This window comes from Desmodus rotundus, chromosome 4, assembly GCF_022682495.2.
Source record: "Desmodus rotundus isolate HL8 chromosome 4, HLdesRot8A.1, whole genome shotgun sequence".
NCBI classification, from domain to species: Eukaryota; Metazoa; Chordata; class Mammalia; order Chiroptera; family Phyllostomidae; genus Desmodus; species Desmodus rotundus.
This window is the reverse complement of record NC_071390.1, coordinates 128,597,771-128,741,949: the sequence shown is the minus strand read 5'-3', so window position 1 is coordinate 128,741,949 and position 144,179 is coordinate 128,597,771. Positions and strand designations below refer to the sequence as shown.

At 39.2% G+C, this 144,179-nt stretch overlaps 3 protein-coding genes across 14 annotated transcripts in view; 1 reads left to right on the top strand and 2 right to left on the bottom strand.

Moving 5' to 3' along the window:
- The first annotated feature begins 37,227 nt into the window (after positions 1 to 37,227).
- RASSF6 (Ras association domain family member 6) lies at positions 37,228 to 95,944 on the top strand. 7 transcript variants are annotated; one of them, XM_045185287.2, is made up of 12 exons: positions 37,228 to 37,366; positions 43,929 to 44,080; positions 48,061 to 48,158; positions 65,579 to 65,657; positions 69,911 to 70,047; positions 81,050 to 81,147; positions 82,319 to 82,503; positions 86,411 to 86,512; positions 86,835 to 86,886; positions 91,227 to 91,345; positions 91,447 to 91,544; positions 91,646 to 95,944. In XM_045185287.2, the coding sequence occupies exons 3-12, from the start codon at positions 48,094 to 48,096 to the stop codon at positions 91,719 to 91,721; spliced, it is 1,011 nt and encodes a 336-aa protein (XP_045041222.2). In that variant the 5' UTR covers positions 37,228 to 37,366; positions 43,929 to 44,080; positions 48,061 to 48,093; the 3' UTR covers positions 91,722 to 95,944. The 7 variants fall into 7 exon arrangements, with proteins under 7 accessions (XP_045041222.2, XP_024435333.2, XP_045041234.2 ...); XM_045185291.2 differs by lacking the exon at positions 37,228 to 37,366 and adding an exon at positions 37,438 to 37,497; XM_024579565.3 differs by lacking the exon at positions 43,929 to 44,080.
- A 781-nt stretch (positions 95,945 to 96,725) lies between these two features.
- On the bottom strand, positions 96,726 to 135,556 carry LOC112320514 (alpha-fetoprotein-like). 6 transcript variants are annotated; one of them, XR_008426754.1, is made up of 16 exons: positions 135,423 to 135,556; positions 134,284 to 134,335; positions 133,998 to 134,139; positions 132,463 to 132,674; positions 130,532 to 130,664; positions 129,114 to 129,151; positions 128,356 to 128,418; positions 126,070 to 126,199; positions 121,710 to 121,924; positions 120,101 to 120,233; positions 118,404 to 118,501; positions 115,250 to 115,388; positions 114,041 to 114,267; positions 107,401 to 107,533; positions 103,914 to 104,021; positions 96,726 to 100,115 (listed from the first exon to the last, which is right to left on the bottom strand). XR_008426754.1 is itself a non-coding variant. In XM_045185308.2 (15 exons), the coding sequence occupies exons 1-15, from the start codon at positions 135,505 to 135,507 to the stop codon at positions 100,071 to 100,073; spliced, it is 1,845 nt and encodes a 614-aa protein (XP_045041243.2). In that variant the 5' UTR covers positions 135,508 to 135,556; the 3' UTR covers positions 96,729 to 100,070. The 6 variants fall into 6 exon arrangements, 5 of the variants coding, with proteins under 5 accessions (XP_045041243.2, XP_045041253.2, XP_045041248.2 ...); XM_045185308.2 differs by lacking the exon at positions 103,914 to 104,021 and having other exon boundaries at positions 96,729 to 100,115; XM_045185318.2 differs by lacking the exons at positions 103,914 to 104,021; positions 135,423 to 135,556 and adding an exon at positions 134,993 to 135,392 and having other exon boundaries at positions 96,729 to 100,115.
- Positions 135,557 to 139,100: 3,544 nt separating this feature from the next.
- The window catches only part of AFM (afamin), a 20,892-nt gene continuing 15,813 nt past the window's right edge, over positions 139,101 to 144,179 (bottom strand). The window contains exons 10-15 of the mRNA XM_024578937.3: positions 144,150 to 144,179; positions 142,444 to 142,576; positions 141,472 to 141,695; positions 140,527 to 140,659; positions 139,797 to 139,858; positions 139,101 to 139,258 (exon numbers count right to left, since the gene is read on the bottom strand). The exon at positions 144,150 to 144,179 is cut by the window's right edge and continues 68 nt beyond it. Of these exons, the coding sequence (XP_024434705.2) occupies positions 139,823 to 139,858; positions 140,527 to 140,659; positions 141,472 to 141,695; positions 142,444 to 142,576; positions 144,150 to 144,179 (556 nt within the window). The 3' untranslated portion in view covers positions 139,101 to 139,258; positions 139,797 to 139,822. The remainder of the gene's footprint in view (positions 139,259 to 139,796; positions 139,859 to 140,526; positions 140,660 to 141,471; positions 141,696 to 142,443; positions 142,577 to 144,149) is intronic.

The following is a 144,179-nucleotide window of genomic DNA, read 5'->3' as shown; positions in this document are numbered from 1 at the left end:
AGGGTGTTATAGTAACTATAGTTTCAAATCAAGTGTAATTCAATTTTGATACCTAAAAAATAGCATTATTTTGTGGACATCTTAAAAAATACAGTTGTATCTTTATGTACATTTATTTGGGGAGTCTCAAAACATTTGTGCATGAGTAAAACAGTACAGCAACTGCCAGATGTGTGTGTGACCGGACGGTAGTCTGGGGCGTGTGGCGAGGCTGGTGGTATCCCGTAGTTAGCAACAGGGGATCATCTCTCTAGAAGGTCAAATTCAATGAATGCTGCACATGTGTTTCAGTTTTGAAAGTATCTCTCAGCTCATAAAGTATTACTAACTACTTCATAAGTATTCACAATTGCAATGTGAATTTCTTTTCTTGGAACTATAACACATACATTCAGAGATTTATCCAAATGCCTAAATGAGTCATTTTATAACTAGAACGGACCATAAAAGGTCCCTTGCTTCTCTGGCTGCCTTCAAAGAACATTTCTAAATGATTTCAGCATTCCAAATGACTCTTTGGCTTTCCATCTAGCTTACTTCTAAAATGAGGGCTTCAGGCATCTCAATGCGTCCAGGCCATTCTTTGTATGTATTTATGTTTGTGTACATCTTGAAGTCTATTTCATTGTTTAATGTGAGTTCTTTCTGTGTTATTATCACTGTTTTATTTCTTTTCTCTCTTTCTCTCTCTTTCTGGTTAGTAAGGGTAAAGCGCGATCTGGAAACATGGGCCATACAGGCCACAAAAAGCACGAGAGCATATCAGGGTTCCAGTGCAGGAAGGTTTGATCTGTGCTTTGCTTTGCTGTGTTTTCCTGAGTGTAAACGGAGTGCAAGTCATTGTTCCTCACACTCAATTTGATAAAGTGGAAAAAGCAAAAACAAAAACAAAAATCTTATTTACAAAATCTTCCCTGAAGAAACTGGCGTTTACTGTTGTTTGCCAAGGATGATTTCAACACAAAGAGCAGTAAATGTTACAAGTTTCCTAAATTATTTGTTTCCAGTTCAACACCACTGGTATTTACCAAGATTCTAATTTTTAGAAAGTAGTAACCTGACCTTGGACACCAGTGTTCCTCAGCATTGTGGATGTGTACCTGCTGGCTTTTGTCCCTGGGTAAGAATAGGTTTCCCTCCTTTTTTAGAAACACACATTAAGTTTTTTCGGGGAGGAAGAGGACACTGTTAACCAAACTTTCCAAATAGTAATCTTCACATCAAGACCTTTATATTGATCAAATCCTTACTACTCTTAAATGCTTAGTTGTGAAAAAAGCTTTCGAGCACCAGAGCTAGTTCTTGTAGAGAGAGAGAAACCCTTTGCACCACAGTTTAATCAAATGAAAGAAAAATAAGGTGGAGAATAAGCATCTATGAGGAGGCTGCAGCCGGTGACAATGAGGAGGCTTCAAAATGGTCAGAGCCCAGAGAACGTGTTCACACAAGTCTGAAATCCGGGGCAGCACAGAGAGCTCCTGGCAATTCAGTGAGTGAAAGAAACAGTGTGATGCTTGCAAATGAGCGTACTTGGATTTACACTCACAAATTAAAAAACTCTTCCTTTTCTTTTTTAATTCCTCCCATGTTTGCACCTACTACCTGGGTGAAGAGTTTCAGTGTGTTTTCTACCCACTGTTGGCCAACCCCACAGTACTGCCCCCCGGTACTTAAGTAGAAATGAGAGCCCAACTCTGTATTACCAGGTCATTAATCAACAGAATAACTGAAGGGCCTTTGAACTTGCTGTTCTCTGCTTGAAATGTTCTTCGCCCATCATATGCCTGGCTCACTCCCTCACTTCCTTCAAGTCTCAGTTGAAATGTGGTGTTACCCAAGAGGCCCCCCTGCCCCCCATTTAAAATGCCATTTGCCCTATTGATCTCTCTCCACTCATGTGCTATGTTTTTCTTCAGAGTCCTGATAACCCCCTGACATATATATTTATCAAAACACATTCATTTGTTTCTATGTTTTGCTTATGTTGATGCTGGAATGTAAGCTCCACAAGGGCAGGGACTTCCATTTGCCCTGACCCCAGCACTGGTAGCAGTGTCTGTCTGCCACCTAGTAGGTGCCGAACAGACATTTGTTGAATTAGTTAATTAAATGCAACCAACACATTTGATCATGCTTTAGAGCAAAACCCTGGACAGGCTGAGAAAGAAACTGCCAAGGTCATTTCCTACCCTCTGTTTTTTTCGGCTACCTCTTCCAAAGGCTTTATACATGGCTTCCTCTCAGGAGATAATTACCGATCATGGACAATATGGAAGCTTATTTGTTTCTTATTATCTGAGTGTGACCATAAAGCTGTAATTTTTCCTACAGGGAAATTTATGAGGTATGTTTCACACACGTAGAGTAATGATAACAGAGCAGCAGCCAAAGTTTAGGGACAGGACTTTGACGGAGTTTTAGCAGATATAAATATAAGGTTATTTATATTCCCCCTGCCTTTTTTCCTCCCAGACTTCATTTGATTGGTCTGGCTTAACTATTCAGGTTCAGGAAACTTGTTTCAACTTTTAAAATACTAATAAAATTCAACACTTATTTAGACATGTTTTTCTCCCCCAGTCTTTGCTGGAGGCCACACACACACACACACACACACACACACAAAAGGGGGTAAGTAATGTAATTTCCTAACTTGACATATTCTAAAGAGAGTAAAAGACAGGGTGGGGGGGGAGAAAACATTCACTTGTTCCTTCCCTCTTGTATTTGGGTGGCAGGTCACTAAAGCTTTGGTTTCCTCAGCGATTCTGGAAAGAGGACATCCTTGAAGGAGGTTTGTCTGATATTTTATTGGGTTTCTGCTTTTCATGAGAAAGCATGTTCTACTCAGGTAACTCGAAGCTGTTATTTCCATTTCTAGTCCCAGTCCCTTGACGACCTACAAGACTCATCTGCCTGAATGTCTAGTGAACACCTTGAGAACTGCCTGACCCCGAATTAAACAGTGCTGCACCTGCTCACTGTGTCCCCATGGAAAATAGAGCTGGTGTCCAGCAAAACAACTTAGCTTCTTGATCCTGGAAATACTTTTTCACGGAAGTTGAGATTGTGAGCCAATTGGTCTACTTATCAAGAGTTATCAGCTTCTTGGAGCCCAGAGGATGAGGGAGTTAATTCCAACCCTGGAGAGGTAAGTCTATAGAAAGCAGTTGAAATGTGAGTTGAGTCTGTAGTGACCAAAAGAGACCTTTCTTCTTCTACCTACTCTTCTTTCCTTTGATGTTCCTAATTACTGCTGTATTAGAAAATAAAGCTGTCACTTACTTTTAAAAAAAAAGACCCTGTGTAAATAAAGAGAAAGAAAATTTCAAAAGAAGTTAATGTTTCCCTTTCAGAAATACATGTACCCTACCTCAGGGGAGCAACAATTATCAGATGCAAATCCCTTGTATCCGGCACTGTGTGGTGTTCAGAGCAAACCCTGGCTCTTAAGAATGATGAGGATTTGAACAAATTACACACCTCTCTTGACTCTCATTTTCTGATATGAAAATGAGATGATGAAAGTCCCATTCCAAGAAGCTGTTATAAATATTCAGTGAGATAATGCATGTCAAGTATTTAACTCAGTGCCAACAGATAGTAGATGCTCATTAAAATTGGCTGTTATTAAGACAGGCCCAGTAGTTCTAGAGAAACTTGGCCTCAAGCAAATTACGTCCTCCTTTCAGGAACCTGCTCTTATATATTGACAGTTTTCTCAAGAGCTCCTTGGCCTATCAGAGAAAGCAGTGGGGGAAGGTTTCCTTATTCGATGAAAATCGCACAGGAAAGTGGCAGCTAGTCTCAACCTGTCTCTGCGGTTCTGGCAAAAACAGGGTGGGTATCCAATTCCAGGACCTTCTGGTCTCACAAGTATTAAATCTTTTAACGCAATGCAAGTTAGAATTCCCCTGAATAAAGCAGAACTTACTACTAACTAGGAAGGGCCTTCTGTCCATCGTTTCATTATTATGTTACTTACTAATGCGGAGTCAGGGCAGGAAATACCTTCAAGTGATAGTAAGAAGTAGTTGCGGCAGAGTGTGGTGAGCTCTCAGGGTACAGTCTCTGGGCTGAACACTGTGTACACATTCTCAAATCTGATGCTCCACTAACCTGATGATGGAGGTACTATTTTTATGCTAATTTTCAGACAAGAAAATAGATCCTCAGCCTGAAGTTGCACAGCAGGTAAGTGTGTTGGCGCTGTGATCTGGTGGTGCAACAGTCGTAACCTGGTTGTACCACTTACCTGGGCCTAACCTACTGCCTTGTGGAAATAATTTATTCTGAGTTGCCTGCAAGAAACTGTATACAAGGTGTAGATGCAACTTTTAAATGATCAGAGAAACAATCAAAATGTTATTTTTGAGACCAGGACGCACTGCCATGTTTCATCAACATTCTGCCCACATTGCATGGTTTCCACTCATCAGGTACTCTGTGTCACTTGAGTAATGCCAGCTGAATATTTCACTGATTAGAAAAGACCCTAATTGTATATGATGTGAATCTTCCTAACCTCTCAATAAAGATTATTTCTCAATACCACAGTGTTTGTCTTCACTGAAGTCAGTGGTAATCTTAGCATGCAATCCTCTTTAAGATGAAAGGCAGTGATGAGTTCCAGGTATCCTGAAGTCACATGGATGTTAGGTGGAGAGATTACATGATAAAGTAGTCAGATTATTACACTGAGAACAATGAAATTAACCCTAGAATTTAATTCTTCTGAAACCGGGAACCTCGTGATTGTATTGGTTGGTTATCTGTTTTGGCAATGTGAAGAGCTTGCCTCTCAATAGAATTTTTTTTTAATTTTAAAAATAGTCTATTTTTTATTTGACATATAAGTAGCACTTTTGCATTGGGTCTACAAAAAAAAAATAATAATAGAAATTCCAAGCCCTTGGAAATCTTAAATTTTGACTTGAAAATGAAGAAATTATAAAAAGAGTACTTAAGAAAACTTAAAACAGAAATACTGAAGCAAAATGGTGGTCACAATACAGTAGCTACAGACATTATTTTGTATGTATCTTGTGCAGCCTAGCAGTTCTCTAGGGTGGTGCCACTGGTGTGCAGGCCCCATGTGGAATCGCTAATGTGTCTGAATTGGAATGGACACAAATAATGATAACCTTCCCCACATAGTGCTTTCTCTGTGGCAGACAGAGCTCTCATTTAATCTTTATTATAACCCTATGACGGAAGTAGAAAAAGTGAGGCAATGAGACCAGGAAAAGTGCAGCAATTCCCTCGAGGTCACATACAAGTAGCAGAGCTAGGATTTGAACCCGGAAAATGTGGCTGTAGAATCTGAGGCCTTTACTGTCATATTCTGACTCAGTGTTCTTCCGAAAAAGTCAGCTTCAAGCCCAAGGCAATTCCTCATCATAAGGGTGAGGAAGTTCATGCTCTAGTCTTCCATTCAGGGAAGACTGCAAGAGCTACCCAGGCTGAGAGAGACTGGAAATGTGCAAACTAACTGGCCTAGCCAGGGCGGGCTGGAATTGCCAGCCGTCATTGAAACTCCTGTCAAGACTGAGCCAGGTCGGGATGACCACTAGAGGTGCCAATGAATGCAAATGCCCTCTGGCCTCCAGTGTCCATGTTTCAGGAGAGAAGAGGGGTTTCTGGCACAAGCTCCTGCACTGTCCGTACAGAATGTAAAGGGCTGCATTAGGTAGCTGGTAGGACAGGATGATAGAGAAGTCTTAAGTCTCGACTTGCAGAAAATCACATTCTAAACCTCCTTATTGGCATCTATTCTCGATTCTCACCTTCCTCAGACTTTCCTCTGATATCTTAAGTATTTCATTTGCAGGAAATTTCTACTTATTAACTCCTCTGAAACCAGGAGGCTTGTGACTGTATTGGTTGGTTATCTGGTTCAGCATTATAAAGAGCTTGCCTCTCAATAGATATACTTTTTTAACTTTAAAAACAGTCTACTTTGTATTTGTTCCATCATTATCAAACTGAGAAATGAGTTGACTGCCAGAGTTAGCCAGCCAACGCATGAAAACCAGACGAACAAGTTACAGTAAACCCTGCACCCTCCTGTCTTGATCTGAGTCAGGCATAGGCATTAGTGAGGCTTAGAGTGCAGTGAATTTGGCTCCCACACTACAGATATCTCTCAGCTACGGACTCTGGGACTGATATGCCCTGACAAGTGTGGGAAGGATAGAGGGATTTGTGCTATGAAAACAACCTAATCCCGCATCCATGCCGAGTAATGTCAATTCATGGGATGACACGGTCATCACCAGTTGGTGAATTCACTACAGCTGAAGGGTCATTGTCAAAGTGCCTAAAGTATGGTAATAAAAGAAATTAGAATATTTATTAATGCCAAGACAAGAACCTTGTTTTATAACTTTGCCACTTGTAAATTTGCATGAAATCGCGTCTTGACATATTTCACACAATGTGGATCGAACATCTATTACGAGCCAGGAAATGTATCAGCTTCTTTGAACACAAAGATAAATAAGACACAGCCACTTCCAGTGATGAACTTGTAATGTAGTATCAGTGGAAACAACAAATATTTATGATATACTGAGAACAAAGGGAGCACCATTTGTCCTCTTTCCTCTTTGAGAGAGACAATTTAATTTTATCTTAGAGTATTTGTTTATAAGTAAATAGTTTCACCTCTTTAGGCTTACATTTTGAACAGAGCAACGGAGGTGATACTGTTCCCAAAGAAAACTCTTTAGAAGTTTTTGATGGAGACAAAATAAGAATCACTCTTGTTACTAAAATAAAACTTTCATGATGCAAACTAAGAACATTCTTATGTAAAAAAATCATCAGTTTGGGGCTAACAAGCCTGTTGACGCTCCCTGTGGGCCAATGTGTAATTGTCTAATTCAGTGGGAGTTTGAATAGAGAAAAACATTTATCAGAGGTGTGATAGAGACAAATAAATGTCAGTCCAATAGCCTATCCCATTTTTCTTTGCTAATCGGATCCTGATTTGACTAGTGCTGTCCAAAATGTGACAATGTGGATTGTCCCTCTCCACCCTGCCCAAGGAATGAATTTAAATCCATCATGATAATCCCATTCTCCTCTGCCAGTGATTGTGTAACCAAAAGGGGGGGGGGGTTCCTCAGAATACAGAAGAAACTCTACACAGCCCATGGTTGGGGGGAGGGGGAGCAGATAGCAGTTAAGATACTTTTCATAACAATGACAAGTTGATAGCCATGTCCCTCCTGATGGGAAGTGGACTGCGCTCCAGGGTGAAAGGACTATGTGACTGTCAGAACGTATAGTGACTCGTGACATAACCCTGAGGGTAGGGAGGGGTTGCTTACACTGCACCTGCATGAGAGGCAGGGAGGCAGATGCCCATGCACCACTGAGAACTCTTGTTCTCAGACCACATGTGACAAGCCCCAGTTTGCTCGGTTACATTGGCTTAGGGTGACCTGTAATCTATTTGTAGCCAGTTGGATAACAGGGCAATCTCCTAGAGAGGCTCCTGGAACAGACTTTCTTCACTAGTAAAATAGAAACATATGATAGAGATGCTGATGTCTTTCTACTTAAGGACATCATCCTGTGAGGGTGTGACACTGGGAGATACCACCACCGCCTGGATGAAAGGCGTTGTCAGTGTGACAGATTCAGAGGAGCCTTGATAACACGATGATGTAGTCAAACTGCTGAGCTAGTCTTCAAAACAAACCATTTCATGACTTTCTGTTATGTGAGATCATAATAAAAAATTATTTATGCAAATAAGTATAATACATTGTCCCAAGCCCAAAGATAGAAGATAAGAAAGGCTGAGATTTCAAAGACAGATATTATCATTCAGATGCCATTGGCTTGGTCTTCTGTGCCAGGCTAAAGAAGTAAAAAACTAAGAAAATAAGGAAAGAATGTTAAATATCCTGGCTCTTTCTTGCAAAGGGCATCCTGACACACCAGTAAAGTGAGCATCCCTGCGGCATATACGGGGCAAGGGCCGATTTGTTCAGGAGTATCTGCTTCCTGCGCCCTCCGTCAAGGTCAGTTACAGGTGGCTTTCTGACCAGTAGAATTTAGCTAAATGATCCTGAACAAGACAGTTTGTTCTAAAGCTGCTTCGGGGTTTCAAGTCCAAATGTCAGAAGTTTCAACAATTCTTGATAGTTTTCAGTCTAAACAAACATTGCCAGAATAAGCATTCTTCTTGATTTTAACTTGTGCAAAAATTATCTTCTTTAAAAACTTTCCAGAAAAATCAAATACATTTCTGAAGATGTTCACATATATCAAGTAATTTAGGAACTTCTTCCTGAAAAAATTATAGGTCGTCTTCTCACAAGTTAAAATTACTTTAAAAGGGATAGAAAAATTTGAAACACTCTTGGAGAAAAAAACAGCATTTTCCTCTCATGGATAAAGATGACCTCAGGAGAAAAAACAATTCCTGGGAGAAATGCAAAACAAAACCCCGAAGAGGTATCAGCTCATGCCTGTAGAATGGCCGTCATCCAGAAGATGAGAGAGAGCAAGTGCTGGGGAGGATGCAGAGAAAAGGGAACCCGGGTACCCTCTTGGTGAGGGTGGAAATTTGTGCAGTCACTATGGAAAACACTCTGAAGGTTTCCCAAAAACTTAAAAATGAAACTACCATTTGATTCAGCAAATCCACTTCTGGGTATTTACCCAACGGAGATGAAAACACTATTTGAAAAGACATGTGCACCCCCCACATTCACAGCAGCATTATTTCCAGCAGTCGAAACATGGAAATAACCTGAGTGTCCACCCACAGATGGGCGGAGAAACTGGCGCGTGCGCGCGCACACACACACACACACACAGTGGAATATTGCTCAGCCATACAAAGGAAAAAACCCAAAATGTAGTGCAACATGGATGGACTTCAAGGGCATTATGCTAAGTAAAACAAGTCAGGCAAAGGAAGACAAATACAGTAGGATATCACGTATATGTATAATCTTAAAAAATAAAAAGCCCAAAGTCATAGAAAAAGAGAACAGATTTTTGGCTACCAGAGGCAAGGGGTGGAAGGTAGGGAGTGAGGAAATTAGCTGAAGGTAGTCAAAAATTATAAACTTCCGGTTATAAGATAAATAAGTACTGGGGATATAAGGTACAGCAAGATGACTAGTATAGCTAACTGCTGTGTGGTGTATTTGAAAGTTGCTGAGAGTAAATCCTAGAAGATCTCCTCACACACAAAAAAATGTTATACCTATATGAAGTGATGGATATTAAGTAGCTTCACCGCGGTAACCATTTCACAGTATATGATTGTCAAGCCATTATGCTCTACAACTTAAACTTGTGCATTGCTGTATCTTAATAGAGCCGAAGGGGAGGTGGTGAGGCAATTTCTGGGAAAGAGAAAATATTTTTTACGGAAAGGTGTTTTCTCAGAAACTGGGCAGTGGTGGGGAGAGAGGAGGAAACAAGTGTCTCAGCCTGGCTACGCAGAGCGGTCTGGGAGCCAGTAGCCTTGGTATTTCTGAGAGCATGTGGGAAACGTGAAGTCAGACCCCTTCCCAGACCTACAGGACCAGCCCCTGCAGTTTAACAAGAGCCTAAGGTGATTCATATGCAAATCATAATTTGAGAAGCAAGGGCTAAGAGCAACGGTTCTTCACCTTGGATGCACTTTGGATTTTCTGCAGAGCTTTAAAAGACTGATGGCTGCTTCCAACATCAAGAACTTGTGATTTAATTGTACTGAAGTGCGGTTGAGGCACAGAGATGTCACGAGCATATAGGCTCATGGTATAGTCCTTCCTATAAGTAAGCCAGGCAACTGCTCGGCTAGCTGCCTGCTGAGAGGCCCAGCCAAGGAATAGACAAGAGTCACACACAGAAACTATGCTGTTCACTCAGCTTTTATTGAATGCAGGTTCACTCCAAGTAGCATGTCAACATACATTAATATCCTCCTCACACTCTAATAGTCTAAGAGAATTATAACACACACACACACACAGCAATCAATGGGGGATAACGAACCCAAGTCACAGAGTCCCAGTCTGCAGCTCCAGGAGAGAGCACAGTGGGCAAGGGAGTTGTCAGCATCTTGCAAGGAAGGATGGAGCCAGGTGGGCAGCAGGGCAGATGAAGTCCTCAGTCCAGCAGGGCAGAGCTTCCGGTAGCCTAAGCCAAGGGAGATCAGCGGGGCACGGAGCAGCACTCTGGTGTGTGGAGCTCGGCTGTCTCAGCAGTGGTCTGGTGCCTGCCTCAGTTATACTTTGAGAGTGGTGTACTCCACCCTTCTGGGTTTCTCAGTAAGTGTCTTGGCACCCCTGATGGCAAGTGGGAAATTTGCCCAGAAGCCTGTCTATGGGTGGTCCCACTCTGCAGACATGGCTGTTCTGACCACATGTGCAGATATCTTAGGCGTGTCTCCTTGACAGATGTGTCTGCTCTGACTTAGCTAGTTTCCCTCTTGAACCAAAGTGTCATGGCTGACTGGCAGCCATCTTGGTTGACATGTGTGACTCCACTTTGTTTTCTATATATTGTGCTATCGTGATCGGACCAGTGCCATTTTATATATATATTGGTCCTGCTCTCCACAAGAGGTCTTCTGAAGTTCTCATGTGATTACAATGTGCAGCCAAGCTTAAGAACTATGATTTTGTGGGCTGATGGTGGCAGTTCAAGCTTACTGGTTCTCCTCAATGACCCTAGGAATTATGTGAATTTCTCCGTTTTAGACCTAAAGCCTTGAGATTCCATAACAGAATGCTTTGTGATCTGACACCAAGACATTCAACAAGAAGTCATGGAATCCTGACTACAGGTGTGCTTTGCTTCTATATGCAAGGTCCAGGACAAATAACGCCCCTTTTTATTACAAAATCTTTTATTACAAATTCACAAGCATGTAATTCTGTAACATAACAATACCACACTCAAGCACACCACATGACATTTTAGGCGAAATGTTCAAATTGCTGTCCACCTCCTGCGAGACATTCACGTACCCTCCCCTCCACGCTCAAGCAGCCTTACTTCTGCCGGACCCTGTGTATATCTTTCCTTACACTGGACATGTTCAATGAATCTTTATGAATAAGAATAGTTTTGCACTTTTTGTATCTATCATACACTGGGCTAGACACTATATTTATTCTTTCTTGTCATCCCATAAACTCTACAAGGAAGCTAATGATGCCCCTCTTTCACAGATTTGGAAACTAGGGCTCAGATACGTTAAAGCATTTCCCAAGGTCACGCATCTGATGAAGAGCGGTGCGAGGATTTGAGGCCAGGTCTTTGTGTCTCCAAAGCTGGTGTTCTTTCCCTCAATCTGACTGTCTCCATATAAACACAAACCATCTCAAATTACCCAAGTTCATCACTTCCATAAATGCATAAGGTTGATCATTTTGCAAAGCAAAGCTACTTGGTGCAATCAACCCTAGTTCACCTACTTTATACATTACAAAGTTTATATAGATTTTCTTAAAAAGCATGTGGTCCAACTCCAATTTTAACCATCATTTGGGTGAGTTTAAAACAGATAACTAGGGTTATTTCACCTCCTTTCTCCCTACTCACCACTGTTCCCACCTCACCCCTAGCTTCAATTAAAATGAAACAAGAGTTGCCGGCCAAAAGAAAATCACTTTATTATTGCCATATGAGGGTATTCAGCTTTCCAATTACTTGAGCTAAAGGATGTAAGAAGGAATATCAAAACTTGATTTCTCTGTATACGTTGAGCAGGCCTATGTGGTAATTTTCCCAGCGGGTAACTATTGAGGCCTAGTAAGATGCTTCCAGAACCCTGTTTTCTAGCCATTCAAGCCTGATATTTACACTGCAAAGGAACCTCCCCACCGGGAACACCTGCGGGGGCTTCTTTTTGAACATGGACACCACAGTGTACTACAACACATTACTTCTTCAGTATCAGACGTCTTTCCAGCCTCTGGGTCAAAGAACCAAGTCTGCCTCAGATGAACTTGTCAACTGACAAAAATGACCCAGGGGTGGGAAGAAAAGCCTCCCAAACATTCTGGGCAGCAGGCAGGTGCCCAAGCAGATAAAAGTGATGCCGCAGAGAGTCCATTAAATGGCCACTTCACGTGCGATTATATAGTTCCAAGTACAGGGCCTCAGAAACTGACGATCACTGTGCTAAGTGCCGTATATGTGCCATTCCTCCGAATCCTCACAGGAGCTCTACGTGAAGATTCTGCTAATTTCATTTTACGAAAGAAAACGACGAGGCATAGAGAGGAAGAGTGACTTGCCTAAAACCACACTGCCTGTACTTGGTGGACTAAGAATTGAAGGGCCGAGTTGTCCAGAGCCTGTGTTTTTAGCCCAATACTGCCCCTTGCAGGTAAGATGAGGTATCACGTCCTCCAGGGATAACATTTAAAATGGAAACTCCTAGACAGTATTATTCCTTCTGTTCCCATCACCCAAAAGATTTCTGATTTTCCTGTAAGGAATCCATGTAGTAATCATGCAGTAAGCACAGTGTTTAAGTCGACTCACCCGCTGGCAGCTCCAGGTGACGACCGGTCAGCACACTCTCTCAGCCTTGCAGCAGAGGTCAGTGCACCTGGGTTCGATCTGCAAAAAGAACTGCAGATTTCGCCCCGGCTGGTGTGGCTCAGTGGATTGAGTGCTGACCTGCGAACCAAGGGGTTGTTGGCTCCATTCCCAGTGAGGGCACATGCCTGGATTGCCGGCCAGGTTCCCAGTAGGGGGCACACAGGAGGCAACCACACATTGATGTTTCTCTCCCTCTCTCCCTCCCTTCCCCTCTCTCTAAAAATAAATAAAATCTTTTTAAAAAACCGCAGATTTCATTTGATTCTGTGAAAAGTGCCACTTCCTACCCTGAAAATGGACAAGGAAGCAGGTGGCCCCAGGTGCTGCTGGCAGCCACCTCCCTGACCACGTGGTCACACCCTGGCTGAGGAGAAAACCAGGATGAAGAGAGAGGGCCAGGGTCTTGACCATAACCTGTCTGACACTAGATCTTCCTTCGTTTTTCTGTTACACGAGCCAATAAAATTTGCGTTATTGTCTAAGTCTCGTTGGCTCGGATTTTCACCAACTGAAACTCTTAACTGATACATAGGTTCCAGTACTGTAAACCCTGGTGCATGAAATGACTTTCAATGAGGAGTTTACTTTCTACATAAAGTAATAAAGGCTTCATTGTGAGCATCCTCCTAAAGGTGAAAGAGAACCGTCCCCAGACCAAAGCTATGCAGCTCCCCTAGATTTTGTAATCTAGAGCGCATCACAACAGGCTCGTAAGCAGAAAGGCATCCACACTGAGTCAGCCACACTCCTATTCACCACCTTGTGTAACTTGTGTGAAATATGGTTTATGTCAAACTCGAGGAAAACAAGCTTAATTTTCTGAGAACTTGGAGGAAATGGGATCACTCATAGGTGTCTTTTAGTCTCAGAACAGGAAATGATGTTGAGAAAGAAAACATGACTAGGCCGATTGTTTCTTGTCTAATTCAAACCATTTCCCCCATGAAGTTGTCCTCAGGAATTCAGAGAACTACCAGACACGAGGCTGGGCTCAGGCTCCCCCTGCCCTCACGTGTCGCCAGTTACAAAACTCTGGCTGCCCACATTGGGCTACCCTCCCACCGCCCTTGCCGTCCTCAGAGGCTCCTCTGCAGCCCATGCCTCACACACCCCGCGACAGGCATCCCGCTGCTATCTCAGTGTCTCCTGCTTACCCACAGGTAGTCAGACCAGCAATGATCGAGTTCGGAAGAAACCTCAAAGTTTCAAAATGCCACACAAGCAAATGGCAAAGTGTACCAGCCAAACACACACTGGATTATCATCTCTCTGTAGGCTGTTCTGTGATAAAATCGTTTAAAAAGAAAAGTATATAACAATATATACATACATGTGCATGCACATGAATAAATAAATGTATATTGCCAAGCATTTAATACAATTTTTTGCTGACGTATGTCTTGTCTGAAAAAAAAGTGTAGTGAAAATTGAGGAAATTGGGAGAGGAAATATTGTGTAATTCGTTAACATGCAAGGCTGGATTAGGATAAGTCAGACTTGGCTGCAATGTTCTAGCCAAGTTAAATCGGCATTACCAATAGGGTGAAGAAGTTGTCATGGCCTCGCCCAGGGCAACACGGTAGTTGAACAAGGACATGGAGCTGCTCGCCGTGTGAGGGAGAAAGCCCGCCGTGGGGAGGGCCGTCTCACTAAGACGGCATGGGGAAGAAGTTATTTTAGCATCTGGGCTTGTGTGAGGTGACTTGGAGGAGGGACTGGGAAGCAGGGCTTTGCTCTGGGTTGTGTGTCGTCAGGAACTGGGACAATTCTACAGTTGGGTATCAATCCAGTTCATCTACACCAAGGGAAGTCTAGGGACACTAAAACCGTGACCGGTAGAGGAGCAGCAGGCATTCTGATTAGGATAGAGAGATTTTGATCATTTTTGTGGCTTAAACCACATTCATGACTTGATGTTCTGACGTGGTTATGAAGTGGTCTTGTCTGTGGCTTGTCTGAAGTCTCTGTTCTGTGACATTGTTTATTCCAAAAGGAGGACACTAAGGATCTTGCTGGGAGCGCCAGACCAACTCTTGAGTGGGAGGGGAAGCTTTTCTCTTTCTCAAAAACATACAAGTTTTTGAGAAAGTTTTTGCTAATCATATAAAGCAAATCCTCCCAATAAAAAAAAAGGTCCAAAGGGGCTAAAAAGTTGTAAAGTTATAATGTGAGAAGGGAATTGTTTTATCAAGTGAACAGCATCTTTCATTAGAGAAAATTGATAAAATTTCTTGCCTTTTTCATTCATATGTAGATAAAATTTTTAGACTTATATCCAATTTTTTTACAGAAAGTTTCAAAATTAGCTTAGCAAATTATCTTTATACCAAGAAAAATTAGGCAGGATTTTAAGATTTTACAGGATACCTGAGCTGGAGGTGTTTATAAGGCATGGACCATATGGAAATATATATTCTGAGGTAAGCCACAGCCAACCTGCACAACCCTTTTGATAAGCAATTAGTCCATAGAGGACAGGACGTACGAAATTATACATGCGCCTTGAGTTAGTAAAACTGACCATGAGACTTCGTTCTACGTTCATATTCTTTAACAAGAGAAAAATTAGCCCTGACCAGTGTGGCTCAGTTGGTTGGGCGTCATCCCACAAGGCAAAAGGTTGCGGTTTTGATTCCCTGCCAGGGCACATGTCTGGGTTGCAGGTCTGGTCCCCAGGCGGGGCCTGTGTGAGAGGCAACCAGTCAGTGTTTCTCTCTCACATTGATATTTCTCTCTCATATCAATGTTTCTCTCCCTCTCCTTCCTCCTCCCTTCCTCTCTGCTCCCATTTGCTCCCTTCCTCCCCCCTCTCTCTAAAAATAAATAAAATCTTTAAATAAAAAAAGAAAAATTACATGCTTAAGATGCTATCACCAAATTATTTATAGTAATTAAAATTTAATAGCATCCTAATGTCAAGCAACAGCAGAAACTTGAAATAAACTTGCACCGGGGGCGAGGTGACTGTGCAGCTGAGACAGTCGCTCCAGCGTGGCGGAACGGAAGGCCATCTGCTCGCCACGCTTCTGGGACTGGGCAGCGAAGGAGAATCTGGGCTACGGCTCGTGTGCACTGTGCGCCGCAGTCCACCCCAGCCCCGCCGGCGCCCACCTCCTCGTGCGCGTGTGGGGATCAGCAGCTCCTCCAGGATTCTAGGGGTCTCCCTCCCTGGGATAAACTCGGGAGAGGAAGTCAAGTGGGAAAAACTACAGCCCCCTCAGCGCAAGTGGTCTTGGAATTGCAGATGATACTGGCTCCCCCTCTTTATCCATCAAGGCTTCTTTCTCTTCAGCTGGCACCTCTGCTTGTCTTAGAGGGTTCCTGGTGACATGACCCAGAAACTTGCCCTCAAAGGGCCTGTGACCTTCCCAGACCAGGATTGCTACCCTTGTCTATTTACCATCAAAACTGGGCAAGAGAACACCGACAGGCACCTAAGTGGATTGATCACCTGAGTTTGATCTGCTGGTACGGGATCCCACATAGCATTATGCCCAACCTGAGAACACACGGTCCACAAAGAAGATGAAGGAGTCAGCCCATGACTGTGAACTCCGCTGGTGCTCGATACAGTGCCTGGAACCAAAAGCTCTCATCGTCCTCGGTAAATGTGTGAGGAAGGAAAAGGATCCTGCGATGCAGATGAAAGGCTATGTGTGTGTATACGCATGTTTCATTTGAACGAATGAAAGCAGAGTAGATGCTCAATATATATGGTTTGAATGAATTATAATTGTGAATGCAGTTTTGCAAAATAAGGATTTTTATTATTAACATTTTCTTTTTTTAATTATACTTTATTGATTATGCTATTACAGTCATCCTGATTTTCCCCCTTTGTCTTCCTCCAACCAGTGCCCCCCACTCCTTCAGGCAATCCCCCCACCAGTGTTCATGTCCATGGGTCATGCTTACAAGTTCCTTGGCTACTCCATTTCCTATACTATACTTTGCATTCCCTTGGCTATTCTGTAACTACCTATTTGTACTTCTTAATCCTCTCACCTCTTCACCCATTCTTCCCCTCCCCTCCCCTCCCCGTCTGGCAACCTTCCAGTAACTAACTTCTTTTCCCTTGCTTTTTAGAGTCTCTCTTTATCTTTAACCTTTGGCATTTTAAAAATGTTGTGTCTTGGAGTAGGCCTCTTTGCATCCACCATAATTGGGACTCCGCACTTCCTAGACTTGAAGTGAAGGAGAAGTTTTATTCACCAAATTAGGGAGGTTTTCTTTCACTATTTTTTCAGATAGATTTCCAATTTCTTGCTCTTTCTCTTCTTCTGGCACTCCTATGAGGTGAATGCTGTACCCCTTGAAATTGTCCTAGAGGCTGCTTATACTATCCTCATTTTCTTGGATTCTTTTTCCTTTTTGTTCTTCTGATTGGTTGTCTTTTGCTTTCTGATGTTTCAAATCATTGATTTGATTCTCAGCTTAATCCAATCTACTGTTGTTTCTCTGTAAATTGTTTTGTTTTGTTTTGTTTTCAATTAGTGTATCCTTCATTTCTGACTGGATCTTTTTTATGCTGCTGAGGTCCTCACTAAGTTTCTTGAGCATCCTGATGTCCAATGTTTCTAACTCTGCATCTGAGAGATTGCTTATCTCCATTTTGTTTAGCTCTTTTTCTGGAGTTTTGACCTGTCCTTTCATTCAGGCCTTGTTTCTTTGTCTCCTCATTTTAGCAGCCTCCCAGTGTTCATTTCTATGTATTAGGTAGAGCTGCTTTGACTCCATGTCTTGGTAATGGGGCCTAATATAGTATGTGTCTTGTAGGGTCCGGTGGCATAGCCTCCCCTATCACCAAAGCTGGGTACTCGAGATGTGCCCCTTTGTGTGGTGGGCTGAGTACACCCTCCTCTTGTAGTTGATCCTTGGTTGTTGTTGGCAGATCAATGGGAGGGATTTACCCAGGCCAGTCAGCTGCAAGGAATGGCTGTGACCACTGACCACCAACTTCTGTTCTCCATGGAGGACCAACTGTTCCAGGGCAGGGTGGTGGTGCTCCGACATGGTCTGTAGCTGTCCACTGGGTGCGCTGACCCTGGGGTTTCCCCGGGTGATACAAGCCAAGGTCAGCCCCTACCTGTGTTTTGCCTGAGGCACCCTACCTGAGCTGTAGAGCAACCTGAGACGGCTGCTACTTGTGCTGAGCTTGGAGATTCCCAGGTGAAGCCAAGCTGTGACTCTAATCTGTGCCACTGGCACTCACTAAAGCCAGCTGTTGCTTATTTGATAGGATTTAGGAGCCAAGACCAGCCATTCTTATGGAAAAGCACCTTGGGTGGGCTCATAATTTGGGTGGGGTAGAGCCTCTGTGGATCTCTAAGGTGGGTCACACAGTGTTAGCCAGGTAGATGGAGTCCCAGATGTGGCATCAGCCTACCGGCTCTGTGGGGGAAAGGCTCAGCCAAGGGACAATGGCCTGTGTTAGTCCTGTTGTCAGATACTTCAGTTCTCCCTGTATACCACTGGAGCCTTTCAAGCTGCAACTCTGGTGCTGGAGCTCAGAGGGAGCAAGTCTGAGTAGGCGAGTCCATGTGTGGGCTGGCCAAGAGGAACTGCTTGGGGCTCCAGCAGCCTCCTCCACCAACTCAACCCCCACTGTTTTTCACAGCCAGATGGGGACTTATCTTCCTGGCACTGGAATCCTGGGCTAGGGGCCCTGGTGCTCCTCACTTCCAAGATATCTATCCTGAATTTTTATCCATGTGGTTGTGGGAATAGCCAGTCTGCTCTTGTGCCTCTCCTACCAATTTGGATGGATGTGGTATTAGACTTCCATTCAACACGATTCCTGTTTTTTTTTTTAATAAATTATTTATTTTTAGAGAGAGGGGAAGAGAGGAGAGAAATATCGATGTGTGGTTGCCTCTCACGTGGCCCAAATGGGGACCTGGCCGGCAACCCAGGCATGGGCCCTGCCTGGGAATCGAACTGCCCACCCTTTGGTTCACAGCGCACGCTCAATCCACCGAGCCAGACCAGCCAGGGCTGATTTCTGATGTTCTTGAGTGATGGTTCTGTATTTTCTAACTCTGATATGGTTGTGCGAAGAGGTGATCCACGCCTGCCTACATCGCCACCCTGACTGGAAGCCTCTCCTTAACATCTTCCTTGCTGCCTCCAACAGTGTAGAAGCAGCTGCTCTGCAACCACAGAGGGACGACTCTGTATCAGAAGACACACATTTTTCTATTTCTATTATATTCAATCATATATTCTATTTTACGTTAATTTTTCATAGGGTTTTTAACACCCCTGTATTCGGCACCTCAGTCTCCTATTTGCTTGCTGGAGAATAAGGCTGGTTACTGTTCTTCAATGAATTACACATGGATTTATTCCACATGTGCTATTATCGGAGTCAACTTGGGCAACTTCCTTATTCATCACAAATCAAAACAATATGGTGAAAATAATCAGTAGTGTGGGCAGCATGATTAGTTATTTCATGACCAGCTCAGGTGGAAGCTCAGGTCTCTAAATCCATTACCTCTGCCGTATAATAAAACTGAACCTCATCTCTTTTCCTTTGTAGTAAGCTGCTAATGTTGACAGTTCTCGTTCCATTGAAAAGTGCAGCTGTGACCGCCACAAAAAAGCTTTTAAGTTATGCCAGCAGAGGGCGCCAAAGCCCAAGGCCTGAAATGAGGTTGGCGGCCACTCCACCGTGCTGCGGCTGCAAAGAAATACTGCGTGGTCGTGCATTGCATTGTTTTCTGGCTGTATTGTACCATATGATGTGTTGTATTGAATTGCATTACATAAAATTGTGTTGGATGATATGGAATTATATGGTACTTAATTATATGGTATTAAGTGGAATTATATGGTACAACATAATGGAGAAAATGCTCTCCATTTGCTATTATATTTTTTAATTGATGCTATAATCGATGCTCATAATTGTCATTTTTGGAAAATAACAGCGGCTGAAACTGAAACATAAAAAATCATAATTCATCTCAAGAACTTTTCATCAGACTCTTAGTTGAAAAGGCATGACTGATTCAATCTATCTTTCGAAGCATGGCCTCTTCAGACCCTAGAACATAGCTTGCACACAGTAGGCACTCAAGAACATATTTCGCGGAATTATAAATGATTCTATTCCATGTAAGCTATTATCTGGGTGAACTTGGGCAACTGATTAAATCAAATATTTCTTAAAGTGGGTTCTCTGATTATCCATAGTCAAATTATGTGGGTTTTAATTTAAAATGTTGTTTCCTAAACTTCCTTAAGAAAGCAACACTCCTGTGAGGACATGGTGGTGGTGGAAGGGAATCTGCATTTTAATAAACATCCCATGTGGACACTGAAGTTTCAGAACCACAAGCTTAATCTATCCCTGCCTCAGTTTTCTCCTTCTCCTCATTTGAGCAGTTAATGAGTTAACCAAATCAACCCTTTGGTACAAGTCTTCACACTTGTAAGGGTTATAATGTCCATCCTCACAGTCGCAGAAGCAAAGCTCAGTCAGCGAACAGTGAGACTTGAGTTCACTCCCATCCATCACTGCTGGGCCCTCTCACTCAGCTACCATCAGGGACCCTGGATGTGGCAGCAAGGGAGCCCCAGCCTGGGCAGAGGGTCCAGCAGCGGGGAAGGAGGAGGGGTTTGCACCCAGCCAAAGAGATGCAGAACTCTCTGCTCTTCCCAAAGTTGCATCCCTGAGCCAGCAGCATAGCATAGCCTGGGAATGTGTTAGAAATGCCAAGTTCTCAGATTTCACCAGGGACTTACTGACTCAGGAGCCCTGGAACTGGAGCTCAGTAGCTGGTCTTCTAAAACTTACATGCACGAGCCATGGCCATGAACTAAAGGGGGCAATTGCCAGAGGGAAAGGCTGGAGGGGGGCAAAGAGGGAAATTGGGACAACTGTAATAGCATAAGCAATCAAATATTAGAAGAAAAAGGTCCGGGAGTGATTCTGAGGCACAATAAAGTTTAAGAACCAGTGCTTTCTCTGTGTGTGGAGCCCCGGGCCCAGCTGCACCTGGAGAACTCAGTGCTGCCCTGAGCCCCAAGGCTTCCAGTGCCCAGTGGCCGCAAGGTCTGGCCTCTCCCTCACGTGGAACATAGGATCTTTAGCAAGAAAACCTTCTTGGATAGCCTCACATGCCCTTAAATAATTACTAAAAACACCTCTCTAAACACAAGTGTTTATTTATTCTCACAATACCACTTTGAAGCAGAAAAAGAAACGATATTATCACCATTTTATGAATGATTCCATGCAACCAAACCATGTGAAAAGGGCTCAGTTTTGTTAAGATTCAGGGGAAATAGTCCTTTTAAAAATCTCTATCAGACCATGCTGTCTGTTCAGCTAAAAGTCCCTCCCCCCACCCAAATATGGTATCAGCCTAAGAAGTTCACAGGAATAGATGGGAACGGCACTGAATTTTATGTCTTGAGGCCTCAAGAAGGGCTTCGCTGAGTGTTTGGCCAAATAGTTCATCACCAGCAAAACCACCCCCTTCTCTAACAGAGGGCCTGGTACTATAAGCACTAAGATAACATGTAGCACCACGCCTTGCACCTAATACTGTAGTCCACAGTAAATATAATTATTGGCAGATTCATTCATTTGTTAATCAACCAAGAAATTGTTTTGGTGTCCGCTGCTTTCCAGGCACAGCCACGACCACTGAGATTACAGCAGTGAGCAAAGAGATGAAAACCCCGTCCTTGTGGGGTTTACATCCAAGTAAAAGGAGGTGAACAATTCACAAATAAAAAAGTGAAAAGTGATATATGCTGTGGAGAAAATAAAGCAGGGAAGGGGTTAGGTGGTCCTGGGGAGGGGGTAGGGTTGCAATTTTAAGTGCGATTTTCAGGGGTGATGATTCAGGATTGAAACATGGTTCAGCCAAGAGGAGGGCCCCAAATAGGGGTTTGTAATGGGATCCAGAACTCAAGGTGTCCAGGAGATATTAGAAAAATATATATAGGATGTCCTCACCCCCATAAGCCTGAGCTGGGGGAAGGGGCACGTGGAGCAGGGCCATTCAGAGCTGTTTTGTACAGCGACAGCTTTGCAGTTAACCCCTGGTGTGGTCATTTAACATATCTATAACCTTTAACTGGTTTCATGGATGTTGTAAATAGCCATGGCCATGCTTTGAGCCAGAGGGGATGGGAGTGACTTTCGCCCAAGATTTAACTGGGAAGCAACTCCCCCTGGTTACAGGGCCTGCGTGAGAGCTTGGAGATGATTGGCTCCATGCCATGGGGCCACACCTTCCCAGACTTACTATGGCAGCCCAGTAAAGCTGGAAGAATAGGGAATGCTGGCAGATGTAGCTGATTGTAGGAGGAGTCGGAAATAGGGCTGCAGAGGAAGATGGGCGCTGGGATTTAAACCTAGGCGCGGCAGCCATAGAGAGAGAAGACCATGAGGTTTTGGAGGAGAGGAAGGAGGACCATGTGGTTTGGGGGTGCTCCTTTTTGCCACGTGGCTTAGGCAGCAGGAGAGACTTTGCCAGGAAGAAAAGGGGAGGAAGGACTCTTGCTGCTGGGCCATGAGAAGGTGCCACATGGCTTTGGATTAACTGGAGATCACGGCAGTCACACAGCTGATGGTGCCGGGAGCCTGAATCACGGACTTCTACTTCTTTTCCTGAGATATGGTACCCCGGACTGGGCACAGGGAGAGGGAAGGACTGTGTGCATCTGTGGGCATTCTAGAGGACTTTAGTATCTTATTGAAGACATTAAGTCATAACTCTTAAGTCTTTGTAACTTTTAAATAAATAATTTCTTTCCTTTTCACCAGTCTCTGGCATTGAGAGATGTCTTTCCTCTGGCGGTGGGCATTTCGAACCTAGTAGGTGTGTGTGGGGGTGGGGGGAACCTCCAGAGAGAGAAAGAGGGGATCCTTTCTGTAATAATATATCATGAACCACCCCCACCTGTTCTGTAATAGGATGAACTTGAGATAAACCATAGGTGTGTCTCACCTGGGGAACTGTATGTCAGGCAGAGGGAAGAACAACTGCAAACACACTCCATGTGATCTCCAGGAGGCCAGTGTGACTAAAACAAAACAAAAAAACAAGCAGCGTGGAGAGGATTGAAAAATGTGGCCGGGGTAGAATAAGGAGCCAGGCTGAGCAAAGCCTTGGGGACCATTATGAGGACTTCGGCTTTGACTCTGAACAAAATAAGGAGCCACTGTAGCTTTTTAAAGCATCAGGAATGACACGATCTAGAAGGTGATCTTAAAAAGTGCTCTAGAAGGACCACTTTGAAAACAGGCTGTGCAGGTGGAGCAGAAAGGAAGCAAGGGACCAATTATTATTTTCCAAAACCCATGGGAGAGCCAGTGGTGCCTCCGACCAGATGGTAATGTAGGGGGGTTAATCACTGGAGCACCCCAGGTATGTTCTGAAACAAATACGATTTGTTCCACGAGGTGAGAAGGAAAGAGGAGCTGAGGCTGTCACTATGTTTCATGGCCAGAACAATTGGGACGATCGAGTTACCATTTACTGACACGGAACAGTTGCAGTTTGGGTGGTGCTGATCAGGAGTTGCTGTCGGACGTAAGGTTTCAGATGGCCATTGGAAGCCTCAGGATGAAACACCCAGGCTCGAACAGCTGCCTCTCCATAAAAGAAACCAGCAGCAGTGGAAGTGGCATGGCTTCAGATGCTTGCAAATTGGAGTCAAGAAGAAGAGCGTGAGTGGGCTGGGCTGAAATCCCTAAGGAAATCTAGAAGCCCTTAAAAAAGATTTTGCTGGGGCAGAGTTCTGGTGCTGCAGTTAGAGAGCAAACGCCAGTTAACTATGGGGTTACCATCTATGATGCGTGAAGCCATATGTCCCCTCCACAAGAGTGGGAGAGCTCATGTCTTTTACAGTGGCTTCTAGGATAAGACAAATGATCAGAGCAAAGAAAGGTAGGAAGAGAATGCAGCAACTCTCAGTGGTAGCAAAGAAAAATGTGTTGAAGGCTGCAGTGTAAGAAGCCATGAATAGGTCAGGCAATGATGGGCATAGAAACTGGAGACCCATGTTCCAGAACTGCAGCTTCAACCTTACTGAGCCTGACTTCCTGCGGCCTCAAGTTCCCCAATCTTAGGAGAACAGCAAAGAAACCAGACTCCATGTGACAAGGGAACCTTCGGGCTGTAAAGCTGTAATGGAAATGCAAGTCACTGAGGTTCAGGTTCTAGGGACCTGTGCCAATAGGAGGCTGAGGGTAAAAAAGCTAACCCCCTGCTTCTGATGAAAGAGGATGTGGGTTTGGAGGAGAGGTGCTGTTGTACTAGTTAAGCCCTTCTTGTACCCTCAAAGCCTGGAGACACACCTTGAGTTTCAGCCTGGAAAGGTTCAGTCTGCTTCAAGGAAAGGTGGTCACAAGACGGTCTGGATGCAGGAGTCTAAACTGCCAAATGATGCAACGAGTTCTCAGCTCCGATCCCTGCTGTCTCCTTACCTTTTCCCCAGGCCTTAGCTTTCCTGGGGTGAGTGCCAGGGGACAGGGCAGCTGGTAAGGCCATGTGGACTGATGGTCATAAAACTGGGGAGAGGAAGAAAAGCTGCCCCCAAAATACCCTACCACACTCTTTCCTCCCTCATGCACTGACTAGCCTCTAGAAAAATGCTGTGGAAATCGAAGCATTCTTCCTGTTGTCTAGTGCCCTTAATAGCTACGGTATTTGAAAACTCATTAAATTCAAAGCCCTTTTAATTGTATGCAACACCCTAAGAAGATTATACACATCTCGATATCGGTATCATAAAAACTTTGAGTGTCTATGTGTATGTGTGTGTGTGTACACACACATACATGAATGTGTTTATGTTGGAAAGGGGGGAGAGGCAAAACCAGAAACTGCTTCAGGCATTAAACTAATAGCTAACGCATACGCTTGCTGTGTGGCGGCGACTGTTCTAAAGGTTTTGCACATTCACTGTGTTCACTCACTCAGCCCTCACGACAACCTTGTGAAGTAGATATCACTATTTTCATCACTGTCCCTGTTCTATAGATGGGGAAACTAAGAGAAATCAGAAGTGGAGACAGGATTTAGGGGGAGGCCGTTAGCTCTACAGCCCCTGGGCTGCGGGCCTCTCTCTCTCTCTCTCTGGAGTTCACTGAAAAGGCACCAGATGGGCTGGAGACTCAAATCTGCATTTCAGTTCAATTTCGCTGATACTGCTAAAGGAGATCTCTCAACAGTCGCTTCCTTGTTTAGATCTTTGCTTGCAGGAACACGTTGAAAGGTTGGAACCTTTGCCTGTAGGGTAGAAAATGACAGATTAAGGGAATGGAATGTTGCATTTCAGGACATGCCTGCAGAAAAAAACACTTGAAACACTGACTTTTTCTACTCCGCTCCTTCCTTTCAGCCTTTCTGACATTTTTTTTTCTCAATGAGAAGCCTCTACATAGCCCAAGACCCAAAGAACACCCCAACTTTCTCCCTGAACTGCAGGGCTGCCAGGCATTGGAAGGGCTGCATTTGTCGGCCAGAGGTCAGGAGCAAAGGCTGGCACAGCTAAAATGTTAAAGAAGGTTGATCTGACATTACGTGATTCAAGAAATGTCACCATCAATGCAAATTAAAACCACGATGAAAACGTCTACTATCAATAAATCAAGAAGCAACAAGTGTTGGCAAGGATTGAAGAAAAGAACCCTCATGCACTGTTGGTAGGAATGCAGACTGGTGCAGCCACTATAGAGAATACAATCTATAATAGTGTAAAACGATAGATAGTTCTAGGCGGGTACGACAGTTATTGGGGGATCACTTGGTAAACTATATGATTGTGTAACCACTATGATGTTCAGCTGAACTAATATAAAATAACGCTGAATGTCAACTGTAATTGAAAAATATAAAAAAACGAGACTTTCGGCCAAGATGGAGGCATAGGTAGAAACACTTTGCCTCCTAGCACAACCAAAAGAAGGACAACAATAAATTTAAAAACAAAAATCAACCAGAACTGCCAGAAAATCAAACTGTATGGAAGTCCAACAACCAAGGAGTTAAAGAAGAATCATTCACTCAGACGGGTAGGAGGGGTGGAGAGAACATGGCAACGCAGTGGCTAGAGGACCAGGTGGTTGAAGCGGTGTCTGGCAGTCCCACATTTGCGAGTGGATAAACCAGGATAAACTGGGGGAAGCGCATCAGACCTCCCAACCCAGGGTTCCAGCCCAGGAAAAGAAATCCTCAAAACTCCTGGCTGTAAAAACCTACATGGGTTGTGGCAGCGGGAGAAACTCCCAACCTCACTGGAGAGTTCGTTGGAGGGACCCATGGCGTAGACTCATAGATAGAGATAATACAGATATAGGTATAGATGATATAGATATAGGTATAGATGATATAGATATAGGTATAGATGTCTATAACTCTTGGAAAATATTAAAATGGGTACTTGAGTCACAATGGAAAATAAAAACTTCAAAATTATTTTCTAAAATATATTTTTGTGCACAGTCCACCTTCATTTTTGTTTAATTCCATTTCTCAGTTATAATTCAAAACTTCAGTCTTGGAAGCATCATCCTGTCACGTTTGAAATCTTTGCCCTCTTCTGCTCACAGTGAATAATAATAATTGCTATTTATTCAGCAACTGTTAGATAGCACTTCACTTACAGCTCCTAATATACTATGACTCCCACCTGAGGTCTCTGTTAAGATCCTCATTTTACAGATAAGGAAACTGAAGCTGCAAGAAGTTAACTGTTCTAGGTCAAAAATCCAGTATGGAGCAGGACCAGAATCCCAATCATATCTGATCCCAATATCCCTGTGTTCTTCCACATTGGAAAATGGTTAGGACATTTAAACTCAATTTGAAAGAACTTATAAAACCAATCATCCTGCCCTGGCTGGTGTGGCTTAGTGGACTGAGTGCCAGCCTGTGACCCAAAAGGTCACTGGTTTGATTCCCAGCCAGAGCACATGCCTGGGTTGCAGGCCAGGTCCCCAGTTGGGGTGTGCAAGAGGCAACCACACATTGATGTTTTGCTCCCTCTTTCTCCCTCTTTTCCCCTGTCTCTAAAAATAACTATCTAAATAAATAAATAAATAAATAAATAAATAAAAATAACTTTAAAGAATCATCTCCAATGGCAGGGGCAGCTTAAACTTTATGAGCACAGGAAGGGCAGAGGCCAAGCTACACTTACCTTTCCCTCCATTGCCTCAGTCAGACTTGCTCTGCCCCCTCTCCTTTCTCCGGCATAAGAAAACAAAGTGCACCTAGCCAAACAGTTACCTGGAAAATGTCTGAGAAACTAATTCTATATTATCTCTCAGAAGAAAGATAAAAAGTAAATACCATTTACTGAGTGCCTTCCTTTCGCCAAGAGCTTCACAAATGGTCGTCCATTTACAACCTAGAATGTTATTCTCATTTTTAGATGAGGGAGACTGGAACAGGTTAAGAAACTAAATCTTAGGTTTAGTTTCTAAATCTGTGTTTTTTATTTTTTGATTATAAACTTTTTCTGGGCAATTGAATTCACATGAACTTTAAATCACCAGCTAAATGCTGATTACTCCCAATCTAATACTTCAGGTCCCACACATCTCTCTGTTTCCAAACAGTGATTCTCAGTTTTTTCAGTTTCTAGACCCTGCTACACTTTTCAAAATTATTCAGTATCTCAAAGAACTTTTGTTTATGTAGATTATATTTACCAATATTTACTGGGTTAGAAATTAAAACTAAGAAAAAAATTTCAATGTACCTGTTAATTCACTTAAAAAACCAACTCATTACATGTTAATCATATAATATATTTTATGAAAAGTAAATATATTTTTCAAAACAAAAAGTACTAGGGGAGAGAGTGCCATTGTTTTTGCAGTTTACAAATTTATTTGATATCTAGCTTAATAAAAAAATTTCTGTATTCTCAAATCTGTTTCTGCATTCAATGTATTTTTAAAATATTTTATTGTTTATGCTATTACAGTTGTTCCAATTTTTGCTACTTTGCCCCCCTCCATCTAATGCACCCCCCACTCCCATAGTCAATCCCCACCCCATTGTCGACATCCATGGGTCCTTCATATATGTTCCTTGACTAAAAGAACATATATGGGGGGGTCAATAAATCCCCACTTACCTCCTCCCCTCTTACAGCTGTCTGTCTGTTCCAAGATTCTATGTCTCTGGCTCCATTTTGCTCATTAGTTTACTTTGTTCATTAGATTCCTCTTATAGGTGAGATCATATGGTATTTGTCTTTCACCAACTGGCTTATTACTCTTATTATAATGCTCTCCACATCCATCCATGCTGTCACAAAGGGTAGGAATTTCTTCCTTCTTTCTGCTGCATAGTATTCCATTGAGTAAATGTATCACAGTTTGTTTTTTTATGTACTCATCTACTGATGGGCCCTTATGTTGTTTTCAAATCTTGGCTCTTGTAAATAGTGCTGCTATGCACATTGGGGTGCATAAATTCTTCTGAATTGCTGTTTTAGTATTCTTCAGGTATATTTCCAGAAATGGAATTGTTGGATCAAAAGGCAGTTCTATTTTTAGTTTTTTGAGGAAACTCCATACTGTTTTCCACAGTTTCCACTGGTTTGCACCAGTCTGCATTCCCGCCAATAATGCACTAGGGTTCCCTATTCTCCACACTCTCGCCAGTACTTGTTGTTTGTTCATTTATTGATGATGGCCACTTGGCAGGGGTGACGTGATGTCTCATTGTGGTTTAATTTGCATCTCTCTGATGATTAGTGATGCTGAGCAATCTTGAGAAAGAAGAACAAGTTGGAGGGATCACAATACCTGCATTCAATCTATTTTAATATTGACAAAAAACAGGGCCATACACATAAATAGTTGGAAAGAGGAGTATTTTAAGTTTCTCCTTTTAAAAAATTTTTTTGGTAGTTGTGGATATTCTTTATTGATACTACACCAAAGCTTAACAAGTGGTAGTTTCTTAAAGGCTAGTTGCAATGTGGAATCTGAAACCATGTTAATGAACGTTTTATGGTGTGCTATAATAAAGGCCCCTGGTCCATTTTGAACTTTGGGTGGATCTTTTACCCATGCAAGATTCTGTGGCATTGTGTATTGGTTCTTTCAAAAATATTCATTTACTGAGTTACACAGATCTTTGAAATGTTAACACATTTCATTGTGTGTGTGTGTGTGCACGTGTGTATTATCAAAAAATCACATTTGTCTACATCACCACTGGTATCACCAGGAAAGTCTTGAAGTATTAGAAAATTTCTTCCAAATACTCACAAAAATATACTCAAAATACACATAAAACATACTCAGCATCATTAGCCATTAAGGTAATTCAGATGAAAACCACAATGAGATACCACTGCACACCTGACAGAATGGTTTAAAATTGAAAAGACTAACCGCACCAAGTGATTATGCACATGCGGAACCACTGGAATTCTCGTGTGCACAGAATGCGGGAACAGAATCACGAGGGGACTTCTGAGGGTCATGGACACATTCATTGTCTTGAGTGTGATAATGATTTCATGGGGTATACATATGTCAAACGTGTTAAATTGTATGTTTTTAATATGTGTATTTTATTATATATCAATTATACTCAATAAAAGTGAATACTGTATACAAAATGAAATTCTCCAACCTGGAAATTCTCCAACCTGAGAATCTGAAGAAAGGTACTCAGATTATTTCTTTCCCTTAACTTCTATATCACATATTGATAAGAAATATAAATTTCACCTATGAAATATAGTTATAAAATTACTTCCATTTTTATTGTTATCACCTGCAAAGACAAGAGGATTGGTGGAAAATGGCTGGTATATGATAGAAATTTATAACCATTTGTTAAATAAGAGAATAAATCTCCACCCTGGCTGGTGTGGCTCAGTGAACTGAGCACCAGCCTGCCAACCAAAGAATCACTGGTTCAATTCCCAGTCAGGCCACATCCCTGGGTTGTAGGCTGGGTCCCCAGTAGGGGGTGTGTGAGAGGCAACCACACACTGATGTTTCTCTCCCTCTCTCTCTCCCTCCCTTCCCCTTTGTCTAAAAATAAATAAATAAAATCTTTTTAAAAAATAGAGAGAATAAATCTCCATCAAAACCCCCAACCATTTCAAATAGATATTTGAGCTAAGTAGGATCACAGTGGTTGCTATACAGCTGCAGTTTCAAGACAAACAAAATGGTCTGTGGTGATAAGGAACAGATCAGTAGCCGCCAGTGGGTAGGGGTGGGGACCAGAAAGGGGCCTGAGGAGCGATGTGGGGGTGAGGGGACTATTTTTCATCTTGATTGCAGTGGTAGTTACAAGTGTACACATTCATCAAAACCCAAAAGTGTACATTTCAAATGGGTATGTTGTATTGGATATAAATTATGCCTCAATTAAATTTATTTAAACAGAAAAACTAAGCCATAGGGCGGAAGAAATTTGGGAACAACTCTAGATTCTTGGGATTGTTGGACCAACCAAAATAAAAGCAGCAAAACTACAGAATATTAGATGTCAAAAGCAAAGCCTATTTGTAGAAAATTTTAAAAAGAATACATAACTTGCCCTGGCTGATGTGGCTTAGTGGACTGACCGCCAGCCTGTGAACCAAAGGGTCACCAGTTCAATTCCCATCCCAGGAGATGCACATGCCTAGGTTGCAGGCCAGGTCCTCAGCTGGGGACACACAGGGAGAACCACACATTGATGTTTCTCTCTCCTTCTTTCTCACTCCCTCCCCTTCTCTCTAAAAATAAATAAATAAAATCTTTAAAAAAATACATAACTTAATGACAGAGGTTCAGATAGTCTAATATTTATTCTGGATCATTGTTTTATTATAACTACTGAGTATACAACCCAGAAGACATATAATTGCATCACTCAAGTGTTAAACCCGGATCTGCCAATATGCTGTGATCCATGCGACATCACAAAAGCCCCCCAGGAAGCGTCCCTTAGTGCAAACAGGGTTTGCTCCAGGAGCTGCATGCTGTGGCTGTGCCCAACAGCAGCTCAGCTATAGACTGTTTTCTGGAATTGTACAAGAGCTTATGCTTAGAATATATGACCCGCATGTAGTTACGGTTATTAAGAGTGAGACAGAAAGCAAGTGTGGATCCTTCTGAGAAAAACAATAGTTGATATTTGTAACACTTTTAAAAGTCTGCCATTATGCATAAGACCGCTTAAATGAAAAAAAAAAAAAAGCCACCTTGTTACCCCCAAGCATGACTACTGAGTCTCACGTGTGCTGTAAGCAACAGCATGGTTGGGGTAAGTGTGAGGGGGCGGAGCTGTCGATAACTGGTCCTTCCGCACCAGGGCAGACATGCAGGAGCAAGCACAGCCCTCACCACACACAGTCTGCACCGGTGAGAATCGTGTTCCTTGTCTGACACCCCTATGTCCATGGTTTCCTAGCAAATTCTGATTTCATGTATTTTGTTCAGGAATCAGGCCAAATATTCCAATTTTAAAAAAAATACGGTTACCATAACAATACATCCCTAAACTATGTCCAGGAAACAATTGGATAATTCCATAGCATTCAACTGCTGATATTAAGTACATTGACTTTAATTGTTTACAAGCTGTTGTCACTTAGAATTAAATTTTTCATACAGTACATTATTATTATTATTATACTTTTATCTTATTCATTCTTCCTTAAAACTTGAAGAGATATCTTATATGATATGAAGAAGTAGGTGGCCCTGACCAAATAGCTCATTTGGTTAGAGCATCATCCTGATACCCTAAGGTTGTAAGTTCAATCCCCCATCAGGGCACATACAAGAATCAACCAATGACTTCATAAATAAGTGGAACAACAAATAGATGTATCTCTTTCTCGCTCTCATCAATTTTTTTAAGATTTATTAAAAAAAGAAATGTGTGTGTTGGGAAGAAGGAATGGAGAAACAGAATGGAATAAAAAATCAAATTGGTTAAATGTCCTATTTAGAAAAATGTCAATCATGGTCATATTCCATTGAATTTTTTTATGTTTTGTACACAGTTACCATTTTTAAGAAGCAGTAACATTTAGGGTGGGAGAAAATTACTGCTTATTTCATTTATTTGCAAGTGATTCTGCATCAATTTAAAGGGTACATTTATTTAAAAACCCTTACATCCCCTGCTTCTTAAAATCTATCAAAATGCCATTATATTCTGTGTTTCTTTGTCATGGAATTTTGAAAGTATATGCACTTTTAGATTTTCTCCCTCCTGTGGCAGAGAAAATGAATGGAGTCCATCTTAATGTTGAGAACTGTTAGCTCCTGGAGGGCAGAGGTTGCCTTTTCCATCTTTGTACGACATCTCTGCACCTGCCTGGCACAGGCAGGCTGCTACTTGCAGCGCCTCATTTCAGTGTGTCTGGAGTCTTGGAAGCTGACTGCCTTATCTCCTACAAACGGACCTGGAGAGCTCGTGCGGCGATTTCAGCCGGATTGCACAGCAGCTGCTCCCACACCCTTGACCGAAGAAAAATTCTCCTTTATCTTGGAATGTGGCCTTCTTTCAAGTAGGGGAGGGGGCAGCTTTGGGAGGGATGGACACGGAGTAGGTGAGGGAGAAAGGGGTGTCAGCACAGCTGGCCAAATTAGCATAATCAACCCAGGTGATCAATGGAATGACATATGTCCCCACCTAGATTTTGGTCACATTCCAGTAAATTTTCAGTGACTCAGCTAAATTCTTTCCACTGACCACTATTGAAAAATGGCCCATATTAGAGATAAGAAACTTCCTCTTAGAGGAGAAAAAATGCAATAGAAATGGAAATTATTTGTATCACTGCTTAATTACTATAACTATTTTTCATTGTTCCAGTTATAAAAGCAGTTGTGTGACATCTTCCTCCATCATTAGGACAAATGAAAGCCTGATTCAAAAGTCAATATAAATATAGGATATACAATAACCTCTGAAGGGTGAGGTTTTACAAAAATTCACCAACTAGGTACCTAAAAGTTTTTAGATGACCTACACATCTGTAACAGCATTGCTTTGGTTAAAATTGGGGGGAGTTTGAAAAGGGAATTTCTTACCCCTTATTTTATTTTTCTCAACAAAGAATTTTTTAAAAAAATCAAAGTTCTAAAGTCTTTGTTTTTATTGGAAAGCAATTACATGTTCCTTAATTTAAAGGGGAAATGACAGTTTATTCTACAAACTTGAGATAAGTGTTGGGACTTTTTCCCAGAGCATTCATGTCATAATTTATTAAGATTTCTATGGCAAAATTCCCAATTGCAAAATATATTTATTTTGAACTTTGCATATTGGAAAAGTACTTTGTTATGTTGCCTTATTATGAGTGTCTGGCTTCCTTATTAAAGCAATTTCCAGTTAGGCTTTTAATGGGAACCCCTCGATGTTTGGAGCTACTCTGCTTTCTTTTTCACTTGGCTTAGTGCATAGCCTAGGCTTCAAGTACAAGCACAGCCTCAGATATAAAATGAGGAATAAGGCCATGAAACAAACTGATAAGAGTGGCCCATGGCAACTGGGTCACACAGTATTAGAATCAAGTAGTTTCTCCTTCTCCATGTATTTTTTTCAAGTTACAATCTCCTCTAAATATTTTCAGGACTGATTTAATGGTCTATGGAAATGACCCATTCTCAAGATAACTCACATCTTTTTTTCACTTCTTTTTCCCTCCTGCTTTCCTGTTCCATTCCTATGGGTCATTGCATCCCTGCGCAGAATTGCGGTAGGAACATATTGTGGTGCAAGTATTTCTCTTACTTTCCAATTAACAAAATATTGGTGTGTATATACATTCGTATGAGAAAAACACACCAGCCTGTGCTCTAAAACATACACAACAAAATTTAGTGTTTTACCACAACCATTGACACAACTCACAGTTCTGTGGGTTAGCACTTTGAAAAGTTCTCTATGTGCAGAAGAGCACGGCCCATTCCAATAAGGCATGTGATGGTCTGGTGTGTGTCATCCGGATTTAGTCAACCGGCTTCATATCATCTCAGCTAACGTCATCCTGGCTCCACAGTTGAAGGTCAGCAAATCTCCTGGAGCTGGGATGCCTGAAGGTCTGGGTCTGTATCTTTTGAAGTGAGTTCCTAGGATTCTTAACAAACATGCTGTTCTTCTAAAGCTACGTATTAGGCAGAGTCAGCACTACAGAAACAATGTCAAAGGAACGGTGGGGTGGGTTACAATTTCCCGTTGTTAGAATTTTCCACTGTTACACGAGGAGGTAATTTGAGGGGGGCGACACAGAAAAATGCAAAGAAATTGGCTGTGACAAGAGCAGAGCTTCCTTAGCAGAGGAAATAACAAGTGCACAGGCAGTGAAGCAGGAACCAGCTCGGTCTGTTCCAGGAATGAAATGCAATCCGGGACACCAAGTATAGAGTCAGAGACGTAAGAAAGGGCAAGGTCATGTGAACTTTGGAGGCCATGGGGAGGAGTTCAGCCTAGATTTTATCCCAAATGGGGTGGGCGAGGTGAGGGTGTGGTCAAGCCGCAGTAAGGTTTTCACAAAGGAAATCAGAGATGGTATTATGTCCTGATTTTTGCCTGTAGACATCACACTGGCCATAGGTGAAGAGTGCACTGTAGAGTGACAAGAGTGGAGGCAGGCCAAAGAGGAGGCCGTCAATAAGACCAGAGCAAGAAGTGATGCTTCCTAATCCAGAGGGTAGTGGGGATGCAGAAACTAAGACAGAACACCAGGACTTGCTGGGAGTGGAAGGGAGGAGCAAAAGGGATCAAGGATAACCATGCAGTATTTGACCTGGGCCACCATGAGCCCTCCAGTCACTGTAATGAGCTTTGGGGATAAAAAAGACAATAAGACATAGTAGTTGCCTTATGGAGTTTATGATTTATAACTATTTAATAAATGCCACTTAGTTAGTAGACTAATAATTTAGAAAAATTAAGTTAGATTTAACAACATGAAGTCCAGATAGGTTGAAATAGGCTAAATTTAACAAATAAAAGGTAGCTAAATAAATTAGAAGGAAAAGAAGAATATATATATATATACACACAAACATATATATTAAGATATAATATGTATATACACATATATATTAAGGTATATAGTAAAGTAGAAAAGCTTTTTTTAACACTGAGATGTAAGCAATAAGGAAAAATATTAATGGATTGACTTTAAATCTTTAAACTTTTATATGTCAAAAATGTATCATAAACAAAACTAAAAGGCAAACAATACTGGGAAATATAATCACAGCATATATGACAGAGTTGAAGTGCTTAATATATAAAGAGATCCTATAAATCAATACAGAAAAGATGAACAAAGAGTCCAATAAACAAAAAAGCAAAAATACAGGGTAAGTTTAAAGAAAGAGCTACAGGTAATCAATAATATACATATTTAAAATATAATATGATTGTTTACCTTCCAAATTGGTAAATATTTTTAAAATGATAATAATTCAGGAGTTACACTAAGAGTATAAAATTGACACTTTAGTGAAATTCTTTTAAAAGTTCATTCCCTTTTATCTGGCAACTTTATTTTTTTTAAATGTAGCTAAATGACATAGTCAAGATTGTGTGAAGTCATATATAAACATCACTGCGTATTGTGTATGGTAATATAAATTTCCACAATAGGGCGCTGATTAAATAAATAATGGCATATCCATATGGTGTAATATACTGTAGCTAGCTAAAATCGCATGGCAGAAAAAAAAAGAACTGACTGACATATGGTAAATTGTACATAACATGTTTTATGTGATAAAAGCAGGTTATAAAACAATAAGCCAAATGTGATAACATTTTTGTAAATGCTCATAGAGGAACTTTGTCAATAAAGACATTCACCAAATTGTTTATAGTAACTATATTTGAGAAATGGAATTGTAAGTGATTTTTTCTCCTCTACATGTCTGTGCTGTCCAAAGTTTCCACATTGGACATGTGTAATTCTGTCTTTTTATATTACAAAATAAACATTACATATACAAAAGGGTAAGTCCTCAAAAACAAAAGGTGTCACTGAGCCTCTAACTGAAGGAAACCAACTTCGATCAGTAATCAGAATAAAGACTTTCAGGACGCTTGCACGTAAAACATGCAAAACAATGTTCCCCTCACACCGATGATAAAGCAGTGACCCCCTCCAAGTGGGGGTGGAGCATGGACTGGAACAAAGACGCCCTGAAGCCGAGGCGAGGTGCTGGGGACACTGCACACCCTGTTAGTCACCATTCAAAGGTCAGCCCATGCCAGCAGCGGGGCGTGGTGCCAACCCTGCAATCAAGCTGATACCAACAAGTACTTGCAAATCACACTGTCCTCTGAAAGGAGGCGGTACAAGCTTTGACTGTGACCCAGTAAACCATTTGTCTGATTCTATTAAAGGAGCCCCAAAATGATCAATCTGATTGTTTCTGATCTCTACATGCCATGAATTAACTAGGTAAACTGGCTCACTTTTTGAAATACTGTATCTATCAAACATGTGACCTGAAAATCTTGAGTGATAGTCAATCTACGAATTTAACACTTGAACATTCAGGACGCCAGAAATCAACTCTGCCCACTAAACTCATTGTAGGAGTTGTGTCTAATTCCTTTTGAAGGCTCTATGGTTTATACTTAAAAAATGACTTTTTAAAAATTATCATAGTTGTTTTACATAGGAAACAGGTAAAAGCTTTTGTATTCCCACAGCATCTGTCATTTAAGGGCCTCTAAGTTTTTGGTGCTCCCCACCCCACTTTCTTTAGATTGATCTTATTTAATTTCAAATAAAAATAAAAAGCTTTGGCATTTTTATTGTTTTCAGAGAAGGAGCTTCTTTTTTCTTTTCTTTTCTTTTCTTCCTTCCTTCCTTCCTTCCTTCCTTCCTTCCTTCCTTCCTTCCTTCCTTCCTTCCTTCCTTCCTTCCTTCCTTCCTTTCTTCCTTTCTTCTTTCTTTCTCTGTGTCAATGCCTTTATCCATTCTTTTTTTTAAATTGAGGTATAGTTATATATAACATTATATTAGTTTCAGGTGTACAACATAATGATTCTATATTTGTATGTATATTGTGAAATGTTCGCCACAGTAAGTCTAGTTAACTCAACCTTGGTGGTCTACTTGAAATTAGAGGTACTGAAGAAAAGCAAAATCCCCAAATCCAATTCAATAGGTAGTATCTAAAGTATTATTAATTTCCTCTTTCATGCTTTATTACAATAGTTTTCAAACTTTGATGCCTACCTGATTCTTTTGAGGAGCTTGTAAAGAAATAGATGTGCCTACAGCCTGGCCGGGACCTACTAGGTCAGTCTCACAGGTGCTGAAGCCCTATTGGGGGTTAGCAAGTTCCTTTGGGGGTTCTGGTGCGCTCAGAGGTGTGAGAAGCACTGCTCTGGGTGCAAGGGTGCGGTGGGTGCTGGAGGCAGCAAAAACAAGTATGAAATGTCTAACTGAAAGAGAACATTTAAAAAAGAAAGGTGGATAATGACATTAAGTTCTAGTTGGGGTCATTTTTATACAGGCTATTTTTCTATAATCTGGAAAGAGAGTAGATATATTAGAATCAGTCCAATTCAGCGGTTAAAGCGTTAATCAGAACGACAAATCAGTTCTCAAAATGTGTGACAAGGAGCAAAGGAGTGTTCCTATCAGCTGATCCTAAGAACAAAAGTAAACACTCCCAACATGCTCTGAGGCACTGGGAGTGGCTCAGGTTCCTGACAGTTCCCTGCGGTGGTGGAAAAAAGTAATAATTAACAGCTTCTTGGGCTTGATGACCTTGTTGTGTGTGGAGGAGGACTGCCTGCCGGCGCGGAGCCCCAGCGGTGCTCAGGTAAGCCGTGGCGCCCCTCCTCCTGCTCTTGGCAGGGACCTCCAGAACAGGTGAGTGAGCGCTGATTTTCCGACACTTTGTGACCCAGCAGGGGAGCACAGTCTCCGAAGCAAGTTCAGCCCAACAACAAGGTAAAAAGGCCCTTCTGCTCACACTGTGAATAACAGGTGAAAACGGGGGTAGGGTAAAGCAGGATCCGTAGGCAGCCCAGGTGAAATGCATCAGAGCAGCCTGAAACCCGGGCATTACTTTTCCTCTTGATTTTTTCAGAATGCTCTTCCTGACCAAGGTATGGAGGGGAGGAGCAGGAAAAGGAGGGAGGGAGTGGGGGAGGTGTGTGTGTGGGGGGGTTAGTGTGGCCACTGAGCCCCTCCTCCCTTTCTCCAGGGAAATATTTCAGTGAGCACTTGACTTGGAATTGCGCTTACTCTCCGGAGACACTAGCCTCCCTACTCTGAGTGATCTTAGGGTTACAGTATTGTACTGACTCAGCAGGCAGGAAAGGTCTTTTTAAGGGAGGGTTCAGCTAAACTTTTGTTTGTTTCCACAAAGCTTACAGAGACGTCTCCCCCACCAAAAAAAAAGAAAGAAAGAAAAGGAAAAGAAAATGATTTGTGATAAAAGACCACACAAAACAATGAAAGAGTAATCCCAACTAATTAAATGGGAGTCTGTGAATTAAGGATAAAAATTCAGAGGCAGGAAAGCCATAGGTTCAAATCCTGGCTTTGCCACTTACCATTTTATCGCTTAGCAAGTTACTTAACTTATCCAAACCTCAGTTTGTTATCTATAAAAATGAGCATCCTAACAGGATCTGCCAATAGGGCTTAGATGGATATTAAAAACTTAGCAAGTGTCCTATAAATGGTACCTCCTATTAGCTCTATGAAATAAGCTGTTCTGCCAAAGGAGCCAGATCAGGAAGTGTGGGCTGAGCTGGGGAGACTATATCGACATTGTGGAGGCACTGGAGTTGAACCCGTTTCCAGAGAGTGAATCCAAGACATGCAAGCAGATGGCAAGTGGGAAAAGTATTACCTTTCTTAGTATCAATGAAATCATCTGACTTCTTGCCATTTTTCAAATAGAGTAGATAGTGGCAAAGTCAAACTTACTTGTTACCCAATCACTTTTACTTTGGAAAAGTCCTATTTATATTCATCTCTTATGTCAAATACAAAAGACAATTTTAATAGGAGAGTTACACACAATCCCATATTGTGGAACCTATGATATATGAGTTTTATAAGACAGATTGCCTCTTGAGTAACTGGAGAAAATTAGACCATAGAGTCCTTGTCCTTACATTGTAGCACATTATTGTATGGTTTGTATTGAAGTGGTGTAGACTTCCATATGTGTTGATGGTCCAGAAATATAAAAGAGAGATACCTGTTTTTGTTGGTCTTTGCCTCTTAGACTTAAATTACAGGCAAGTGACCTTATTTTATGAAATTTTACTTAAAGAACACTTCTGTTAATAATGCTGTTAGTCTTATTAGTGTTGATAACTTTGAGGAAGGGACAAATATAGTAGCTGTGACTAGCAAAGTATTTTCACTGATTAAATTTTATATTTTTATCAGTATAAAACATTTAAGTGGTTTGCAGTTAATCCTAGTTTAATATCATCATTGTTTTTTTGAATGCTGATACTACCTGGCTTTCTTACATTTATTTTTTATTTAAGAATAGTTGGTATACAATCTTATATTGGTTATATTAGTTTCAAGTATAAAATATCGTGATTGAACATTTTCATATCTTACCATGTCATCACCCTGCTAATTCCAGTCATCATCTGTCACTTATCACAATATAATGGACTATATTCCCCTTCCCCTTTCCACTGATTCCCTCACCCCCTCCCTCCTGGTAACTATCCCTTTGGTCTCCGTTTTTATGAGTCTGTTTTTGTTTTGTTTCATTTTAGATTCCACATTTAAGTGAAATCAAATAGTATTTGTATTTCTGTGCTGACTTACTTCACTTAGCATAATACCCTCTAGATCCATTCATGTGTCATAATGTCAAGATCTCATTCTTTTTTACTGCTGTGTAGTATTCCAATGTATATGCAGGGATGGGAATAAGTAGGCTTACAGTTGTTCTTATGGAAAAAGACATGCCGGTTATGATTATTACAAAGCAAATAAACTCTTTTGTACACTCACAACTGTAGACCTACTTTTGCCCACTCTTGTATATACATCTTTATCTATTCATCTATCAATAGACTCCAATGTACCTTTAATTGTATATTGACTTGAAAATTGTGGATAGAATTCTAGAGCCAACCAAACTGAACCTTACTACATTTTTGTCTTCCAGGGCCTGATTGCATCTAGTGTGGTTTAGTTAAAATGTTATAAAAGAAACACATAACTGGGGGTAAATCTTCCTAAAGTCTGCTTTAGCATACATATGTTTTTCCACTATTTCTAATGCATGTGACATTTTATAATAAACTATTCAATGTTTTGGGAGAGGGACAGAAAGAGAGAGAAATAACCAACAATGATTAAGAAAAGATTAACCTTTGAAATATATTCAAAATAGTACAACATGTATGTGGCATGTCTTTTTTTAATGTAATTTAAAGATTTACATCTGATACTTGTTTTAACTTCCTAAAATAAGAAGCATACAGTACTTTTAATAGAAATCAAAATCTAATGCTAACATTCAATTTGCTTTTACAGACTCATTGCTTACAATGCAGACAGAAAATTTAGGGTTGTTAGAGTACCTGGGCTTCATATAACCCATACAACTTCATAAAGTTTTTTTATAAAACTTTAGATTTGTAAAGAATATTCAAGTATGGGTCAATTGAAAATACAACCCCTGAGAAAGTACATCTTCTGAATATTCTCTCTTCGTAGTCTAGGGTTAGAGAGGGTTAGGCTGTTACAAAAATTAGTCATATGTCTTTCAAAGCTATCAAATAGTTATTTCATCACTTGAAAACATCATCTCAAGTACCTAACTAATACTACTGCTTCCAGTAGCTGAACATGAAAGTGTCTCCTTTGTAAGTGATGAGGGTGTCATTTTAGTAGCTGAAATGGTTGAAGGACAACTTCTTCATCATCATCCCAGAGCCTAGTAATTGGAGCTCAAGAGAAGAGTCCAATTCTTTTGCAGACAACATACGAACAGGAGAGACAAGTCAGTATGCCTGTCAAGTCAACCTTAGAATCTCCTCTTGCAAAGTTAGATAAAGTACAACGTTCTGGAGCTGTGCCACAGCAGCAATTCCAGAAGATGCGTTGGCAGGCTGCGCAGCTCCCTTCTAGACTGTGTGCAGGCAAGCTGCTTTGAGGCTTAAAGCTAGTTTGTTTATTCCACTACTCTCGCTTCCCTCACTTCCCCAGGGCACTCTGGGAAGAACAAAGCACATTAGCAATGTGTGAATATGCTATAGAATATTAAAGGCTTGCCTTTCAAATTAGATTTTACCTGAACTGAGAGCAATGGCACATTCATGTAGAAACCTGGTTGTCTGAGCCACATCCCGCTTAGTCCTTTCTTAAATTCAGGCACTATGCTACATTTTTGTTTATTTTCTGTCTCAAAACAAACATTTCCTGACTGCAATCAATATCACTTAATAAAATGATAGTTTATGTACTCCAACTCTTAACTTTTACCATTTCCGCAAATGAGACACATTCTTTAGGAAAAAATATGGAGCCAAATGTTTCCCAGAAACTACATGTCTCTTGACTCTTTTGGATAATGAATAGAACTACAGGTTTTTTTTCTCATTTCCTTGAAATGAGATAATTGGTATATAGATCCTTTCTTCTCAACTTCAAGATTCCAGTTCAGAGCTTAGAGAAAACTTTATTTTCTTTAGAGCTTCAGTTTGGGTCAGAATACATATTTGTAACTTTCCATTGCTTCTTCAAGCCAAAACAATAATTTTAAAAAAGGATTTCATGTGTACAGCCTTGAATATAATCTTACTTCATAATTAAAATACATACTTGCTAGTCCAATATGTTACTTTCTGTTATTTTTTTAGTAACTTTTATGGTGTGTGTTATATATGGTCCTTGCATATGATTTTAATAGTACTTATGAAATAAAAAGTAAGAATTATCAATTTCATAGCTCTGAATTTTACTGTTAATATTTTAATATACCTCCCCATAAATTGATTATATTCATTATTTTACATATGTTTTATTTATATAATTGGATATATATACTTGGGTATCTACATTCCCTCTAGGCAATACAAAACTGAAATAAGAAATGATCCAGTTCTAAAGGAACAAATAGTCAAGTTAAGTAAAATAAAATATACTAGTTAAAAAGAGAAAGCACTAAGTAATCAGAAATTGCAGATATTTTCCTGTGAAAGTTGAGTGGCAGCAGAGATTCTCGTTGCCTGGGGAACCTAGGGAATTTAACATCTGTACTTTTTTTTAGTTCATTGTAAAATGATGGCCACCCTGATGCTTCACGCACCCACTGGCCTCAGGAATAAGGCACTGCAGACAGACACAGGCTGCACTTCCTGTGGTTGGCACGGGAATGGAGCCAGAGAAGGAACTCATGAAATATTTACTGACTACACAAAGGAGTGAACCAAATCTTCCACTTTTTAAACAAGTAACCATTTCATTAATCCATGTTTTGGGCACAGGAAGGTACTTTAAATGACTGGCCCATTTGAGTTCATTGAAGCATGGATTCCCCATCTATCCTCTGGCTTCCTCTGGTAACTGGCCAGTGAGAGCAAACCTACATACAGGCAGGATAGAGCAAGGGGAGGCAACCACTGATGCTGTCTGATGCTCCCTGGTCTCTGCTGCCCACACACTCAGCGCTGCCATTCTGCCTGCTCAGGCTTCTGATCTGTCTGCCTGCTCAGACCCATTCTACCTACGAAGCCCCTTTCCCTCCCTGCGGAGCCACCTAGGCTTATGTGAACATATACCTACCTAGCACTTTCAGAACTGTTTATTTCTCCAAAATTTAACTGCTAACTTACCTAATTACTCTCTCTTGAGTTCCATTCTGTCTGGAGAAAATGAAAAAATAAATAACCACACTTATTAAATAATCTTATTTTATACACAATCTAATCAATATGTTCTGAAGAGGCCCCCCCAGGAAAGTGCATAGATTTGTAACAACTGCCTTCCTCTTCAAGTCACGGTTGATTATGGTCTGTCAAATTAATTGTGCACACCCAAAGTAAGAACTCCAGGTGTCTCTATCTATGATTTTTGCTGTTTTCATAAATCTGTCCATCTCTGTTCATCACAACCTCCATTCTTCTCCCCTTAAGTCTTTAGAGGAAACTCGCTCAGATGCTTAAATCTACCAAGTCTTTATCATTTAAAAGGTATTCACAAGGGCCCAACCAGGTTTTACTTTGCTGTGAATCATGGTTAATGGGAATGGAGAGGGAAAACTATTTGAATTCATAGATCTATTTATCATTTCAACAACTAACAATAACATGAGATTTTTACCAAGTCCCATTTTTACCTATCAGGTATTTAGACTGTTTGAGTATTTTGCTTAGCCAATTTGTAGATTCATACATGGTCAGTATTATTCCCTATTCAATTAGCATTTGCAGCCTATGAACAAAAATTTTATCTTGTTTTTATTTTCTTCCCTAAATTCTATTCAATTATCTTTCTTCCTGAGGTCAGAGAATAATGGTAAGAGCTTCTGAAACCCTTTAATCTCACCTGAAATCTTCTGCTTTGCTTCAGCATAGGTCATGAGTTTACAGAGCTGTTGTTGGCCATCTTTAATGGCACCTTAGCTACTTTATGAATACAAATAGGAAGCCAATCAGGAAGCTGCTGCAATGATTCTGCAGCCCATCACTGTCAATTTGCACTTTGTGAATGTAAGAGGCTTCCATCGGTGGTTCTTCAGTTCAAAATGTCTCCAGCTTCTAGTCTCAGCTAGAAGATCATTTTAACTGAGGTCTAGAAAATCAATAATTCTTAATCCTTCAGGCCATATCTGCAACTTTACATTTAGTCAGTCACTCAGCAAATATTAATGGAATTCTTTCCATGTTCCAGGCAAAATTCTAATAGCTGGAGATACACATGTAAATTTTCAAAAGCCCTTATTGTAAGAAATTAATGTTGTAGTTAGGGAAGACCGACAATGTAAGTAAATAAGTTCCTTTCAGATACTGTTATGTAACTAGATGAAAATAATGGAAGTGTGACGGAGACTTGCATAGGGAAAGCCTCTGAGAGAAGAGAGAAGAGACACGTGGGCTGAGACCTGTATGGGAAAAGGGAAAAGGCAGTCATGTGACATCAGGGGAGCGGGTGCTGCAACCAGGAGGGGCAGCACGTTTAAATCCCTGAGACAGGAATTAGCTTAGGAGGTGACTGAGAACCAGAAAGGCCAATGTAAATGAAATGGAGTGAATGCTGAAGAGTTGACAGAACCTTGTGCGTCATTGTAAAGAGGTTATATCTTATTCTAGTTCTTTCTTGGGAGTCTTTGCAAGGTTTTAATCATGGGATGACAAAGTCTGATTCGATCTTTAAAATTATCATGCCAGATGCTGTGTGGAGAATGGAATACTGGTAACAAAGTGGATGCAGGGAGACCAGCCAGGAGGCTGATGGATAATCCAGGAGAAAGATGATGGTGGCTTGGCTCAAAGTGGTGGCTTGCGAAATAGAAGCTTTTGAGATCAAGTTACAAATGAAGGTACAATCAATAGACCTTACTGCTGGATTGGAATCTGGTTGTGATGAAAGAAGCAAATATAAGACCAAGCCTTAGTTTTGGTGCTTAATTGAGCAGAGGGAAGAAATGTGGAGGAGGGAATTCTGGAGCACAGGAGAAAGCCAGTGGTCCTGCTTTGGCCATGTTGATGGTGAGATGGCTTTTAGACATCCAGACAGATTAAGTGTGTGGTGATGGGAGTCTGGAGCTGAGCACAGAGCCTTGGGCTGAAGATGGATTAGACTGCCTGGAAGGAAGTGCAGACAGAGAGGATGGCCCAGGACAGAACAAGCCGGCATTCTGTGATTGTTAGAGAAGTCGGCAGAGGTGGCTAATACATAGAGGCCTATAAGACAGCACGGAAATAAGGCAAGGTGGTTGTGATTGCTTTAAAAAGCCTTAAGGAAAGAAGTGTTTCAAAAGGAGGTAACAATCAACCTTGTCAAATGCTGCCAAGAGGCAGAGAAAATAATGAGAACAAATGAACTGTTGGAATATAGGTGGAGAGGGGCAAAGAGGGGTAAATTAAGGAATAGATGATAAAGAGCCTCGATTCAGGAGGGAGAAGGCAGTGTTTGGGCTGCAAGGTAACACTGGGAAATCTTACTAGGGTGCATCAATAACTTTTTTGTGGGTGATTAGAATGACAAACCTTGGGATAAAAATCGGGTTTTAGAAACAAGAGCAAGGGCTGTGTAACCAAACAACCCAGACTAAATCTTGTGAATGAGTGACTGGGATTTGTGGGGCTCATGGAGCAAGCTGTGTTTGTTTCCCAAGGCAGCCTAAAATGCTCGTGTAGCTTCTGACCTACAGAGTCAATTTGCCTAGTTTGCTGAGCCTCTGACCCTCTGGCTTTAGTACTCTCCATGAGACCCCATTCCTCCAAATGATGTGCTATCAAAGAGGATGGCATTCCCAGCTAGAGAAAACACATTCTCTGAGCAAGAGGATATGAGTAGAAAAGACATAAATCAACAAAAACAGTGCAAGGCGGAACGCAGAACAAGGCATCACCGCAGTGGGGGTAACAGGCCATAGGAGATTAGATAGGGGCGAACTTGTGCAGGTTCTAGAAGGAAGCAGAAATCTGGACTCGCAGTGATGAGGGCACTCTTGTGCAAAGGGCCCTTCTTGTGGTGAGAACACTTGGTGGTTTGAGATGCCTTTAGATTCGGAGGCCTGATGTTAAAGAAAAGCTTCAATTTTGACTTTGAAAAGGTAGGTTTGTGAGGAATTGCAGAAAGCCTAAAATGTCAGGCTAAGGAGCTTGGGCTGTATTTGCTTAAGAATGAGATCCCAGGAACATTGTAAACACGGAGATGTTAAATAACAATGGTGAAAGCATAATGGGAAACTAGTTTAGTTTAGAGACTTATTACAATACGCCTGGTGAGATGTACTCATACTTTCAAGTAGAGTATAGATTATAGATTATAACAATGTGCTCTAAGGTAAAACATGCATCAGGAATTTTATGAGAATAGCTTTTTTTCTTTCTATTTTTCTTTTGTTTTATTTTTTTATTTTATTTTGCTCTGTATTGCTGTTCTGGAGAAAAAAGACACGAAATATCTTCCACACACCCTACCCTAACTGAAATTATCTGATTCAGAAGGGGAAGAAGGAAATTCCTCCCCCTCCATTTTTAAATTTTTTTTAAATGATCTTTTCTCTCCAGCCTACCTTTTTATTCTGGCTATATTCCTTCTGACTCTACAGGCTTGAAGCAATGGTAATTAAATATTCCATTCCTGCAGGATGGAATAACTAGAAATTATTATACTTAAAATCTCTGGTCATACCTTAATGTCATTTACATGAAGACCTAAAGGAGGTTATTATTCATGTCCTACCACAGTTCCAGAGCCTGAAAGAGACTTCAAAGATGTTACATCATGCTCACTCAGCCCTGCGAGTCTGAGCTTGATTCTGGCTGCCTGAAAACTTAAAATTGTGTTTGTCGGAATGGGCAGAGTTCAGCCAGTTTGGATTGAATTTCTGTAATAGAATGAATATGTTTCTTTGCAAAGAATCTCACAGGAGAAAGTTCTTTCTAGAAATACTCCAAAAACAGACGTACCGAACTGGCACATCCTTCCTTGCCTCGGGTCACTTATTTTGTAGTTTTTCAGCTTACCTAGTACAGTTTTCTCCTTTCTTCACACCTCCAAATACTGCCTTAGGGTATCCTCTCTACTATAGCTGCCTTGTACTCCCCTGCTGCCACAAAAAGTTCAGTGATTGCAAAATGCCTCTTTTTGAATCATAGAAGCCTTTGGGATTTAATGTCTTCTTAAAGAAAATAACACTGAGCTGCTAAGTTAGCAGAAGTTTAAAACTGACTAGGTTTTTTCCCCACAAGTCTCTAGAAATTTTATTTTAAGATATAATAACAGTAACGCATCTAATATTTTTTTATAAATTTTTGGAGATTGCACTATAAAATATAACCAGCAAGCCTTCATAAGCATTATTTCAGCTGGGCAAATTCTTCATGTGGCTTCTCTTTTTTTTTACCTTTATACTTCTCAATAAAATATAAGCTGTGCAGCAGCTTCAAACACTCCCACACCTTTGCATTTATACAGAGATGGAACAGGAGGATAACTTTTAAATCACTAAAACCTGGTCATATCAGAACTGTGGATAAATTGAAAAATGAAAAAAAAATCCTTAAGGTGTATTCCAAATCAAATACTAAAAATTCAGAAGTAAGATGCTGTATAATAGGAGTAATGCCACATTTGGACATACTGGATACGCTCGTTACCAGAAGTGTAACTAATGCAGCCATCGACTGTAGAGTGATTATCAGCATAACTTTGATCCATGATTTTTCTAATAAATTTGCACACCATTGGCATTTGTGATGGGCCAGCATTGTGGTTTGTATGCACTTTCATAGAAATACTGTTCCACCCAGTCCGCCTGCCTCTCTCTCTCTCTCTTTACCCACAGAGGTCTGTCTCTCAGATTCATCCCCCACGGGAAGGCTGTTCGTCCCATTGTGCGATACTTCTTCACATGTCCTTTTTATCATGTCTCATTACAGATTGTCAAAATTAAATCACATGTTCCTCTTCCTGCACTACTATTTTCCCTAAATTACATGAAGAATATAATTCTCTGTTTAAAATGGAAGATGATATCAAAGGAGAAAAAACAGATTTTTCTCAAAAGCACAGGTTGAGTAACAAGAACAGAGGAAAACAGCTAAGCATCTTAAAACTTAAATGGGTTGGGGCTGGGGAAGAGGGTGGGGAGGCAGAAAAAAGAAACACATTATTACTTGTTCCCAAAACAAATTATCTTATGAATGATTGTGAAAAATAGGTTTGGAGGATGCCATTTAGACACTCACACACAGTGAGTTGTAGTTAAAACTCTGCACTCCAAGTTTATCTTCTTATAATAGAAGATTTTGGAGAGCATCTCATTTATCCTCAATAGTAATTCCCTCAGACATAGAAAAAATCTTGAAAAAAATCTTAGCATGGACTGATTTGTAGAAAATCAAAATTTTTTCATCCGTACTGCCTTTTCCAAACTGCAAAAACACCATTGGTGAAATGGAAAAAAAGTAGAGGCCTTGACAACACTCAGGCCCTGCTTCAAACCATCTGTTCCACTACTTACTAAGCATTTGAAATGGAGGTAATGCATTCACACCTGGCAGGGATGGTCTGAGGATTAAACAAGATAAGGTCTATAAATTGGCTCACACACCAAGTGTGAGATCCGTAGCAGGCAAATGCTAAAAAATATCTTCTCTTTCCTTCCCTCCCCAACCCCACCCTCATGCCCATATGTGAAACTCTGCTTAAACACTCCACTCAAATACTTCTACACACCAGGCACACAACAAAAAAATTCAGTTTAAGTCAGAAACTGATTTATTCAGAAACTGATTTATGAGTGCATCAGAAGGACATACCACTAATACTATTCTAATGTTTTAGGGTATCCTTAGATGATCTCGGAAAGGGGGAAAGATGACTATGACGGCTCACCAGTGCTCTTCTTGGATCTTCGTCAATGAGAGGACATTCCTTACCGGGTAACTATATGCCTGTCTTATATGTTATCTTAGTCACCAGTCATGTGTAGATTATACCCAGCAGTGTGCTATTCTAAACATGACATTATGACCCACGAGATTAAAAATGTGAATCACCAGTTGAGACATTAAATAAGAAGTTGAATAAACATGTTCCTAAAGACTGCTAAACCATCACCTTTCATAGAATAATCACTAATATTTCATAAATGTGGTCTAACTTCACTCAAGGCTAAATTTACACTTCAGTAGTTGGTACAATTCTTGGGCAGCATTGAATAGAGGGTCTAAGGCTGCACGTAAATGATTTATCCGAAGAGTTAGCCCAGGAGCCCACACAGGGTTTCCTGTCCTCTCTTCTCTCTCCCTTGTCCTCAGGACACACCTCATTTTGACTGTTTCTAAGCATTAGGTTATGCAATATATGGCTAACATCCACAGCTGTTTTTTTATACACAGCAAATAGCATCTTGTGTTGCTTTGGTAATAATAGAGTAGGGATGCAAAAATTATCAGAGAAAAGATGAGAACTGAACTTCACTGAGCTACGGCTGCAGCCAAGGAAGGAAAAGATTGAATGTGAAGCAAAAACAAGGGTACCAGAACATGACTCATGTCTTACAGGAAGCAGAAACCAAGCCAAGTAAATGAGAGAGGGACGTGGATGTAAATGATGCAGAACTGGGAAATAGGAAAGCAGAGGGAACAAATATGGTTAAAAATGGAATTAAAGCCACAGGTGGATGATAGCATGAAGTATAAGAAGTAGGAAGAAGATATAACATAAAAGATAGTGGATTCATTTATTCACTCCTCAAACACATATTAACTGCTTCCTGTGGACAGGTACTCTTTTTGATCCTGAGCATTTAGAAATGAACCAAACAAAGATTTTACCTTCATGGGTTTGCCTTCTAAAAAGGAGTACAGTAGTCCCCCTTTATCCGTGGTTTCATTTTCCAGTTTCAGTTAGCTGCAGTCTGAAAATATGGAATGGAAACTTCCCAAAATAAACACCTCATAATTTTTAAATTGTACATCATTCTGGGTGGTGTGATGAAATCTCACCATCCCACTCCATCCTACCTGAGACATGAATCATCCTTTTGCCCAGCATAGGTAGGCTGTCTAGGCTGCCCACCCATTAGTCACTTAGTAGCCGTCTCAGTTATCAGGTAAGCTGTCACAGTACTACAGCACTTGTGTTCAAATAGCCCTTATTTTACTTAGTAATGGCCCCCAAACACTAGGTGAGTGATGATGGAAATTCAGATATGTCACAGAGAAGCTATAAGTGCTTCCTTTAAATGTAAAGGTGAAAGTTCTCAGTAAGGAAAGGAAAAAAAAATTTTATGCTGAGGTTGACACGATCTATGGTAAGAAAAAATCTTTCATCCATGAAATTGCTGAGGTGGTGCATGCCTGCAAGGGAGGAGGAAGCAGGTAGGGGGAAGTGAAATAGGAAGGACAGTAGAAGGTGAAGTTAGAGGCATAATTCGGCCAGACCTGGAAGGTCTCGGAAGCCATCGTGAGACTCCACGTTTCCCGCTTATACAACGTGAAACCATTGAAGGACACTGAGTGTGTGGGTAACTGGGCCAGTCTGGCTGTTAAGAGCAGACTGAAGAAAGGACAAAAGTAGAAGCAGAGAAACTATCGAAGAGCTGGCAGTCCAGGGTAGAGATGACAGTGCCTTTGACCCAGGTGGCAGCAGTGGAGGTAGGGGGAAAAAAGGTCAGATTCTGGATATATTATGAAGAAAGAGACAATATAATTCCCTGAAGATTTTCATGTAGGATATGAAAGAAAGAGAGTAACCAAGGATGATTTCAAGGGTTTTGGTCTAGAAGAATAGAGTCAAAATTTTCTGATATTATAAAGACTATAGGAAAAGCAGGTTTGGGGTAGCATGTTAGGAGTTCAGAATGGTAAGATCAGCAAGGAAATAAGTGTAAATAGAAGATTCAAGATCCAAGATTAGAAAAGGATAAAATAAAGTAGGAAAAAACAGAAAACAAGAAGGCAATAAAGAAGTATGTTGGGTGAAAAGTAAGCAAGATGACTGTGGAGACTGAACAGAGAGGAAGAGCAGTAATGTACTGGGTAATACAGCAGGTTATATATATATATATGGTCTGTCCAAAAGGTATCCAGCCATGTAATATGACAAATAGAGACATTTATTGAAGAAGATACAAGAAACATTGTACATAAGACAGTGATGCTTCAGTCCCCTTCAAAGTAGGCACTTTGGGACCTCATACAGTTCTCCCAATCACCATCAGCTGCCCTGTCATTTTTTCTTGAATCTCATTGAAGGTCTGAAATCTTTTGCCTTTCAAAGGTGACTTTAGTTTGGGTAAAAGCCAGAAGTCACAGGGCACCAAATCTGGGCTGTAGGGGGGCTGAGTCAGCTGGGTGATTTGATGTTTCACAAAAAAACTCTGCAGAAGATGTGATGCATGAGTGGGCACACTATTGTGATGAAGCTGCCAATCACCAGTTGCTTATAGCTGTGGCCTTCTGAATCATGCGAATAGTTTCTGTGAAGGAATGTTCAAGCTTAATGCAAAATTAGATGCAGATTTGTTGCTCTACTCGCTCAGTCATTTTGAATGTGAAGCCACACAGTACACGTGCTCACTCAACAGCATCTACTGTCCCCTACTGACTAGTACAGTGAAGTCATCATTGTTCATGATGTACATTCCAGTCCACTCTTCTTCACTGTCAGTTTACATCAATGTTGTGCAAACCATTCTTATTATTAACAATGCCTGGACTTTTTCTGGACATACCTTGTGTGTATGTGTGTATATGAGGTTTGTCCAGAAGATATCTAGCACTTATAATATATATGACAACATCTCAACATTTCAGGGTACCTGAATGAATGAAACCACTTCAGGATGTCAAGATAACTGAAGCATTGATGGATATACAAGGGGAAGAAGGCAGTTGAGGAGTTATAAAATTGAAATGAAAAACTGAGAAATTTATTTTTTAAATATTAAGTGTAGATTACCAATAATGGCGGTCAAGGAAAGTAGGCCCCACATAAAAAAGAAGATAAAAGGGGCAGAAGGTCCTAGAGACTGGTAAGAAATGGACATGGTAACAAGATGGGCATTGTTGGGAGGGCCAGAAAGATGGCAGTTTGGGAAGAGAAAAAGTAAAAGTAAAAGATGGAAAAGAAGCAGGAGGCAAATGAGGTTCAAAGTAAGATGATGGAGAAGATGGGAGAGCTTGTGAATAAAAGCTGAAAGGCTCCCAAGAGAGTGACAGAAGGGGAAGAACGGGGTGATAGCCCTACCACATTTGCCTCCTCCCAAAGAAAATTACAGAAGGAAGAGAGGTATCTCCAAAGACAACAGCCTTGGGCCTACACCAGTGTTCCTTTTTGCCTCGATGCCTTTTGTGCTGTGTAAGTTTAACTAATCAGGAAAACAAATTTAAAAGTTCCCTTAGCAGGAGGAAAGTTCAGAGAAGGAAAAGCACGGAGCATAGGAAAAGAATGTACGAAGCCCTGTACATATCGTCCTATTGTCCAACTCTGCATGACTCAGTTCAGCTCGTGAAATCCTGACTCCCATCTGCCCCTGCCAGTGCATTGCTAAATTGCTCCCGGGGCCCACCTCTCAGGTTACAACCTCGGAGGGTACAACCGTTGTCCCTTAGTCACTTCAGCTCTGACGCAGCAGCTCTACAGCCTGAATTCCTGAGGAAGCAAGGGCCTTTCTCACTCAAATCTTTAGACTCATCCTTACAATCAGATTAAAATATACTCTAAACAGGTACGAGATCACCTCCCTTTACAATCCTCTGTCTGCACACCCTGTCATCAACCTCTCTTCCCTGAAAAAAACTCAAGACAAATGTCATAGAGAAGCTCCTGTGGCCTCCCTGACTCCTGTCTGCTCTTAGGGGTATTTCTGTCCTGGCTCCATATCTCCTGTCATTGGTATGCATGCATTTCTCTTTACTTTCTTGGTTGTTTATCCCCCTGGTCCTTTCTCTGAAACAGTTTTCTTCCACCTTTATAGAGCTCCTAGTTCAGTTCTAATAAGGTCTATGTCAATTTCACTGTAGCCGCGACCAGCCAATGGTAACTTCTACCCTGGATTGCCACATTCCCTTCTTTTGTTCATCTGCGAAGTCGGAATGTGAAAATCACAAATTTTCCCTGACACAGACACTAGAATTTACCAAGTCAACTTCTGTTTCTTTTGTAATATTTTGTTTCCCAGTCTCAGCTTTTCACTTTCCCCTTGAAATCCTCCCTGAACTGCAGTAAGAGTTTAATTAGCCTGTTTTAATTACTTGTATACTTGTTCTTTTAAAATATTTATTTCCAAATTATTAAATATGATGATTTGGTAACTTTTTTATATTTTATATATTTATATTTTATGTAATTATAAAAGCTGAGAAAATATAGAAATATATAGATTTAAAAAATAAAGATTATCCATAGTCTCATTACTGAGGAAACATGTACACTATTTAATTTTGTCATATTCCCCATCTTGGAAGGATTCTATTTGCCATAGTTGAGATCATACTGTATCTTGTTTTACACACCTGGCATATATCAGAGATATTTTTATTTACCATTAAAAATCTTTTTAAAGGTGATTGTAACGGCATTGCAGCATTCAATGATATAGAAGTATCTTAATAGAGGCATTCCTTTAATTTTGACCCTCAAGATGGCTCCAATTTTTTCAATACACAAGGGCTAGTTCACAGAGTTGGAAATACTCGATCAAAGAGTGCAAATAAATCTAATGTTATCACTACAAATATTAGCTTTCTAAAAACATTTGATGAGTTTTCTCTCTCACCAACAGCTTAAGTCTTTATTGTCTCATAACAGATGCTTGGTGGCCTGAGGTATAATGTAAACCCTTTGAGGGTAAGCGCCAAACATATTTTGCATCCTGTTTCCAAGGTGGGGCACCTGGATGATTTTAAGTGAAACATATATAATTGATTTTTATTTGAACAATTGCAGAACGTATTAGGGAAGTATAATGCGCACATGAAAATTTTGATTTTACAAACATTATTGCTCATGATGAATAAAACACTTACTTAAAAAGAGGAATCAATTAGAAAAACTTAGACAGCAGATGATACTGGGAGTTACCCCAAATCAGGAACACAGTACATGAGTAAGTAGTCCAAATAACACAGCCACAGGTCTCAGCCAGAATGTGTTAACCATTTTCCTGCAAAGTAGCCTAAAAGTCAGTACTCTACACGATTTTCCACCTCTGAAAATATTTTTATAAATACTTTCTGATAATCAGAAATGTAATAGGAGAAAGAAAACTAACAAAACTAGAGAATCTATATGCCTTCCCATTTTATAATTAGCCTGCAATAAAGTATGTCACAATGAAACTAAGCCTCCCAATCAGGCTTCAGAAAAATGCAGACCCTGGGTTCCACCCCAGAACTCTGCAGGTGATTCCCATGCACAGTGAATGAAGTCTAAGGGCCACTGCTCAGAGTAGGAAAGGATGAAAGCCTGAGGACTTCAGACCACCTGGAGCAAACAAAGTTCTTGGAACCTCGGGATGTCTTTACAAAGAAGTGGCCAGAAACTTTAAAAGCATCACTGACCACCAATGACATTTAACACGGCACAGATCTGGCAAACATCTTTATTGACTTATTCGCTCAACGTGCAGCTCTTCAGCTCCCCTTCTGTACTCGTCATTGTCCTAGCAAACAAGACAGAATAACCAACTAACTAAGGGATTTTTGTTTTTTTCACAGAAATACACAAAAATAATGGAAATTAATACAAAAATAGAATCTGCCTGATGGAAATTTTAGTTTCAGCCAATTTCATAAGAACTACATATGATCAATAAAATGAAAGGTTTTAATATTAATAGCCCAGTAATCAACATAAAATTTGTCTTCCTACTGGGTGGGAATTCTGAATTTAGAAACTTCTTTGGGCAAAGGGTGTTGGCGGTGTTAGCTTCGTGCTCACAGGACTGAGTTCCAGTTGCTGTTTCATTGCCCGGGGTCCTCACTACTCTGTTGTTTCACCTGGTTAATATTCAAAGGGAGCTGATTTCTTAAAAAATGGTTTCACATGAATGCTTTTGAAGTGCTTTCATTTTAAGTCCTAGGCTGAAATCAGGGCACTTTAGAGGTGAGTAAATGCCAGCCCTGTGCTTGAAAAAAAGGTGAATTCGGTGTTTGAATGCAGATTGGGTTTCACTCTGTAAAGCTGTTAGACTCTTTCTCCTACTTAGAAACCTAATACAAACCCTCACAGGCGGCCACCCTTCCAAGGGCAGCCCACCAGGCACATGCACATTCCTGTCCTTAGTAAATAACTTTAATTAGCATGATGTAATAAATTTTAGCAGAAAGTGTACTATTCCAAACAGTTTCTTTTTTCAAGTGTGTTGGCCAGCACCCCTGGCTGAAACAAAGGAGCCCGCCTCCTGCACCTCTGAGCACAAACTCAGCACAAAGAACCGGTGTTCAGAGGCTGCTGCTACCTGGCTGGGAAAGCCAGAGGGCAATATTTGCCAAGTTCACGGCCAGGACCTTCTCTTGAGCAAAGGAACTAGAGCACACGCCGTGTGCCCGGCATGCCCTGCCTGCAGGTTTAGAAAGACAGCGCACCACTTCCCTGAAGTCCGCTTGACGTCTCTAATAAAGGGGGAGGGAGCCGGCCCTCAGACATAGTATTATAAGGAGTCAGGATTCTAAAATAAGCCAGGGAGAATGTTTGATTCATCTTTAGAGCCATCTTTTTTAAAATGAGAATTTTTTTTCTATATGGAGATTGTTTCTAAAAATTTATTTTAAAGTTCTTATTATTTATGTTTGATGACCTAGTGAAAACAAAAGAAATTTTCATTAGGAGAATTTAGATATCACATTTGTTACTGTGTCACAATTGGTCCATAATGTACCCCCAGATGTGTGAAAAAGTTCACTTTTCAGCTTTCTTTATATCAGATATTTTCAATGAGCATTATTGTCAATAGTCATTAAGCATATCAGTATGACTGTTATTCCCAGCAAAATACATTTACTTCACCTTTATCTATTTCACTACTTCAGTCCACTACTAAACAATAAGATCATCTATCTGTCCAAGATAAAGTAAAAATATTTCAATAGAAAGTCTGATCAAATAAAAATTCAAAGACTCTAGAAATATATTAACCTATGGAGTTCACTTGAATTTCTGGATATGTTAGTTACACTGGTGAAAGATTTTTTTCCTTTAAAAATGCATCAGGGTTTAATTTTCTATTTTTTTATTCTCTAAACAAATAATTACCAAGAGCATACTGCAAGCCAGAAGCTGTACTAGAAGCTGGGGTATGGAATTTTGAGCAAAAACAGACCAGGGAGGTCTCAGAACAGATCTCCAACTTGAGCCTTCATCAGAACCACTCAGAGAGCTTACTGAACGAAAAATTGCTGGACCCCATTCCCAGAGTTTCTGATTCAGTAGGTCTAGGTTGGAGTGACCATTTGCCTAACAAGATCCTAGGTGGTACGGATGCCACTGGCCTGGGAATGACACTTTGAGAACCACAGGTCTAAAGCTCTGACAACAAATGGAGGGGAAGTGTTCAAAAGGAAAGGAACCCAGTTTTAGGGGAGAATAAGGACCTAGCTTAAGCAAGAACGGTCCAGAGATCTGAAGGAGGATGGAGCTGGCAAGTTGAAGGGAGTGAGCAGGAGAGCATTCCTAACCCTGAGAGTCAGCCTAAAATGTTTATGGCCGGGGGAAACACAGCTCCAGCACGCGAGACATACGCAGTGTGGCCAAGGTATAGGACATGGGGAGAAGCGTCTTTTGAAAGGAGGCTAAAGAGGAAGAGAGACCAAGCAGGACTTTACCTATTGTGATAAGGGTTAGGGGTTTTTATCCAAGAACAATGGGAAACATTTAAGGATGGTAAACAAAACAGATGATATGATGAGTTGTGTTCTATGTACTCTGTATAGAGTATGCAGAATAGTTGGAGGATGCCCGGAAGAGAAACAAGGTGGTTGTCCAATATATATGTTCTCAAATGGACGAGGAATCGGTGGTCAAAGCCACAGCTGCACTACAGAAGAGGGAGGTGAGGAAAGCTCCTGTCTGGCTCCCACTCACAAGGATGGCGCTGAGGATCCATGACCACCTGTTGTGTTTCAGACACTCTGTGACAATCCCAATAATCCCAGAGGCTGAAAGACATATCAGCAGAATAACTGAAAGTCTGCATTAGCAGACTAGATAAACATTGTTTCCTCATCCCAAAGGAACAAAGGGCATCAGACTGTGAAGTCCAGCCCATCTTCCTTAATAAGCACAAAACCTCCAGCTTTTCATACACAAAGGGTGTATTTTACAACCAGCTTGCGTCTGTTCCAATAATGCCTGGTGCTACGTGGCACAACACTGTTTACTTTTCAGCCAACTTAAAAACAATCTATCAGGCCTGTGTTAGGGAGCCTGAAATGAAACTTTAACTCGTGGAAAAATGAGGAACAAGACCTCCAATAGAGGTTAGATACCAATCTCATTGCTCCATTCCCTCATCTCGATACCCAGCCCCGAAGCAAGCCCAGTCAGCTCCACCTCCAAAATCCAACCTCTTCTCACCGTCTAGTCCAAGCCACTATTGTCTCTTGCCTGGACAACTGCAACCACCTTGTAATTGGGCATCCTGCTTCCACTCCCTGTCCTCACAGTCCATTCTCCCCCAGCAGCCAGAAGTTTCCTTTACAATGTAAGTCACAGTGCCTTGCTTGAATCTTTAAAGGTTTCTACTGCAGAATCCTTACCATAAGGCGTCTCTAAGGCCCAACATGAGCTGGCCTGGAGGACCTTTAGAACCTCATCTTGAGCCCCTCTTCCCCTCTTTCTCTCCTCCAATCATGCCAAGCTTAGTCCTACACACAGGGTGCGGCCCGTGGCCCATGCCTGGAACACTCTCCCGACTCTTCATGGCCAGCTCCTTTCCATCACTGAGGTTCCGGGTGAGTATTTTGGGCCTCCTGATGGCCCTGTCTAAAATGACCTCTTCAGTGCACCGCATCACAGGGTCTTGTGTTATTGTTCTCCTAGCACTCATCCCTCTGCAGACTTACGTGTTTCTTCATTTGTTCTCCTGTCTTCCTCCTCTAGAAAGTAAGTCCCATCACTGCAGGGGCCTCATTGGTTGTACAGATTGCAGTGCCCCCAGCATCTATTGTGTTGTCAGTAACATAGTAATTCTTCCATAAATTTTGGGTGGTTATGAAGGAGTATGGCAGTAACCTACCTCAAAAAACTGAGTCAGGAATTTAGTATTTAGACTCGACATGTGTTACCCTTAAATACAGATTCATATCTAGCAGCAAGGTGATTACCTACATCAGGGCTTCTCTCAACTTTCATGTACATGCAAATTTCCTGGGGATCTTTGTCAAAATACAGATTCTGATGTCCAACAAGATGTCTCCCAGGTCTCCCAGCACTATTTAGATAGGAAGCACTCTTAAGTCCATAATAAGCAGAATAATGGCCTCTCAAAGATGATCCCCTGAAGCTATGACTATTTTACATTACATGGCAAGACAGAATTAAGACTGCAGGTGGAATTAAGCCAGCAATATTAATCAGCTGAGATTAAAGCCAGTGTAATCATTAAGGAGCTATTTGAGAAGAGCCAGTGTCAGAGTTTTGCTACTGAGAATGACTCAAGGGCCAGTGCTGGCACTGAAGGTGGAAAGGGGAGCCAGAACCCAAGGAATGTGGGCAGACCCTGGAAACTGGAGAAAGCCAGGAGATGTACTCTCCCCTAGAAACTTCAGAAGGAATGCAGCTCTGCTGCTTGATTATAACCAATGAGACCTGCATTTTGACCTAAGAAACTGTAAGCTAATATACATATTTGTGCTGTTTAAAACCACTATGTTTGTAATAATTTGTAACTGCAGCAATAGGAAACTAGAACAAACATCCTCCCAGGAAGGTCCGAAAGCACAGGGTTCTTCCTTCAGTAACATGGGGAGAGAAGCAGGTGTTAGTGGGCCAGTTACTTGTAACTATCATAGTTTTAATTGGAATGACCGCCTATTTCAACCTGCAATCTGCCAGCAAAAAGACTTACTTTTCCCTAAAAGAAAAATATCACTTGGATTCTCAGGACCCTAACATCTAAAAGAATAGATTTTAACATGTGAGCCGTAGCCAAGCAGCATCAAAATCACCCAGGAACATGCTAGAGATGCATATTCTCAGGACCCATCCCAGACTTACTCAATCAGAAACCTTGGGGGCGGGGGGCACTCACAATCTGTGTTTCAAAAAGTCGCTCAGGTAATTCTGGTGCCGGCTCCGGTTTTACAACCCCTGATCTAACGTAAGCATACATACCACCATGTTGCCTGTTGTCCGCACACACAGGACACAACATGTTTGTAACTAATTCTCCCATGCATTTTCTTGGGCATTAAATGTTTACCTGTTCTCTCCAGAACAGTCAGCTACAACAACAAAGTGGACATAGTTTCAAGTCCCTGCTGTGGATTAGAATAGAAATGTAAAGATTGATACTGATTTGCACATGGTGTTAGGGGTTGTGAACCAGAGACCATATTTCTTTGTGTTTTAGACCAGAGAAGATTGTAAAACATAGGTTGTCCTCGTGTTTCTTCCCTGTTCACAAACTTCTTGGTCTGCTCCTAGGAAGCCAGTTGCATGTGATAACGAAAACCAAAGTCTAATGTGGAAGCAGCTCATGCAGCTGCGAACTAGAACAATATGTTGTTAATTTTTAAAATATATTTCTTTCATAAAAATCTTTAGATGCCAGACCACAGAGGGAGAGGAATTAGATAAGTGTGTACCCTCATCTGAGGCTGTTGGAAAATATGCTAGTGTATTAAAGTATCAAATACTGATATTTACCCTAATAAAGGCATTCTCTTTAAAAATCAGGTATCAGATCTAGAGCACATTCCTGTTTTCTGCAGAAGACTAGTACTTCGATAAATGATGCAATCTTTCTTTGCCGCTCCCTTTTTATCCCCTCTTCCATGTCTAATCAAATCCAGTGACATGTTTGGACTAGCTAAAGCCGTTCTCTTACACAGTGGAGTTTTTATAATCAGAACACATTTTGAGTGTTTTTCTTTGTTTTGTACTTATTGACTAGCCATTACTTCAAGTTTCTTCTTAATACTGTAACATTTTTTCTTACTCTTTTTGTTCTTATCTGAGTTTAGGTGTTGCGGGCTTGAGAGAAGCCCACCCTTCGACCCGCTAGGGGCTCTGGGGCCGTGTTTTATGGGGAAACCTTGAAAAGGCGAACGAAAGGACCAGAAAACACAAAAGTTACAAAATGGCCAAAAGCAGCCCGAGGTTGGGTTATGTGGTGGAGACAGACGGGTCTGGTCAGGATTGGATTACGAAACTCCCAGGTCCTTCTCTTTCCACTCCCCCGACCCTGCCCCAATTTTTAAATTGTCAGTTGTGAGCACGGAAGAGGGCGTTAGGGTCTTATACGATAGAACTGCTTAGAAGAACAAAGCAAACAAATCACAGGCACTCTGACCCCAACCTGCAGCAGTAATTAGCGATAGTCTCAGCAAAAAGTCGCTAGAAATGTTAGAAACCCTTCCTGTTCAGAAAGGGCAACCCCTTGAAAGGAAGTGGGGAAGAGTTAGGCAAATTTGGAGCTCTCTGGTTATTTAGGCTTTGCATTTTCCCTTCCATCGAGATAGTCACCCTCTTTCCATCTTCTCAGGTTTCAGACTGTGGAACCCAGTCCCCTCATTTGCAATGGAAATGTGAATAACCTACTTTGCTAGCTGGGGAAGGTCTCCATGCAAAGGTTGAAAGGCATTCTTTCCTCTTGGTTTGAGGCAGGAGATGAAGCCTGAGGCAAAAACAACCTGGGGCTGTGGCCACTTCTCAAAGAGGGGCTGCAAGGGTGCAATTTTAATTCCAGAATTCAGGTTGACAGTAATGAAGGATAAAGTGGGTTATGGGAATTCTGCTACTGCTTGCATACGTCAGAAATATGAAATGATGGTTTGTTTCAGTAAATGTGTTCATGATGAGCCTGCACTTACTCTGTTCTCCTCGCCCCTGGTTCCACATTTCCCCAGACATAGAGGCCTTTGTATTATGTTTTTATGGAAGTAAAATTGTGAAAGCATTATGAATGTATTATGTACTTATTATGTAGACTTCGGGAGGTATAAGAACTGCAACATGTGAAATAAAAATTACAACCCTAATTCTCAGCAAATGATCAATCTATTACTTTTACATGTTTAATTCATAGTTATTTTAGAAAAATATACATAAGTTTCCATTGTTTTTTGAACCTAACATGCAATTGTTAATCTCATTTCTAAAATTTAACATTTTGAACAAAACCATTTGTGAGGGGGTACTTTTTCAGAGAAGAAAAAAGTGTAAAAGAGCAAGTTAGCATTTTTATTCTGCCTCAGTTTTTCATTTCTTTGAAGAGACTCTTTCATGTATTTTAGATTCTTGCTCTTAAAGGAGGCAACACACAGTGGAATGTTCTTTCCAATGCTGCTGTCCTGCTGCCGTTCAGTGGCTGCCTTCTTTGGAGCCTGAACACTTTCCAGCAAGACTCCAAGAGGCAGAAGTAACAAAAACTCAGGAAGCACAGTCATGGCCAAATATGCCTTTGGTGGCTACGCTGGGCTGTATGTTCCCCTGAAGTTTAATTTGTGCCACGTAGCAGTCTCTGAAGTTTATGTTGGAATACAACATACAGTAGTATTTATGGTTTGCCTTCAGTGAATCCACACTGTAAGAATCACTTAGTAAAGAATGGGAGGGGGATTTTCAGTTTCCAGGAAAGGAATCCAATATCCACTTAATTATGCCATAAATCATTAGTAAAACGAGATGGGGCTGTTATTACAAGTAACATTTGACATCCTTTTTATCTATATAGAGCATAATTCACTTTCACACATCATGCTGTCCAATGTCCATGCTTATTAGAGCTTTATAAGATCCAATAAAAATGGTTTTCTTCCGGGCAGCTAAATAGCGTGATAAGATTGAGGAACTAATTTCTTGCTAAGTCTGTTTTTCACAGCAAACATCAGAATGTGGGTATTCCCATCTGCTGAGCTGCGGCAATTCAGACCACAAAGTGCAAAGTACACATAACTATTTTACACTTAACACTGGATCTGTTATTACTCATTAAAACTGAGCTGGGAGCCTTAAAGGAGCAGGAGCCCTGCACTCTCCTCTGCATCCTTCCTCTACATCTGTCACCGCATGTTAAGTCTGTCCCTGGCCAGCACTCTTCCAGGAACCTCAATGAGAAATTCTGGGTGTCCATCAGCATCTGTCAGGATCCTCTCTCTGCACTGCCAGGGAGCAGTGCCAGGGTCTGTCCTGAGGAAGATTAAGATTCTGTGTTAGATATCATAATCATAATGTAGTTAGATATCCAGTTTACATGGAAGCTTGCCATTCCCTAGTTTTGTAAAAACACTATCTAGATTATTTACCGTGTGATGTTTTCTAAAAAGCATCCAGATCTTAGAAAGCCAATTTTTTATATATCACACATAAAATGTATAGGCTGTTTGACTGAACCTTGCATCTACTTCTTGGGTATCCTTGTGGCTTCTACGTGCCACATATTTATAAACTAAGCAGATTAGATGTGGAATCCATTTCTTATCACCCATTTTATAGCTTTGTTAGGGCAATTGAACTGTTGCCAAGCAATCTGGTTTTAGTTGGGTGAACTCTTTGGGTGCTGAGAGGGAAGGGTTCTCTTTTCTGTTTTGGGGGGTGGTCCATATGTAACATTTAAGTGTACCCTAAAAGTCTATTACAGTAACATTGACAAGTCACAACGTACATAAAATCAGTGTCCCCTTTCCTGACTAAGGCTGCCTAGATAACACTTCGGTGACTACCTTTGGATTTCCTAAAGCACTTAATCCCTATACTTATTTTCAGTCCCTTTTAGACTGTAGATCCTTCCATACATGTGGGGCACCTGGTCCCCTTTCCATGAAACATAGCCTAATTCCTGCCCCTCTACCCCAATACTGTTGCAATGGTCCCACTCATCTTGTTACATCTTGTCCTGTCCTGAAATCTGTTTTCCTTAAGTTCCCTAGTGGCCCTTAGCATCCTCATGTCTTTTTCTTGCCAAGAACCTTCAGTAGCTGCCCATTGCTTGTAGGGTGAATTCTAAGCTTCTTGAAATGGTTCATGAGCTTCCTATCTGCTTCTTCAGCTCATTGCTCACCACTCTCCATTTTACATGGTACACTCAGAATCCCAACTCCTTGAGTTTTCTCCACAACAACTATAGAGTCACATGTCCTTGTTACTGTTTACTTTGCTTAGTAAGCTCCTCACCTCTTCCTGATTTAATTCCCACCCTCCAGAGTTTGCTGTACATCTCCTCCTCCAAGCTCTCACTCACCCTCAGAATATGACTGAGGCCTCTTGATTGTGCTAACACAGCGAATGTATGAATGAGTGGCCACTAGTACAGGTGTTCTGTTAGAGGACGTGATTTGAATCAGTTAGTGGATGGTCAATCTGACAATAACATTTCAGCTCCTTATGCTCATAATGCCAACAAGTCAACTTAGAATGTTCAAGCTACCTGTTATTCTGTGTTGTATTAGACCCATTAGCTGTATAAAGGAATCATCTTTAAAAGGTCCTCTGGTCAGAAACATATAATTAAATGTGATAATCTTTCAGTATTTGGTATGCAATCACCACTGATATAGTTGTTCAGCTAACTTCTGAATATTCTTTGCTAATTCCTCACTTTATTGCACCATTAACTTACCTAATTTTATTTCAACACTATTTTACCGAGCTTGCTCTACTCTCCTCTCATACTCCAATATTTATTCAAAGTATTATTGACAGAAAGATCCTGCCTGTGGTAAAAAAAAAAAAGAAAGAAAGAAAGAAAGAAAGAAAGAAAGAAAGAAAGAAAGAAAGAAAGAAAGAAAGAAAAGAGAAGAAAGAAAAAAGAAGGAAAACTTCTGTGATATTTGATAGCTTGGCTGACTTTCTCTGCATAGGGCCAGGTAATACACATTTTAGGCTTTGTGGGACATCTGGTTTCTGTCACAATGATTCAACTCCTCAGTTCTATCAGGAAAGCATCGACAATAAGCCAACAAATTAGTGTGGCTGTATTCCAATAAAACTTTATTTACAAAAAGCAGATGGCCCAAGACCACAGTCTGCCAATTGCCTGGGTCATTTGGAGGCCCATTTCGATGGAGGAAGGTTTTGTTCACATACAGAAACATTTTCCAAATAGCTTGTTCCCAGAGAATAATCTTTCTAATTTTACATAATCCTGAGGTAAATACTTTAAAGGATACTTGCACTATACCTTATTGAGCAGTTTTATCAGAAACAGAAGCTGAGGGAATAAGATTATGTAAAAATTCATTTGCTTTAATAACAACTCTCACAGCTCAGCATATCAGGAGTTGCATCCCAAGTGAACCCGAAATTTCTGTATGCTGCTCTGGCACTCAATGGTAAGAGCTCTAAAAATGTTCATGATCTTTACTGGTACTATAATTTTTTAGGAAGTATCCCACAGAAATGACGCCAAGGCACAAAATCAGTGTGCTCATTGATATTTAGAACAGAAATATTTATTAACACTAAAATTCTAAAGTAACCCAGTTGGGACATGAAACGATAGCACGTACGAATGCTGCAGAAACTTTTTAATGGGGTCGTTGTGTGGAGTGTATTGATCCTGGGAAATGTGCACATGAAAAAATAACAAGAAAGTAGTCAAATGGAAAAAGAATGTGATCGCAAACATGTAACACTTAATATACATAAATTCTGTCAGTCCATATTCAGTATTTATTGACTAAGAACCTACCAGGAACAAGTCTCGGTTCTAAGCACTGCAAAGACAGCAATGAATTTTTATTGGGCGGACCAAAACCCCTGCCTTTGTGGGGCCAAGATTCTTATGGGAGAGAGACACATTGAGGATCAAGGGACTTTAGTGATTGAGATATGTGGAAGTTTAATATCATGAGATTTCTCCCATATAAATTCATTTACTTTTTTTTTAAAAAGCCTTTCCCTTTTTCTTCAGTATGTTTTGTTGTTTTAGGAATAAAAATTTCTCTGATCACTTGATTCAGCCAGCATTTTCTGAGTTCTTACTATGTACCTGACCCTCTTCAGGGCGCAAGAAATAGAGTGTGAACAAAACATACTGACATGCCTACTCTCAGGGAGGTATGGTCTAGCAGAGGACAAGGGGGGCAGAATATAAGACAATACTATAAAATATATATTCTTATAATACATAGGAATATATATCTATTGCAAGAATATAAGTAAAACATATAAAGATTAAGTGGTGTTTAAGCAGCAGAAGCAAAGAAGATAAATGTTTGAGAAGGAAAACTTCTAGACTGGGTGGTCAAGAAGGACTCCTTGAGAAGATGACTTTTGAGTAAATATTTTTAAAGAATGAACATGCTATCACTGTGACGGTTTGGAGGGAAGATGACTCCAAATAGAGAATCAACAATACAGCAGCCCTGAGGCACCTGGAGTGTTCAAGGTACATCAAGGCAGGCAGTGATGGAGAGTAGTGAGTGGAGAGAAAAGCAGGAAATGAGTTCGAAGGTGTAACGCAGCAAAAGTCACATTTGGCCTTTGAAGTCATTGGAAGGATGTTGGCATTAATAATGAGAAGTTTGAACAAAAGAGATATGATCAAGTATAAATTAAAATAACTGCTGCTGTTGAAAATAGACAAACAGATACAGGGAGGTTTTTAGGAAACTTGCAATGGTCCAGGTGAGAGACAATAGTTGGACCACCAGAATAGGTCAGATGAGCATCCTGGGCTGTGGCAGCAAAGGGGAAAGGATGGAGGTGTGTCAGGAGACAACCGGCCCCCTCCCTCCCACCTCAGGGCCCATGTGCCACAAAGGGTCGAATACTCAGGAGCAGCGACCCTTCCTGGACCTTTGGCTCTATCCCCAGTGGGGAGCATAATGCCAGGCAAATCCTATGTGCTTCACTTAGGTTGGTTAAATGTTGCAAAACAAAAAAGGAATGCAAAACCAAATCTCTATTTTACAGCGGCCTTCCGCTATAGAACACTCTCCTTACCACTTTTGTCCTCAGTCATGTCCCTTCTTTGGCTATTTATTTACAAATTAATGCCTCTCATGTTTATCTGGGTCCCAAGAAGCCTTCAGTTCTCAATGACCTACATCACGTTAAAATGACAGAACAGTACGATTCCAGCAAACCGCTTCTTTCCATGTCACACCTGTGCGACCTGGCAGCACCGGCAGTGCCTTTCACCATTAAAAAGCCAAAGACAGATTGTAACTGAATATAACTTTTTTTTTAGGGAACAACTTAATTCTTTATTGAAGACCTATAACATTTTTTATGAGAACCAGGAAAATCTGCATATTTCCTATGGACAGGTAAGTCCATCAAAGAAATGCAATATAGTTGATTCACTGAAAAAAAAAATCCCATAAAGGTACAGAGGAGTCAGGATAAGTTGGAGTCCATAGCCAACAGCAAAAATGGTCTGTAAGAAACAGGTTACTCTTTAACTTGATCACAGTTTTTTAAATATATCACAAAAGTTCCAGTCCTGGGACATCTGTGACTTCCTAAGCATTTTTTTTTTGTGAATAAGAAAGTATTTTAAAATAACTTTAGTGACATATCTGCTTCCTTCTTTAAAAACAGTGTATGAATATCTTTTGAACAGCAATTCTACCAGAAATCTATCCTAATACTTTCTTATAAATGCACCAGAATGGAAACAGAAGGATTTTCACAGTGATTTCATTTGTAATGAAAAAATAATTGAAGGCATGTGAAGTCTCCACCAATGGAGAATTGCTCAGATAATTCATGACATGTCTGCAACACGGTTTGATTTGGCTGTTAAAATGAACGAACATTAAAATGAATGTGTACCATGTCATGCTAAAAATGATAAACAATTCAGGGAAGTCCTGAAGCTAGAAGCATTTTTAAGGGTGCAGCTGACCGGGTGCTGTACACACTGGCCTTAGGTCTTCCTTCTCTCTCTCTCTCCTTCTTTCATTCATTCATTCATTTGAACACCTCATTCTCCACAAGTCTCGCCACTCAGTCTTCTATTCTAGTGCTGCTCACTTCCCATATTTATAATATCTTCTTGGTCCCTCTTTTAAATCTTCAAACTTGATGGTGGAACATTGACTTTAGGCCACCATGTTTTGGCTTAAATCTGTAGCTGAGACAGAAGGATATTTACAAACCACTCTGTTGTGTACTAATGAGCTTCAATAATTTAGTTCAATTGCATATGTCAATTAGCTTCCCAAGTGTAATATATGGAAGAATAACTAATACTTTTAAAAAGAAATGGGCCAAATTTTAAATTATTTTAATGTTGACCTATATCTCAGATCTCTAATATCCATAATTAATAAAAATAGAAAATTTAAGAAAAGATCATAATTTTAAGAAAATGCTGATTTATATTTTCTTTCATAGTTTTCACAAAATTCATGGTGTTAAGAAGTGTATTATCTTTAGGAATGTGTTTGGATTTTGATGTTATAAACATACAAGTGGAGGCAGGCCCTTTCCAAACCCGTGAATTAGTAATCAATTCACAACGGGAAAGTCATATAATTCTAAAACAAAATCTCATGTCTCATACAATTTTTAAAAATTATATGAAGTGAAGTTTACAGTGAGAACACCAGGTTTTTTAGTCTTCCCATCTTTACTCGCTGGTCAACAAAGTTAGAATCCAGAATTTTCCAAATCTTCCGACTTACTTTCAATGATGTTAAAAGGGACAGTCCATGGAGGATAGTATGTGGCTTTCTTAATCTCTGATTAATGAATTAAACAAATATTTATTGTCTCCCAGGTACCAGACACTGCTCTGTAAGCTGGGGATATAGCCTTAAAAACACTAGATGACATGTGCTGCCTTCATGCTGCTTACATTTTAGCAGACAGACAAGAAACACAAGTAAAATGGACTGTATCAGACAGCGATAGTGGCTGTGGAGAACTTCAAAGTGGAAGCAGGCTCCAGAATCTAAGTGAAGTGGGAAGGGGGAGCCTTTGACCAAAGACTCTGAAAGATGCGAGGGAGCAAACTTTGCAGAAGTCTGCGGGACACACAGTTTGGCAGAGAGAACAGCCTGAATAAAGACTTTGAGCCTGGACAGCAGGAACCTTGTGAGAATGGGAATTAGGGAACAATGAAGGCAGAGAGAATGAGAAGGGGAAGGCAGGAGAGTGTGTAGGGTCTTGTGAAGACTTCAGCTTCTAGTTGGAATAAGATGGGAAGCCATTAGGGAGTTTTGAGTAGAACAGTGACATTATCTGAAAGGGTTCATGTAAAGGATCTCTCAGGCTACTGGGAATACACAGAGGGGCAGGAGATGGATGAGGTAGATCAGAAAGAAACTTGAAATAAACCAGGTCATCAATGACAACAGCGTGGACCAGAATCATGGTAGTGGATGTGGTGAGTGTGGTCCTATTAGGGATATATTTTTAAGGTAGAGTTAATAGGATTTGCATTGAATGTTTAGTATGAAATAAAGATAAGTGGTGACTGTAAAATTCTTGGCCTGAACCCCTGGAAGGATGGGGGTGCCATTACCAAGATGGGAAAGACTGGGAGAAGAAAGTATGTGTGGAAGAACTATCATGAGTTAGTTAGAAACAGATGAAGTTTGATGTCAAGTGGGCAGTGTGACAGCTGGACTTCAAGGGGGGTTGGGCTGGAGATACAAAGTTGGCAGCTATTTGTTTAGAGATGACGTATAAGGATCCTTGAAATCACCAAGGATGGTTGTGTAGATGTGGAGGAGAAAAGACCTAAGAATCAGGACAAGGAAATTATATAAGTGTAAATAAGCCTTCAGGGATAATTAGTTAATCTGCAAAGAGATGTTTTCTGAAATTAGAAAATATTCTGATATTCAGAGTATTTCTTTTTTTTTCACTTTATTTTTATTGCTCACACTGTTACAGACGTCTCCATTTCCCCCACCTTTGCCCACCTCCACCCCGCCCCCCACCCTTCCCTCTGGCCATCACACACTGTTGTCTGTGTCCATGGGTCATGCACATATGTTCTTAGGCTAATCAGGCAAGAATTATATAACCCCAGAAGAGCAGTTACTCTTTGAATGTTTGATGTAAGGCATTAATTGAATTCTCATTAGGCAAAGACAGGATTCAATACATCAATAATTGAAATGTATCTGCATCATGTACTGCCATTTCAAAGAACAAATTTTATTTGCTTGTTAAAAACAATTGTTTTTAACCACCTGATCTCTCAGCAATCTGAAATATGGACTGAAAAATGGAAAAAATCAAAACTTTGTTTCAGAAATGGCTCCAAGGTAGGTTTATCAGCTAAAGGAATAATAAGTAATAATATTCTTTGAACAGGTATTAAATACCAGATCCTATGATTTAGGGACTATTATGATGTTCATTCTTCTGAAGAAGCAGCCCAGGTTTAAAGGTTTCAGCAACTTGTCCAGGGTCGCACAGCCAGGAAGTTGCAGAGCCATAGTTTGAATACAAGACTGTCTGATTTCAGAGGTTGGAGTTTTCATTACACTCTCAAATAAGAATTGAGTCATTTATGTTTTGTAATGATCAATTTTTCATAACAGTAGTTATTGGATGTTGGAATATGACTCTTCTTAGTTTCTGTACTTTCCTATAATGATAACACATTACTTTAATAACACAAAGACTTACATAAACATGAGAAAAATAGATTAGAAAATAAGTTCTATGGAAATGTGCTTTGGTATTAATGTTTACAACCTCTAAATAAGTAAATATTTCATAGATGTTCATTAATTTTTCTTTGTTTGCATAGAATTTCCTTTTTTTATTATAATAGTTCCAACTCAGGAGACATCATTCAAATGTTACTGATTGAATTCAAAAAATCATTTCTGTTTTATATTTTATACTGTTTTCATATATATTATTTTACTCATTCTGCATAATAACTTTGCGAGTTAAAATTTTCCTGTTTAGAAATGAAGAAAGAGCCACTAAATCTCTCAACAGTTCTGATTTCTAGTTTAGTGCAGTTTTTAATTCTACTTGAATTTTAAGTTAAATAGAATTAGCAAATTATCCCTGGCTGGTGTGGCTTAGTGGATTGAGCGCTGGCCTGCAATCCAAAGGTTCGCTGGTTGGACTCCCAGTCAGGGCACATACCTGGGTTTTGGGCCAGGTCCCAAGTAGAGGGCGCGTGAGAGGCAACCACACATTGATGTTTCTCTCCCTCCCTTCTCTTCTCTAAAAATAAGTAAGTAAAATCTTAAAAAATAATAACAACATAATGTTTAAAAAAAAGAATTAGCAAATTACACTTCCACTTAATCAAAGAATCACAAAGTCCAGAAAGCATTTTAACACCCTGTGCCCTCTGGTAGGCATGCCATCACCATTGTGACTTACTTCTCTGGTTATAGCTGTTTTCAAAAAAATTTTTTAAATGTTTCAAAAACAAAATTATTTTGTAAATAAATTGAAAAGCCAAACAATCCCACTTGGAAATTTATGTTTTTATTTCTTAAGATGTATTACATACCTAATTTCTACATCTTCAGTAAAAACATCTGCCTTCTATAAATAATACAAGAATGTTTGAGATGACTGGTTTCTTCCCTAGACTGAAGATGAGAAACTAATTGTTGAAGGAATGTTGGACATTTGCTGGGGAGTAAAACGGCCTATACAGCTGAAAATACAAGATGAGAAGCAAATCCCTTCTTTTACTATGAAGTCACCAGAAGGCTTTTCCAAAATGTAAGCTGCCATTCACGTTTTGAATTCTTTACATAATCTTCATACTTACTTTTATTGTATGCACTCTTAAAGGTGGGACTTCTACTAAATGCTTATGTACAATCTCATGTAACCCTTCAGCAACCCTATGGAGCAGGTGTTCAGACACCAGAGCTCAGAGAGTTTAGGCAATTATACAAGATCTCCAATCACCATGTAGCAGAACTGGACTGAACCTCAGGTCTATGGGCTCGAGAGCCTGTGCTCTTGACCTCTTTGCTGTATTGCTTCTTTCCTGGGACACTGCACCCCTTCATTGGAAAAGACAACATGTAAAGGCAAGAAAAAAAAGAGGATAAAATTTAAATTTCTCTTGAAACAAAGGGCTCTTTCTGCTTTCTGAAAAGGAGATTTAATTATGGTCCCCTGATTGTCCTGACCCTGTTCAACGAGGCATAGCAAAGTGCATTTGAAGCGCCGTAAATGCACACGACAGTTCTCTGTGTGGGTTTATGCAACTGTATCTTGAATAAATAAGTTGGGCTGATTTTTTTCATTACCTTTTACAATTCTTAGAAAAACCAATAAATATTCTCAGAACGAATCATATTTTTTTTTCTGTTTTCTTCATTCCTCTATTCCTTCCTCTCTTCTTTTATAATTTTTATTTTTAATTTAAGTATAGTTAGTATACAATATTATATTAGACTTAAATATACAACACAGTGATTTGACATTTATTTATCTTCCTATGTGAACACCACACTCAGTCTAGTAACTACCTGTCACCATGCAAACTTATATAATGCTATCATCGACTATATTCCCCTTCACCTTTTTCACCCATTCCTCTACCCCTCTCCTATCTGAAAATCAGTTTGTTCTGTGTTTCTATAATTTTATTTTTGTTTTGCTTGTCTATTTCTTCTAATTTTTAAAAATTCCCCATATAGGTGAAATTATGCAACATTTGTCTTTAACTATCTGACTTATTTTACTTAGAATAAAACCCTTTAGGTCCATCACCCATGTTGTCATAAATGGAAGGATTTCATTCTTTTTTATCACTGAGTAGTGTTGCATTGTGTGTGTGTGTGTGTGTGTTCTTTATTCATTTCTCTATCAACGGATAACTGGTTGCTTCTATATCTTGGCTACTGTAAATAATGTTGCTATGAACATAGAGGTGCATATATCTTTTCAAATTAGTGTTCTCATTTTCTTTGAACAAATACCCAGAAGTAGAATTGTTGAGTTATATAGTAACTGTAAAACCCTTAGAAGAAAACATAGTGGTAAACTATTTGACATAACCCTGAGTAATGCCATTTTGGATAATACCCCTCAAGCAAGGGAAACAAAAGCAAAAATAAAGAAATGGGATTTCAAACTAAAACGCTTCTGCACAGTGAAGGAAATCATCAACAAAATGAAATGACAATTACAAAATGGAAAATATATTTGCAAATAATATATCTTATCAGGAATTACTATCCAAAATATATAAGAAACTCATAACTCAATAACAAAAAGAAATAAATGGTCTGATAAAAAAATGAGCAGGAACATAAAGAGACATCTCTCCAAAGACATACAAATGGTCAAGAGACATTTGAAAACATCACTAATCATCAGAATGGCTATTACCAAAACGTCAACAAAAAGCAAATGCTGTGAGGAGGAAATGCTGTGGTGAAAAGGGAATACTTGTGCAACAATTATGGAAATAGAATGGATATTCCTCAAAAAAAACCCACCAAAAACTTAAAATAGATCTACTAAACAACTTCCCTTCCTTTTTAATCCTTGAGACTGCAACTCATCTCCCTTTTGTGTGGATGTGAAGGCCCTAAATCTTCCCCTCATCTATCTTCCCTTCCACAGGTAGAAGGGTAAGAGTTCTAGCGGAGAGGGTAGGGTAGAGAGAGAGCTGCCAGGGCCATTTCCCCAATCTGATCTCTGGCCATAATCAAGAAAAACCAGATTTCACCTTAAGGGAAGTTCTGCTTTTCATTTGAAGAAAACACTGAACCTCCCACTATGATTTGCACCTGCCAGTCTTCCTCAAACAAGATGCTCCAGCAAGTCTGACCACTCTGTAAGTTCCTATGCAGAGCATGCATTTTCTTACTTTACTGACTCTGCCAGTCAGTCTGCCTGCTTCTTCACACCCATTTGCCTCTTTTCTACCAATGCTTTAAGACTCAGGTCAGATAACACGTTCTCCAGGAAGCTTTTCCTGACCCCTCAGTCTGTACTAGGTGCACTGACAACTTTTCTCTATCACTTTCAGCACATGCCATTAATTATATTGTTATGTGCGCCCCCCGCCCCTCTAGCCTGCTAGCTCCTGTAGCATGAGGAGCATGTTATCCCAGTGTTCAGCAGGGTGCTTGGCACAAAGAACAGACTCTAAATATAGTATCAAACAAGGCCCCCAGAAGCCCGGTGGTTAAATTACTTCTGCTCTGTTGTGAGAATTGTTTGTACATACACCACTTCTGACTAGTCTTTCTCCCAGCTAAGGACTGCCAATGGGTGAAGAGTCCAGGACTTATGGAAGGGTGGAAGGGAGACCAAAGACTAGGCAGCCTGATGAAGCCCTGAATCCCTCATCTTCGGGTACTATATGACTGATGATGGGGTTGATGATTCTCAATGAGCTGGAGCATCATTGAAAAGGAGAAATTACCCACAAGCCCCACTTTTAGAGAACTGTACAATATATGGATTTAGCAAAATTAGTTCTTCTTCTTCATATTACCTAAGAACTCATTGCAAAGTTCTCTAAACAGCCAGCTCATTTTAATGCATTTTAATGATCTGATTCATGAAAACTTGATAAGTATGGAACACTGTGGGAAAATGTCAAGGGGATGCAGTAAGATATTATATTATCACATCAAACCATCATTATTTTGAATATCCCAAGATTTTTTTATGTCTCAGTTTAAATACAGAAACTTGTTCCTAGAAATCCTGAATTTTGGGATAAGTTTCAAGGTAGACAAGGCAATAATGATGCCTCTCCAGATACTGTGGAAGATTATAAATTAATATCCTCATTATGTACTACTGTGGACCACATTTTCATTTTTCATTGTTTATTAGAAAGTTGCTATGAATCAAAAAGGAATTATCTCCTTTAGTTTAAGAATGAGAAAGAATCCTCTGGAATACTTTGCTTGAGTTTTACCTCAGTAATGAGACTTATGGGAGAATGTCTGAGTACACATTCACGGTGTACGAGATCTTTCCAGTGGGTACAAATTGTCAGAAATAGATCCCACTCCTCTCTTTCACCCACGTAAGAGCAAGATTAAATTCCGTTGTGGTTAATTAGCCAAAAATCCCTCTTGGGAATAAGCTGAACTCTCAGCAGGAAGGTGCAGCATAATTTAGAATGTTGTTCCTGGCCTCTGGTTTCTTAGTGGGGTGCATACCTGCCTAAGGCACTGGTCTTTGTTTCAGTCTAATCCTAGATGCCCTCATTCATTTACACACTGAGCCTCAAATGAAATGGTGAAAAGAAATGGACTGTTCCCTTACCCTATAAAACTCCTCTCAGGTCTCCTTCCTCAAACTGGATTTCTAAGGGCAGAACTTATACTTCTTTTGTCACAGGATCACAGATTTGATATCCCCAGTGAGTGGGTGTGGAGCAAAAGAAGTAGAAGTTGTGTATACAGCTGCAGGAAGGGCTGCCATCTTGTCTTTCAGTTCACCCTTTGAGAGAATCATCAGTTTGGCATGCTAGTTTGATTTTTTGTATTTATTGCCATTTTTACTTTCCTCCTCCTCCTCCTCCTCCTCCTCCTCCTGCTGCTGCTGCTTCTGCTGCTGCTGCTGCTGCTTCTTCTTCTTCTTCTTCTTCTTCTTCTTCTTCTTCTTCTTCTTCTTTCTTCTTCAAAAAGACCCTTTAACATTTCATATAATAAGAGTTTGGTGATGATGAACTCCTATAGCTTTTTATTTCCTGGGAAGCTTTTTATCTACCCTTTCATTCTAAATGATCGCCTTGCAAGGTAGAGTAATCTTGGTTGTAGATTCTTGCTTTTCATTATCTTGAATATTTCTTGCCAATCCCTTCTGGCCTGCAAAGTTTCTGTTGAGAAATCAACTGAAAGTCTTACGGGAGCTCCCTGGTAGATAACTAATTGCTTTTCTCTTGCTGCTTTTAAAATTCTCTCTTTGTGCTTAACCTTTCCCATTTTAATTATGATGTGTCTTGTTGTGGGTCTTCTTGGATTCATCTTGTTTGTAACTCTCTGTGCTTCTTGGACTTTTTTATCTATTTCCTTCACCAAATTAGGACATTTTTCTGTCATTATTTTTTCAAATAGGTTTTTATTCCTTGTTCTCTCTCTTCTCCTTCTGGTACCCCCATGATGTGAATGTTAGTGCACTTTAAGTTGTCTCAGATGCTCTTTACACTATCCTCATTTTTTGGATTTTTTTTAGCTGTTCTAATTGGATGTTTTTTGCTTCCTTATATTCCAAATCACTGATTGATTCTCAGATTCATCTACCCTTCTCTTGATTCCCTGTAAATAATTCTTCATTTCAATTAGTGTATCCTTCATTTTTGACTGGTCATTTTTTTTATGCTGTTGAGGTTCTCACTATATTCATTGAGCATCCTTATCCTTATAATCAGTGTTTTGAACTCTGTATCTACTAGATGGCTTATCTCCATTTTGTCTAGTTCTTCTTCTAGAGTTTTGATCTGTTCTTTCATTTGGGACATGTTTCTTTGTCTCCTCATTTTGGCAGCCTCCTATGTCTGTTTCTATGCTTTAAGTAGAGCTTTTATGTCTCCCAGGCATGGTAGACCACCCTAATGTAGTAGGTGTTCTGTAGGGTCCAGTGCATAGCCTTTTTCATCACCCAAACTGTGCACTTGAGTTTGCTCCTTCTGTGGGCTGTGTACACCCTCCCGTTGTAGTTGAAATTTGATTGCTGTCAATACATCAGTGGGAGGGATTTATCCCCAGGCCAATTAGTTGCAAAGAATGCCTATGACTACTGACCACCAACCTCCTGGTGTATCTCTGGTGCCTTTCAAGCTACTGTCCTAGTGCTGGAGCTCACTGTGGAGCATGAGCCGGAAAGAGGCCCACCCTACAGAGCAGAACTTATTTTAGCAAGGCTCTGGTGCCCTCTGAGTCTCCCCCTTGAGTGTGTTATTTGTAGTGGTGGTTGGATAGTAATGGTTTGGTGTGGTCTGAACCTATCCACTGGGTGTTCTGGCTCTGGAAATTCCTTAGAGGTGCAGGCCAAGGTTAGCCATTGCCTATGTTCTGCCCAGGGCTACCCTACATGAACTACAAAGTGATCTGTAGATGGCTGCTACTTGTGCTGGGCTTGGAGGTGCTCGGGTAAGGCCAAGATGCAAACCAAGGACAGCTGTTGCTAGTGACAGAGCTGGGGTCACTTAGCAAGAGGTATGGGCCACACTGATGCCAGATGCTGCTTGTTTGAGAGATTTTGGGAAAATCTGAAGCATGAGCCAAGACAGGCCATTTATATGCAAAAGCCACTGGAAAGAGCTTGGGAAGGCCTGAAAGTTGGGAGGGACAGGGTCTGATTTCCTAATCACCAGGGCAGAGTGAACAGTATGAACCAGGTCCACTTAGATATGATACCAGACTGACAGCTCTGTGGGGTGGGGAGTGGGGATGCTCATCAAAGAAACAATGGCCTCTGCCAGCACTTCAGTCTGGGAGAAAGCTGTTCCCCTAGCTCTCATGCTGATGTCAGACAATTCAGTTTCTCTCTGTATGTGTCTGGTGCCTTTTACTGCTTCAGTGCTAGAGCTCAGAGGGAGGGAGTCTGAGTAAGTCCATGCATGAGCCCTTTAAGAGGAAATGCCTAGGACTCTAGAAGTCCTCCATCTCCCTCAGCCTCAATCCCTGCTGGTTTTTACAGCCAGAAGGTATGATAACTTACCTTCCTGGAACTGTAACCTGGGATGAGGGGCCTAGTATGGGTCTGGGACCCCTCACTCCTCAGAGGGATCTCTGCAGCCAAGATATCCCTCACAAATTTTATCAGCTACATGTGAATATGGGACCAGCCTGTTCCATGCCTCTGCCCCTCCTATCTGTCTCAGTGTAGCTTCTTTTTTAATTCTGTAGTGGTAGGACTTCCATTCAGGCAGTTCTAAACAATGGTTGTTCTGTAGTTTAGTTTTAATTTTGATGTAGTTGTGTGAAAAGGTGAGTACCACATTTACCTATGCTGTTATCTTGGCAGGAGGAACACTAGTTTGTTTTAATTACATTTGTAATGAGTCACACTGAGTCAGTTTAATGGGAGTGGTAGAAACTTAAATAAATCATTTTGTTTGATTTGTGATCATTCGTAATTAATCCTTTATGGAATGAAGTCTATGGACAGTACTTTGATCTCTCATATTTGGCCCAAGTATTTTCTTTTGAAAATATTTGTTTTAAAAAGACAGCTTTTTTGTATTTACTTATGTCAGGTTTTATTTCCTGTTTTCATATCTTTCCAATGTCAGCTTTGGGACATTTTGGACAAGTCATGGCAGAATAAAATAAAGAGCCAAAGCTGGACAGATGTACATTTGAATGTTATCAATAGTGTTTTTTCTTTTTACAATATATGTAAAAAAGTGACCGCATTCTATTCATCTATCACATTTCTACCTCCTTTTTCTTTGAAACTCATTAGCAAACTTCCCCACAGTTAAATTTGCTGGTGGTGTGTATCCCAAAGCTTGGTCAGAGCAATGCAAATAGTCTCATGCTGGGGCAAGTTTAACTATTTGGTATTACATAAAGTTCTAGTCAGTTTTGTTTGGAAAGTGCTGGGTAACTGTCCTCAAACTTACTCATGGGCAAAGTTGTAGATGGTGATACTTCAAATTATATAATCCAGAGCTGATATTGGTATAGTCTTCTAAAACGATAGGAAGAAAATGGGCTAAACACTGCATATATGGAGCCACGTTTGTTTCCCTGTAGTAGTGGGAAGCACTGAGTTACAAGAAAGTGAGAATAGGTGCCAAGTCTGCCAGAGTCTCCAAGAACTCGGTACATCACCGGTCTGGCCTTCTTGGGTATTTTCCCGTATGAAATAGAATCAGGTTGCTTTGCCTTTTGAGTTTTTGCTTTTCTTTGGCATTCTGTCTCAAATGCTACTCAATTTTCTATGATAATTTTATCTGCCTCCTTTGTTTATTAATCTTCTGTAGATAGAGGGGAAAGAATAATTTCATCTATCACAATAAGAACTAGATACTGAGTCAGGACCTAAATAGTTGTACCTTTGTTAAAGTTATTGCCTGTAGTTCTTGGACATTACGGCATTTGTTTGGACTGGCTATTCGCTAGGTAGTAGAGTTCACTGGGCAATTAATTAACAAATATATTAGATTTTCCTTATCACCTTCATAAGACTATTGTGAGGCTCAAATGATATAAAAGTTATAAAAAGAATTCAAATAATTGAAAAATCAAGGGAAAAAACATCATGTTTATTCATATTCACCACCACTAGTATTTTTTAAATTTTTGTTGAATTTATTGGGGTGACCTTGATTAATAAAATTATAAAGGTTTCAGGTGTACAATTCTCTAATACATCATCTATATATTGTACTGTGTGTTCACTTCCCCCAAAGTCAAATCTCCTTCCATCACCATTTATCCCCCTTTTACCCTCTTCTACCTCCCCCACCGCCATTTCCTGTGGGAATCACCAAACTGTTGTCTGTGTCTATGAGTTTTTTTTTTCTTAACCCTTTACCTTTTTCACCTAGTTCCCCAACCCCTCTTCTCTCTAGCAGCTGACTGTTTTCTGTACCTATGTGTCTCTTACTATTTTGTTTATTTTGTTCATTAGATTCTATATATAAGTGAAATCATATGGTATTTGTCTTTCTCTGACTGGCTTATTTCACTTTGTATAATAGTCTCCAGGTCCATTCATGCTGTCACAAAAGGAAAGATTTCCTTCACTTCTACAGCCAAGTACAATAGTATTCTACTGTGTAAATGTACCACATTTGTTTTATCTGCTCATCTGAGCTGCACTTGATCTGCTTCCAAATCTTGGCTATTGTAAATAATGCTGCAACCAACATGGGATGCATATATTCTTTCAAATCAGTGTTCCGGGTTTCTTCACAAGTATTCTCAGAAGGGGAATCACTGGGTCATAAGGCAGTTCCATCTTAATTTTTTTAGGGAACTCCATACTGTTTTCCATAGTGGTTGTACCAATCTGCATTCTCACCAATAGTGTAAAAAGGTTCCCCTTTCTCCACATCCTCACCAACACTTGTTTATTGATTGATTTGGTGATAGCCATTCTGACAAGTGTGAGGTGATATCTCATGGTGGTTTTAATTTGCATTTCTCTGATGATTAGTGACATTGAGCATCTTTTCATATGTCTATTACCCCTCTGTATGTTCTCTTTGGAGATATGTCTATTCAGGTCCTTTACCCAATTTTAAATTGGATTGTTTGTTTTTTGGTGTTGAGTTTTATAAGTTCTTTATACATTTTGTATATTAACCCCTTATCAAATGGCATATATGTTCTCCCACTTAAAGTTTGTCTTTTCATTTTGTTGATGCTTTCATTTGCTGCGCAAAAGTTTTTTAGTTTGATGTAGTCCCATTTGTTTATTTTTTGTTTGCTTCCCCTGCTTGAGGAAACATTAGAAAAAATATTGCTATTAGAGATGTCCAAGATTTTACTGTCCATGTTTTCCTCTAGGACTTTATGGTTTCAAGTATTACATTTAAGTCTGTAATCCATTTTGAGTTTATTCTTGTGTATGGTGTAAGAAGGTAGTCTATTTCCATTCTTTTGCACATATCTCTCCAATTTCCCTGACACCATTTATTGAATAGACTATCTTTAACTCATTGTATGTTCTTGCCTCCACTGTCAAATATTAATGGACCATAAAGGCATGGCTCTATTTCTGGGCTCTCTATTCTGTTCCATTGATCTTTATGTCTGTTTTTATGTCAGTACCAGGCTGTTTTGATTACTATGGCTTTGTAGTATAGTTTGATATCAGATAGTGTGAATCCTCCAACTTTGTTCTTCTTTCTCAAGATTGTTGTAACTATTCAGGGTCTTTTATGGGTCTATATAAATTTTCAGAATATTTTTTCTAATTCTGTGAAATATACCATTATTATCTCTATAGGAATTGCAGTGAATCTGTAGACTGTTTTGGTAGTATGGATATTTTAATGATGTTAATTCTCCCCATCCATGAACATGTTCTATGCTTTCACTTATTTCTATCTTCTTTAATTTCTTTCTTCAGTTATTATAATTTTCCAAGTATAGGTCTTTTACATCCTTAATTAAATTTACTCCAAGGTTGTTGTTTATTTTAATGTGATTGTTTTCTTAGTTTCTCTTTCTGATTGTTCATTACTGGTGTATAAAATGAAGCTGACTTCTGGATATTTATTTTGTATCCTGCTGTTTTGCTAAATTCATTTATCAGTTCTAGTAGTCTTTTTGGTGGAATCGTTAGGGTTCTCTATATACACAGTATCATGTCATCTGCAAACAATGACAGTTTTACTTCTTCCTTTCCTATTTGGATGTCTTTTATTATTTCTTCTCCTCCTCCTCCTCCTTCTTCTTCTTTGTCTGATTGCTGTGTCTAGGACTTCCAGTACTATGTTGAATAAGGGTGTTGAAAGTAGACATTCCTGTCTTGCTCCTGATCTTAAGGGAAACACTTTTAGTTTTTGCCCATTAAGTATGATGTTGGCTGTGGGTTTGTTACATATGGCCTTTGTTGAGGTATCTTCCCTCTATCCCCACTTGCTGCTTGTTTTTATCAAAAATGAGTACTGGATATCATCAAATGCTTTTTCTGCATTTATTGATAAGATCATGTGATTTTTATCCTTCACTTTGTTTAAGTGGTATATCAGGTTTATTAATTTACAGATAATGACCACTAATATTAATAAGTAATTTTTGTTGCCACCAGTTAGTGCCACAAATTCCTATGGATGAATATTTTTTGGTCATAAGGAAAAATAGACATTATGAAAGAAACTTGTAGTAAAACTAAGGCTGGTCCTATCGATAATAGTATCCATTAACATACAGAGATCTAGGAATAGCTTGGATCTCCAGTGGTTCCTGGGTCATCATGAAAGAGATACAGATCATGGTGATTATGATGAGGGTGACAGTGAAGATGAGGATGATTTTGACCATTTAACAAATATTGGGTGCTTAGTATGTGTTGGTTGCTATTTTAAGATTTTTACAAATTAACTCAATTTTCTCAACTACCTTATCATAGCCCATGCTGTTATCATCCCCATTTCATAGAAATGACACAGAGAAGTTAAGTAACTTGTCTAAGGCCAGATTAAAAAAAAATGAGTATTGGCCCATGTGGAAAAAATAAGCCATTGCCCAGTTTTTTTCATTCCGCGCATTAGGATATATTGACAATTTTTTATATCCCATATGAATCAAGTTTTTCTAGAAAAGAAGTTTCCATACACTTTTCTTCTTTGCAAATTGCATTCTTTACAGTAGTCAATGCCTAAAAGATAGGCACCGTCTTATTATTTTGGAGCTACTTTACCCAACAATGTTTTGAAAAAATAACAGGAACCCAAAGCATGTTGGCAGAATGACTACTTGTGTCCAAAATCACTTAAGAGCATTATAAGGTCTCTGTATAAAATGGATTATGTTGGTTTCTAATAATTCTATTTGCACATGCATTTTACAGAATCTATGTAACCCTGTGTGTCAGTGTATAACTGAATTATTGTATCAAGATATGTCCACAATAAATAAAGCAAGTATTTAAAATACATGCCGAGCACTCTGATATAAATATTATTTTAATAATGCAAAATTGTTATAAATTAGGGTGATATATCTGTCAGCCTAGCCCCACAGTACTAATATAAATACTGTAAATCTGAAAACCATCATAGACCTCGTTATAAATGAAATTGATGTCACTTATAAGATCTATTATTTTTCAGGGGAATGACACGCTGGGGAGAATTTGATGATCTTCATAATATTAGTGAACTGGACAAGACCCAGATTCCAGTGCCTGAATCAATGAATCCCCAGGAAGGTCAGTGTCAAACAGTTATTAATGAAGAGACTTTAATGCATGAATCATAACTGTTTCTCTGAAATTTAACATTTTATACACTGCTAGATAATAAACTCTTATTTTATGTTTTTAGGAAAGGCTCTTAGAAGCACACTAACTTAAATTACTATAGTTCTGGCATGGTGTTTAAGAATGTTACTTGCCTATATAAAAATATGATGATTTTAAAAATTACATTTCATAAGGGATGTCTCCAGAACCCAGATTTTTAGGGATATTTGAATAAAGTTTATGTTCATAAAATTATTCAATATTTTCCTCAAGGATTAGGATCATTTACTATACTCAGTAGCTTGTTATGTTAGGCCATGCCAAACCAATGGAAAATGCCAGCTTCTATAACAAATCACATCAGTAGTCATAACAATAATAATTACGTGATGTAATGACATCAACGATTACCATTTATTGAAACTCTACTAAGTGTCAGGACTGATACTGTGTTTTACATGGGTTTTGTTTTTATGTAATATGTACAGACCCACGAAGGAAGATGACTGAGGCTGCCAGTGGGTTCCTGTTCCTGGCAGTGATGTCAGCACGCTGGCTTCACACTGCACAAGGGTTCCTTTTGGCATCACCTTCCCGAGTCTTCCAACAACCTCTGATGTTTAGTTGTTTTTTTCAAACTGTTATTAATTCAGCTTCCTCTGCTGTCACTGTAACAAACCATATACTACAACAAACATGATGTTTCTTCCAGGATTCTTTTATCTTTGTCTTATGGCCTCTTGACGTCTTTCGGATAATGATCTTTCCAATTAGCCACTTGGAAAAAAAATGCTCAACTAAACCTAAGGGAATCTCAGTATCTCGACACCAAAGATACCATTAAAATCTACTTGTATTTTAGGTCCAGTACTGGAGGGAGATGAACTATCTCATGACTATTTTATGATACTCTAATTACAATAGAAAATTATTTAAACTCTCAAGGTAAAATGGAACACAAATGTCACCAGCAGGCTCTCTTCCTACATGAGAACATTGCTATTTTCTCACTGTTTAAAAGCAGTAGAGTCCATTGCTTAGCTACTTATTTAGTTATTAAATACATATACAAGTCCACCCAGAACACAAAGAGGTGGGCAGCTAAATGATATGGCCTTATCATCTTTATTCTTCCCAGATTATTTATCTTATCACAGCAGTACTCTGAAGCCTCTTGCAGATGAAGAGCCAAAATCTCCATTGCTCTATAGAACCATGAGTGAAGCAGCTCTGGTGAGAAAAAGGATGAAGTCTCCAATGATAGACGGAAAAGACAGACAAAGACATAGAGCCTCTATTAACGGGCACTTTTACAACCATGAAGTGAGTTACAGTTCTGTTGGTGTCGTTTAAAATAGTGTTCTCTATTATACTAACAATAACAATGGTACTAGTATATCTAATATTGACTGGGTATTCTCTGTACATTAGGTATTTAACTGTTTTAAATTAATTTTGATTTATTTTCTCATTAATCACTATAACAATACTATGAAGTAGTTACCATTATTTTCCCTAACTTACATATGGGTTCATTGAGATTCACAGAGGTTAAGCAATTTGTGTTAGGTCATACTGCTTTTAAGTAGTAGCTTTGAACTTGAACCCAGCTTTGTCTTACTCCAGAAGCCAAATTCTTAGCCACCATGATGGATGATCCCTATTTAAGTGACAGGTACTGTGCCAAGCTTTGGAAATATAAAAATGAATCCATTGAAGCCCCTGCCAGAAAGGGCATGGGCAAAAAAAAATCAGTACATTAAACATTAACATTTAAATACAATTTAAAATTTTTTAAGTCCTATTTACTCTAATAAATCAAAGTTCTCATTTTGCATGTTCCCTTCCAGGTCTTGCAAAAATACACGTTATTTTTTATATAAGTATAGCTGTAGTTTATATATCACTTGTATTCTGATTTTTCACCTAATATGTGTTCAATTTACATGTGCCTTTCCATGCTATTTGCAAGACATTTCACTGTACTGAAGGTAGAAAATATATCATTTTTCTAAAACAAGTATTTTTCATGTAGCGTATTTTAACAATTATTCATCCATTAATGGCTGGATACTTCCTGAACAGATCTTGTATTATTCAAAAGTATTTACTCTGTGCCAGGCACCATTCTAAGCCCTTTGATTCAGAATATAATAATTCATTTATCTTAAGCATTTCCTGTAGGGCTTTTTACCTATTCCTTCTTCTTCCACCTGTGTGAGGTTATCAGTATTGTGCCTTTGGAGGCTGGTGGGAACAAACCAACCACTCTTCTGAATTCTTTGTTCAAATTAGACACTTTTTATGGTTCAAAAATTATCTCCTGGACCATAAAGTCACATAGACAGTCCCCAACCAATGTACAACTATAGAATTACCTGGTTTCTTCTTCTCCTCAGAATTATGCCACGTGTGGTCATCTTGTGAGATGATTTGTGTTAAAGAAAGCTGTGAAAGCCACACTGTACCAAATGATTGGCTTCCAGATGGGATCTCCTGTGATAAAAAATGAAATTGTTACTGAGCTGGCCACATAGCATAGTGGTTAAATGGTGCTATGCTTGGGTGTTAGCTTGCTGACCTGATTTCAAATTCTTGCTGAGCAAAGTTAAAAATTTACTCAATCTCTTAGCCTTAGTTCCTTCATCCTTCCTACTTCACAAAGTTGTTGACGGGATTGAATGAAATCAGGTGAGTTAAGCACAGTGCCTAACATAAGGGAAGACAAGAATTCAATTTACATTAGCTTTACTGTTGTTGATTGAAAGAGATCAAGCTGGGACTACAAGTATTTTATACAAATGTCATTCACTATAATTTAAAACCTAACAAAAAAAGAAAAAGAAGAAGAAAACCCCAAAACCCAAAGCACTCTGTCAATGGGTATGTAATTATGAGCACCTATAAACTTAAATTGATTTAGTCTTTCCATGTGTCTTTATACCAGGAAACCTCTTGATGATGCCAGTGTTGTTAGGCTGTGGATAACACCCACGTTGGAGCTTACGTGGTGATATTAGTAGATAAGATATGAATATGACTTGGCCTGGAGCATATTTCTATCCATGCGATAAGAAATAATTTTATAATAGGGTTGTATCGGATATTTGGCCAACAAAACTGGTAGAAAGAATTTGTTTTAAAATAAAACTCTGAAAAACATGATTTCAAAGTCCTTGTATGTTGGCACATGAGAAGGCCTTGGAAATCATCCAGCCCTACTCTCTTATTTTATAAATGAAATCACTGAGGCCTCTTCAGGTCCCAATGTTAAGTGAGTTGACAAAGTTGGAATTAGCAGGCACTAGAATCTTGGTCTCCTGAATCCTAATCTAGTCCTATTGTCAAACTCCATGAAGATATCAAACCATACGAGGTCTGTCCAGAAAAAAATCCAGCCTTTGTTAATATAACGAGAATGGTTTGCGTGACCTTGATGTAACCTGGCAGATAAAGAGATGCGCGTGCAGGGACAATGATGACTCCACGGCACTAGTCAGTGGGGGCAGCAGACACCATTGTTGAGTGAGCATGTGTACTGTGTGGCCACCACATTCACAATGACTGAGGAAGTAGAGCAACGAATCTGCATCTAACTTTACGTTAAACTTGAACATTCCTCCGTGGAAACTATTCAGATGATTCCAAAGGCCACAGCTATGGGCAACTAGTGATTGGAAACTTAATCATGACAACACGCCCACTCATACATCACATCTCATGCAGAGATTTTGGTGAAACATCAAACCCAGGTGACTCAGTCCTGGCTACAGCCCAGATTTGACACCCTATGACTTCTGGTTTTTCCCCAAACTAAAATCACCTTTGAAAGGGAAGAGATTTCAGACCATCTGAGATTCAGGAAAATATGACAGGAGAGCTGACGGCAACTGGGAGAACTGTGTGAGGTCCCAAGGTCCCTACTTGGAAGCGGACTCACGCATCATTATCCTATGTACAATGTTTTTTGTATTTTAAATCTTCTTCAATAAATGACTGGATTTTTATATTACATGGCTGGATACTTTCTGAACAGATCTTGTATTGTTCTAGAGCTTCAACTGGTAGCACTTTTACCCTAACCCTTGGCTGAGATCTAGGCTGAACCAGACGAAATTGCCAACAGTGGATCATTTCTGATCAATCAAAAAGGAGAGATTTCATATTTTTCAAACTAACAACAATGTAGAACAATTAATTCTATGCAGGAGGAAAGTGTGGCATGTAAGTTTGAAAAAGCCTATTCCTGTTCCTTCTTTTTTTTTTTTTTAACTCAGCTTGCATTTTTTTTCTTTAAAAAAATTTTTTATATTTCTTTTCCACTTTTTTATTATATATTTTTTATTACCATTTAGTCCCCATATATTCCCCACCCCTCTGTAACTACCACACTGTTGTCCAGGTCCATGAGTCCTTTTTCCTTCTTGCTCAATTCCTCTACCCTATAACTGCCCCCCTCCTTAGCTGTCCTCCTGCTCTCTGTCTATGAGTCTGTCTCTATTTTGCTTGTTAGTTCAGTTTGTTCCTTAGATTCCACATATGAGTGAAATCATATGGTATTTGTCTTTCTCTGACTGGCTCATTTCACTTAGCATAATGTTCTCCAGGTCCATCCAATGCTGTTTCATAGGGTAAAATTTTCTTTTTTTTTATGGCCAAGTAGTATGCCATTGTGTAAATGTCCCATAGTTGTTTTATCCACTCATCTATTGAAGGACACTTGGGCTGCTTCCATATCTTGGTGATTGTAAATGACACTGAGATGAACATAGGGTGCTTGTGTCATTTCAAATTAGTATTTTGGGTTCCTTCAGATATATTCCCAGAAATGGGATTGCTGGGTCAAAAGGTAGATCCATTTTTAATATTTTGGTATCTCCATACTATTTTCCACAGCGGCTGCATCAATCTGCATTCCTACCAATTGTCTTTAGTTGTAATAGTTAATTTATTTTAAAATCTTAAATTATACTAAATAATGGTGTGGTTATCTTGTGAAAATATTTTGCACATAGCTAGATTGTTTTACCTAATTTACTGTAGAAACAATATGGGGCTGCTTCAAAGGGAACAGGACACTCAGCAACAAAGAAGCAAAAACAGGAAAACAGGCTTTTTATACTGGTGACCTTGGATTTTTATTTTATTTTGCCCAAAGAAGGCCAGTTTCAAAGTATTGACTGTTGTTACTTTGCTGTAATTTTAAGACATATCTGTTTTTTTTTTTAAGACATCCATTTTCACTCCAGCCTTTGGATCAGAAACTAAGGTCAGAGTAAACAGTAACATGAACACTGAAGAAGTAATAAAGCAACTTCTTCAAAAATTCAAGGTAATTTTACCACCGAACTGAGGTATGAATACCTTGTACATAATTTAACTGTAGACACATAAATTCATCTCTGTTCTGAAAAAGACCTATGACCATGTATATCTAAGTTCAATGTTCTGTCCTGGAGAATTATTTCCTACGTATGACACCTTTAATTAATTGTCCCCTGAGAAATTACATTATTCCCCAGGAGCAGAGGTTTTATGTCTAAGAGTGAAAAATGGCTGTGAGAAGCTGGATACATAATTTGGGTCTGGTTGGCTTAGAAAACATCATATGACAACAAAGAATTCATGTCTGTTCATTTTTTTTCCACTGACAGATTGAAAACAGTGCCCAGGATTTTGCACTTTACATTCTTTTTGCAACGGGAGGTAAGAAAGCTTGATCGCTCTTTGTACGTGTCTCCTGTGAGTTACAGTTTTCTGCCCACGGGGAGGCAGCAGAGCCGTTTCCTTCATTCTGTGGAAGAAAGGGGAGAAGGAAGGGAGGAGGGCAAGGTATTCTAGAAGAACCAGCAAATAAGGTATCCTAGAAGACTTTATAATACAAAAGAATTTACTTCTTGGTTAAGCACTCAATTATCTGAATGGGGATTAAAGCCCTCGGGAATCCGTGAAGTTTCCCAGGAACCTTCCTAGTTGTTAAGCATTTAAGTCATTATTGATCTCTCGCACTCCTTTCTTTTTGGTTTTTCCTTCTCGCTGTAGGTTTTACTGGAGTCATCATTGCATTTCATTTTCCTCTGATCTTGTCATTATCTCTTTCTTAGCGGGAGTGTCTGACACATGGTAGGAGCGTGATTCTTCCTCAGGAGAGAAACTTTCAGAAGTGGCTGGTAGGGGGTAAAATGCGAGAACCAGGGCCCTGGGAAGGCATGTCTGTGTGATGCTAGCGAGCCAGCGCTAGTGAGAGATTAGAGAAACCCTAAGGTGATACTCAAATTTTTGAAAACCTCAAAATTGAAAAAATTTAAATGTTAGATTGTAGAAATATCCCAGGTGATAATTTAAGTGTCAGAATATTTAAGCCAGAAATGAATAAAATAAAATAATACATTTTGATGTCAGAATATCTATAAGAAAATTAAAGCTGGATCTCCAAACAACACACAACATTAAAGTCCTTATTATTTGAAAGCTTAAGCATAAGAAATATACATATAAATTTTTAAAATTTTGAAGGTGTATATATTCATATTCTAGTTGAGGAAAAACATTGAAAGGTATAAAAAGGTATAAACATGTAAAAGGCATAAGCAATAAATTATGAAGAATACCAGAAAAAGATTAGTACCTAAAATATCAAAGAGTTCTCGCAACTAATTCAGTAAAAACAGAAAAAGTTATGATAAGGCAATTCAAAGAATAAAAAATTAAAATGACCAGTAAATTTTTTTTTAGGAAAAGGCTTAAACTCAAGGAAATACAAGTATTCAAAGAAATGCAATAGTCGAGGAACTGCAGGTTAAATCCACAGTGCAATATTACCTCTCACTTACTCAGATGGGCAAAGTGTTTTTAAATGACTCTACCTCTGGCTAGTGTAGATAAAGGTAAAAGCTACTTCCACGCAATTCTGGTGAAAAGATAACTGTCTCTGCTTTTTCAGAAATCACTATAGCAGTACTTATTAAAATTTACAGTATACATATGTATTCTTTACCCCAGCAATCCCGCTGTGAGAATTTATTTCACAAAAATAAAAAGACTAGTACCTACGGATTTATGTGCCATTCTGTTTATAATGACAAAAAGCTAAAGTTACTTGTCCTGGGGGAATGATTAAATAAGTGATTAGACATTAACTGGAATGAGTAAGATTTATACCAGTTGAAAAGGAAGAAATTCTATAATATACAATTAATGAAAAATGCAAGATGCGTAAAATGTTTATCTATGATCCTATTTTTGTAAAAGTGTTATAAATCCTATTTAAATATGTGGTATGTAGGATCATACAATCAGGGAGAAAGGTATGGAATGAAAAGTATCATGATAAAAAAACATGTCTACAGTAAAATATCACTGTTTTGTTATATTTTATTATCTTAGCATACCACCGTCTTTATGGATGGTGTGCTGTGTGTATAAAGAGTTAGAGGAAGGGACGGTGCTCAGATGACACAAATGCTGACTGTCGCAGAGGCCTGGACTCCGGGTGACGTTCGCCTTCTGCGTTGCACTTCTCTCCATAGTTTCAATGACAATAGTGTGTGTGCGAGTGTGTGTCTGTGTGTTTTGACTTTATTGAAGAATAATTGGGAATAATTGACAATATAATTGTATACATTTGAAGTACAAACATAATGATTTGACACATATCTCCATTGTGGAATGGTGATCAATAATATCAAGATATTCAACACATCCACCACTTTATATACACTTTTTTCCCTTGTGGTAAGAATGTTCCATACTTACTCTCGGGAACTTTCAAGTGTACAGAACCATATTATTAACTATCATCACCATGCTGTACGTCAGGGCTTCAGAATTAATTTTTTTGATAACTGAAAATTTGTACCCCATTTTCCTTCCTCAATAGCATGTGTTATTTTTATAATATAAGATGTCCACTTTTACTGTAAAAATGTAGGTCTTTAAAATTTTATCTGTAATAAAATGTTTTCTTTTATATTTTGTGTCAAAATTTCTTGCACATAAAATCAAGAACTGAAGATAGTCATAAGAGGAAGAATGCCGTGGATAGCACCTGTCTGAATAGTAATCTGGGAAATAAAGACGAGTGTACTTCAACACCTTTATCTACGAGGCCCATAATCTGCAACAGTGTTTCTGAAATTGTAGTGCACTTCGGAATTACCTGGAGAGTTCATTTAAAACACAGATTCCCAAGCCCCTCCAGACCTGGGGACAGTCTAAGAATATGTATTTCTAATAATTATCCCAGGTGAACATGAAGCAAATCATGAAGCAAGAGACCCTGCTCTATAATATCCAGAACAGAACAAACCGAAGATGCAAAGCCAAGTTAACATAAGATACAGAGGTCAAAAAAAGGATTCTAGTTGGCTATTGAGAGGAACTAAATTATCAGCTAAATCAAATGATTCAGAAGTGGTAGAGGAATTTCTGCCATTCAGAATCCACTTCTGAATGGTAGGAAGAGATAATGTCACTTCATTTGTGGGCTTCCACGTTCTAGACCCTGTCTTGGCTTTTTCCCCAGGGTAAGTCCAGCCAAGGGAGGAGAACAGTTCCAACTCTTGGGACTTTTAAGAGCCCAAGGGAATTTATTTTATAGATAGATAGTAATGTAAGACGGCCTAACTGGTCTACCCTTGCCCCTTCAGTCTATTCCAACATGGCAGAGAGATTGTTTATTAACAATGTAAATCAGGCCACGAGATGTGAACCTCTTCTCAAATCCTCCACTGGTCTCTCTTCTCACAGTATAGCCAGGGTTTTACAGTGAACCCGTTACTTCTCTTCATCTTTTACTACCCTCCCCTCATCTTCTCCATGCCCACTACCGTGGTCCCTTGCTGTTCTTTGAAAGCAGTAGGCATGCCCTGGCCTTGGGGCTGCTTTACTTGTTTACTCACTCTACTTAGAACACACTTACCCAAATAGCTTCACGATTCTACCCTCATCTGTTCTACGTCTTTCCTCAAATGCTATTTACTCATGGAGGCCTCCCCCCGGCACCCTATCGGTAATTGAAAACTTCTCCTCTGTACACACATATTCACACACACACGTTATTCCATCCATTCCTTGCTTTCATTTTCTTCTGAATACTTATCACTAACATATGGCATGCTTTATTATTTTTCTTATTATTTGTATCATGCACTAGAATGTAAGGTCTTTGATGGAACTGATTTTACTTTGTTTTGTGCTATAGTGTACCCAGAACTATACCGAAATGCCTAACACATAGTAGGAACTCAAAAATATTTAAGGAAGGGAGGAGGGAGAAAATCTGGTGAATATAAGAGCACACTGTTCTGGTCACGCTTCATCCTGATAAAATGAAACCACGGATGTGAAAGCTACTTTGACAGAAAGTTTTTGTGGTAGAAGTATTTGTATATAACTTTTGGAAATCAGAAGTCCTGGGAATATACCAAATTGGAAGTTATTTTCTTTCTTATCTCATTATCATGGCTTAATGGATGAAGCACACAGATGAATGAAATAATAAAAATACTCCAATATCAAAAGATTCTGAATATATATTTAAGGAAGACCCAAGGATTGGATGTGGAGTAAAAGAGAAAGGAAGCATTAAAGATAATTACAAAGTATTGAACCTGAATGACTAGAAACATGGAATTACATTAACTGAAGTAGGAAAGTATTAATAAATATTTATTGAGGGAATAAATGAATGAAAAATTATGAACAAAATTTTTAGTGTGTTGCTTGATGAAAGGCATATATGGGGCTGTAGATTTATCTGAACATACTAACCAAAGGCAAGATTGAATTCTCTGAGTCAAACTCTGAGGGATAACAAGAAAAAGAAGTCCATTTTTAGCCCATTTAATTTCAATTTAATGATTTTGAGTGAGTGCCTCCTATTGTACCGGGGTTTGTTTTTTGTTGCTGCTGTTGTTGTTTTGGAGGGGGTCTTTTTCCATCTCTCACATTGAGCTAAAAAAAGAAAGTAAATGGCCAAATTATCTTTCTTCTTTCTTCTCTGGCATGGATTCCTGACTGTACTTGGTTCTTGTTTTCTTTTGCAGAAAGGAGACGGCTGAAGAAGACAGACATTCCGCTATTGCATCGGCTCCTACAAGGACCTTCCAAAGAGAACGCTCGCATTTTCCTCATGGATGAAGACACGGAGGAAATTAGCAGTGATGTATGCATACCATCACCCCAAATCTGACTAGCTTCCTCCTGACTCAGAGCCCCTCACATAAATGCTCTGCTTTCTCTTGTGTGTGTTTGTGTGTTTTTCAGGTGGCTCAGTACATTAACTTTCATTTTTCTCTCCTGGAATCTATCCTTCAAAGATTAAATGAAGAAGAAAAAAGAGAGATTCAAAGAATAATAACAAAGTAAGTCAAGACCATGCATGCCAGGTACTTGCTCCTTTAATAGGTTCAATGCACAAAATGTGTCCAAATTTTAATATTCTTTTTCTCCTTCTCATTTGCAGATTCAGTACAGAAAAGGCTATTATACTGAAATATCTTCAAAGGAAACAGGTGGTAAAAACCGAGACGACAGTTTAGTAGCACGGGCCGCTCTTGCTATAAAACTTAAACAAAATCAGAGGGATGTTGTTATCTGATGTGTGCACATATCCTGTACTTGCATTCATGCAAATATAAATGAACTTGAGTCTGCAGAAAATCGAATATTGAAAAAGCTTGTCTCTCTTTGAGATGATGAAGTTCACTAGGGTTCACAGTTGGACTGCAATGAGCTTGAATTTAGTTTCAGTAACTGAAATAAGCTTGGATACTGTGTATTCCAAATAGCCTTTATAGTGAAACACTCAGTGAACTGGAATTTAAATGGTGTCTTCAGTATGTTACAGTTTAAACACCTCTTAGCCTGAACTGTCAAGAGAACTGGAATACCAACAACCAACTCTCAGAAATGATTCAGAAGTAAAAGCTGCCAGCTCTTGAAATAAAAGACAAGCACATTCTTACCTCACCAAGAATTCTGATCGTAACAGTGTCTTATAGCTCTTTGACAATTCTGATATTTTCATAAAGTCCAGGGCTGTCTTTATGTGGTAGGTGACTTTTGGCTATCTGTAACGTCAGAACTATTGGTCCTTTGGGAAGGAAAAGTTTCTGTTAAGAAATCCAAATTGTAATTTTCTCAACCTGAGCCCTCCTTTTTTTTTTTTTTTTGCTGTTTTACTGATAACTTTCAAAAATATTCTTAAAGATTTTTTTAGGTCAATTAAACTAGTTTATTTTTCCAAACATACATACCACAGAGACTTAACATTTAATCAGCTATTAAGCCGAGACTTGGCCTGCAGTTCCCATTGTCAGTGAGCGAATACAAAGGACAATGCAAACGCAGCTGAAGCTAGGCAAGGGTTCTAGAGTGCTGCTCTTTTTCTTCAAGACACCTTATTTATTAAAACAATGCTTGAGGTATTTACAAGTTGCTAAACCAATTCGAAAAAAAAAAAACCACTGCGAATGCCACAAGTCTCATCTATGATTCTATTTATGAACTCTGTATTAGAATGGAGTTGTATGCAGCTTGCTTCCATTCTGGAAACTACTTCCACTTGCATTTCTCATACACTTGTGTTAAACTATTTGAATACATTGCATGTCCTCTGGGATATGGCTGTCTGTACTAAACCCAGTTGGTTTATGAAACATTTTCAAGACAAAAGTGTTACTTCTCAGTGTCACCAAAACCTAAACTGGATGAGAAGAAAAGTGTGCTATGACCTTGTCAGTCCTAGTAAGTCTTTCTTATTGCATAAAACAGAGTCTTGCATCTTCATCCCTTCATCTGTCAATTAATAAGAGAATAGGCAAATATGGCAGTTAAAATTCAGCGTACTTAAAAAAAACCTTAAAGTAGCATCAAGTACCTTCCACAAACATGACAAAAGATTTATCTTTAATTTATTGAAAGTCCGTAGAATGCATAAGAAAAATACCAAGTGTTGGCTAGGAAAAAAAGGGCAGATAACATGAAAAATAAAATCACAGAAGAGGAAATGCAAGTGGCTGCTAAGTATATGAAAAAAAGTTGTATCTTAACAGTGACCAACTATATTAGTCTGTGTCCAATCACAGAAGTCACGCAGTAATTTAAACAGGGGGTATTCAGTGTAAAAAACTATTAAATTATGATAGGAGAATAACCAAAAGATGGAAGGTGAGCCCTAAAGGCCAGCCTAATGCTGAGGAAGAGTGCCCCAAAAAGGAAGAGCTGGGAAGGAGGGGTTCAGAATTCACTGGAGAAGGTGTGGTCACAGCCCATTGGGAAAAGGAGAAGTTGGCTGGCTGCCCTCTCCAGAGCAGGGCCACAGCCTTAGGGCAAGCAGGAACAGCCTCCGAGGAGGCGGCCAGCTGGGGGGTGGGGGCAGGTGTGCAGAGAGCCTTGGGACTTTGCTGCTGGTGCAAGGCTCAGATCACATAGGGTCTGTGTCGGAAGGTCCAGAGGAAATGGTTTGGAGGAACAGGAAAGCCAAGGCTCCAGGGCAGGCACAGAGAAAGAGGGGTGCTGGGAGGACTGAGAGCTGGAGGAGCTTTCTTTGAAGGAACCTAATACAACTCTGTTTATGACTTGGTTCTGCAGCATCTTTCAGGCTGCATAGAACAAAAGTTGGGCAAGTGGCTCACTAGATGGCCAGCCCCACAGGGCCCTCTGGGGGAGCATGCACCAACTTGAGAAGAAGGTGCAGAGAGCAATGATTTGAGCTAGTCACAGGCCTGCATTGAGACTCCAGGCTATGCCACCACAAACCCAATCAAAACTTGGAAAAGACATTGGAGGAATAAATGCTAGAGAAAGCTGCACCCTACTGTCAATTAGCACTGCAGAAACCACTCTGCGTAGAGCCATGGAGAGAAAAAGTGAGCTTCCAAAGAGCCTGGCCACCCAGCCCACAGCAATCAGGAAAGACCAACTTCCTTCTTTCTGTTGCAGTACTACGTTTCTCCAGTGCCCTCTACTGACAAATCATGGCATGCAAGCTGCAAAGAAAATATATTTAAAGGGTACACCTCCATTTTACAAAGCTGACACAAAGAATGAACTTGGAGCAGAGAGGCAATAAAATAACTGGCATGCCAGCAAAACACAAAGTAAAGAAAAGTGAAATATACTTTTTGGTCTATTAAATTAGTGAAGATTAAGAGAAATGATAATATTAAATACTCAACAAATTACAAGATGGACTTTCAAACTACTGATAGACTGTATAGAATGTTTAAAAAAAAACAATTTAGCAGTAAGTTTATATTCTAATTCTACTTTTAGAAACTTATATTGAAATAATCAGACATACGAAGACATTATGCAAATATATTTACTATGTTCCTATTTATTGTTGTTAAAGGAAGTAAATAGTCTACATGTCAAAAATAGAAAAAAGAGGATGAAAGAAGAAAAGAAATATTTACCTATGGAATGTTACACAGGTACTAGAATTATTTTCAAATAAATTTTAATTAGGGCAGTAAATTCTCCTTATGTATCTAAATAAGACTATATATAAAAATATTCAAAAATATTTACTATCCACAAAAGATCTGTTTATATGTGTGTAAATACTAATATTTGTACATATAACTCACAAACCAAAAACAACATGTTAAATGTGGTTATGTCTGGATTATAGAATTATGGGTTGTTCACTCTTACATTTTTCTATGCTTATTAAATAGTCTATAATGAAATGCGTTACTTTTAAATCAGGAAATGGAAAAGCTATGATTAAAAAGTTACAAACATGGGGTGGGGGGAGGAGAGAAAATGCAGACAACTGTAATTGAACGGCAATAAAAAAAGTGTTTAATAAAAAAAAAAGAAAAATGTTACAAACAAAAAGTAGCAAGAACATGGAAACAGTTCCACTAGATGCAAAAAAGTTCAAATACATTATTTAAATGAGACATTAACATCACTTCTGTGGTAGTTTTAAAATGCATCCATAATATCTTTGATATTCCTTCTTTTGGGAGGTATCCTAATCTTCCTCATCTTGAAAATGGATTGAACTTAGTTACTCAGTTCTAATGAATAGAGGAAAGTGGAAGTGACAGCACTTAACTTTGGAGACTAGGTCAGGAGGCCACTGTGGCATCCTCCTTGCTCACTCTCGCCGATCACTAGCTCTGGTGGGGAGCCAACTGCCATGTTCAGAGCAGCCCTGGGGGAGGGCCTACGTGATGTGAACAGAGACCATCTGCCGAAAGCCAACAAGGAATTGAGGCCTTCCCTCCACAGCTCTACCAGCGGGCCCTGTGACAGCCCTAGTCAAGACTTTAGATGATTGCGTCTTTGTCTAATAGCAATAACATCAGGAGACACCCGGACTCAGAAAACGCAGCTAAACCTCACCTGGCTTCCTCATCCTCAGAAACTGGGTGAGATAAGAAATGTGTGTTGTGGTACACTGCTAAATCTTAGAATAATTTGGTGCTTCAGGAAAGAAAATTAATATAATTTCTGAGACAAAAAAAATCTGTTCACTTCAGAGTCATCTTTGCAAAATAGAAGAATATAAATTTTCATCACCAAGCAATTTATCTTTGTTTTTTTTAATCTTTGTTTTAATAGTCAAAATATTTCACCACCAGTCATACGATAGTTCAAATGCAATTCCAGATAATGTTACACTTATTGACGGTATTGGGCCCGTCACATTCATCTGCGTATACTCTGCTGTACTTAATGTGGTATTTTGTGTGTAGGATGTGCTCCGTAAAAATCAACTGAATAAAGGGCTGAATGAATTAGTGAATGAGTGAATAAATTATCTGAAATGTTTTTTGTAAAATCTCCTGTATGTATGCCTCCTTTTTCACAAATATGATCCAGCTGCTGAAGAAATACATGTAGATGTTTCCTATATGATGTGTCCTTCTATGGTGGTATAGTTTATTATCCCTTGGCTGTAAGAAATATTCAGATAGGCAGTGTTACTATGGTATTTAGTTTAGGGTTGTCAGATTGGTTTCAGGAACTGAAGGGGAAAGAAGTCCATCTGAAGGGAGCTGATGAGGTACAAAAGACCACAGGTGTGCTATTATGTTGGTATATCTACGTGTGAAAGGGAAGAAGGGAGTAGGATGCAATTCGAGAGGGCAACAGCCTTCAACGGCATCCATTTGCCTTCTAAATTAATAATAATAGTAATACCTACTAGACTGGGCCATTTCAAATTGTCAACATCTGACCTACAAAAGCAACAATTTCATATTGTTCAAACTAATAACACAATTTGCCAAGCACTATTTTAACTCCTTTACATTTATCAACTCATTTAATGTTCATTATAGTCCCTGGAGGAAATTACTCCTTCAACTTAATTTTTTAGATGAGGAAAGTAATCAATGAAGAGGTTAGGAGATTTGCTAAACTTTACAAGAGGAACTAGGTAGGATCTAAATCTATGGCTCCAGAATCCACACGTTTAAACCACCGTAGCCTATGGCTTCACTCTAAATCACACTCCTTCAATCTAATATTCTGTATGTGTTCGCATCTGTAAGATGGGAATAATAGTATCTACCAAATGGGATACTTGTAGGAGTTATAGGAATAAAACACATAATAACATGATCAAAATACATGGTTGGCACTTTGCACAGAAGTGTGTGATAAATATTAGCTGTTATAATCAAACTACCATATGCACCCACTCATGATTGTAGCACTATCTTGCACTAAATGTTATGCCAACAAATACTTTATGTCTGTCTTAAAACTAGCCAGACTAAGAATTCTAGTCAAGAGGAAGGCATAGGTAAACAAACTTCACTTCCTCGCACAACTACAGAAAAAACTTACGACTAGATTACAAAACAAATATCACCCAGAACCATGAGAAAATCAAGCTGTATGGAAGTGCAACAACCAAGGATTTAAAGAAACCATATTCATCCACATGGGTAGGAGAAGCAAAGCCACAGAGTAGCATGGAGAGGCAGTAGAATGGGCAGTCCCACATTCATGTGTGGTAGATAAAAATCAGGAGGGATACCTCAGCAGCCAGTGATCCTAGCCCCAGACCAGACCACCCAGCCCCAGGTTCCACCACCAGGAAGACAAGTCCCCATAACTTCTGGCTATAAAAACCAGTGGTGGGTGGGGCAATAGAAGAAACTGCAGGATTCTCAGGAGACTCCTCTTAAAGGGCCTGCAAAGGTCTCGGGACTTACACAGACCCACCCCCTCTGGGATTCAGCACCAGGTCAACAGCTGGAAGGGCACAAGTGGCATACAGGAGAAAGTGAAGTAACTGGCAACAGGGTGAGTGCCAGGAGATAGCTCTCTCCCAGGCAAATCTCCAAAGGCCAGGCAGCCCAGGCAGCAGCATAGTCCCCTCTCCCAACCCTCCCCCACACAGAGTCACAAAGCTGTGAAACAGGTTGCCCTACCCTGGCAATTATCTAAGGCTCTGCCCCACAAAATTTACAGGGGCTTTTCTATAATAGGCCATGCTACTAAGACAGGGAATCAAAGCAGCTCTACCTAATACACAGAAACAAACACAGAAGGCTGCCAAATTGAGACAAAGAAATATGGCCCAAAGAAAAGAAGAGAACAGAAGAAAAAGAATTAAATGCAACAGAGAAAACAAACCTATTAAATGCAGAGTTCAAAACACTAGTTATCAGGATGCTTAGAGAACTCATTGAGTACAGCCACAGCATAAAAAAGACCCAGGCAGAAGTGAAGGTTACATTAAGGGAAATAAAGAAAATCTACAAGGAACCAGCAATGGAGGGGATGAAGCCAAGAATCAAATCAACAATTTGGAACATAAAGAAGAAAAAAGCATTCAATCAGAACAGCAAGAAGAAAAAAGAATTAAAAAAAAAATGAGGATAGGCTAAGGAGACTCTGGGACATCCCTAAATGTCCCAACATCTGAATCATAGGGATGCCAGAAAGAAAAGAGGAAGAGCAAGAAATCAAAAACTTATTTGAAAAAATAATGAAAGAAAACTACCTGAATTTGGTGAAGGAAATATACATACAAGTCCAGGAAGCACAGAGAGTCCCAAACAAGTTGGACCAAAAGATGAACACTCTAAGACACACCATAATTAAAATGCCAAACCTTAGATATAAAGAAAGAATCTTAAAAGTAGCAAGAGAAAAGCAGAGAATTACCTACAAAGGAATTCCCATAAGACTGCCAGATGGTTTCTCAAAAGAAACCTTGCAGGTTAGAGGAGACTGGAAAGAAGTTTCCAAAGTGATGAAAAGCAAGGACCTATAACCTAGATTACTCTATCCAGCAAAGCTATCATTTGGAATGGAAGGGAAGATAAAGTGCTTCCCTGACAAGGTAAAGCTAAAGGAGTTCATTGACACCAAGCCATATTTACATGAATGTAAAAAGCAACTATACAAGAAAAATAAGATCAAAACTATGAACATTAAAATGGCAACAAATTTAAAACTAGCAAGGACTGAATCTAGAAAACAAACTAAGCAAGCGAGCAGAACAGGAACAGAATCATAGATATGGAGATCATTTGCAGGGTTATCAGCTGGGAGGGGAAGAGGGAGAATTGAGGAAAAGGTTCAGGATTAAGAAGTACAAATTGGTAGGTACAAAATAAACTGGGGAATGTTAAGAATAGTATAGGGAGTAGAGAAGCCAAAGAACTTGCATGCGTGACCCACGGACATGAACTAAGCAGGGGGATTGCTGGAGGGAATGGGGGTACCAGGCAGAAGGGGTGAAGGGGGAAAATTGGGACAACTGTAATAGCATAATCAATAACATGTATTTTTTAAAAAACTAGCCAAATTGACTAACTTATTATTGCTTGAAATACCTCACACTCTACCACATCTCTCTCTGTTGAAACTATGCCCATTTTTTGTCCTCCATGACAATGTGTCATCAAAAACTCCTGTGCATCGTATTATCAGTTAGCTCTGCTCTTCTGACACCAGAAATTTGAAACTTGCCCTTTATTATAACTCCTTATGTGTTTATATCTTTATGAATTTATTAGTGATCTGATCTTATCACATTCCTGTTATTCTCTGCAGCACCTAGCCCACATGTCAAACATAATAGTTACCTAACAAATGTCCATTGGATTTAACTTGCTAGTGTGTATAAACATGATGAAATCACTAGAGTAAGCAAAAATATTTAAAATCAAGTGAAGAACACTATAGTGAGAATTATATTTTTCTCTAATAAACATAATCCACTTATTTAGTAAATAATAAAATACTACTGTTTGGGGTTTTTTTACACAGAAATATCTGGAAAAGTAAAAAGTCTGTGATAATTTATTTATGTCATTTATGCCAGGCTTTCCAGGGAAAAGACTTATAAGTTATCACTGAAAACTCAATTTACTTTAAATATATTAGGACCCTTTGTGTCTAAAGTCAGAATATGTATGCAGGGTAAATATGAAAGGCAAAATGATGATGAAGGTAACTTTATTACAAAGCACATTTCATTCAGTTCTTCAATAATCATTTTTAGAAGTGGTGTAGACAGAAACTCCAGTTGCTTGGGGTCCTTTCTACCCTAAATGCCCAGCAGCCAGTTTCCAGTGGATGTGGAAGCCCATTACACCAATCTGAGGCTTTTCCAAGGCCCCTTGATTTCATACTTCTGTCGCTGCTTCTAAGAAGCAGAAAGCTTATGGGGAGAGGCAGAATGAAGCAGGTTGTAGAGGGGTTGCCATAAGTAGATTTCTCTGCTTAGTATGAAAGGGGAGATTTAGCATAGATTGGCTAGTGTTCTTGCACAACGTTGAGAATTGCTGAAAAATAACTGTGTTGATTCTTGTGTTATTTTGAATATTAGACACGGGTTTCACTCTACATGAAAAATAAAATGTAGCCCTCAGCCAGGAGCCTCCATTGACATTTTCTGGAATCATTTAGCCTCCCAAGAGAGACTGGCACTTTTCGATCAGTTTGGATTCCTAAGGAAAAAAGCAAATAAGCACATCTGTGAGAGAGGCAAAAACAAAGAACCCCCCCCCAAAAAAACCCATTTAAACAGCTCTGATCCCCAAGTAGAAAATCTTTAAGACTTCCCTATTATAAGCCTGAGATGGGCTCTGAGGTGCCTGCTTCTCAATGTCTTAGAATTTCTCACGGGCATATTCCCTTAGCTTAATGAGTTGATTAACTGCAATGTCTCTCCCACTTTTAGGACCCCAGACTTGTAATGAATAAAAATTTTCTGTCTCCTCACAAAAATACAAGATGCTTTTGCTGCAAGGCAAAAATGGACAACCAACATCAGCTTCTCACAATTTTAAAACTGTCCCAGGCTAATATAATGCTAAATCATCACATAGTCAAGTACAGTTATTCAAGAGGAACAAACCACTAAAATAGGTCAGAGTGTCTCTACCCACTTCGTATCTATTGCTGTGACCTCTATGTAAATTTCAGCAGTTTTCCCCAGTTTTTACCTGTTTTGTCATTATTCAAATAAAAATCATTTGTGGAAGCCCAGACAGATAAATAAAAGTGGGATCTTTAGCAAAGTTTGATGGGCAACCCAGAACTCCACTGCTAAGATACACACACACACACACACACACACATCCTGGGGTACAGACCACTTACAATCCTAGGAGCCCCTATAATCCCGAGGGAAATGATTAGAAGTCTATTAATTTTGTCCCCTTTCCTACCTTCAAACAGTACCACACCTAAGTCATCTAGAGAGATTGAACTCCATTTAGGCTCATTTTTTAAAATAACGCTGGATTTTAAGTATCTTCATTTCTTTGGTAAAGTATGACTTTTAAAATAAATCTCCATAGGAAATTTTCCCATAAGCAATCTCAAGACATTCATATTTAATCTTGGTCATTTTCTCTGAACCTAACAATAGTGGGGGAACTCATATTTTTCCTATCAGTCCTTCCTGACCTTATTTACTCCATAGTTTCTTGGTAAATGTCTAATTTGTTATGATAAGCAATGCTGGGGGAAAAGAGTTTTTGGTAAAGATAAGGTAGAAGGAAACATTGGGGAAAACTACGATAATAATGAAGAATGCCCTGAATGAGAAAAGAAGTGGGGATAACTCCACACCTTGAGGTAAGTAAGGCCCCAGCAAGGTTTTGAAATAGAAAAAACACACACACACACACAAAAGAAATACAAAACACAGACTCATCTGATGGAATGTGGGTAACAGAGAAAAGAAAGAGGAAACATCTTCCTTACACTGAGACCAAGCCAGCTGCTCTTTGATTTCCCATAACCCTGGACACGCTGGGCGGCTCCTTGCATGTCACCCATCCTAAGACTTCAGGATAAGCATTGCCAGCCTATTTCTCCATATCCCTTGGGACATGCTTTTTCATCCTTTTTCTATTCTAGATACTCTTGGGACATAATTTGTCAATGTTCTTTTTAAATGTGTTATTTTTCATCTCTTCCAAAATTCCAATTCAATAACAGTAAAAATACACAAAAAAGTAAAAGAATAAAGTCATATCAATGATACAAAAAACACATCAATGTAAGAGATGTTGGTGAACTTATGGAAAACAAAAAGAAAGCCATTGGTATGATATTAAATAATATAACCAAAGTACAGAAATAGGAGATATATCAGCATTAAAAAAAACAGAAAGTCTTTGATTCTGAGACACTTTTGTTTTCCTCTGCTGTCTAGCCCATTTTTCAAACTTCCTAAAGATTCCTAAAGCCACTACTATCCTTTCAATAACTAATTTTTGCTTGGGTTAGCTAGAATTTGATCCTATTATTTACAACTAAAGAATCCCAAATGACATACCGGCAAAAATACGGTGCAAAAATATGGACAAAATAATATTTAAAAATACAAAAACTACTCTGGCTGGGTAGATCAATTGGTTAGAAGCATTAGCCCTATACACCAAGGTTGTGGGTTCAATCCCCAGTCAGGGCAAATACAAGAATTAACCAATGAAGACAAAAATAAAAACAAATGGAACAACAAATAAATGTTTCTCTCTTCTCTCCCCGCCCCCCGTCTCCTCCCCTCTTCCTCTTTCTCTAAAAATCAATCAATAAAGATTTTTTTAAATGTCACCAGGTCATCAAAAAATTAATTAATTAGTTAATTAATTAAACAAAAACACAAGGACCAGAAAGTTCTTCTTCCATGCGAACATTTGAAAAAAATACATACATAACGTATATACATACACATATACACACATGAATGCAGCCTACCAAAACTTGAAAGATTCCAAGAAAAAACACAGCTAGGATTTTACAAACAATTGAATTGACCCAGAATCACACTGACAAGAAACCCCACGTGGACAGCCATGAATCAGTGCTAGAAATAACTAGATTCAACTGAAAGATTAAGTCAGAGGACTTTTTGAAATATAGCTTTAAAATGATAGAATTTTCTATTATGAAAACTGTATGATTAAGAACCTGAAATATTTTAACGGTGTGATAAAAGTAGGTGCTTTATTTTTCAGCGTTGAAAAAGGAGGCAATAAGAAACTCAGAAAGGATATACTAGAAAATCATAGTCCAAATATGCAAATTAAATAAGTAAGGCATGATTTTCTGCAGTCGCCAGTAGGTAAGAAAAGAGATTTCCTCGTAGAGGATACATGATAAGTCACTAACCTATGTGCCAATTCATTCCCAGTACTGCTGTGAACAATATTTCGAGTAAAAGCATTACTGAATATAGTATTTAATGGTTTCCAGTTTTTAGCACTAGCCTATTAACAAAATATATAATCCTTGTATTTACAAAGCGGGATGAATAAGTCCAGACAATGTAGAAGTAATGTTATAGCTTTAAAAAGGAAAGCTGGCAAATAAATCAAAGGAAATTTACATGTTAATGATGTTTTAGAGAATTATAAATGCTGACTGAAGTTGAGAGACCAATAAATAGAATATAACCAATATAAGAACTAAAAACAGTTCTAAAAAATGATTGAGAAAGAGTCTGCAGGAAGAGTTATTGAAGATAGTGTAAGCACACTGTACACTATGTTCTTTAATATGGTAATATTTTCAGAAACCGTTAAAGTGATGATGGTAATAACTAGGAAAACTAAAAGTGAAAATTTTAAATTGGTGGGGGGTAAGTGGAGGTGGGCAAGGTGGGAGAATGAGAACAGAGACGTTGCTTGGGGTGATGGGTGCGTGATGTAATGTGCAGATGATGTTTTGTTGAAACTTGTGCGGTTTTGTGAACAAATGTTACCCCAATAAATTCAATTAAAAAAGAAAAAAGAAACAGAAAATCAGAAGAAAATTTTAAATGTCAAAAATATAAAAATCAAATAAAATTGTTGCCTTTTGGGAATGGGAAACGTACCCTGATCTTCTGTTTGAACTTTTATCATGTTCATGTGTTACTTACATAATTTTCACAACTTGAGTAATATATCATAAGAAACTGAACATAGTAACCCAGAATGACCTGATCCATATAGGATGGGGCTATCACATTGCTTAATCCGGTGCTTGCTTTTTTCTTCAGAAATGCACCCAAAGATTGCAGTTGTTTTGATAGTAGGCCCATCAGGTTGTAAGTATGGAGTACTTAAACCAACAGGTCTTTTCACATGAACTTGTGTTGAGTAACATCTAAAAGCAGACCTTTGGGTTTTTAAAATTTTTATTGTTACATTTCATGTGTTATTTCATGCCTTGGCTGGGTGGCTCAGTTGGTTGGAGCCTCATCCCATACACCAAAAGGTTGCGAGTTTGATTCTCTGCAGGGCACATACCTAGGTTGAGGGTTCAATCCCCAGTTATGGCGTGTGCAGGAGACAACCAATCAATGTTTCTTGTTTCTCTCTCTCTCCCTCTCTCTCTCCCCTTTACTTCTTCTCTCTCTAAAATCAATAAACATATCCTTGGGTGAAGATTTAAAAAAATTCATGTGTTATTTTCAAACCATCACTTTAATCTGCCCAAATTTCTGCTAATTCATGTTAACTTTTTTCTATATTACATTCTCTTCATTGCTAGATAAATATCTCAGGTTATAATTACCACTCTCCACTGAAATGGGAGATGGAATTTTCTCTTTGAATCTGCTGATGTCTGCAATTCATATTATTATTTCATAAAATGTGAAATGCCTTTTCTTTGGATGATCCATATTCACTCTATACAGTTGAGTTTCTTATTTTATTCCTTCCTTATTCTTGCCAACATTACAACATTGAGTTGGGTTCACTTTTTTTTCTCTTTAGAACTGTCCTTCATTCTGGCTTACTTCTCAAAATATGGCTTCCATCTTGTGTAAAAATGTTTCATCCTCCCAATAGCCATAGCTAGAAAGGCAATCTTCAAACCTACTTCTTTCTCATTTAACAGGCAGAACAGGTTTGAATAACTGATTACTGTAACCTCAGAAAAGGAAACAAAGAAAAGCCTGAAGGTCCCTGGAGCAGTTAGCCTCTTAACCTTACTTGGAACATCTACAGACTGACAGACAGTTGAGCCTCTTTGCTTCAGGGACTGTGGCTCCATGGAGAATCCTGAAGCCACTCAGTACTGTCCCTTTGTAACACAGTCAGACCTAGACCCCTTCCACAAGCAGAAGAACCAGGGCTTACACAAGTTCTTGATGATAAAATTCCAAAATATTTTGATCATCTATTCCCACATTTTTTCTAAGCCTATTTCTTTACAGTTATTTTTAATATTCCAGCCTAATCTTTATAAATAATATCCAAAAATTACCTCACTTTTTTAATAAACCTGTTATTTTTCCAATTGTTTTATTATTTATGTTATTGTTCTTAGTTCCAGCTTCTCACTGACAGATAGACATATGAACATATTGGGAGGGGTAGGGGAACAGTTCATGATTATCTGCTTTCACCTTAGAACAGTGGCTCTTAAAGTGGCCCCCAAACCTGCAGCGTCGGCAGTGCCTGGGAACTTGTTAGAAAGCACGTTATCAGGCCCCACCCCAGACCTACTGACTCAGGTACCCTGTGGGTGAAAACATCCATTTGGTTTTAACAAGCCCTGCAAGTGATTCCGGTTAGACTACAACTTTAGAATCACTGCCTTGGAAAAATCATACAAAAGTAAATTTCACCAAACTTTAGAGAGAATGCATAATTACATATAATAAGCATTTTTATTTGAAGAGGTAATTTAGCAAATTTTAATTAACATGATATATTTTTCAGATAACTTTTATTATCTCCTTTAATTTGGGAAGAAACTGTACAAGAAAATAAAAAAGGAAGGGGAGGAAAAGAAAAAGATATTTGGACTCTTCAGCCACTAAGTTGAAGGCTGCTACTAGGCAAAAAGTGTGGAAAAAAGCACACAGAAATTGTATGGTGCTATTGATGAATTAGTTCCAGTAAGTAGTGTTTACACTGAAGGACAAGAATACTTAAAGAAAACTCCCTTGGGAATCCACAGGCAGGAGCCCTTCAGCAAATGTGTTTATTTGCGTTAGCTACGGGGTTGTTACTCAGGGAAACGTGTGTTCTGAATCCTTTACAAAAAAGAAAAAAAGCTTTAAAATAAATATATGAATTCCAGTATAGGTGATTAATTCCATTTTCTGTATCAGCTAGTCTGGGAGTCAGCAAATTTTCCTGTTAAACAGCCAGATAGTAAATATTGGGTGCTTTGTAGTTCATATAGTCTCTCTCACAACTTAATTCCGCAACTGCTCAATTCTGCTGCTGCAGACAGAAAGCAGGGGTAGACATTATGTAAATACACAGGTGGGCTGTGTCCTAATACAACTTTATTTACATAAACAGGAAGTGGAACCAATTTAGCCTGAGGGCTGTAATTTGCCTGCTCTTTACTGGACCATAAATATATGACTTAATATAACAGTGCAGGTACAATCTAGCTGAATAGGTAGAAAAGAGCCACTGAAGTTAATTAAGGCATTCATGAAAATTGTTACCTGTAAAAACATTTTCTTGGGCCACTGCAAACTTAGCCCCAGACATAACCAGCCCCGTCCTGTTTTGAGTGTAAGTGCTGCTTTATTTTTTTTTAACTATACCCTTGCATTTCTCTACTTAGATCCTGTTAGCTGCCCTTTCCGAGTTTCTGCTCCTCAAGTCCTGCCCCTAGGAAAGCAGTCCTCCCAAGTCCCCTCCATTAATTTACATGAATAGTCTATGCCACCGTGACATTCTTTGACATTTAGGTCACACAAACTTACCATCTTATGAAAAATCATGTACTTGTTACTTATAAGCAATTAGATTAATTACAGAAAAGAGTCTTCTGGTAGTCGGTTCGGTGTGTATGTGCAAATAGATACTCTCTTCTGGCTGTTGTTCATTTCTCTATTCTCCAGCCCTAATCTGGCCATCTGGCTACTGGGAAAATGAAATACTTAGGCTTCCTAATTCAGACTCAAACTACATTTTGTGGCTTTTCCTCATTGTTCCCTGGAAAATTTCTAGAACGAAACAACAGTGTGCTCAGACAGATCTTTAAACTTATTTCTTTAAAATTTCTCTGTATTTCCAAGGACAACATTTCACAACAATTACAAGTCTTCAATTCATCCTTCGTCCTCTCACCCCACGTCCTAAACAGTGCATCCAGAGGCATGAGTCCTGTATTCACCTCTAATCATGTTTAACCCTCCCAGTGTCCTCAAATACACATAAATATTAACATATGCTAAGCCCAAATACAGTCGATCACATCAATCCATTTAGACCAGTGATTTTCATCCTGTGTGATGCAAAAAATTATAAAACAGGCAACACCTGACTATTTAGTCAGGGGCACTGTCCTCTTTTCCCTTAGATTGTCAAATAAAAAATATGACAACAGTGTAAATGCCCTTTAATGAACCATAAATAAGTATTTTGGTTATATAATAGACTTGCATCTTATTGGTCATGTCACATAGTAAGATTGTGTCTGATTGGTTAATTCTTGGTACCAGAAATCCTCATATACAAGTATAGGCACCTAATTTTTTAAAAAGTCACTTTGGAGCAAAGAGGGTAAGTAATTATGATACCATTATTTTGTTTTGTAAGTCAATCAAAAATATACCTATTTTTGTCACATCACTAAAAAATATTAGTGTGCCACAGAATTTTAGTAACTAGTTTCTGTGTGCCATGAGATAAAAAAGGTTAAAGATCAGTGACCTACACTGTGATTCTAATCCACTCAGGATTGGAATGGAGAAAAGAGTTTTTTAAAACTTTAATAACCCTAAGCGTGCTAATAGAATAAACAAGAAAACAGGAGTACCTCTTCTTGGAAACACGTTTCACGCTTTTCTGCTTGGCAGCACCTCTTCGCCAGCTGAGTGAAATCCACAATCATGGGTTGCAACTGCATCTCTGTTGCATTTGGTTCCTGCTTCACAAGGTTGCTGAGGAGCCTGAATCAGAAATGAGTGGCAAAAATAAAAGCACCCCTGAGCTCCAGAAGGCTGGCTTGTGAACCTGACTTATCTAAAGCTGCACACGCCTTTTCATCACTCTCACTTCTAAGTTCAAAGGCCCCCAAAAGGTGCAGTTTTCACAGTGTCCATCTCCATCTCCATGTTTTATTTAACACAATTTTCTTCAAGCTGATTTCTTCAAAATAATTAATATAATAACTTTAATTAATTTTATATCATTATTACTAGGGTAAACATTTTTGTTTTCTATTTTCATTGCACTGGATGATAAATAGGCCATATATTAAATTAAATAGTTTTTCCTATAACATTTGTTACAGACAACATTTATTCTAAACAACTAACTTTCAAATAAATATTACAAGCATAACACATGTGGAAGTTGAGGGTCCCTCAGATGGTATTAATGATAAAAACCAATAAACTAATTTGAAACTTCAATAATGGCTTCACAATCACAGATTTTCTCTTATAGCCTGTTTCCCCCACAACTATATAAACAAATATTTCAATCACTTTGAATATGTAAAATTGTAACCTACTTTCTGTCTATTTAATAAAATATTATTTCAAATCTTCCAATGTTATCTTCCCCTTTTTTTCTTTACTGTCCTAAACCAAGAGAGACTTAACCACAAAGAAAACAAGGAAAGCAATTTAACCAAAAAGAAAATAATGTACATTTCCCCAATGAATGGTAGGGGAAATGTACATTAATTGGTATTTTACTGCTTACCTAAACATTCATGGCACCCCAAAACAATTACAATAGTAACATCAAAGATCAGTAAGAGAACAAAATCCTAAGTGCTAGACTGCCTACCAGAAAGAGAAACTTAAAAAAAAAATCCCACCTAAAATTGCATCAAAATAAAATAAAATACCTAGAAACAAATCCAACCAAGTTGGTAAGACCTGTACTCAGAAAATTATAAGACATTGAAGAACAAAATTGAAGAAGATACAAATAAATGGAAGCATATACCATACTCATGGATAGGAAGAATTAACATCATTAAAATGTCTACACTACCATAAGCAATCTATAGATTCATTGCATCAAAATACCAATGGCATTTTCCACAGAACTAGAGCAAATATTCCAACAAATTTATATGGAACCACAAAAGACCTCAAGTAGCCACAGCTATCTTGAGAAAGAAGAACAAATTAGGAGGTATTATACTACCAGATATCAAACTATACTACAAGGCTATAGAAATCAAAATAGCATGGTGCTGGCATAAAAACAAATACATAAATGAACAGAAGAATGGAGAGCCAGAAGTGTACCCGCATCTATATGGTCAATTAATATTTAAAAAAAGAGGCAAGAACATACAATGGGATAAAGACAGTCTATTCAATAAATGGTGTTAGAAAATTTGAGCATATACGTGCAATAATATAAAACTAGACCACCTTCTTAGATCATATGCAAGAATAAATTCAAAATGGATTAAAGATCTAAATGTAAGACTGGAAACCACAAAACTCCTAGAGGAAAATGTAGGCAATACAATCTCTGGCATTTCTCTTAGCAATATTTTTTCTGACATCTCTTCTGGCAAGTAAAAATTTAAAAATAAAAAATAAACAAATATGCTATAACAAATTATGAAGTTTTTATACAGCAAAGGGACCCATCAACAAAAGTAAGACAACCTACTGATTAGAAGACATTCACCCTGATACATCCAATGAGGGTGTTAATCCAAAGTAACAAACAATCCCATTAAAAAGTGGATTTCAACATTTCTCCAAAGACAACATACAGATGACCAATAGACATATGAAATGATGCTCAATATCACTAATCATAAGAGAAATGCAAATTAAAACCACAATGGGGTATCACTTCACATCTGTCAGAATGGCTATCATCAATAAATCAACAAAAAATTGCCAGCAAGGATGTGGAGAAAAGAGAACCCTCATGCTCTGTTGGCGGGAATGCAGATTGGTGTAGCCACTATGGAAAACAAACGGTATGGACTTTCCTCAAAAAATTAAAAATGGAACTGCTTTAGGACCCAGTGTTCCCACTTCTGGCTATATTTCCAAAGAAACCCAAAACACTAATTTGAAAAAATATATGTACCCCTATGTTCCTTGCGGCATTATTTACAACAGCCAAGCTGTGGAAGCAGCCCAAGTGCCCATCAACAGACAAGTGGATAAAATAACTGGGGTACATATATATGAAAGAATACTTCTTTCCCCTCCAGGAGCCCCTTCACCTGTGTGTGTATGTGTGAGAATTGTGCCGCAGTAGCCAGCCAGAACACCATGGGGGGAACACCATGGAGAGAGCCCTAGACACTGTACCTGGAAGCTGGAAGATATTTTTCCAGCCTGGCCTTTGATATCCAATATGGATCCACACAGAATATTCCAGAATAATCCCCACAATAACTGTCTCTATGTTACTATACAGAGAACACAGTAAATTCCCTGGGACAGGGATGCTTCCTAATATTTCACACTTTTTTTTTACCTAGCCCTTTTATGAAGATCTCCATGTTTTCCACGTAACCAGTATTATAAGCCTTTGGTTAGGGTGCACTATCTGCTGGATGTTGACAGTTACGCATATGCCCTTTGACCCGGACTGCTTGGGTACAAGTTGCAGCTCAACAACCTAGTTACTTGTTGCATGACCTCATACAAGGTCTTCTTCCCTTCACAGCCTCAGTTCCTCATAATTAAAATGGAATAACAACATCACCTAGCCCATAAATTTTGTGGTAGGGATTTAATGAAATGACACACGTGGAGTCGTGCCTATGTACACCCAGAGAACTTCCTCAGAGAAAGCAAAGCCTGCATTGCAGCAGTAAAATAGATTTCTTTCTCCTGTTTCCACATCAAGCTTGGGTTAAAGAAAGAATGATTAACTAAATGTTACAATGTGCTTTGGGTGCTTATTGGAAAGTTTTAAAGCCTAGTTTGTAATCAGGTCACCTTGGGAAATGAAGAAAGGACTTCAAGGGTCAGCTGGCTAGTGAATTGCAAATATTGTGATAAAAAAGAACAAGTGACAACCTTGTCCTTGCTGACCATGGGAATGTGTTCATTGCCGAGGCAACAAACACACATTGCCTCACTTGCCAAGATGATATCGTTGGACTAATAATATGCAGACCCTGCAAAAGTGAGTCTCAGAGTAAATAAGTTAATTAGAAATAAGCTACCACACTAACGCTCTTGGGGGAGAAGGAACAAGGAGGACGAGGGCCTGCTTTTCCTGAGGACAGGACCAGGGGCATGTGAGGGGGGCGGGAAGCATGGTGGGCACTATAAGGGAACTGTCACACTGCCAGAGGTTGGAGGGTGTTCAATGCATCCTGCTGATTCAGAGAAATCAGGATTTTACCCTTTGGATTTTCCTAGAACAGACACCTTTTGTGGGACTCTAATATCACATCCATCAGCAGCAGAATTCATTCCAAGGGAGAATGCCTGGACTACGGGAATATCTTGACTCCAGGCTCAGGAGTGGGGTGGGGGTGATTAATGCCACTAAGAAGGACATTTCTTTGTCGCAGCAGCCTCTTTTCAAAGACCTGATAATAAGTGTTCATTTAACCCATCCATGTGGATGCCATAGGGAGAGTTGTGGAAAATGTCCACCACCTGTGAGCTGTCAGTAGCCAAGGGCAAGAGCAGCTGGCCTAGGGTTGTGCGTGGGGCATGTGCTACTTCCAAGGCCAAGCTGGTCATGTCTCAGTCAGCAGTCTAAGTCTCCCAGGTCATCTGTCATCATACTGATGTTTCTACATCCCTAATCTGACCATCTCCTGCTCTCCCAGTCCACCCTAACTCCTCCTCTGTCTCCTTTGTAATGTGAGGCTTTCTCACCAGAAAACTTCCCTATATCTACAGCCTCTTTTCTTAACTTCTCTTTCTTGCTCCATGTGAAAACATGGCTCCCCAGAGAACACATCTTCCCTAAGACCTGTCAAGAGCAGGCTATCTTTGCTTGAGCTCTACTTACCTTACCACACCACCTAGTTCTCTTTTACTGCTTCCAACACATCTCTCCTCCATCCTCCTTTAAAAGTCAGAGTTCCTTCGAAGTATGTCATCAAACTCTAACATCCCGATCCCTATGTATTCCTATTGCGTGTAAGAAGCTTGGTCATGCCCCTCATCTGTGATGGCCTCAGACACAGTTAATTGCCTCACTTCCCATCATATCCTGACATTCATCATTGTCACCATTCATCCTGACATTCATCACCAACTACATTAATGATTCACACGTGGCAGAATGATTACAAACATGGACCCAATTGTCCACCTTTCTCCGTGTCCATGTCCTTTACAACATGACTTTCCAATTCTTCTAATCAGGAAGTAAAGTCTTTCCCACACTCCTTTAATCTGGGCTAGCCCTATGACCTGCCTCACAGCAGAGTTGGCATTGCATAGTTCCAAACCTGGGCCTCATGAGGTCCCCACACTTCCCTTTCTTTTTCCCAGCTACCGTGTACAGAAGCCTGGGTTAGCTGCTGGAGAGGGCCACCTGCAGCAGAGACAAGCCATGCTCAGGAGGCTGCCAGCTCTCAGCTAATTTAGCAGCTGACCATATAGACTCTTGCGCAACCCCACTGAGAATGGTTAAGGCTGGTTCAGGTCACCAGACTCATCCAATCAACCCACAGATGCTTGAGCAATAACAACTGATGCTGTGTTAAGTTACTACATTTTGGTATGGTTTGTTTTGAATTGATACTAACATATCACACGAGGAAAGGTGAAGGGAAAGAGATTTGGCAATGGATGCAATAGCAGGAGGGCAAGAGGGTGGACAACAGAGTGGAATGATGAAACATTCTAATGCATGCTATGAAAGTAAAAATAGAAAAGAGCACTGGATTGAATCCTGTTGCTGGCTTTACGCAGAAACCCTTTTTACATAGAACACATACTGGAAAACTGATCAAATATAAAGACATTGTATTGTGCTGTCAACATTTCTAATCAGTAGGCTTCAGTATCAGAACAGCCATCAAGTCAGAACAGCACTTTGTAAATAACTTATATTGATAAAATGTCTAATTTATAAATGTTTCTGTATGCACTATATATGTTTATATCATATACATAATGTACACATACACAGAGAGACATGCCTTTCCAGGGTCGTATATAAGTTTAGAAAGCACTGCACACCAGTCCTCTCACCTTCCCCGGGAGGTCCATCTTCAGATTCAAAGTATAACAGTCCTACCTCACCACTCCGTTTGCAGTCAGATAATAAGGATCTGTCCTCACTCAGCTCACGGAATGCCTGTAAAGTATTTCCCTGCAGTTCCAGAAGTAGAAATTGAGTTGGAAGTGACGATGACATAGATTTCTACTTAATAAAAAAAGGTGAGCTTTTCAGTTAAGAATGTGTAAAGATAAATAGGTTGCTTTAAGCAAATGGTCTTCCCAGCACTGGAAATATTCAGCAGGAATTGCACAATGTGTTTTAGAAGGATTTTCCTAACCTTGGGGTGCAGGCAATGGATTAATATCTAAGTTTCCTTCCATTTTCAGTATTCTTTGACATGTTCATAGAAAAAATATATATATATATACTTACTACATGTTCATAGAAAAGATATATATATGTATATAATATATATACATATATGGCATTTAAATATTTATTTCCAGTATTTTGAGTTTCTAGTGATATCCTATTTTCCTATATTCTGAGAAGTTATTGCAAAGCCTTATCTAGTGCAAGAAACTGCATCACAGGGGCTAGGGGATCAGGAGGAGAAGGAAATTAAGGATTCAAGGAATTGAATTCACAGGCATTATTACAATATCATCCAACTGCCACCTACTTGTAATCATCCCCAAAACATTCTTCCAAACATATACAACAGTCATTCCCAATAACAGTAGAAGCAGTACTAAAAGTAATTACATACTATAAAGTGATACACATCACTCTAATGAAATGTTCCAAAGCACTTTCCCAGCTTTCTGGTCCTGAAGAATCTTAGTAGTTTCTATGGCCCAGATGGTGCTAAGCTAGAACGAGCTAAAGACATTATTACAGGACCTCTCTGCCTTCCTTGTTAATGGACAGTATACATTATGAGAAGAGCAAAGAAATATAGCATTCCCAAACTTATTTGATCATGGAACCCTATTTGTACAAGACCCCTTACAAAACTAATGTCTGAAGATCACACTTTAGGAAAAGCTATATTAACGTACTTCTCTGTCAGTATTTTCTTTTCTTTTTTGGTCAGTATTTTCCGATCAGCAGATTTCAAACTCAGTAACTGACCAAGTTGCGGTAGCACCCGCCATAGCCACGATTGCAAAATTGCATGATATTCTCAGTGCTACTTGACCTCCAACATAATATTTAGCTACTCCATCCATTACTCAGCACATATATCTGTGCCCACTTTATGGTTCCCTATGCCCACTCCTTTGTTAGCAATAAAAAACAAATTCAACAAAGATTCTTACTTTTGCTTTTCAGTTTGGAATTCCTCCTCCTGAGCTTTGCACAAGTCCTCTTCAAAGCTGATAACTTGGTCACAGGACAAAGGGGGAGAAATGTAAGTGTCATCGACTTGCAGGTCATCAAAGCATAGCTTCCGGAAGGCATAAGAGTCATCACAACAGTGACCCACGCCAGCATTGACAGGCTGCGCCTCATGTCTTCTGCATAAAGCTCCAAGAATTAGTTTAGCCTTTCCCAGAAGAGAGTTGAAACAAGAGCCATTAGGTCCATGGTTGTTATTTTCTTACCCATAGAAAATGTGGTTATATTTAAGTATTCTCAAATTCTAGTTCCTGCCAGTTCAGCCTGGATTTTACTGTTTGGGAAAAAAGAAGAGTGTCAGGTGCAGCCTGGTTCTGAGACTTGTCCTCCCTCTTTCTATCATCCTCAAGTTGAGTTCCCCCTGTGTATCTCTTCATTTGGCTGTTCATCTGCATTCTTTACCATATCCTTTAATCAACTGGCAGACATAAGTGTTTCCCTGAGTTCTGCAAGTCACTCTAGCAAATTAATTAAACCCTAGGAGGGAGTTGGGGAGACCTCTGCTGTATAGCTGATGGGTCTGAAGCACAGGCCACAACCTAGACTTGCCATTGCCACCTGAAGAGGGTGGGCGGTGGTCTTACAGAGCGGAGCCCTTAGCCTATGGGATCTGACGCTGTCTCTAGGTCAACAGTGTCAGGGCTGATTTAAGTGGTAGGACACCCAGCTGGTGCCACAGAGAATTGCTTGTTGTTGGAAAAAAACCCACACACATCTGGTGTCAGAAGTGTTGTGAGTGTGATAGCAGCGTGAGACGAAAGAAGAAACACAGGAGGAAGACTGGGCATTTTTCCCCTATACATTTGATTAGGAGGAGTTAGTTTAAAGTCAGCATTATCTTCGAAGTTGCTGGCAAAATCACTTTTGTTGACTTGAAAATCCAAGAAATAGACCCAGAGGTGATCCAGGCAAAGGCCTGTTGAACCTGACATCCCGAGTGATAGGGAAGTGATAGCCTTAACGCTGTTGCTAATCCAAGCCAATTGTCATGATTTGAGCTGAAAGAATTTCTCCTGAGAACAGAATTATTACGTTCCATTGAGAGTCTGTAGAAGTGTCCACTGACATGAGATTGATTGCTGAAGGTCAGAGATTAGAACAGGCAAACATGAAGTCACAGATGTGCTTACCGCATCCTCCATGCAGACGAACTGTTGCTCATCACTCAGAGGGCAACATCTGGTGGCAGAAGCTGCCATGTTCTTTGTGAACATAACCAACTCTTGAGCAGTTAGTTGTGGGGCTTTCTGAGTATAAAGGACCAAGAGCCTGAAAGAATAATTTCCACTTACTCCTAGCAATGACTATGTGCCTAAAATGAAGAGTTCTTCAGTTTTTCTCAATAGCCGGCATTCTCTCTGATTCAGGTTGAACAAGGCATTAAACTGGGTTTAATTCCCTCCTTTTATCCTTGTTCCAATGGCCCAATGGCTTTTTCAATTTACCTGGCATTCTCTTCCAACCTCACACGCTGTGGTGTTAACCATGTTGCCCAGAGAAAGGTTCTTCAAAGAAACACAAACAATGCACCTTGGGTGTTTTCTCTCTTGCTTCCATGTGACCTTATTTATGTAGACGATTAGTACTGCCCCTAACTACACTAGCACTCAGTAAAATCCTGTTTTTCTGTTTGTGCTTACTAAGAAGATTCAGCTGTATAGATATTTCTTTTGCTTTCAATTGGGAACATTTGGAAGAATACCAGTCTACTTCCTGCATAATATAGAGACAGGTGAATATTCATAGTGCCATCGGACCTCTTCCACAGCATGGGTGAGCCCTGCCCTGGCATGCTCTGCAACCTATTGGGGCCTTTTGGGACCTTTCACACGTCAGTCAACCTCCAGGTTCTTGACTCAAGCAGGAACAATTTCAAGGACAAGTTGGAATGAGAACAAAGCATGATTATTCAGGTAGAGAAAAAGAAAGAGGCCAGGGTGCAGGCGCCGCTGTCAAAGAAGCAGAAGTACACGTCCTAGTGGATGCAGGCCAGCTCACGCATGAGTTGTGCACCTGGTCAGTTAGTGTTCCCGATTTTCTGCGTTTCCAAGGTGGGAGCATTGTGTCCAAGCTTTGTGGTACCTAATTCTGACTCCAGCTTCTGGTGGGGAGCAGGTGTTATTCCTAATATGGTCTGTTCTGGAAGTGTCAGTGCTTATCCTCTTCTACTTATAGTGTCGGTTTTCATTACAATGATGGTATAATGAGCTTTAGGGTCATTCTCTGGTTAGTTTCACTCTATCTTGGGTTAGTCTGGCTCTAATTGGTCTTTGTTATCTATTTTCCTAGGGTGATATAAACCATGTGCTCTTAGGCATCTTCATTTAAGGAAGATAGAGGCTTATGATTTATCAGCTGGCTGTTAATTGCTCAGCCATTCTGGCCACTTGTTCAGCCATTTAGCTTAGTTTCCCCATGCCGTTTGCCAGGGAATTTTCCCCATTTCTTACTAATCTGCCTCAAAAACGTTTTTCAACTTGTTTCTGTTAAAATTGTGTTTAGAAATAAAATTTGAATAATTTTGTATTGTCAGACTCTGAAGACTTTAGAAATTACTGTCTTCAGGGGAAATTAACCTACAAAGTATTTGCTCCGCCCTGGGCCACTTTTTCTAATTATCAGGGATTACCATGGTAGCTAATTTGGATGGCCACAAAATCAGACTTAAAAAGGTTCTGAAGTAAACATCTGCATAGGCAATTAAAGCTGTTACGAGTTGTCCACAGTGTGTAGGAACAGGGACTACAGCAAGGATCAAGACACAAGCCCTGCTCTTCTGGGGCTCGCATGCTAGTGGGGCGAGGGGCCAGCACACTAGGCAGAGGGAGAGAAGTACACAGTACACGGGGCAGTGGCTGCACACGGGATGGCTTCGGATCCCATCCCAGGGATATCGGGCAGGCCTCCTGGAGGAAAGGACTTGTGGGCTGAGATCTGACACTGACTGAAAATGAGCCGGGTACAGGGGAGTGAAACATAGCAGGGGAGCATTGGGGAAGTCATTGAATGTGATTTTTGTTTTTTTGATGTGGGCGGTGGGGGGGGATAGGAGAGGGGAGAAGGAAGAAAGCTTAATTACAGAATTAGATTCACATTGTTTTTAAGATAGTTATGGTTGCTATATAAAGAATGCCTAGAAAGAGGGCACAAGGCTACGTGAGTGGAGAAAAACTTTGAAGGCCATTGCAGTAACACAGGTGGGAGACGGTGGTAGCCTGAACCAAGATAGTGGTGGAGGGAACTGAGGAATATGGAGAGGCTTTTTAAAGAGAAAGACTTTACAGACTTGACTTTTATGACAAAATAAAAATCAGAGTGAAGTCTGGCATTTAAATTATAATGGAGTTGGTGGGAGACTTTAGCTGTAATATCCAATGAAATAATCAACCTAATCCAAGGGGTGTCCAACAGTGACTCGTGGACTGGCAGTATCAGCGCCCCAGGGGACTTGGTGGACATGCAGCTTTGCAGGCCCCGCCCCAGACTTAGGAATCAGAAACACTTGGGGCGGGACTGCATTTTAACGAGTCCTCCAGGTAATTCTAAAGTTTGAGAACCACAGATCTAACCCTTAAACTAGACATTAGCAGCTGAATACAACATGAAAGGAAAGTGATATGCCAGATATTCTCTCTAAAATAAGATTACTTGTTTTGGATCATTTTTCTGGACATTTGTGATCAATAATTTGGGACAGTATAGCAAACTGAACTTTTCCTCAATATTCTGTTTCTAAATAAACTACTATGGCATGATTCTAAAGATTCCTAAAATTTGCCTTTTGGTTTTTGATAAATTAATCTTTGAAACACAGTAGGATTTACGAGTCTCTGCACACAAGAAGCTGTGTTTGTTCCCTCTGGCAAAGGACTAAAGTATCTCTACTTTCAGTGGTGAAAATACTAAACTTGCTATATGGATCTAATCTGACACCAACAAGGGGACCTTACATTAGATATTTGTGGCAGCTTTGACTCTAAATTGCAGGCAAAGCTCTGGACTAAATGCCCAGGTATGAAGAAGGGGGCCCATGCAAGATTTCAGGAAGGCAGCCAGGACCTGTTTGGATCCCTAACCTCTGAGCATTGACTGAAATCTGGAATCTGGCCTGGAAAGCGGTGTGGAAGCGTCTGAAGTTCTGTGGACACCTATCTTGTCAAGACAAAGGTAGCTAGGCCTCTGAGACTGTAAGGGTGGATGCAGACCCTTAGCAACTCTCAGCATCAGGAGTCAACACAAACTCACTAAACAAATATAAACCTGGACAATATCTTATAAGCATACCTGTCATGGAAGTTTCTATCTCCTAATTTCTCACGTAAATCACAGTGATTTTTAACACGCTCATGGCTTTCACGAACCACCCTTTGGAACATCTCTTTCTGAAAAATAAAGATAATCAGTGCTTATCTACCATTGCAACACTGTATCTTGAGGTAAGATTGCAAAACCTTCTTTTGTAAGTGTTTAATGTAACTGTTTGCCTGCACCCAGGGTTTTATTTACTTACTGAGTTAATGAATCTTGAAGAACACATTATGTTAAAACAGGAATGGTCATGTATTTATGGAGGGAAAAGTGGGACAGCAAGATTGATATTCAGTTTCCTGTGATAAAAACTCATCCAAGATAAAATGGCATATTTTGTAAGCATAAGGCAAATCGTGCATCAAGCCAGAGAGAGATCATTAAAGGTAGTTTATAGATTACAGTTTGATTGGGCAGTGTGTATGTGTGTGTGTGTTGGTTATTTTTTAATAATTCTGCCTTTTACGTAAATAACAAATATAGAGATGAAGATATAGAAATACGGATGTGCATTAAGAAGTCATGGTATAATAAAAACATGTGCCAGCCTTGCTATAGCAAAACATTTCATGAACACACATTCAATGAATGAATCAAACGGAATTCTGAGAGCTGACACAAATTCAAAGAGTTCCTGAGCCGCGCAACAAACCCCAGTGGGAAGATAGAGGTGACCTTCCCAGCTTAGGACCTTGGTAGGAGCACCAAAGCCAGTCCACCTGACCCGAATAGGCAGTGTTTGTCACGGGGAAAATTTTACCAGACCTGCAAACTGTTTGCCTAGATTTAACCCCTAGCGCCGTCCTTCCTGTCTGTGCGATATTGGGCAAGTCCTTTGAACTTTCTGAAACTCAATACTCTCATCTGTAAAGTGTTGTTAGAAATTCTGGAATTACCTATGTCACCAAGTTGTTACGAGGATCAAATGGAACGCTGGTTATAAAACTGCTTTGTTAACTAAACATACATATGCCTTTAAGGTGCCATTATAATCATGATGATTGAGGAGGCCTGCTGGTGATGCCTGCTGGGTGCTAGCCCACAGGAAACTAAATCACCTTCATTTATCCTTCTCTCCAGGAACAGGAGGATACTAGGTGCACCTGCTTGAGTCCAGGGCATCTTAGAAGTCAAGAGAGTCCTTTCAGCCTGCACCCCCAACCCCATTCTCTATAAATATGTAAGCAGTTGGTTAGAATAACAAAGGCCTGAGCAACCTGGTTCCCGGTAACCCAGGAATAAACAATCATCCAGTCAGATTTTAAGGCCACTTGCATTTTTTTTATGTCAAATGCATAACAGGAGCTGCTGCCTCTGAACAATATGATTTCTGGCCTGAAACCGGACAGTTTTCCAGCCACCTTTCCATATCCTAAAATAGGCTATGCGGCCATGCAACCTGCTACTGTGCCAAGCAGACATTCCCTTTGAAAAGGGACTTGCACTGCGAAGCTTCTGGGAAGCACAGAATCTATGGCAGTGACTTGCAGAGCTGCTGCGGTGTGCTGATGTGGCCTTTGCTCCAGATGGCAATAATGCCGGCATAGTGCTGCAATTAGCAAGAGCATGCATAGTCATCTTACCAAAGTGTGGCACCACTAGCGGCACTGTAATTTTTCTTATGTTTGTAATCGCTAATGAGTTCACAGGTTAAAAAGTAAGAAGTCATTTACCCCATGGCTATGGCATTCCACAGGATTTTCTAATTTACAGCATTTTTCCAATAAATTCTGATACACTGCATCCACTCTTAGAATCACCGGAACCGCCAACTCTGAATGTCTTCTTGAATATTCATAAAGAAACCTGGAGCCATATGAAACACATTTGAAAATAAACAGTAAAGTTCAAAGGCTATGAGTTTTCTTTCAAAAGTCAATTATAATTGTGAAATTTACTTAATATTTTAACTGACCTTAAGACATTTGGAAGCCTTGGGAGGCTGTCAGGGTGCTCTTACTGACTATATTTTGAGATAAGGAAACCAAATCAATAAAATTATGTGACTTTTCTAAAATCACACAGTAGTGAGTGGCAGATCGAGAACTTAAACCTTAAATATCCTGATTAGCAGTCAATTCCTAGCTCAGGATCTTTACTTCCTTTTACTAGAAATTAATTTTAAGTATTTGGGTGAGAACACATTTTTCTCAATGATCTTGGAGGCTACAATTTATAAGTATTACAATCCATTTGAAAGAAAGTGCTGGCTAGGTATTAAATCACCATCTCCCCCTTTTTTCCCTCTTCAAGCGTGTAGTTCATGCATAATCTACACGTTCTTCTGGGTTACCAGAAGGAAATGTCGACTCCAGAACATTTTCAAAGGAATCATAGAATCACAAAGGGCATCTTAGAAGTCATCTTATCCAAACACCTTAGTTTACAATTGGAATCACAAAAGCCTGAAGAAATTTAGTGGCTTGACCTACCTTCTAAAATGCATGTATGGCAAAGCTAGACTGGAACTCAAGTCTAACGTGAATTCCATGAGAAAGCTGTGGCTATCAACTGTTTCAGTACCAAATGCATGTTTAGAAATAAATGGGTTCCGGAAATGATGCTTACTTTTTAAGTCAGTATCAAGTGTAATTTCAGAAATATAGCTACGGTCATTGCACAAAGAACTTTAAAGAAAACTGAAATTCTTATACTCTGTTAGAATTTAGTTGCTCCAAATAATGCTTCACAAAGTGACTTTGGAAGTATTTCAACCATACAGCAATATTGTCTTAATATTGTATATTGAAATCAGTTTGTCTTATACACAAGTTAATAGGTACTTCTCAATGGACACCAGAGATATTAATACTTCATCCATGCCTCTAATCTTTAAATGCCACACACGGCTTTGGTAATACGTATTAAATTATTTAAAATAGAGGAGCTAACCAGGTATATCAATCTGAAGCTCTTAGACACTACTCTGAGTCCATTAGAGCAAAGCTTGCAAACACTTGACCCCCACTGCATTTTTAAAAACTCTTGTATCATCAACCTTTAAAAATCAAAAGACTTTCAGCTTCTCTCAAAATGCAGTAGACCCAGCTACCCAAAGCCTGCATGCCAGTATGGCAATAAGAGGCTAGAAGAGCTAGATAATAGCTTATATATTAGCTGCCAACTTTGAATTCCACAAGACATTTCTTGGTCATAGCCCCCTGTCAGTCACTCACTTACATCATTGGCTGACCTGTCATCATTTAAATTTACAATTCAAGATAATATTCCAAAGAATCATATAGTATTCCATCAATAAGATTTTACAAAAATCTGTATTACTCTTGTAGGAAATCATCTTGCTTGTCAGTGAATTGTTTGCATACAAATGGGTCTTCCGTAAACCGGCTGAGGGGCAGGGATGAAAGAGCAGGTTTGCTGTCATTTTCTGAGTTGATAATGCATTCCCCTCGGAACGGCCCCGGCAGCGCACAGCACCGAGTGATCTTGCTTGATAGGATAGCCTGTTTAGAGCAGGTATAGTTCATAAACTGGCTCTAAAACATAAAAGGGAGCAGTTATTTTTGATGACTTCGTTCTAAACTTATTTATTATTTTGTTATTAGTAAAAAAACAGAAAAAACTTTGCATCTTACACTGCTCTATTCTTGACAAACTGAGACACTAAAAAACTCATTCTAATCAGAAAAACTACTCTATTTGACCTTACTCAAGTGTCATAATCTCTTTTAACATGTCTGAAAGAACTTAAGGGGACACAGACCATACTATTGTTTCCATGTTTAGCTCAACAAAATTCAAATTAAGAGTTATATTGTCTTGCTATTGTGGTTATTGTTTTAAGATCTCAATTTAGGAAACATTTGTTTCTGTCACTTACTACATATATTACAATAATATTACTATTACACTTGCATATTTAACATTCACTATACATGCACACATACACACAAGTAATTGTGAGTATGAATAAGCTATTTTCTACACTTAAGGAACTCATAATCTAGTTGGAGAGTCAAATAATGAAATAATAATAATGCATTATAACAGAAACTGTAAATATATAGAGTTAAATCTTAGATATTCCACACAGCAATATTTTCACCAATATGTCCCCTAGAGCAAGAGACATAAAGGAAAGAATAAACAAATGGGACTTCAACAAATTAAAAAGCTTCTGCATGGCTAAAAAAAATCAGCAAAATGAAAAGGGAACCAACCATATGGGAAAATATGTTCGTCAATGATACCTCAGACAAAGGTTTGATCTCAAAAGTTCATAAAGAACTCACATGAGTCCACTCCAGGAAGACCAATAATCCAATTTAAAAATGGACAAAGGACCTGAACAGACACTTCTCCAAGGAAGACATATGTGGGCCCAGAGACATATGAAAGGATGCTCAGCATCACTTGCCATCAAAGAGGTGCAAATTAAATCCACAGTAAGTTACCACTTCACACAGGAAAGAATGACCATCATAAATAAATCAACAAACAATAAAGCTGGAAAAGTTGTGCAGGAAAGGGAACCCTAGTACATTATTGGTGGGAATGCAGACTGGTGCAGCCACTGTGGAAAATAGTATGGAATTTCCTCAAAAAAACTGAAAATGGAATGGCCTTTTGTCCTGCCAAGTCCACTGTTGAGATTATACCTTAAGAATCCTGAAACACCAATTCAAAAGAACCTATGCACCCCAATGTTCACAGCAGCACAATTTACAATAGCCAAGTGCTGGAAGCAACAAAAGTGCCCATCAGTAAATGAATGGATCAAAAAACTACGGCACATTTATACAATGGAATACTACACAGCAGAGAGGAAGAAGGAGCTCCTACCCTTTGCGACAACATGGATGGAACTGGAGAGTATTATGCTAAGTGAAATAAGCCAGGCAGTGAAAGACAAATACCATATGATCTCACCAATAAGTGGAATCTAATCAACAAAACAGACAAGTAAGCAAAATATAACCAGAGATATTGAAACAAAGAACAAACTGACAGTAACCAGAGGGGTGGGGAGGTGGGGAGAAGGATAACAGGGGAAAGAAGGGAAAGGGTTGTCAAGGAACATGTATAAAGGACCCATGGACAAACCAAAGATGGATAGGATTGAGGGTGGGGCGGGAGAAAGTGATGGTGAGAAAATGAAGATAACTGTACTTGAAAAACAACAACAAAAAATATCTCCAAATTAAAAAAAAAAAGATGATGTAAGACATCTATTAGGCATCTTCATGAAAATTTCCTCTAAGCAGTTGTCACTGTAGATTACTAATTTGGGAAGAAGAATGGCCTGAGGGTAAATTGAATAAATTGAAGCTATAAGTTTAGGTTTAGACTGGTAAAAAAAAAAAAAAAAAAAGTGTGTGCATTATTTAAATAACTAGAATGTTCTCTCTGGCTGAATAAAATCAGGTTTATTTCATTCTCAATAAAGTCCTATTGGGAAGGAAAGAGTATTGCCCCTAGGCCGTAATTCTAGAAAGTAGGCTTTTTCAACCTGAGGCTTTTAACATTGCCATTGGACTGAGGGCGCTTCGGCAGGAGATTTTTATAGACAGGCCTAGAAATAGCATAAATCACTTCTGAGCAGAACTCAATGAAGTGGCCCCACTTAGCTGTGAGACAGGAAATGTAATTCATGGCCCAGCAACCAATCTGGACTGTGGAAGAGGAGAGTGAATCTTTGCGGGCTGGCCAGCCAGCTCTGATTGTGTGTGTAAAATAAGAAAGGAAAAGACCAGGAGTGGACCTTTAGGTAATACCAGTTTTCAAAGGGTAGTGAAAAAAGGGGAAGGAAATTGAGGAAAGAAACTATAAGAATACTGGCATTCCAGGTAAGTAAAACTTCCCCTACCATTCATGGTTTTCTCCACACACCTTTGCACTCATCACTGGGTGGTATCATATAATGAGCAGTAACAAAGGGAAGAAATTTTTCTAGGACACACGACTCAGATGTATATAATCCGTACACCATTCCTGAAAGCATTATTAGAAATATTCTACTCAAAAGAGAATTACATCAGTATAAAAAATAATCAATGGAACATAGTGTATAAAAGAAGTGATAGTTCAAGTGAAATAATTATTGTTAACAAAGTTATTTTAAAAGAATGAGTATAAGTTAAACTAATAAGTTAACCAAAATAATTGAGACAAAAACAACTAAACAAACTTGAAAGAATTAATAAAATTAAAAGGAGAAACAGAAAATTGATAAATAAGTCCAAGAATTTGCTCTTGGAAAAGACCAATAATAGTCCTTTCACAAAACTAATTAATTAAAGGAGAAAATACAAATACATGGGAAAAGGAGGTGTAATTGCATAATTGATGTTTTTGATTATCAAATAATATTACCATGTGCAACTCTGTATTCCTCAATGAGAAAATGCTGATGAAGGAGACTTGTTAAAGAAAAGTGTATGCTTAAAACCTTCACAAAAATAAGCACATTCTCATTATTCACAGTTGTGTAAACACTGAATTTGTGAATACGGAATCATCAACCCCAGGGGAAATACAGCGTTCAGTTTCTGCAAGACTCCAGCCACATTTTCGTCAAGAGATCAAGACGTAACCCTGTTTTATGTAACTTCAGGTTTCAAGACACCTTATGCAATATATATTGGTGATTTACCCACATTGAATTCACAGCCACGAGCACTGTTACTCATGCGTGAGCAAAGCATATCTGACACACACATTTTCTTCCTAAGGCACATCATGGTCTTCTTGTGCTTAGAACACTAGACAGCACTTCAGCACTACCCTTGGGGACATTTTCAACAGCTAATAAATCACCAACAAAAAGTACAAGAGTGAGGAAAACATGGCACTGACGAGACCACAGAATGAGCACTTGTTCACAGCAGGAGAACTCAAACGCAAAGCCAGAGCATGGCCTGGCTCCGCCTCCGCTGGGACGACACACAGCAGGCACCTCAGAGGCTGCGCTGCTCTGAGCAGGCTCAAGTCTGAGAAAGACCAGAGAAGTGCTGTGAGAATGGATTTGGGGGTTACAAATAAGTTCTGGCAAGTACAGAATTTATGAGGGATGAGAATTGACTGAAAAATGTTAAAGTAAGTCCAAAAGAAAATAAACAGAGAAGCTGTCCCAGCAGTTCCTATCTTCATCCCTGCTCATTCTTTTAAACCTTCACAGACCTGGCAAGCCTCAATACTATTTAATTTGTTTCAGGAAATTCAAAAGAAAGACATTTCAAATTCATTATCAGAAGTTAACATAACTGAATACCAAAACCTGATAAATGATAATTACATTTCTAGATTCATTATATACCTTTATTTAAGAATTACAATGGTTGGGGAGCGTGGGGGGATTGAATGTGGAAAGTAGGGATGGGTAGGGCAGGGAAGAACAATGAGGGAAGAAAATGGGAACAACTGTAATTGGACAACAATAAAAAAGAATTATAAGTTTTTAAAATTGAACTTATTGTGATGATATTGGTTAATAACATCATATTAGTTTCAAGCATACGATTCTATGATACATTATTGCATTGTCTGCTCACCACCCAAAGTCTAATCTCCTTCCATCACCATACATTTGACCCTCCTCATCCTCCCCCATTCCTCTTCCCTACAGTAAGAATTACAAGTATTGTAAAGGCTGAATGAGTGCCAAGGAAACAGAGGCTCTTACCCGGCCAAGCACACACGCTAATGCATTTCCTTCACAACAGGTCTGATGCAGATTTTTCACATCAACAGCCAATTTGGCAATTTCAGAAAAGTTAGCTTTAGGTTGTTTTTTAGTCAACAGAGCCAATTCCCTGAAAAGAAAAATAAGTACATTTTCAACAATATTGTGAATTTGCCCCTTTCTAAAATTAGTTCTAGTTCGTTGAGTAACCAAAAGGATAGAAACGTAGTTGCAAATGTAGGCTGAGGAGAGTGTATTCTAAACGCTCTATCTCCTCAGTGATGGCACCCAGAGCCATATAAGATCTAAGGCACAAAACAAACATGATCCAAATCACAATCATGGAAAGTGTAGTCATTTCCATCATTTAAATTATTGCTTAAGGAGTTGAGTTGCTTAGAGAGGTAATTTGGATATTATGTGACCTGACTTTCCAAGTATAACTCTTCTTCTTCATAGACAATTACAGGAGGTGTGGGTCTCCCTTGCCTCTCTCTGTTGATGAGTGAGCAACATCCCCTAAATTTCTTGGGGAATAGGGAAAATAAGAAGCACTGAGTTTCCAGGCAGCCCAATGTTGTCCCAAATTGGGAAAGAAGGTGATATAAGGAAGATGCATGCCTTCAGAGGTCAACTTGGACAGAAACACAACCTGGGCCAGGAAAGAGACATAATGAATAACAGCGAATTCTTCTCCCACCTCATCCTCATCCATCCCCACCCCTAGCAAACATCCCTAGCTTTTTCTGTTATGTGTAACACTGGAGCCAATTCTTTTTTCTCTTCTCAGAGAAAAAAATAGTTTTGGTCCTTCAGCTTTCGCCCTGCAGTACAACTAAAGCGCCTGCTTCTGCAGGTACGGGACCCTTTGTGCACTGAGGAAGTGACTAAGGGATTTGAGCAGATGGAAGAGATTGAGGCGGGAGATAACGGGTGATGAGAACTATGAGATTTTTCTGCACAGCCATGTGTGCCCTACTGAACAAGCAGGTAGCCTATGTGTAGAGAAAGGAGACAGGTTTTACTGAGAGACATGATGAAATAAAAGATGAATGATTTTTTAATGAACTTAATAAAAAGGGGTGGTCCAGCAGCAACAAAGTGCATCAGTCTAAGTAGGTAACTTACACTGCTTTTGCTACTTTGTGGTTGAATTTAATCCCAATTTCACATAAATGGTGATGCCTCAAAGATATGTCTCTAATGTATTTTCTGATGGGATCTAGCTGTAATTAGAAAAACAACATCAGAAAAATATAGTAGTAAGAGACAAAGTTAATTTCAATATTAGTAAGGAAGAAAGAAAAGTAAAAATTGTGTATTGCTTCAAAATTGGAAAGCTTTTAGTGTCTCATTTAAAAGAGGCCAAGTACAACAGCATGATTTGGGTTTTTTTTTTTCATCAAATAGCATCTGTCTTCCCTAGAGATCACTTGGTCCAGTGATCAAACATTTGAAATATAAATGAGAACAAGAAACTGAGCAGAGAAGTCCAGAGAGCCACTGGACTACATCCAGTACGTCTTACAGCTGTATTTTGGGTTCATTTAAGTTACTAACTGTTATCATGGACATGTCTCCTAGTGTTATCTGTAATATATGCTTCAGTTTTGCAATATATAAATGAATTCCTTCAAAATGTGTTTATATTCTTTAACTCAGGGTTTTTACTTTTTAAACTATTGCCAATAAACTTTTTTAAATAAATAAAAACATAATTACACAAAAGAAAAACATGCATGTTTTGTTACGATAGCAAAAATTTGGGGATGAGAAAAGTCTCAACAGCTGAGAGAAGGTTAAGTGAATAACAGCACATTATTTTTGAAAAGATGTGGGTTTCTAATAAAAAGTAAGATTTTAAAATCTCTAATCAAAACTCTGTATTCAGTGTGATCACAACAATATACAAAATAAAATCTGTAAGTAGACAAAAGTGAACAAAAAGAAATATGCCCAAATTGATATCTTTTAGTGGTGAGAATATATTATATTTTAAATTTCAGACGAGCTTTATATTTTCACTTAAAACATTATACTGACCATATACTACTTTTACTTTGGATAACTGCACTCTACACTGTTGTCTTTACAAGGAAGTTAGAAAATGTACACAAAGGGAATATTCAAACTGCAAAACTGGCACAATAATCATAACTATATTTTTATAATTAATTATAAATGTAATTCTTTTTGTCCTTATTTTGTTGTATCATACTCATTTGAAATTAAGTACAAAAAGCTTAATTATTTCTTCATGAGACAGTCTCTAAGGGCTTCACTCACAGTTGCACAATCGGTTGTGTAATTATTTCTGAGGTTGGAGCCAGACTGCTAGGAACAGGCATCCTGGAAGCAGCAAAACCATAAATGTCACCAAGTGAGGTAGAGGGGGAAAGAACTCTTAGCTAACTTAAAAACATGTGTTTATGCTTAACATTATAGGGGTATATTATACATCAAGAAAAAAATTCTACTGAAAAAGGTGAAGGGTAAGAAAACTATGTAACTTAAAACAGTAAGCACCAAGTTATCTACAAAACTCACCCCATGAAAAAACTCATTCCTCAGAAATGCCAGGTAATGAGACAAACATCTGCATGATCATGCACTTTTGATTAATATGAAACAAACAAACAAACAAAGACTGTCCTGATAGGAATTCAGAATTGGCTTCTGAAAGAATTGGAATTCACCAAGGGAAAGAATGGAGAGGGAGGTAAGAAATATATATATATACCTTTAATGAGATATATGTGTATATGTATGTGTGTGTGTGTATGGCTTTAACGATGATAGCTACAATTAATACATATTTAGCCTATGCCAGAAACTCTTTAGATACATTATTTAATCTCTTACCTGAGATAGACAATGAGGAGACGAATAGGAAAAATAGGTGTAAAGGAATAGAAAAAATAGCAGTTTAGAAGAATATGAGATAAAATGTCACTGAAAAAAAATGGAAGGAAACAGCAAGGTAGAAGTAGTACTAAGTTTAGCCTTGAGGAATTCATCAAAATGATTAGCAAACTACTACGCACCTTAGCACAGCCTTTGGAAAACCCACGTGGTGCCCCCTCTAGGAAAAACAATTCCTTTATGTTGATATTTAGAACTTTAATGAGCACACTTAAAATGTACCTTTATCATGGAACTAATCACTTTTACAACTATTTACATCTATTTAATGAAAAAGAAAAAGCACTTTGTTAAAGATGAAGTGTGGCAGACTGTATATTCCAAAGATGGCTACAACAATATCTTCTATCCCATGTTCGTTTTACAATGACACATCGACAATTCTCCCATCAAAAGGTACAGTATAAATACTTTCCTCTTCAAATTGGGGAGATTTCATGGTGTTTCAACCAACAGAGTGTGGCAGAAGTAACTTGTGAGTCTGGTCATACAAGGTCATGCCATTGCTGCTTTATCCATTAGAATAATCATTCTTGACGACTTAGCCAGGAGTAAGCCGTCCAACGGCCCTGAGGCCACCGTGCTGGAAGGAAGCCCAAACTCATCAAGGCAGTGGGGACTAAAGAGAAGTTTGTAATGAGTCTAAGCAAAAGTAACCTCACAGGGTGACCTGACCATACATTCTTAACTGGGCACATTATGATGAGCAGTCATGCCCCAGGCATATAAATTCCTTAGCAGAAGTTTTCTTTCCCTTAAGCAAGCCCTGTGCATCTATGTTAACACCTTTGAAATGCTTCCTTTTCAGGCCCTGAAGAGAACACATAATACTGTTAGCTGTCCTGTAATCCAATCCCCTCCTTGCCTTCTCCCACCTTCATGTAACCTTTACATTCTCTCCTTAATTCCAAATGGATAAAAGAAACTGCAAAACTGCCATTCTCCTGGGCATTTGAGATTTTGGTTCCTGGCATTGTCATCATTTGGGCCCAAATAAATTCTTTTAAAAATTCTCTACGGGTTTTTTTACATTCTTATGTCAACAGCAAGACTGCTTGGAAGGGCCCTGAGATTATAAGAAAGATGTTGAATCTCTTCAAGAGATGCTGAACCCTGGCCCTGCAGCCATTCGGAGTTCTGGATCCAACCACTCATGTCGGAGTACAACCGCATGAAAGATCACGAGACAGAACCACCTAGGTGAGTCCTTCCTGAATTCCTGACCCACAAAAATTATGAGATAATAACATGATTGCTGTTCTGAGTCACTAAATTTTGGGGTCTTCTATTACATAACAATAGTCACTGAACCATTAAATATTGACTATGAAGTAATATCTATATTAGATCATGCTTCTCAGATTTAAATGCTACACAGATTGCCTAGGTATCTTGTTAAAAAAGAAGTCTTGTTCAGTAGTTCTGGAGAACGTCAGATTTGCACGTCTACCAAGCTGTTGGGTCGCACGTATGCTGCTGGCCACTGGGCACACTTTGAACGGCAAGGCCCTCAATAACAGCTGACATATGGGCATCTTACCTTTATCAGGAAGCATGCAGTCTTATTTTCTTCTTGGCAACAAGACTGAATAGCTGTTTCATAGCACGTAGACATGGTCAGAATAGTGGGTCCATATAAGAATGGATGCTTTCTAGAAGTTTCATAAATGTACCTATAATTTGACAAACCCAAAGTCATGTAATTTGGAATTTTGGAAAATGTGCTGGCACTGTTTCTTGAAAACTAGGGTTCATTTAGTTTTGTTGACCTGTAACATCTAGAATATCGTGGTGAAAAACACGAGACTATACTTAAATGCACCAAATATTTACAGTAGGTCACTGTGCCGTTAGTCAGACATCCTGAATGCCCATGAAGTGACCAACTGTACCTCTGGGCCAGCGGAGAAAGGAAGTCAGCAATTAAAACTTTTCACTCTTTTCTAAGGAGAAGAAGGTAAAAAATTCTATAGTCTCAACCGAACTGTAAAGTCAGGATTATACAGGAGTACAGAGGAATTAAATTTAGAAGCTATTGTTGGGTGGAGAGATGTCTCTCAAGATTACCCAAAAGGTCTTGCCAGACTAGGAAAGTTGCTCTGCTATCTTTTGATTCCAAAACAGATGACTTTTCTCTAGCCTTGATATAAGTTACAGCTTCCTTAGTTGAAAATTAAATAAAGGTCTTGGTTTATAATTATGAGACAAGTCATTAGAAAATTATTTTTCTCTTGAATATTTATAGTCATATGCACATAAGTTAAAATTAGCATATACAATAACTCCTTAATTACTGACTTCATTGTAAATGTTCAAGAAGAGGGTAAATTCACTGCCTGAGTATTGGTTAGATTTTTAAATCTCTGCAAGTTCAACCCAAATCTGATTCTATAATTTTCACCCACAGTGGCCAGCACTGCAGTACATAGGTAGCCAAGCTGGTCGTTCGGTTCCCACCTGGCTGCCCCTGATATCGGACCGGTCGGGAACCTGTCCAAACCCTATCTCTAAGCAGCAGAGCCCATTTATTAGTTTTTTCTTGAAAGCTCAGTAATTCCTGGGGCAACTCTGCCCTTTTATGGGTGAATTACAAAACTTGCCTTATTCAGCATTGTCGCCCTGTCTGCTCATTCATCTCTTGTCTAACATTTCATAATTTAAATCTGAAATCAAATCTCTACCATGCTCTTGCCCTCTAGACCCAGCAATCAGATCTTGCCCTTATTCCTGGTGTCTGAACCTGTCTTAGTAAAATGTCCAGAATTAGATTCCTTGAGAACTGAAACCTTGTATTTCTCTTGTCATTTCTGCCTCTCTGGGTATTGATTTCCTCCCTCTAAACCCCAGCCACTTGCTAGCATCCCACTCTCAACATATAGACTTATGCTGTGTTAACTAGAAAACCAAAATAGGAACTTGCCTATAGCATTTGCTATAATGCTGTCCACTCCAAGTGGAAATTATAGAATCAGAGTTCTTGAGTACAAAACTGATCTTTGACATCTAAAAGTGTTACTTATTCCTAGGTTCCCAATGGCAGACTCGTTGTCCATGCCTGTCAGATACCCTCCCTGATATCTCTTGATGAACATCCCAGATGCCAGCCCCTTGCCTGAGCTATTACCTGCTCTCTGTCTCCAGTACTGTCAGTTTATTATGCTTTGCCACTTGACTGTACATTTCCACATCATTTGCTACCCGTCTGACTAATCTAACCCCTAAGGAGATGGGCCCATTTCAGGCCCTAGTCATGTTTATGGCTTCATGGCACAGACATTTCCATACCCTATGGGGCTCTCTGAGACCATAATTGTTATTGAGAGAGAGAAAAAATATATTGTTGCTCCAATTTTCACTTCAATTACATGTAATAAAGCATTGTGCTCTTGGAGACTCTTATGTAAGAAAGCCCTGTCTTCAAAACTGGAAAATACTCTTCTCCAAAGACAATGGAAAGGAGAAATGACTTACCTCTTCCTCACTGACATTGGGCTCTCCTTGTTCATCTCACAGATCTGCTCAGGATTTGGAACTTGGAATGCGTCCCTGTAATCTGCATCATCTTTTTTACTTAATAGGAAGCACTTGTGTCTTGCTGTGTTATTTGTCTTGCAACAGTCAGAAAGAACACGTTTGTCAGCCATTCCTTGGTTATTACAAATGTGCTCTAGGAAGGTAGTCATCTGCAGGAGGAAATAATAACTTAAAGGGATAGGCTGTGTGCCCTACATTCTTAACCACAGGAAAGGCAAAGAATTATTATTTTTTTAGAAAAGGCAACTGAGTGCAGAATGTTACATTTTGTATCCAATAGTCCTTGGACATAGTTATTTTGAGCAAAAACTTTTTAGGTTTTTAAGTCTAAATTCTCACATGTTGGACATTAACCAAATAAAATTAATCATTCTCTCCTTTCCTACGCAATTGCTTCATTTCCACACAGTTCATAGATATTAAAATACACATAAGCCAGAATGACCAGGGTCTAAAGAAATCAGGGTATTTTTAATGAGAATTATCTACCAATAAATAGATAGTAGTCTATGTTCCATGCTTCCTAATTGTTTTTAGTTTTGTTTCCATGGCAACCTGTTTTAAGAATTGAACTCTGAAGCAATGTGTGTTCATTGTCAAGTTTTCAAGTGGAAATGTAACAATTCAGTTCATTTTCAAATATCTTTGGGTAGCCATAAATGTGCAAGATGCTGTAAACCTCAAATGACATATTTTCAGATTTGGGGGATAAAGGCATAAAGTCTTAATCTTTTGAAATAAAAATAAATCACTATAAAATAAGTGAGACTAGCCACTGATAGAAGCATTTCATTTAAAATCTGTTTCTAAAAAGTCTAGCGATTTTATATATCTACAAAGAGTATGATAAAAAGTAGGTTTTAGCCCCATAAAGGTAAAATAAAATATTACAAATAAAGAAGAAAACTACTCATTTGTATTTTAAATTGTTTTTCATGAGAGTAATTGATGAAGTAGGCAAGTAGATAGATAGAACGTGTTAGTGCTTATTAAGAATTTGCTGATCATAAGATAGGCATACGTTATGAGACAATAACAATTGCTAAGCTTGTCTACTAAGTGGGAAGAGATCCCATAATAATATTCACCTTTTTTCTTCTTTTACATATTCTCTAAGAAACGTTTTAAATACTTCAATTTCCCGGGAACCTTTATACCAGGATGTCAGACAACAGTGTTTCAGTGACAGGAACAACCAACTCAACAAACTGACATTCTAGACTATAATTCATTCCCTTGAATGTTTGGTTCAAAGAGCACCAGAAATGAACTGATAAACTGTAAGTTTATAAACATATAAAGAGTATATCTTGAGTATGAATGGTACATAACGCTGCCTCACAATCCCCTACCAATTTATTCAACAAGCTCTCCCTATAACAACACCTTTGGTTGCAATTTAGCTTTTGAAAAAATAGAGAGGGGGAGAGAGAGAGAGAGAGAGAGAGAGAGGCAGAACATGATTCACATACCAACTGGTGAGAGCATTCTGAAGGTGACTCATGTAGCTCGAGGCTCTTGCACTTCTCTGCAAAACCTAGCAACTCTTTCACTATGGTCTGTACTTCTTCGTAAGTGGATTTCTGAAGAAACTGAGCAACCATAATGCTGATGCTGAAACATGACACGGTGAGCGTCAAAGATGGAATTGAACCGCTTTGCTCCATCATTCTTACTCTATCATTGTCCCACTTCCCTTCCCCCAAATAATTAATGTGACTTCAAGTTTCAGAAAAGAATATTGATAATAAAACTCACATGTCTCTTAAGTTCTCCTCCAGATAATTCTGGCTATTAGTATGTTGCATGGCTGAAAAAAGAAAAAAAAATACTTTATATGCATAAGAGGAAATTTTCCAAATTGACATCCCTCTTTAAAATTCTGAAATCTATATTTATGCACCCATACATTTCCAGATATGTTTTAATTATCATAAATTAGAAAAATTACCAAAATATATCTTACTTATATTTAAGCTGTATCCTGTGAATGACTTATTTCTTTTCAAATATATTATGTAATTGAAATCTATCATTGGCTTACAAGTAAGTTACATGTACTTATGTTGACACTTCCGAACTAATTAAACATGATTATTTAGTTATTTAACTCTTCATATCAGGTTAAATACCACATTCAAGAAATATGAAGAAAATTAGAGTTTGATGAATTTGGTAAAAGCAGTATCTCACACATCTTGGATTTGTTCATCATCTTCATCTTCTTCATCTCCTCGACTCACCATATTCACATACACGTTTTCTTTCGAAAACAATACCTTCATTCTTATATTAATAGCTTCTAAAATGCTTAGCAGCTATCTACTAAATAAAGAAACCACTATTATTTGCTATATTAACCCAGGGAAAGGCTTTAGAGACAGCTATTCTGAGTTCATCTTCGAGGTCTGATGCTTAAGGTGGCCTTGGAAAAGTAACTTAAGCTCTTAGAGTTTCGGTTTCTTACCTGTGAAATGTAAGAAGGTTGTATTACAATGGATGGTTGTTCATATTAAATGAAGTCACATGTGTAAAGCACTGAGAACAGTGCCTGGCTCATAATAGATACTAAATAATGTAGCTCTAATATTATCCCTGCTATGATGAACACTTTTGTTTTATCTAAAACCACTTATCCAATTTTAAATACAAGTTTTAGATGTATCATTTTCTCACGTACAGTGAAATTAAGGCTAGAATGAGGTCTTTCTGTGGTTGTCTCAATATATTAGCTCTCTTCCTTTACTCACTCCATAGGTTAACGTCCAGCAATTTTCAATGGCCCTATTGTCAGTGATGTGCACTGAGAAAGATAAGTCTTTCCATAGGTACTTCAGCAGTCACTATGTCTTACTCCTGGCACATGGAACTCATAGATTGTAAATAGAATTTCCTACCTGCATCTAGGAAACTCCTCAGGAGCGTTTGACACTTAACATAGCTGAAAAAAGCCAGAAAAGATATGAGTCTAACAGCCTTCATTATTTCAGATGAAGTTTTATAGAAGGCATTCTATCATTTGAGAGAACTGAAGAATCCTTTTATAGTCTTTTTAAGTGGTTAATATTAATAATTAAACTTTTTCTGGTGAATATTTTTTTCAGGCCACTACAGACCTGATCAAATTGAAGAATTCATGGCAATGAAGAAATGTGGATGGATAGCCATTCATTAATGAATACTGGATTTTAAAATGAATCACATCAATATGCTTGTTTTCTCAAGATTACACCATATAGGCCTTGTAATGAAGGAATCAATAAACACTTTTGATAAATATCTCATTTCCTGGAAGTGTCTGTTTGACATGTACAAAGTTCTAAAGGGGTAGGGGAGGAGACAAACATGTACTACCCCAAGTTCAAATAAATGATTAAGTCTCCAGTTCTGCCAGGCATGTATTCAAGCCCATGGGAAGAGTCGGGAGCACAGGCTTTTAGAGAAAACCTAAGAGAATGGACTGCATTTACTGAGTGCTTACTATGAGTGTGGCACTTTATACGACTACATAAGAGCAACAGTCTTTTTCTTGAATAAACAATTAAGACTCAGGGTCATATTATTTGCTCATGGGCTCACAGGTAGAAATTAAGGTTTGTCTAACTTCACATCCTATACTAGCCAAGAACTAGTATCAAAAGCTGAGGTCCCAACATTCCTCAGCTACTGTCTGCTTTGCCTGTCATTCAGTTCTTGGGTCTAGGGCAGGAAACACGTAACTATTAATTAAATTAAAAATCTAAAATAAATGTGAAGTCCAAACTTTTTGAAAATGGGAAGTCACTGGTTACTACTTTAACCATTTCTCTCCTCAGTCTCCTCATTTATAGATGGAGGGTTGGACCAGGTCATCTCTAAGGCTGGCAGCGCACTGCTTGATTCTGTGACCCTCATACTCGCAGTTCTGGTCTTCTAGGCAAAGGAATATCACAAGTAAAAGAGATGTGTTTGCCTGAAAAACAACAGCAAGACTGTTATTATTTAAATTTGGGACACGCTGGTTAATGTAAAGAGTATGGATGGCCACATGTGATAGAAAACCAGGGTCGGCAAATGGAAGAGCACCTTTGGCAGGGTTTCATCATCTTTCTCAGGGTCCTCAGAATGGTCCGAATGCCCAACATCCTTTCTGTCGTGCATCCTTAGAGCTCTTCCCTTGAGATCTTACTCTAAACCTAGGGGAACTGTCAGAAATGGACCTATTACTCTAGGGATGGCAAACCCTTTGGGTGAGTGCTGTCGCTGTCACTCATTGCAGACATTACTGGTTGATGACTGCACTCTTTGTCTCTGAATCAAGACTCAGCCTCAAAATCATTCACAGTACACTGCCACAGGACAGTCACTCTTAATCTATTGGAGTTGGCACTTAGGGGGGAAAAACTGTTGTATGTGTGCTATATTAATTCCCCCTTTAAAAAAATCATTTGAAATTAACTCTCCAGGGGAACCATCCTCTCACAGTAAAACTCTTGAAAGCTTAGCAAGGTGTTAAGTCCTCCCTTAGTGCCTGATGGTGGAATTTCAGACCAGAGGAAAGGCAAGTAGTGGGGATCATTTAAGTGAAGATGGAGAATGAGTTTTGTGATAGGACTAAAAGACAGCAAAGAATTTGTTCTCTTAAGACAATAAGATCTTCACGTGACCTTTAGTATAAAAAAATCTTCATGCGAACTTTAGTATAAAAAAAATAGAAGGTACACAAGAACAAACACATTGATGATTTTTAACAAATATTATTTGCACCGCAAACTTTAGAAAAACCACAACTAGATCTGTAGATCCCACCAAAAACTTGGCTGCGGACTGCTCACGCACTCATTAGCCCTGACACTCATTAGCGCACCACCAGGCTTATCACTTTTATAAGCATCTCTAGCACTAGAAAATTCTTCCTGCATCAAGTCTATGTACATTTTATGTATTGGTATGAATTCCGTCTGAGCAATACAGAGTAAGTCATTCTGAATTCTCTCTTCTCCATGCAAAATGTGTTTTGAATAAACCATGCCTTTCCCCCCTCACCTCGCAGTGATTAATATCCATTTGTTCTCTGGCACATCAGTAGAGAGTTGTATGGCAGTTTCTTCTGTGACGGAGTCTTGTGGTGGTAACGGGTTCCCGGGGGTCAGGTTGCATAGCTGCTGCTGTTAGCACAGTATTGGGCACAGAGTAGGATCCACTATTCGGTACAAAATTAAATTAGCTAATTGTGCTGTTTCACTTCTGTTTGCTGAACTTACAGTTCATTATTTAAGTAAAACGTTCTTCCCTGTTATCCTCATTAGTAAAGGAGAGTACTTAGAAAAATGGTAAAATGACAAAATAGCTTCACGAAATTAATACCTATTATCTGCTGGCCATTGTATTGGTTATGTTATAGCATAGTAGTTTGATACATTTCTGTGAAGCATTTGTGACATGGAGATGATTCTCCCGTCTACACACAGAAATGGAGGTCTTCAGTTGTAGGGAACTTGTCTGAAACCATCCAGCAGGTTAATGGCAGTAGGAATTGGAAACCTCCCACCCCCTTCTCACCCTGCTTCTTCAGCTTAGGCTGAGTGACTGTGCAGGGTGCACCCACGGCAGGGCCCTTTTCCATCCTGCACCTCTGACATATGTGATTGCTTGCTTACAGCCCTTCTCCCCTGCCCCACAAGAAGCAAGAACCATGTCTAATTGGCTCACATTTGTATCCACAATATCTCACACGTGATAACAGTATAATAACTATTTGTTGAATAAATAAATAAGAATCCCCAAAACTGTGCCCTAAATGTTATTCCAAAAGAGCTCTTTGAATATTCTCACGTCATTTATTAAGTGATCATCATCTTCAATTTCAGACATTGAAAGACTAAAAACCTTAAAAGTTTAGAGACTGATAAGGGTGATCAGGCCCTGAGCCCATGGACAACCTTCATTTCCTAGCTTCCCAGTTCGTACCACCCCCTCCCCTTAGACATCACTGCCAAGCACTTACAGCTCCACGTAACAGCAATTTTGTCTTGGAATGGAGGGAGGGAAGAGTCACTGCCTCCTCCTTCTCTCTACATAACAGATTTTGTAAGGCACACAGCATGGCCATACCTGAGAGGCAGTGTGTACAGGGACTAAGAATATTCTTCTGGAACTAGAGGATTCAAACCTTGGTTCTGCCAATTACTAGTCATATGACCCTGACAAATTAGCTTCTCTCCCCAAGCCTCAGATTCCCTGTTTGTAAAATGAGACTAGAAATGATGTCTACTTCATGGAGCTATTAGGATTAAATGAGGTAATGCATGAAAAGTGCCTAGGACAGTGTTGGGCACATGGAAAACATTCAGTGCTCACTAGTGATAGTGGTAGTAGCATCAGCAGCAGAAATACTAGGTGCCCTCAACTTCCCTTTTCCTTCCCAGTAGCTGCAAGAACAGGATCTGTGAGGATTCTGCCCACACAATTGCTATTTCGAGTCCTGCCTGCCATGGAGTAGATTTAGCCAGTTAGCCAGAGATGCTGATGGACTAAATAAATCATGATTTTTTAATTTTGTTATCAGTTTGACACATGAAATCAGTCTTCGAGAATTAGCTTTACAATTTTATTGTTTATTGCTTGCTGCAATAACATGATTTCAGGTACAGGGTCCAGCAGAATCTTTTTACTGTGTTCATCTCAGAAAATGAAATTCAGTACAGGACAGTTGGAAGTAAGTAAGTTGGTCTTTCTCTTTTTTCTCCATAACCTGGGAAGAAAAAAAATAGTATCTTATGCAGCAAAAGAGTGTGAAATATTATAGCTGGGATTAAAAGTCATGTTTATAAAAAATAGTTCATGGTCCTGGCCGGTGTGACTCAGTAGACTGAGCACAGGCCTGCTAACCTAAAGGTCGCCGGTTCAATTCCCAGTCAGGGCTCCTGCCTGGGTTGCAGGCCAGGTCCCCAGTAGGGGGTGCATGAGAGGCAACCACACATTGATGTTTCTCTCCCTTTCTTTCTCCTTCCCTTCCCCTTTCTCTAAAAGTAAATAAATAAAATATTTTAAAAAATAGTTCACGGTAACTATGTTTTGCCTCTTGTAGATACAAACCTACTCTCTGTGGTGGCCCAGGTCTCTCTTCCCAGGCATTGAATTTCATTGCTATATCTATGCAACATTTTGGTTGTAAAGTTTGTGCGTGAGTTTTACCTAAACTGCAGAAGAAAGGTCACCCTTTACATTAAGCCAGGGCAACCAAGAAACTACAAGTATATTTGGCATTTGATTGAGATAGAAAGTATTACCTTTGGTAGTTTTTACTTTATGTTTTTCAAGAAATCTGGCTTTTGGCTGCCAGTTCTGGAATCTGAGAGGGAAAAATTTAAATAAATTAATAACATAACATAACATAACATATACGAATTAAAATTTAAGATATTATTTAAATTTAGAGAAGTCTGTTGCCTTGACTTTTGGAAAGAAAAATTAAACTACTCATAAATTGTATAGGGAGACAGTGAAGACTCTTTCTTCACGTGAACCTGAGTTCAGACACCCTCAGCCTTTTATGAACTGCCAATGAATTTATCCCTCCCTTTACATGGCCTGAGGTACACAGTCACTCAGGTAGATGGTAGACATTGATTAATGCCTCTAAATATTTTACATTAAAAATATTTTTAAGAACTAATGATTTGTTCCAAAAAAATTCTCACAACTAAGCACTCAATTGGAAAAGTAGAGGGGTCTCAATCAGTGTCAAAGCTGTGTGTGAGTGTGCCAGAAGCATCGAGTGTGCACAAAGTACGCATGTGTCACAGGTTTTCCTGACGTCTCTTCTTACACCATGTTGTCACCAAGGACACGGTGCCAAAACGGTAACAGAGACGGGCTGCATATTAGCCTTTGGCAATTGTGCTCTCAAACATTAGCCTTAGAGACTTGTGGGGAGAAACAGGAGCTTATGGGGAGTTCTGGTGTATTTGATTTGACCAGAAATACCAGTAGAATTTCAGTGGAAAAGAGCATAGCTACCTCTTCATTAAAGCAGGCTTGGGGCCCCTCTGCTTCGCAGCACTTGTCCACAAGGTTAGCGAAATCTGTAAGCAATGACTGCAGCGCCTCCTCTGGAAGTTCAGGCTTTAGCTTCACTAAGTTGACAAGGAACCTGTGACCCAAAGATGTCAGTGAGAATTCATGAAAGGTTTCTTTCTTAAGCTCCTTTTCTCCAAAATGCTTGTTACAGTATCACATATCTTGGAGGTGGGGGTCTCAATTTTAGTGAGTATAAAAATTTAAAATATTCCACTTTTGAAAGGGTCTCCTAGAATTTTCCTATTAAACTATAGGACAGATTGCCATGGTAACATTCTTTATAGGGTAATATAACTACAGGCAAGATATTATAAAAATGTGAACATACGTTAGGGCTTCATTATCACATTATTGTAGAATATGTGACTACATTTGGTCTTTCTAGAAAATTTATTTCCACTCTACTTCATACAGGTATTGCCTAAAACTAAGAAATAGGTCTTATTTCTTGAAATTTATAGTATTACCTAAGAAAATAAAAATAAAATTCCTGTCTCTTTTGGGCCCCTCCTTTTTTCAAACACTAAGTGAGATTCTCAGGGCAAACATCTAGAACATTCTCTCAAGAAAATCTGATCATTATAATCCTATCTATGAGCCTTTCTGCTGTCTACCCCAACTCACCTTTCCAAATCACGGTCTACTGGACACCCCACGTCCTTAGCAAAGGACAAGTGTAGCTAGGTTTTGATGTACAAACAAAGCAATCAATATGCTCTGGTGTGTGTGTGTGTTTGTTTTCTGTTTTAGTTAGAGACACAGGACAATTTGATGGAAGAAACAGGACTGTGACACCAAAATCATGTATCCATTACAACAAACCTCATCAACACACAGTGTGTCTTCAGGTTAATCAAAAAGATGGGTGGAAGAGAATGTCAGTACCTGTCTTTCTTTCTCTGGAGTTCCTCATTATGAGCCTGGCACAAGTCTGTGTGAAACGTAAATAAACCTTGCGAGGTAGATGGAGGCACATAGGTTTTATCGGCTCCCAAGGCCTCAAAGCAGGGCCTTCGGAAGGCAAAGTTGGCTTTACAGCAGTGATCCACAGCAGGGTTGACGGTTCGGTTTTCATTTACTCCACATATCTCTCCAACAACTAAATCCGCCTGTACCAATGAAAGTTGCAACTCAGATAGGACTTTAAAACTGGAGTGGAGCTTTGAAATACGGTTAGATGAATAGATTGTTCTAAGTTCACTGCTAACTTCACTCAGACGAAAACATGCACTCCTAACACAACACTGCGTACAAAGAGAAGTAGAAGCTGCAGTCCCGGGCGGCATTGCATACAACAAAATTTCAAGCCATAGCAATTTAAATGCCTAGAAGTTAATTTCTTGTTATTATATATAAAAATTTGTATTTTTCTCACTGCTAACAGGTAAATGAAAGTGGCAGCCAAACACTGGCTCTTAGATTGAGTCCTTTCCTGGGAAATCTCCCAGGGCACTGTTCTCCCCAGCTCTAAAGAAATACACTCGACTTGCAATTGGGTGGGAAGCAGCAATTCCCTTACTGACCTGGTGGGGCAAGAGGGGGAATTTGTAATGTTACTTAAAATTATCATGTTTCCCATATCATTCGGAAACACTATTATGATTCCTAAAACATTTACCCTAACAAATTGCTTCTAATATAAATAAGAAGGGAGGAAGATGATTTGGAGAACCCCAAGAAAATATTTAAGGCGTTCTCTTTTGCTTCTTAAGGTTTTGATTCAGTGAGCCAGAAAGAAAACTTGATATTCCTTGCTTAACAATATTGAAAACAATGAAGAGAGGAAGACAGATAATTGCTATAAAGCAATAAGGATGTGTGTGTGTGTGTGTGTGTGTGTGTGTGTGTGATGCTCACCAAGTTATCGACGCAGGCAAACTCTTCACTCAGCGTGCAGCAGGTGGCCAAAGCTCTCACCATTTCCTCTCCAAGAAAGGTCACTTCATCAGTGGAGAGCTGAGGGGCTATCTTTGTGAATTTGATCAAGTAGCTGCAAGGACATTTGTCTGTTTGGCTCTGAATGAAGCAGATACCCCTGACCCTTCAAGGCTATAAACAGTCAATGTAAGGACAATGTGAATCTCAGCTCTCTCCTAAAAAGGGAGAGAAGTGTCTCTTCACTCCCTGTCCTCCTGCACCTTGCCTGCTGGATCTCTGTATTTTGGCTTCTCTCTAATTTCATAGTAATCTCACAAACTCTCAGATTTGCCCATCCTATTTTACCCGTGAGATTAGGAGAACCTTGGCAGGAAATACCTTGGCAGGTGTGTAAAATTCTGCTCGCAATAGTTAACAAATATTTTAAAGAAAAAAAATGTAATAAATACATGTTGGAAAAAGATAATCTGAAATGAAGGAAACTAAGATCTTTAATGGGCTGAGTGACTTCTAAGCAAACAGCCAGATTGCAGAAATAGTGAAATCATATTTTTTACTTTTAATTTTTTACAGCTCTATTAGCAATTTTATTTTTCCCTATTAAAACAGATTTTTTATCATGTTTTTATTGTTATTCTATTATAGTTGTCCCAATTTTTCCTCCTTTGCCCTACTTCACCCATCCCACCCCCTGTCATGAGTTGTCCATGTTCACGAGTCATTCATATGTGTTCTTTGTCTAGGTCCTTCCCCTTCTTTCCCATTATTCCCTTCCTCCATCCCCTCTGGTCACTTTCAGTCTGTTCTATGTTTCCAAGCCTGTGGTTCTATTTTGTTCAGTAATTTATCTTGCTCATTAGATTCCTCTTAGAGGTGAGATCATATGGTATTTGTCTTTCACCAACTGCCTTCATTCCATATTTTTCTTATGCACCCTAATGTTCACAGAGGCACTATTTACAATAGCCAAGTTCTGGCCTAAGTGCCCATCGGTAAATGAGTGGATCAAAAATCTGTGGTATATTTACATGGTGGAATACTATGCTGCAGAAAGAAGGAAGGAGCTCCTACTTTTTGTGACAACATGGATGGAACTGGAGCATATTACGTTAAACGAAATAATATTTTTAAATCATGTTTTATTTCATTTTGATTTGAAGATGTTTGGTTTCAACACATACTACATACTACATTAGTATGGTAATTAATTAAGGAAATCCAGAATAAACTGCATGTTATTCATGAATGCTCACTAAAAAATAAATATTCAAGTGTTAAGCAAATCTAGAATTATTTTGATAAACTCAGTAAGATGGGCTCAAAACCTGGACAAATCTTTCTTTACTTGGGAAATTGTAACAACCAAAAGTTTGCTTTACCCAACCCTCACCCCTTAATGGGGAAGAATCCAGAAATTCTAGGTTGAGAAAAGCAAGTTCAAACAGAAACTGAAACATTGTAAGATCAGTTTGTCCAAGATCCTGTATTTTTTCACTTCTAGCCTCCTTCTTGTCAAAGGCTTAATATGACAGTTCAATGTACATTCTTGACTTTAATGGTTTTATTCTTTCCCAGAGTTTATGAGTTCACCATAACTGAAAGACTGAGCTGAAATATTGACACTTGGTGGCTCTCCGTACTTCTCCCTGGTCACAAGTGTTGACCTAATTGTGCAGACAACTTACTGGTATTTCAGGTCATCCTTCCCCAAACTC

What these genes read in the sequence shown, in the direction of transcription:
- RASSF6 (XM_024579565.3), top strand. Translation starts at nt 48,094, where the DNA reads ATGACTATGACGGCTCACCAGTGCTCTTCTTGGATCTTCGTCAATGAG. An exon ending in ATCAATGAATCCCCAGGAAG is followed by an intron (nt 81,148 to 82,318) that starts GTCAGTGTCAAA and finishes TATTCTTCCCAG; the next exon opens with ATTATTTATCTTATCACAGC. An exon ending in CGGAGGAAATTAGCAGTGAT is followed by an intron (nt 91,346 to 91,446) that starts GTATGCATACCA and finishes TGTGTTTTTCAG; the next exon opens with GTGGCTCAGTACATTAACTT.
- LOC112320514 (XM_045185308.2), bottom strand. Translation starts at nt 135,507, where the DNA reads ATGAAGGCTGTTAGACTCATATCTTTTCTGGCTTTTTTCAGCTATGTT. An exon ending in GAGGAGAACTTAAGAGACAT is followed by an intron (nt 134,140 to 134,283) that starts GTGAGTTTTATT and finishes GTCATGTTTCAG; the next exon opens with CATCAGCATTATGGTTGCTC. An exon ending in TCGTCTGCATGGAGGATGCG is followed by an intron (nt 114,268 to 115,249) that starts GTAAGCACATCT and finishes CTTCTGGGAAAG; the next exon opens with GCTAAACTAATTCTTGGAGC.